Raw genomic sequence first — 144,179 nt, 5'->3', positions numbered from 1 at the left:
GCAGCTCGGCCAGCTCCTCCACCAGTTCTCTCAGTACCCTCGGGTGGATCCCATCCGGCCCCATCGACTTGCGTATATCCAAGTGCTGTAGCAGGTCTCCAACCATTTCTTCATGGATAGTGAGGGCCACATCTTGCTCCCCATCCCCTTCCACTAGCTCAGGGTACTGGGTATCCAGAGAACAACTGGTCTTGCTGCTAAAGACTGAGGCAAAGAAGGCATTAAGCACCTCAGCCTTTTCCTCATCTCTCATCACTAAGTTTCCCCCCGCATCCGGTAAAGGATGGAGATTCTCCTTAGTCCTTTTTGTGTTGATGTATTTCTAAAAACATTTTTTGTTATCTTTAACAGCAGTAGCCAGATTGAGCTCCAGATGAGCTTTGGCCTTTCTAATTTTGTCCCTGCACAGCCTCGCAACATCCTTATAGTCTTCCTGAGTGGCCCGCCCTCTTCTCCAAAGATTATAAACCCTCTTTTTTTCTCCTAAGCTTGAGCTACAACTCTGTTCAGCCAGGCTGGTCTAGTTCCGCGCTGGCTTGTCTTTGGGCACGTGGGGACAGACCGCTCCTGAGCCATTAAGATTTCCTTCTTGAAGAGTGCCCAGCCCTCCTGGACTCCTCTGCCCTTCAGAACCGCCTCCCAAGGGACTCTGCCAACCAGTGTCCTGAACAGCTCAAAGTCAGCCCTCCGGAAGTCCAATACAGTGGTTTTACTGGTCTCCCTCCTGACTTCACCAAGAGTAGAGAACTCTACCATTTCGTGGTCACTCTGCCCAAGACAGCTCCCGACCACCACATCTCCCACCAGTCCTTCTCTGTTTGTGAACAGAAGGTCTAGTGGGGCACCTCCCCTGGTAGGCTCACTAACCAGCTGCGTCAGGAAGCTACCTTCCACGCTCTCCAGAAACCTCCTAGACTGCTTTCTCTGGGCTGTGTTGTGCTTCCAGGATATGTCTGGGAAGTTGAAGTCCCCCACAAGAACAAGCGCTGACGATTTCGCAACTTCTGCCAGCTGCCTGTAGAACTCCTCATCTATCTCCTCATCCTGGTTCAGCGGTCTATAACAGACCCCCACCAGGATGCTTGCCTTGTTGGCCTTCCCGCTGATCCTAACCCAAAGAGACTCAACCTTATCATTCCCAGCCTCAAGTTCCTCAACATCAAAACACTCTCTAATACAGAGAGCCACACCACCACCCCTTCTGTGCTGCCTGTCCCTTCTGAAGAGCCTATAGCCAGACATTGCAGCACTCCAGTCATGAGTGGTCCCACCACGTTTCCGTGATGGCAACCAAGTCATAGCCTGCCTGCTGCACGATGGCTTCCAGCTCCTCTTGTTTGTTACCCATGCTGCGTGCATTAGTGTAGATGCACTTCAGTCGGGCCATTGCCTCATGCGCCCCATGGTCAAAAAAAACAAAATTTCTGTGTTGGCACCAGCCTCTGAGCCACGTGTTAATCAGGTGGGCTTTCCGTGTCCTCTCTGTACCCCTCCCTGCCACTGTAGGGATAGACGAAAACACCACCTTGTACTCCTGCTCCATCCACTAACTGTCCCAGTCCCCTAAAGTCCCGTTTGATAGCCTTCAGGCTTCTTTCTTCAATATCATCACTGCCAGCCTGGACTATCAAAAGAGGGTAGTAGTCAGAGGGGTGAACCAGGTTATGAAGCTTTCTGGCAATGTCCCTGACCCTGGCCCCAGGGAGGCAGCAGACTTCCCTATGGGTAGGGTCAGGTCGACAAATAGGGCCCTCTGTTCCCCTGAGAAGGGAGTCGCCTACAACAGTTACCCTTCTATCTTTCTTGGTGGAGGCAATCTTGAGGTGTTGAGTCGACTTCCTCACCCCAGGCATCCTCCTGGGTAGACTTTCTACCTCATCTTCACTCACTGGTCTCTCAAGCTCCAGGGCCTCAAACCTGTTGTGTAAGGGCACCTGGGAAGGTGGGGCTGGTGGGGGGGGGCGTTGCCTGCGAGGTCGAGCAGGGACCTGTCTCCATTCCTCCTCAACTGCTAGGTCCCCTCCCTCTGCCTGCCAGTGATAGGGCAGGGGATCCACCCCCACTTGGGGTGTCTTACCCCGGTACCTCTCCTTCAGGCCCTGCAGGGAGTCGCTCCACCAGTCTATCTCCCGCTCACACTCCCTGATAGCCCTCAACTTCTCCACCTCCTCCTTGAGTTCTGCCACCAGGCAGACCAGGTCATCCACCTGCTCGCACCTCACACACACAGTCTCCCTGCCTCCCTCAGATGGCAGCAACAGGCTCAGACACTCCCTGCATCCAGAGACCTGAACTGCCGGCATTTTTGAGCAGGCAGTCAGTCTAGGTGGTTACAGACTTTCTAGAGAGAGCACTCTGCCTGGTGTAGACCATTGCAGCCTAGCTAGCGGTCGACAGCCGTTAGATGAGTTGTTTGTATGGACGTGGGGGAACGCTCTTCCCGCCTGCACAAACTGCCGCGCCACGCCCTCTTCGCCGCGCTCCCTAGGGGCTGCTTTTGAACGGCCGGGGAGGGGGCGCTGCTGGCTCCGCCTACGCCTCGTCAGCCTCCCCCGCGAGGGCTGCCGGGTCCTGACGGCTCCCTCGAGTGGCCTCGATGCCGGAAGAAAGGGCCCTGACTGTCCCAATCCCCCGCTCCGCTGTAGAACGCGTCTGCCCCGGAGCCGATCGCCTCGGCATGTTGGTTATCTTCCAGGTCCACTACTCCCCTCCCTGAACCCAAACACCAAGGACTCTGTTCATGCACAAAATCGTATTGGGATGCCAAGATCCAAAGTGGCATTTGAAATTTTAATCTGTCAGATCCAGATGCATCCAAATATAACCAAGGCAATGCTAGTCTCCCTGGCTACTCTTTTTCTGCTTCCTATAAGGAATTGTTTAGTGACAAGCAGCTCTAATACTTTGAAATTGGTCTTGCACAGTTCAGGCCCCAAAAGGTACTATGGATTTATCCAGAGTGTATGGATCCTCCCAGATACTTCCACTAAGCTTAACTGTGGAGTATCAAGAAGGCTTGAAGACTGCAAGCATCCCAGTGCAGCTCAGGATCTGGTCCATTAGTCTGGAATTAGCAAATGATGAAGAAACGGAGCAAAACTGATGGCACACTGAGCAAGGAAAGAAACTGCATGGTGATGTATCCAGTTGGCACATGTAGTCTGGAAAGACCACACATGTGGTTACTGTGCAGATTGAAGTGAATCCAACTTTCTGTCAGCAGAAATTACTTAATGATTTGCTCAGACTGAAGAGCTAATTTGATATTCTACCTTTTGCATCTTCCAAAAGCTATTACTTAAGTGTGGTGTGTGGGTGGGGGTTCTTGGCTGGCATGCTGCAGTTTAAACACTTCATTGTAAATGCTCACAGTGGATATATCAGTCTTGGTTTGAGTGGTAGGAGTATTCAAATATAGCATTACGTCATAGCTAAACAGTGTCATACATGTGAGAATACAATGTTTTTCATGGGGAAAAAATCTACTTTACTCTTGAAACTGTTGTATATTTTGCTCTTGTGTAGAGTTCAGGGACTTGTGTGTGTTGAGGTGTTATTTTCTGCCTTTTTTTTTTTCCCAGAGGATGCTCCAAATCAAACTGAAGTCCCACTTTTCTGTTTTCAGCATGTGCTGGGATTATCTTTTCTAATACAAATGACTACACTCCTTTTATTTCTTCTTCTGTACAGTTGCACCACCAGCTAGCTCACTGGGATGCTTTGTGACAAAAACTGACCACTAGCCTCATGTAATGAGGTGTTCACTGAGTGGTGTGACAGTGGCCTGGCCACATGTTTAAGGAAGAGATAACTGAAGATGGGGCTGACTCAATATAGCTATGCTCTTTGCTCCTTCCACTGTAACTTCCCTTTCCCCTCATTAACCAAGCTGCTATTGCTTTTCTGACTGGTCTTATTGGCTCTGCAAGCTACAAAGAATGATACTATAATCTTATGGTTCAGAATCTGCACCTTGGGCTCATTTTTGCATGGCCTTGATAAAGGAGGTGAAGATGGTGAAGGGATGCATCCAGAGGTGAGTGTCTCCTAGGAGACTCTCTTGTAGCCTGCTCTGCAGAAGACTGTTCTCAAGTGAGCTGAGAAAAGATGCATGGTCAAAAGAAGTGAACAGCTTCCTTCAGCAGCACCTCCTCCTCTCCTCTCCAGACTAAAGCACAGGTAAAACTACATGGAGGAAGGAGTCTGCTCAGCATAAATGCTTCCTCTTCCAGCAGAGGCCTTTTAGGAGGGCTATGCCGTGCAAGGCTTGCTCCAGGCGCAGCCACAAGCTGACAGTTTGGCAGTGCAGGAGTCTAAAGGCAGTTCTTGGAGGGGAGATCCTTCCTTGCAACCAGCTAGGTAGCAGTCAGTCTTTGGACCAAGACTTTTCATGTATGCTGTATTTCTACAGCCTCACCTCTGTGATTCCTTGGTTGACCAGTGATATAGAGTCTACGTGGGCTCTCACCTGTACCATTTCCTTTTGGGGTGTAAGGGTCCTGCAGCTTCAGCTCTTTTCACTAAGAATGTTTTCCGGGCCAAAATACCTAGACTATAGCAACAGATCAAATGCATCTCAATTCCTACCTCCAGTTGCTGGCCCTCAAAAAAATAAATAAAATTACTGCACTTTAAATGTTAATTTATTACTGACAGTGGCAGTGCTAATGCTTTCTAGGTAGTGGGACCCTCTTGGCCAGAGGGTTGTTGTGGCAGCTGTGTGTTCCCTGGTCTGTTGTGCAGGCCCTCTTTCAGATGTACTTTTTCTCCAGAGTGGTGTGGTGCTGGGCTTGGTGCTGGCAGGCACAGCACCTGCCCTTAGCACCCCAGGGAAACAGTGCTCAGGAGAATATTAGTGAGGGCTGTACAACTGGCTTTGTAAGGATAGGCCATACTGCCCATGAAAAACTGCTGCCCCAGTTATTGATTCCAGCAGCTCAGTCCTGAGCCTTTCTTCTCCTGAAATGTGGATGCTCTGTGCATCTCTTAAGATCACTCATTAACAGACAACATTTCTTCTTTTCAGGCTCAATAGTATTACAGCTCCCTTTAGGTGCTTCCTGTTTTTGCAGTAGCTTAGAGTTTGTACAGTATTAGTGTGTTACTATCCGAACTGGCCACTGGATTGCACCATTGCTCAAAATAAAAGCATCTGAAAGCAGTACAGCATCTGAAAGCTGAGAAGCCAGCTCTGTATATAAAAGGCCTTTTGTGTTCTCTCTTTTCCAGAGTTCCTCTGAGATAACAGCAGTTACATGGTGAGTTTGCAACAAAATCAGTCTCTGATCAAACTTGCGTCTTTGGCTGTGTGTCGATGGGCCAAGAAACACAAACACCTTAGCACTGTTTGATTTTCCTCAGGCATTGGCTCTTATAGCATATTCACCAGCTCTGGTAGTGAGCTCCACAAGAGGTGCTGTGTGGTGTTTCAGAAGAGTGCCCTTTCTTTGGTCTCTCATCTCATGGCTAAGGTGAGAAGGCAGAGAAACTTGGGGAATTAGTTCTTCTTTTGAAAGACCATAGTGAGAGGAAGAAAAATGAGGTGCCATGCAGAAAGGCAGAGAGTGTCCAGGCTGCTCAACACAGCTGGTCCATATCCTGGGATGTGGAAAGTCTTCTAAAGAACCAGAGCAAGTAACTGTCATGAGCTGTCCTATTTCCACCTTGGCTGGCTCCATTCTAACCCCAAGCACATCTGGAGTTGCTGACAACTTCCCTATGCCCCTGTTGAGGAGCCAGCACCCTGAGACACGGGCACTGCCACAGGGCTGCTGAAACTCAGTAACTACAAGACCCATTTCCACAGCGACATCCCATGACTTGGGGAGGGCTCTCCTACAGATTTGTACCAGAGTCTCCACATGCAGCTCTTCTGTCTCAGGCACTCTGCAAGGTGGAGACCTCTTCTCTTTTATACCATCAGCGTTCAGGTCTACCAGTGGGTCTTTGAGAGAGCTTCTCCTAACCTGACCTGCCACAGCTTTTGTTTATATTGGTGATCTCTGATCTAGGCATAAGGTGGGTCATCCAGTCAGATAGATCCCCCTTTGTCTTGCCTGGGGTTTATTCAGTTGTCGTTAAGTCTCCAGCAGACCATGACTCTGGCATGACTTCTGCCCAGCCATCTTAAAACTATAGTTTGTTCCATCACTTTAAAGTCACAGTGTAGGTGGCTGTCTCTGGCACACACCAAGTGTCATGGGAAGGCTCTGCAGACTTCTCCAGACAGGCAGGTTACAGACAGACTGGCACCAGACAGAGTGGCACTGAGAGCCACAGTGCCCCCAGCAAGGCAGTGTCTTGTTCCTTCCTGTGCCTGAGTATTTCAGGATGCAAAATGCTGCTGATAAGCTCACAGGCAATGTCTTGCTTCTGAGGGGCAGCATCTCCTGATCTCCCTGGGTATAAATGGCATAAAAGGCATGTTTTTCTGGTGAAGAAAAAAGTTAGGCTTGGCTCTCAGCCACATGAAGCAGTAAACTTCTCTGTTTCACTGCATCTTCACTCAAAATCTTATTCCTTAATCTGCCAGTTCCTGATCTGTCAATTGTGTACATGAGACCAGCAGTTTTTACTGTGCTTTCTGTCTGGCAGAGAACTTTAGCCAAGAGCTTAGGATGTGTTTTTTATTATTATTATTATTACTTTCTTCTGTGCCAGAGCTATGTGCCCCATGTGCTGCTGGCTGTCTAGTCTGGGTTTTGTGCCTTGATGAGGCCTTGCTCATATTCCACAACTCAGCACAGAATATTACATCTCTTCCTCTGGCAGCATTGTTCCTCTTATGGGTTGAGCCACCTTTGTGTTTTTTTTTGTGAGAGGTGAGGAGGGTATAAGTTTGCTTGCACAGAATCATTATGGCTGTGGGAGTGGGAGAAGTGGCACTGAAAACATGAAGAGCTTTGCTTTGCTTCAGATGGTGAAATAGGCCAACACAGCCAAGGGACACCCATTTCCAGAGCATATAAGAAAGGGAGTGATTATCACTGCATCTGACTGCTTAGCTTGTATATAGCTGGTCTGAAGGCAAGGCAGACTTCAAAAAAAGTTCAGACTGATGTGCTTAACTCATGTCTATCAAGACATATTCATTGCTCTATCACTGTGCCCCGAGACTGACTAAATTAAGAAAAAGCTTACTCCAATGAAAGTCAGTTGAATGTTTGTATGTATAGATAATCCAAGAATGGTTACCTGTATGATAAACTCCAGCACTGTTTGTTTTTTTTTAAAAAGGTAGAATGTGCATTTTTTCATTGAAAAAAGATATATTGCACAAATATGAAAGTTACACTTCAGTCATTGAGTTGGAGATTTAAGATAACCTTATGAAATACTGAGTTCAAAAAGAATCTGCATCTTAAAAATATATCCTCAACACAGGTAGGAAATGACTTAGCTCTGCAACGTGCCAAATAGCTGTGATTCTTTGAGACCATTTGATATAACTGTTCAGCCATTCTCAGGGATGCTTTGGATGATTCTGTGGGTTCCAGCTAATTATTTTAATTCAGCTTGCAAGAGTATTTAACAGTTTGCTGTTGATTTAAAAAAAAAAAAAAAAAAAAGAAGTCTATGCTGGTGTTCCTGGCTAGGACACATAGAAAGGTCTACAATATTTATTTGAATGACTAAATGTAATACATATTTTAAAGCATGAAATATAAGGTTTTGTACTTTTATTTATATGCTATCAGTCTGGTAATATATTAATGTGCATAGCAGCTGCTTTAGCACACTTGGCTTAAAAGGCAAAACTACAGTAAAATTGCTGATGTTGGATCATAGAATCATAGAATATCCCGAGTTGGAAGGAACCCATAAGGATCATCAAGTCCAACTCCAACATATGGATCAACATATTCACCTTGATACTATATAAAATATAATGCTCAGTTTCTTAGATCTCTAAACAGAAGGGGAAGGAAGGAATAGGTAAAGGCAAGGACAGGTGTGGATCTCTCTTGCCGCTTTGCAGTAGCTAGAGGTAACCTAGGACAACGTTCTTGCAGCCTAGGCATACTGTACTATTAATATTATGTCCTTTGGGAGTTTCTATTATTCCTCTTAAATAACCAGCCAAAAAAAAAAATGATCCAGAAGTTCAAGAGCTTGTCGAAGGCTATAAAAAGATCCTGTCTAAATTCATGATTGAATGGAATGTTTTGTAGTCCACTGAACACCCAGTCCTCCAGGCTCAGGCATGAAACAGAGATGGGAGACACAAATGAGAACCTTAGAAGTGAAAACCCAAGGACACTTATCAGGGAACTGCAAGGAGCTCCCATTAGTGGAGAGAGCTGAATTCCCATGAAAACAGACCCTGCTCTTCTACCTCTTTGCCAAGCACGTAGTCATGTCACAGCTTCCCCTTAGACCCTGCCTGCTGCTTCCCTCCCAGGCCTAACCAAGCTACAGAAAAGACATTTCAGCTGAGGCTCCTTGTGCCTTCTTGCCCAGCTCTTTTCAAAGCCCCAGCAGTCATCCCTCTCTTCTGCCAGGCTTTCCAAAAAGCCTTGCTCAGTGAGGTCACAGCCCAGACACCCATAGAAGCAATCCTGGACACAGGGTGGTGGTGGCAGGGACTGCAGATCCTGCTCTGAGCAAGACGACAGGTCTTTGAACGCACCAAGCCAGAAAAGTGGAAGGAGATTCTTCCATGGGTGCAGAAACAGATCTGGGCTTAAGAACTGATTGATTGTTCTTCAAGATGCCATCAGGTTTTTTGGCTTGGGATTGTAACAAAGAGCCCTTGAGTACTTCTCAGGCATCAACAGTTGTCTCCTGGGTCTGCAGGTTTCTCATGCAGAAACATGCCTCAAAGGCTGCCTTGGGAAGCAGGATCTTTAGCTCTGCCACAATACACTTGCCCTTGTTACTGATAAGCCTCAAGGAGCACCATCCCTTGGGGAAAAGCTGCCAAAGTCTAGTAGGCAGTCCACTTGGCTGGAATTTTCCATCATCTCCTTAAAAAGAAAATAAAACAGTAGTGTACTTTTTACACTTCCGACAGGGATGGTTTGTTTAAATCAAACTTCTGCTTCTTTCTTCTGGAGAACCACATCCCCATGTCTCATGTGCGCCTTCAGACTGGGAAATGCACCCAGTTCTTGGACAGAGGTGCTCTGAGGAAAAAGATCATAGGACAAGGCTGACTTTTATCTTATTAACCTACCATTTGGTCCCTCCCCATGAGAGCATCATAACCCTCCACAGCTGTTTCCTCATTCTTTTATCTGTCTTTCCCCAAGCCTGACACTGTAACCAAGCCATACAAGAATCTACTGGATGATGGAATTCTCTGTGCTTGCACAGTTACATACATTCAGGATTTTCTCAATTACTACCAAAGTCAGAGAGAGGCATGGGGCAGCCTGCTGTGTGAGCAGAAATAGCAGTGTATGGTTGTAAATTCCTTTCCAAGCTGATGGCCATTTCTTGTTGCCCAATAACTTACTTGTTGTTTTGTATAAACTTTTTCTTTAAATCTTTATACAATTTTTCCAGTGCATGCACACACACATACCAGAAAACTGTATGAGATCCTCACCCCCTAGGTTTACTGCTGTATGGCAGCTTAAAGTATTGCCACATCCCCATCTTTTTTTGCTTCTGCTGATCACAGAACCCTCCAAGGTATCTGCCAAAGGCAATACTGGCCCAACTGTCTCTCTTGGTCTTCTTTTCTGGTCTATAGTCAATACTGTAAAGCAACATATGCTTGTGTTGCAGTTGGTTCAGAGCTTGTTGTATTAAATTATATAGGCTTAAGCAACCAAGGTGTGAACGTATTCCCTGATAAAAGAGCACAGGGGTGAGGAGAATGAAGTGGGGGAGGGGGATCAGCTGTCCTCAGAACTTCTTAAAATAATTATAGCAGACCTTATCAGTCTTCAGCCCTCTGGTTCGACAGTGTAGCATATCCAGCTGTGAGGTTTGTAGAAGCGGATCAAAACTGCCACAGCTATGGAATGCGAAGTGTTGAACTCATAAACTTACCCTAATGGACAAATTTGTTTAGGAAGTAATGATAAACCAACTGGACAACAGCAAGCTGGAACAGGGTTGTTGGTCATCGTACAGCCAGCATAAATTCTGTATCACGTGTGCTGGTAAACTTGAGAGAAGTGTGATCAATGTGTGACACGGACTGAATTTTTGTGGTTTGATCTGGTCATATGGAGGTTTCATGCATTAGGCTGCATGAAACCGTGTGGTCCCACATCAACTGCCTTTTGCTCTGTACTTCCAGGATAATTTACTTCTCATATCAAGCACTTGCTCTACGTTAGACTAATTAACAGTGTGAATGGTGTGATGGAATTTCTTTAGCCTTATGAAGTAGAGCAAAGGGCTCATCACAAATACGGACAGCAGTGTTTCATCCGGGACCATATGAGGAAAGCATCTCAGGAGCATCAAACTGCACTCCTGCTGATGGACTTTGTGCAGCCAGGCATCAGAAATGCAAAAAGGGCAGTGTATCAAAGTGGAATTAAGGCACACCAAAAGTCTTGGTAAAGGAGGATGGTATGAACTCAGACATGCACATAAAATTACGCTTTATGCTGAGATTTTTCAAAGGCACCAAAAAAGGAGTGGAATGGCAGTATTGCTTGTTTTTCATCTGGAACTGAGCAAGTAACTATCAGGTGAGTTTGTTTTTTTGTTTGTTTGTTTTTTAAGGTTTCTAATCCACAGGGGTTTAATCTCATCTCTTTCACTGAGTATTAATAGAGAGGAGACATGCATGGGTATAGCCAGCAGAATGTTTTATTTTCTCTTCAAGTGTGGAAACTGTCTTGAGGCAGGAATGGTCAAGGTCCGATGGTTGAATATGGGGGAGGAACAAGATGTGGAACTTGAATTTTCATTCCTTTGGGTTTAGAGCTTTCTGAAATATTGTGTGCTTAAATGAAGGGCTTGGCTCTGTTTCCCTCTTGAGGAGTCAGACTAACAAATCATTTGGGTTCTCAGCACTAATGGGACAGAGCTCTTCAAACCCATTATCTGGTCCTTAAGTCAGAGAAGGAAACATTTTTCTATTGTAGTATGTGCATGTCATATCTGGCAAGGGCTGGGAAGTTTCATGAAAGGCTTAGTTAAAATAACGCTGTCTATTAATTAGGGAAGCATTTATTGCTGTCTGCACTTGTTCAGGTCAGGAACAGCAGCTGCAAACAGGTTTGGAATCTGGGAGGAGTTTCTCTGGCCTCTTTTCCCTGTAACATCCTCCTCGCTCCCTGCCTCGAAGCACCCTCTGAGGTTGGAAAGCTCTCTCTGGGTTGGAAAGTATTCTTGTTCGATGACCTCTAGCTTCCTACTTTATGCATAGACCCCTAGAAAGCTAGTGCCAGAAGTGTGACCAAGGGTTTGCTGCGGAGAAGTTTTAGTATTTGCTACTGCTTTTCTTTCCCCTGATACTGGGGGTCTGCTGGACTCCAAAAATCCTTGCACTAAAACATTCTTGTGATGTAAGCTAAGAGGCACTGTGGTGTCAGGATGTGAGAAGAAATCCAGAGATGGAGAAATAAGAGCGGATGGCAAATAACCAAGTTTTTCACCCTCCCACTGGGACTATCTGCAAGAAGTAATACAGAAATGACTACTGCAGGTGCAAATGGTCTCCCAGATAAACAGAAGGTTTGATGTGAGATGTCTTTAAAGGAGAAGCCCCTTGCCCCAAAAATCTGAGAACCAATAAGCACAGATATCAGTATGCTGATTGTTAACAGCAAATAAAATCATATGACCTCAACATGGTCCTAACCCAACTCAAATCAGTGGATTAATTTTACTTTTTTTTTTTTTTTTTTTTTTAAGGCACATTTTCTAAGGTGTAACAATTCAGAGAGGGAGAAGAAAGAGTAACTTTTGGTTGTGTAGTTGTGTGCAAAATGCAAGAGGTAAAACCATAGTGAACAGTCACTCGCTAACACCAGTTAATAAATGAAGATCAAGGCTATAGAGACTGTGGTACTTAGGAACTACTTTTTCTTAGGTATAAAGCTAAGTTTCTACTTACATTTTTTACACAGTAATGCCCCTTTAGTATCTTTTTCTAAAGCAATCCTATGGTGGGGCAGGAGCTTATACATGATCTTGAAAGCAAGAAAGCTAGATGCTTACTCTCCAGAGATCATTTGGATGCTCAGAGGAAGAGAAGGAGCAGCTGGGAGCCCCAGACTATACTGAGTGCTCTGCTGGATCCTGTGTCTTGATTCTGACTGCACAGAAATCCCACAGAGATCAGGGCAATCTTGTGGGTGCCTATTGCCCTCCTTCCCCTTGTTGCTCCACCACAAAAAGCTTATCCTTCAAGAGTGGCCTTGTAAAACCCTTAGACTGTTTCTGCCCACATTCCTGTCTTGTGAAAGTGCAGCTTTCATGAGTGCAAAAGATTAGGACTCTGAGAGGAAGGGGAGAAGAATGCCCTGCATTTAAGACCCAAATCATGTCTTCTGTCAGACCTTGTAGATGAAAATAAACAACAGTGCTTTTGGGGATGAACAAGGGGTGAATTGACTGAATCCAGAGATCAAATTATGCCTGCCCATTCCTCCTCAGTAACAATTATCCAAGCTGGGCTTCTTTTCATCTCAGTACAGTTTAACCTACTTCTCTGGAAGTCACAAGTAGTACTTCACGGCTCTGTCTCAAGTAGAAATAAAAATGTGTATCCCTTGGAGTACAAGACCTAGACTGAGACTTTTCCCAGCGATTTCACACTAACAGGTTGGAAAAAGCAACTGATTGTGCCTTAGGTAGCTGAAAATAAGAATCTACTGATCTGTTTTTCTAGGAGGAATCCCCTCAAGTGTACAAGCTGTTTCTCAACCCTGCTATACCAATGCTTTCTCTCACGAAGCTATTGTGCTCCGATCACTTAAATGAATTGGTCAAACCATGTGCATTGCTCTAGACAGCAGAATCAGTGCCAAGCTAGAATTAATCCACCCTTAACTGGAAACTTGGCATTAAGTATTTCTTACATGGAATAAAAAATTAAAACACTATGATAATATGAAAGAATACAGGGTTGTGGCTTAAAAAAAATATGTAGGAGTTGTACACATTCTCATTTCTGCTGTACATGGGAAATAAACCAAATTGAGCAAAAGATTTTAATTGGGAAAAGTGACAATTTCAGGACCACTTTCTGATTTGCTGTCCACAAAGGTCTGGTGCATTCAGTTCCTTCTGAAGTGAATGGGGTGTCTTCAGTAATTCAAATGCAGCCCTACACGTTTAAGGGATAGAAGATGTGACAGCCTCTGAGTGCTTTTTGCATGCCCTTGTAGATGAAGCAGCCACTATTCATGTTTAATATCCTAAACTTATTGTTGTGCCAAGTTAAACCAATGCCAAAGCAGGCAGTGCTGAAAGGAACAGCAGCTAAGCTATGCCATGCTTTAGTCAGCCCCTTCATCCTTTAGCAGAATATATTTAGCAATTTGTTTAATGCTAGGGGCTGTGGAGAAGTGGGGGAAGCATTAGTTACTACTTTTTTTTTTTTTTTTTTTACCAAAGTTTTCTGATTACAGACTAAATTGTCAGGACATTTATATTCTTAGGCATGGAACGACCAGGGCAGGAAAGAATGGGGAAGCATCATTTCTATTTGCGTGCTCCTCACCTTTTTTCTTCTCACTCACTTGTACTATATCCTATGCTCTATGTAAAAAAGAGCAATTAAAAAGCACACACTGCCTGATATGTGCTCGCCTGCCTTGGTCCAAGCACTTCCCAAACAGCAGTGCCATCTGCTACCATGTAGAAGGGAGTGCTGGCTGCTGGCAAGTAGATGGAGATGGATTCTCTTTTAGCTTCAGTCCTTGAGATCTTAACGCTGGAAGTGATTCAGTGGCTCAAGAAGCTTAGGGTTAAACTGAGGCAAGCACTACCATGGTGTCAAAATGCTGCACTCAGCTTAATGTGGCTGACATGTAGCTGTATGTCTCACAGTGTCTTTCCAAATACTGCTTCTGCTTTGAGCCTCTTTGCAGGCACCTGTGTGTGGTGACCTTGAGCAATGGCAGGACATCCTTGAGAACCATGATTTCTTTTTGTAACTTATCTATAAAGCTACACATTTCTCTTCCAAATCTTTCTGCATTACCCATTTCATGGTAAAAATATCTCTAAGAAATTAGCAGATGAAACTCGGACATAATTTTTGAGAAACAGATGTTTCCTAAAAAGCCATGTGAAGACCAAAACTGAAATCACCTTTGGGATGAAAGTTGCATTTACACAGCAAGATTACACTCCAAGACCATTTGATTTCATTTCCTTCCATTTTTCTTCCTTTTGTCCCTTTTTCCTTTTGCTTCTTGTTCACAGTCCAATTTGAGATGACTGGGGGCAGACTGTGCCCGTGGGCTGCTGCATGTAGTTCATCTCTGCTTGGAGCCTTTCTCATACCAACCTCTTCTCGTCTCTTCTCGTCTCTTGCAAGGACTCTTTTTCCCTGTCCTAAGCTCCCTAACCAATTGCAAGTACTTTTCACTCAGTTTTTACCTTTTTTGTTTGTTTGTTTTCCCCTCAGTACTAAAATTATCAGGATTCTGGTGGAATTCTAGGTCACAACTGGATGCTTCAGAAAGGAGAGGACACGACAGTCAATAGCTTCCATGTTAAGTAGAGAAACATTAGCCATATGAGTGTAAAGCTTCATGCATTTCTTGGCCAAATAATATCAAATGTCCATGCATACTGCACTCTCTGGAGAGCTTCCCTGTGCTCTTGGACACTAGTTGCATCAGCAGGGTTGGTAAAGAGCTGCAGTGCACCCCAGTAGAGAGGGAGCTTTGAGATGCATGCTGCCACATGGCTCCATGCTGACTCATTGACTTGGAGTCTACCAAGCAATGCCACAGTATTTCTGACTGCTAAAGGATGATGTCTGGTGCCTCGTGCCCTGAACTCACCAGTGTTTGTCACTGAGCATTCATCTCCACAAAATGAGAAGTGCTCTATAAGGATAAAATAACACTGTCAAGAAGGGTCTGCAGGGAAGAAGAGAGACTATCAAGATTGAGGATTCTCTCCTATTATGTGCTACTGTTGTGGTTTAGCCCGGCTGGCAGCCAAACACCACACAGCCGTTTGCTCACCCTCCCCCCTCCCTCTCCGGGATGGGGGAGAGAAACGGGAAAGTGAAGTCTGTGAGTTGAGATAAAGACAGTTTATTAAGACAGGGAAAAGAATAACAATAATAACAATAATAATAATAATAATAGTATTAATAGTAATAATGTGTACGAAATAAGTGATGCACAATGCAATTGCTCACCACCCGTTGACTGATGCCCAGCCTATCCCCAAGCAGCCGGCCCCCCCCTCCACCCCGGCTAGCCACCCCTATATATTGTTCAGCATGACATCAGATGGTATGGAATACCCCTTTGGCCAGTTTGGGTCAGCTGTCCTGGGTCTGTCCCCTCCCAGCTCCTGCTGCATCCCTAGCCTGCTCGCTAGCAGGACAGAGCGAGAAGCTGAAAAGTCCTTGGCTTGGTGTAAGCACTGCTCTACAACAATTAAAAGATCAGCATGTTATCAGCGCTCTTCTCATCCTAATCCAAAACATAGCACCCTGCCAGCTACTAGGAGGAAAATTAACTCTGTCCTACCTGGAACCAGGACAGCTACCCAGCCCTTCCTGTTGCCCTTTAAAAGTTTGGCAGCAAAGCGCCGTGTGTTGGGATTGTCCTTCTGTAAGGCCATCTCTTGTGTACAAACTTTTCTTGAACCAGTAGAAGGCACCATAAAAATGACTTGGTGACTTTTGATGATGACTAGGAAGGGGTAATTATTTTCTGTCAGTGTTACGTTATATGTCAAATAGAAACCAGAAATAGCTTGCTGACAAATCATCACTTGGAAAAGTTATTTATTTTTTTTCTTCTCCTCTGGATGAATTCTATCCTTTGGGAGGAAGAAGTGAACTAAAATTTCTGTCCATAGAAGAACAAAGTGGCGATCTCATTTCTAGTGCCCAAATAGCATCAGTCTAATGCAGCAGGAGACCTGTTTTTCCTTCGTTCTCCTTGCTGAGGTGGCTATAGCAGGTGATAGCTGTGGTTCTGGTACAGACTATAGCCTTCTAGAAATGGATTGATACCAAAACAAGCTATATTAAATATGTTTTAATTATCCAGTTGACGTCATGGTACTGAATACTTACATAGTCCTTGAGTCAAAGGTCTCAGATGCTATAGCTGGCCTTTGGAGGTTGTTGTGGTTTAGCCCGGCTGGCAGCTAAACACCACACAGCTGTTCGCTCACCCTCCCCCCTCCCTCTCCGGGATGGGGGAGGGAAACGGGAAAGTGAAGCCTGTGAGTTGAGATAAAGACAGTTTATTAAGACAGGGAAAATAATAATAATAATAATAATAATAATAATAGTATTAATAATAATAATAATATGTACGAAATAAGTGATGCACAATGCAATTGCTCACCACCTGTTGACCGATGCCCAGCCTATCCCCGAGCAGCCAGCCCCCACCCCACCCAGCCTAGCCACCCCTATATATTGTTCAGCATGACGTCAGATGGTATGGAATACCCCTTTGGCCAGTTTGGGTCAGCTGTCCTGGGTCTGTCCCCTCCCAGCTCCTGCTGCATCCCTAGCCTGTTCACTAGCAGGACAGAGCGAGAAGCTGAAAAGTCCTTGGCTTGGTGTAAGCACTGCTCTACAACAATTAAAACATCAGCATGTTATCAGCGCTCTTCTCATTCCTAATCCAAAACATAGCACCCTACCAGCTACTAGGAGGAAAATTAACTCTGTCCTACCTGGAACCAGGACAGATATCCACCCCTTATTCCATACCATTTATGTCATGCTCAGGTTACACTCTTTCCAATACCTTCTAATTAATCACCATTTTCATCTATTATATATAGCAATCATGGTAGTGATGACATACAGTGTTATATGATAATTAACATACTACAATTCAACTCATGGGCTATTCTCACCCAGTATTAGGTCCCCTTTTGAGGTACACACCGGACCTCCCCATTCTTTTGCATTACCCACCAAGTGCATCCAGGTCCCTGAGCAAAAGCAATCCCACGAATGGGCTTGCCTTTTCCTGAGGCAGGAGTAGCCCAGACTGTCTTACCCAGCATGTTTCTTACATGCACTACAGAAACTTTATCCCCTTCTACAGTGCGTAACAGGTTTGATTGGGCAGGTCCAGCTCGGTTGGCAGATCCTCTAGTATTGACTAACCAGTTGGCCTTTGCCAAATGTGTTTCCCAATTTTTGAATGTCCCAGCACCCATTGCTTTCAGTGTAGTCTTTAACAGTCCATTGTATCATTCAACTTTCCCGGAGGCTGGTGCATGATAGGGGATGTGATACACCCACTCAATACCATGTTCTTTGGCCCAAGTGTCTATAAGGTTGTTTCGGAAATGAGTCCCATTGTCTGACTCAATTCTTTCTGGGGTGCCATGTCGCCATAGGACTTGCTTTTCAAGGCCCAGGATAGTGTTCCGGGCGGTGGCATGGGGCACAGGATATGTTTCCAGCCATCCGGTGGTTGCTTCCACCATTGTAAATACAGTGGCGCTTGCCGTTGCTGGTTTGAGGGAGTGTGATGTAATCAATCTGCCAGGCCTCTCCATATTTGTATTTCAGCCATCAGTCCTCCATACCAGAGAGGCTTTGACCGTTTGGCTTGCTTAATTGCAGCACCTGTTTCACAATCATGAATAACCTGTGCTATAGTGTCCATGGTCAGGTCCACCCCTCGGTCACGAGCCCATCTGTATGTTGCATCTCTACCTTGATGGTCTGAGGTGTCATGGGCCCATCGGGCTATAAATAATTCACCTTTATGTTGCCAGTCCAGGTCCACCTGAGCCACTTCAATCTTAGCAGCCTGATCCACCTGCTGGTTGTTTTGATGTTCTTCAGTAGCCCGATTCTTGGGCACATGAGCATCTACATGGCGTACCTTTACAACCACGTTCTCTACCCGGGCAGCAATATCTTGCCACAATGCAGCAGCCCAGATGGGTTTGCCCCTGCGCTCCCAGTTGTTCTGCTTCCATTGCTGTAACCACCCCCACAGGGCATTTGCTACCATCCATGAATCAGTATAGAGATAGAGAACTGGCCACTTTTCTCGTTCAGCAATATCTAAGGCCAGCTGGATGGCTTTCACTTCTGCAAACTGACTCGATTCACCTTCTCCCTCAGCAGCTCCTGCAACTCGTCGTGTAGGACTCCATACAGCAGCCTTCCATCTCCGATGCTTTCCCACAATACGACAGGACGCATCAGTGAACAGGGCATATTTCTTCTCATTTTCTGGTAGCTTGTTGTACAGTGGGGCTTCTTCAGCACGGGCCACCTCCTCCTCTGATGATATCCCAAAATATTTGCCTTCTGGCCAGTCCATAATAACTTCCAATGTTCCTGGGCAACTGGGGTTTCCTATTCGAGCCCGCTGAGTAATCAGTGCAACCCACTTGCTCCATGTAGCATCAGTTGCATGATGCGTAGAGGGGTCCCTTCCTTTGAACATCCAACCTAGTACCGGCAGTCGGGGTGCCAGGAGGAGCTGCGCTTCAGTACTGACCACTTCCGAAGCAGATCAAACTCCTTCATATGCTGCCAATATCTCCTTTTCCATTGGAGTGTAGCGGGCCTCAGATCTTCTGTATCCCCGACTCCAAAACCCCAGGGGTCGACCTCGAGTTTCCCCAGGTTCTTTCTGCCAGAGGCTCCAGGTGGGACCATTCTCCCCGGCTGCGGTGTAGAGCACATTCTTTACATCTGGTCCTGTTCGGACTGGCCCAAGGGCTACTGCATGAACTATTTCCTGCTTAATTTGTTCAAAGGCTTGTCGTTGCTCAGGGCCCCATTCAAAAGCATTCTTCATACGGGTTACTTGGTAGAGCGGGTTTACAATCAGACTGCAATTTGGAATATGCATTCTCCAAAACCCCACGACACCTAGGAAAGTTTGTGTTTCCTTTTTGCTAGTTGGTGGAGACATAGCTGTTATTTTGTTGATCACATCCATTGGGATTTGACAACGTCCATCTTGCCATTTTATTCCTAAAAACTGGATCTCTCGTGCAGGTCCTTTATTTTGTTTTATGGCAAAACCGGCCTTCAGAAGGATTTGGACTATTTTCTTCCCTTTCTCGAAAACTTCCTCTGTTGTGTCACCCCACACAGTGATGTCATCGATGTACTGCAGGTGTTCAGGAGCCTCCCGCTGCTCCAGCGCAGACTGGATCAGTCCATGGCAAATGGTAGGGCTGTGTTTCCACCCCTGGGGCAGCCGATTCCAAGTATATTGGACTCCCCTCCAAGTGAAAGCAAACTGTGGCCTGCACTCTGCTGCTAGAGGGATGGAGAAAAATGCATTAGCAATATCAATTGTGGCATACCACTTGGCTGCCTTTGATTCCAGTTCATACTGGAGTTCTAGCATGTCCGGCACTGCAGCACTCAGTGGTGGCGTGACTTCGTTCAGTCCATGATAGTCCACTGTTAGTCTCCACTCACCATTAGACTTTCGCACTGGCCATATGGGACTATTAAAAGGTGAATGGGTCTTGCTGATCACTCCTTGGCTCTCCAGTTGACGAATTAGCTTATGGATGGGAATCAGGGAGTCTCGGTTGGTGCGATATTGCCGCCAGTGCACAGTTGTGGTAGCGATTGGCACTTGCTGTTCTTCAACCCTCAGCAACCCCACAACAGAAGGGTCCTCTGAGAGACCGGGCAAGGCAGACAACTGTTTAATGTCCTCTGTCTCTAAGGCAGCTATGCCAAAAGCCCAGCGGAACCCTTTTGGGTCCTTGAAATATCCTCTTCTGAGATAGTCTATGCCAAGGATGCACAGGAGCATCCGGGCCAGTCACAATACGGTGCTTTTGCCACTCATTTCCGGTTAGACTCACTTCAGCCTCCAATACAGTTAACTGCTGGGATCCCCCTGTCACACCATAAATACAGATGGGCTCTGGCCCTTTACAGCTTGATGGCATTAGAGTACATTGTGCACCGGTGTCTACTAAAGCCTTATACTTCTGTGCGTCAGACGTGCCAGGCCATCGAATCCACACAGTCCAATAAACTCGATTGTCCCTTTCCTCCCCCTGGCTGGAGGCAGGGCCCCTCTAGTCCTGGTCAGAATCTTCATTTCTGTGTTTAAAGGACTCCCTGCTGGAAGTTGGAGCAGCAAACTTTTCAGAGAACCCCTTTCTCCCGATTGTTTTCTTTTGCAACTCACGTACCCGTGCCTCTAGGGTCTCAGTAGATTTTCCATCCCATTTTCTCGTGTCCTCTCCATGGTCACGTAGGTAAAACCACAGGGTGGCGCGGGGTGTGTACCCACCATATTGTCTTCTTTGCACGGATGAACGTTTACCCCTAATAGCCGAGACACTGGTTTGTACAGGTGGGGAAGAAAATAAACTCTCTTTAAGTTGGTGGACCTCTTCAGAAAGTTTCTCCGAAGTATTCTCTTTTAGTTGGTGGCCACTGGTTCGTTCAGGTGGGGGGGAAGATAAATTCTCTTTAAGTTGGTGGAACTCTTCAGAGAGTTTCTCCACAGCCGAGACGCAGGCCTGTAGGGAAGAGGAGAGATTTTCTTCGTACTGCCGGAGTTGTTTAGCCATTTCACCCACTGTGGGGTCTTCACCATCTTTCCAGGTTATTATTGCCAATGAGCTGGCATATGATGATGGTGCACTCCGTACAAACTTCCGCCACATGGGTCGAGTACACTGGACTTCATCTGGATCTGTGGATATTTGTGCGTCGTCTAGGTCCTTATAAATTACTTCCCGTGCGGCTAATTCCCTCAGGTACTGAATTCCCTTCTCCATGGTGGTCCACTTGCCTGGTAGACATACAAGTTCTTCCTTGAAGGGATACCTTTCCTTCACAGCTAACAGGAGACGCCTCCAGAGGCTGTGAGATCGTGCTCCATCTCCAATTGCTTTGTCAATGCTTGCATCTCTAGCAAGGGATCCCAGCTGCCTGGCTTCCCTGCCCTCTAATTCCACACAATTGGCTCCAGTGTCCCAGCACCGGAGCAGCCAGGTGACAGGCTGCTCACCTATACAGCGACCAAAATCTTTTCGCACATCTCGTAGCTCACGCTGGTATAGGGTTCGGGTAGTTACTGTTGATTTTTCGACATCCTCATCCTCATCTTCATCCTCCTGCACATTTGATGGCCCAGCCCCATCTTCTCCATACCCAGACTTAGCAGAAGACTGTCTGTGTTCTAAACGACCTGAGTCTCTATACCATTTTTTCACCTTGTCTACAGGGGCAACTTGCACTGCTACAGTTCGTTTCTCTGACCCAGCCACAGGAGTGGGAGTGGCTGCAGGAGCTGGAGCAGCTGCAGGGGCTGGAACAGCTGCGGGAGCTGGAACTGGAACAGCTGCGGGAGCTGGAGCTGGAACGGCTGCGGGAGCTGGAGCTGGAACGGCTGCAGGAGCTGGAGCTGGAACGGCTGCAGGAGCTGGAGCTGGAACGGCTGCGGGAGCTGGAGCTGGAAGGGCTGCAGGAGCTCAAACTGGAACGGCTGCAGGGTCTGTCACTAGGTTGATAGTAGCATCAATTGCAGCTCGATAGGCACAAGCCAGACCCCAGCATGCCACAGTGATTTGTGTCACTTTGGAACTGCCAGAGTCATGACACCCTTTTTTCAAGCATTCTACCAGTTTTTTAGGATTTTGCAGTTGTCCAGGGGTGAATGTCCAAAACACTGGAGGTGCCCACTGCCCTAGAAACCTGCCCATATCCTCCCACACTCCCTGCCACTCGCAACTATCCCACCTCAAGACAGATCTCCGGATGAGATTCCTAAGTAGTTGTTTAACCTTAAACAAAACCTGAAGTGCATTCAGGAGACATAACAACAAGAACATGCTGGTCTGAGTATCCCAAGGATATTCAACATCTTGGAGAGCTACCGTAACTAGCTCGGGGGATAAGAGGGTGGTGAAGGAGGAAGGGAGAGTGAACAGGTAGGAAAAAATATCTTCCCCTGTCCCCTCCACAGATTGACTCCCTGATGAAAAAAGGCAATAGGTGTAATTGCTAATAGTTTCTGAGATACGGTTTCCGAAGTATAGAGTCGACGACAGTGCTGAGTACAAATACCAGGTTGGAGTCATGACCAGAAATCTCATCATTTCATAAGCCATCGTTACACCACACAGTACCATAACAATCTTAAACCAGGGCCCGGAAAGGATAAACAGCACGACAGGGAGCACATACAGAAAGTAACGTGCTATAAAACTCAATTTGGGAAACAGGCACAGCAGACTTGAGATTAAGGCAATCAACATTGTGACTAGCAACTATTAAGCAGGTCGAATACTTATACCAATTTTAGTTTAACACACTCTGGTCAAATCTGTCGATATCTCAACCCTTCGAGCCCCACGCTGGGCACCAAATGGACTGTTGTGGTTTAGCCCGGCTGGCAGCCAAACACCACACAGCCGTTCGCTCACCCTCCCCCCTCCCTCTCTGGGATGGGGGAGAGAAACAGGAAAGTGAAGCCTGTGAGTTGCGATAAAGACAGTTTATTAAGACAGGAAAAATAATAACAATAATAATAATAATAATAATAGTATTAATAGTAATAATGTGTACGAAATAAGTGATGCACAATGCAATTGCTCACCACCTGTTGACTGATGCCCAGCCTATCCCCGAGCAGCCGCCCTCCGCCCTCCCCCCGGCTAGCCACCCCTATATATTGTTCAGCATGACATCAGATGGTATGGAATACCCCTTTGGCCAGTGTGGGTCAGCTGTCCTGGGTCTGTCCCCTCCCAGCTCCTGCTGCATCCCTAGCCTGCTCGCTAGCAGGACAGAGCGAGAAGCTGAAAAGTCCTTGGCTTGGTGTAAGCACTGCTCTACAACAATTAAAACATCAGCATGTTATCAGCGCTCTTCTCATCCTAATCCAAAACATAGCACCCTACCAGCTACTAGGAGGAATATTAACTCTGTCCTAACTGAAACCAGGACAGAGGTGCAGTAAGTGTCTTTTGAGTGTAGAAACAAAAAATTATCTACAAGTCATCAGAACTTTCCATCCAGAGCTGATAGGCTCCTTCAGATGGTGAGCAGAAGCATTAGAAATAGAGAATACATTGCAACCCTGGTCTAAGGTTAGCCTTTGGGAAAGAATTACCATAAGCAGAAATGGGTTCAAATAATTTTCACTGGTATTGGGCTATGGTGCTCTGTTAAGAATAAAAAGTAAATTGACATGTTAAGTTGGGAGGAATTTTCATAATTCTGACAAACTACAGAATGAAGCCCCCGTCCTGACCCTAAATGGACACAACATTGTCAATAAGAAAATATTATTTTATGTTTTCCTCAATCACAAACCAGGACATATAGTGGTGGAGGTTTCGTAAATAAATACATTGGTTTTTATCCTGTGTTGATTTTCGTAAGACCAATAAGATTTAAATGGCTACCATGCAGAGGAAGAAAATCCTGTTCTTTCATGTTTGTTCAAAGAATGCACAAGAAGCCTAGGCCAGGGATGAAATTTGGAAAACTTTGTCCATTACTCCACTAAGTAATTCCATTTAAGTGTCACTAATTATCTGCTAGCACTAACATGAGAATCCCAAAATCAGAGGATGAGGTTCCAGTACTCCCTGCCTGCCTGTTATTTTCTAAATGACAGGCCTGGTTTTGAGCTTTATATTGAAGTACAGCAATGTTTTGGGTTGTTTTTTTTTGTGTGTGTGTGTATAAAGAAATAATTATCTCTTCTAGTATGCTTCTTCCTCTCCAGAAAACTTCTTAAGCTGTATCTCCCTTTCATCACCAAAGCAGGAAAGATGCTTTCATCTTCCATCTCTAGTTACACTTCTCTCACTTCATCTTTAAAAAGCAAAAAAAAAAATGTCCCCTTTTAGTAGCAGTGCTGTTCAGAAATTTGTTGGGCAATTCTTTGCCCTTAGTAATCCGTCTGCCTCCTAAAAGGAAATGAGTAAACTCTATAATTTGAAATCACCGTGATAAAATAATCATGCTTGGCTTGTGGGGAGCCACAAAAACAAAGAAATACTATCCAATATTGGCCTACACCATGTAGCACTGGCAGAATAGAGGATGTAAACCAGAAAACAGAGCATCTCTCACAATAGGAAAGTAGCAAATATTCTACTAACACCTTTGATTTTTTTTTTTGTTGTTTTACCCCCAAGAGAAATATAAAAAGAGTACAAACAACAATGACAAAAAAAATAAATAATTGCAGGGGACTTTGAAGGCACCTTCCCCCCTGGAAAACCTTTGCAGCACTGCCACATTATTTTATGTTGTATCAAAGGGGCTGTTGCGGACTTCATTTTCCACGCTGACGTTTTTGAAATTGTTCCTTCAAAGCACACGGCTGTTCAATTTCTTTGGACTAAATGATGCTTTTCAGTAAGACCATAATTGCTCTTCTGTGTTTGCATTGTTGAGGATCTTCTCCTCCAGGGTCCATAACACTTTGGAGGCGGTAAATGAAGAAAGTGCACAAATTTCTTAATTGTTGTTACGTACATCTCAAAGTGCATCTCAAAGTGGCTCCAGCAGAGAAAATAATAGAAAGAATAATTTGTTGTTACTCATACAGGTTTCTTTATATTCAAGAGATGCTGTGTTTGTGATTGCTCATTTACCTCTAAAAAGCCTTTCTACGGGTATCTTCCAATTATAGTTGTTTATCTTACACCCCTTATATAAGGATTAGCTATGCAAATAACACAGACCCAGCTCTTTCGTTAGTATCTTCTAATCATAGTCTTGAAGACCAGAAGACAACTTTACTGGTTTGAAGTTCACTCGTCTTTTTCCATCACTTAAACTTCTGATTTTGGCTCTACTTTATTATTTTAGTTTACGTTAGACCAGGACAAACTGTGCAAAACTGTTTTTAACTAATAACAGCATGCCCAAAATAAGCTTGGTTTCAACCAAAATGAGTACCTAGGCAGCCTTTTGCACAGGCTTGATTGAATCTGTTTGAAATCACCCATCTTGGTAGACCTTGTTTATACAAGATACATAGGAGTCAAAAGGCTGAGTGTAGGATGGGCTCTGGATTTCAGCATGGTGTTGGGGCTACCTACAGACAGGAAAGCTAAAAGTGCAACAGCAAAAAAAATGGGAAGAAAATGAAGACAAATACATATTTATAGACTAGGTAGTTATTAAGAGTTGGATCTAAATAATATTTTTTTCATACCAGAGAATGATTCTGTATATTCCTGTCTTACAATTAAATGGTCCTTCCTTCACACTCCTGCAATCCTTTTTCCTTCTCCAAAGCCCCAGTGCTTATGACCTTGTCTTCAGGAAATATCAGCCGAGCCTTTTTTAGCATCAGTTTAAGTAGCTGAATTCAGGGCTATTAAATCTTTTCAGCTTTGTTTTTACAAGATTTATAGACATAGAAATGTTACAGCATATTTAGACACCACGATCAGTTCAATTGTCCTTATCTTTTTGTTTAATAAATACACAGTGTTAACTCTGCTTTTTCAGGTTGGGGTATGTGAATGCATGTGTGTGCAAGGAAATTCAATGAGCTGCAGTGCTGAGAGCAGCAGATTATTTCTTACTCTTCTCAAGGCAAATAGCTGCAATTACTGTTCACACATGGAATACAGGCTCTTAATGTGTGTCAGACTCTGGATTCCCAGTTTGCAGCTTTGACACCCGACATAGATATAACTTTGGTATTTTTAAATTTCTGTGATGGACTTTGAGCGAGGTTCACAGCCACCATGATGCTCCCTGCACGCTGTTGGTTAGCACCTCCATATAATAAAGACATTCACATGGTGGACCTTACAAAATCAGAAGCAGATTTACTGAAAGTACACACCTGTATAAAAATGTTAAGCCTCTGTTTTGTGTATTGAAATAATCTCTGACCAGATATAACTTCATAATGGATCGTATCAATCGACAGAAAGAATCTTCAGTTAGTCTACAGGCTTTGATTCTGACATAGAAAAGATGATGACCTGAAACAAAGTGCATTTTTTTGAGTCATGAAAACCTACTAGAATTTCAGAATTCTAGATAGTGAATTGTTGCTCTGGAGATGCAAAGTGCTGTACAACTGCTGTTATTACATCTTTTATGTATCATCATCATAGTTACAATTAATGTGTTTTTATGTGGAATGTGGTTTGAAAAATCAAGATCTGGTTGATTTTTCTAGGGTGTAGCTGAAAGTTCAGCACATGCATTAGTTCCATGATTCAGCTTGGGAGACTGCTTCCTTACGTATTACTTAAAAGCTGACTGACACTTTTGCGCTTTTGTTTGTGCTGGCTATTGCAGCACAAGCTGCACGTGTAGTCTATTTTATTTGGTTACCCTGGGAGCCAAGATCTGCTTGAGCTCTGCTTTCATCTGGATTTGTTTGGTAAAAGCAAAACTGGGCTTGGTCCAGTGTGATGCTCAGCCACCCCCTGCCTGTGAAGGCTATTTAATTTTGAGCGATGTTTTCTGCATTGCAATGCTGAAATGAAACACTGCCAGCCTGAAGGATGAGGTGGTACTTTTTTCCAGAGATGGTTACCCTAATGTTGGGGTGAAATGTCAGTGGCGATACAGCAGTCCCTCTGTTATGATCTTCTGCAGCTGCTCTCAAAGCAGCAGGGTGGGTACAGCCTGAGGGGTGCCATCTCTCTCCATCCACCACCGTGGGAAGGGGCTTCCCTTGCAGTGCTCAGCAGCACTTCAGATCCAACCATCTCCAAACCGCATGGTCTTGGTGAAACACGAGGGAAGAGCCAGGCAGCACCAGCAGTCAACAGAAATAAGGAAAGCAAGAACCTGAAAGCAGCAGATGGAGTTTTCCCTCTTTCCCTGCTACCTGGCTGCTGCTCAAGCCCTTTCTCATATTCTCTTCACCTCAGCCTCGCTCCACATTTACTTCTCCAGTGTAACCTCTCTTTTTTGCTCTAATATCCGTGTACCACTTAACCTCCAGAGTAAACCCACAAAAGGAAAAAGTAATAATCACAGAGCTGATGCTTGCCATCACCTTGTCTGTGCAGCCGGCTGGGCTATAAATGTGTTCTGCGGAGTACTTTGCAAGGCATGGATCTGTCTCTGAGTGCTTGTTAGGCACCGGGATCCCACCACTTATTAAAAACTTTATGCCAGCTGAGGATGTTGTTACTAGCACTAATTGGTGTAACTCAGCTAAATTCACTTGACATGAGGGCAATCAACAGTCTTTGATGTTTAAGAATCACTCTGTGTGTAACAGTACTTTGTGCAACTTCTTTGCATAACTTGTCATGCCTGCCAGATGCATTTGCAATGTCATCAAAAAGCCTCCCCTAACTTTTGATCATGGTAATGATTCAGTACGAGTTTCCAGCAAAGAAATTTGCTTTTCTTAAATAGGTTTCAGAATAATGCTGTCATTCATGGTGCTCACTTTACTGTTTTTAAAGATCACTTTGCAAAACAAATTTCCCTGGGACAGCAATATGTGAACAGAGATTAATGTCTTACATCCTGGAACAAGTTGTTTCAGCTATGCCCAAATCTTGCCAAAAAATAGCAGAGCTGAATGAAAATGATACTATGAAAATGATAGCACACTCTTCTCCTGCCAAATACTTATTTCTAGCCCTGTGTTCTCTTTCCCACAAGCGATGGAGTCCACAACAAATCACATTTCATCTTAACCATGGAAAAAGAGATTCAAAGACATGACATCTTGTCCTTTTAAAGTATTAATGAGTAACAAAGCTTTAACAAAAATGAATGGGACAATACTAGTATTTCACTAGAATCTTTGTAACGTATGAAGGATGGATGCACTTCAGCATTAAATAATTACAGTCCCATTTCTGCTCGTAGTTACCTAAATTACTTGAAAGATAGGTGAACTCAGTACAGTTTTTTTTTTCCTGTTTTGTCTAAATATAATTGATGATGAGCTACTTGAATAGGCTTTTGGTCTGTTCTTGAAGTTTCAGTGCTTTTCTCAAGGTGACCGATCATAATTTACAGCAATGGATAGCAGTAATTCCTAGGAAGCAGGCAGTGCCATTGATTTTGACTTAAGCTTTCAGCTGGCAAGCCACCAATTACTTCTATAAAGGTTTCAGCCTCTTGGCATGGAAGTACACATTGTGCTGGCCCTTTGGCAGTCTGAGATGGCAAGATAGCAGAGGTATCAATTCTGTTCTCTTGATGAAACTGATGGGCAGTTGCTGCTGCAGTGCAACGTAAAGGTCTGCTTCGGAGGCTTTTGATCATCACAGATTTAATGAACTTCCCAAGCAGAGGACTTGATGTGCTTATATTCTTTAGCAGTAATACCCATTTGGCAACTGACACAATACATGCTGATTGATGGGTTTACAAAGAAATGTACTAACTATAAACTGTGCCCAAAAATTCCCTCTCTCTTTAGGCAAGAACTGATCAAATGTAAAGTAACGCAACACAAAATATCAAAGCATTATGAGGCAAACCTTGAATGAAAATTTAATTGAAATTCACCATACAATGTTTGATCATATGTGTAGGCTTAGAGATTTTAGTGCAAAGTGAAACATTTATTTGCACAAGTTTGGAGTCTTGTTTTCTGTTTTGGCCTTTTTTTTTTTTTCCCCTGGGTACTGAGAAATTTATCTAGCTTACAGCTTCCAAAGATACTGTACAAAGGCTTCTAAAACTACCACTAATCGCAGTGAACAGATTAGCAAAATCCTTTCTTTTCTGTGCAAAGATCTTCATCAGACATCTGATTCAACTACCTGGAAGGCTATTTGTTGTTACCTGGTATCGCTGGGAACTCCAGATATCTTTATTGCTAGAATCAAATTCAACAAATAAACTGTTATCATGCACCAAAACACAGGCACACAGACAGGATAAGGAATATTACTATGATACATAGATGAGGCTTCTTTTAGGCAACAAGGTATCTTGAAGTCATTTGCTCTTAATTGTATTGGTTTGGGAATTTTCAGTAGAGTGAGCTAGGAGATAGTGCTTGGCCTGTGCTCTCAGGAAGACCTCCTAGGAAGACAGTCTAGCTTGTTGCTGCCTCTGCCTTGCTGCCTGATTTTTGTTGGTTTCTTAGACTGTAAGTTCTTGGGGACCTGCTTCACTTCTGTTCTGCATTTGTGAAAGTCCCTGCACTGTGCAGTCCAAGGCTTGCATTCCTACAATGTGTATAAAGAAATAAAAGCCCAGAGGTCAAGTAGTAGCATCTGTAGAGTGTGTAGAATTTCCCTGGTAGATATGGGACTTTCTGAAGGAAGTTTCTATACGACCACAGTAACTTTCAGATAATTTCTAATAACTATGCACCTTTCCTTTTAGTTTTTCCTGCTTTATTTCCATTGGCTTTTGGCTTTTTGACATGCAGTGGTTGTTCATAATAATAAGCCCTAAGAGACAAGGCAGTGTAATGCTTCTGAAAATACTACAGATGCTTGTAATATTATTGCCCTCTCTGCAGGGACTTCTATGAACTGTTTCCCTGCTACACTCAGCATGTTAACATCCAGGAGCAGCATATTGTTTGTGGAATTTATAATGGGGCCAAGGATTCAAAAAAAAAATGATCCACAGGGCCTTATAACTACAGAAGCTCCAAACTGTATGTTATCAAGCTGCCTCCTCTTTGCTGATTTTCAAACACAACTCAGTTTGCATTTATGGCCTCTTCTGAATAATCTTCACTTGGTGAATCCTTAATAAAAGACTGTCAAGAAGAATAATTATCTGCCAAGTACTGACATGTTTGGGAATATTCAGCACAAGGTTTGGAGCATTATTCAAGTTAATGACTTCTTTTGTCACCCTTGAAATATGCATCGTCACTCTGGAAACCTCTGTGTCCTGGAAGGCGTGCAGTGCAATGAGACATGTAAGCGAACATGAGTCAGGCAGAATAGCGTACATGATGAATGAAAAAAATAAGTCCTTAGGAAAGCCTGGAATGCTAACAGAAGGGACAAAAAAAATCTCTTTTACATGGGTGAGGTGGGAAAATGGGGTAGGTTTTATTTTCTACCGTCTTGAAAGATTTCTGGGAGTGCAGGCAAGGGCTTAGAGAGAAAATACGCATGAAAAATGTAAAGGTCTGTGAAATAAATTATAAACTCCTTGTTTCCAACATTCAGTCCTTATATAGCATTGTTTTGTCTTCTCCGTCTCCCAGCCATTCTCCCCTGATTTTTCAAACTTTTCTGTGAATAAAGTGTTACCCCCATACTGAAGCCAGGGGTAGAAGAATGGGGGCTTGCTTAATCGCATTGATGATTTCTAAATAAAACAATCGTAATTATTAAAGCCAGGAATGGAAGAATGGGGGCTCACTTAATTGCATTAAAATAGATATTGCTGAGCATCTTTGCTTACCACTGTGCAAATTAACTGAAACAAGGAGTCTCGGGGCCCCTCACAGAGGATGTTTCCTGACAAAAATGGGGAACCTGTCTCAAAGACCAGCTGAGACCGACCTTGTGGTTTGGACGAGAGCCAAGGAGCAGCTGAGCCTGTACAAAGGTAGGGGGTCAACTAGTGATGATGAAGAGTTATCAACCTTCATCCCGACGACCACCACCAGAAGGCACTGCGCAGGCGCAGATGGGAGGAGTTTATGGAAATGACTTCTTGGAGCTAATTTTAATACAAAGTGGGGATAGGTTATGAATATGTATAGGCATATTGGGAAACTTCATGCATATGTAACTCTTTACTGCATATAACCAAAGCAAGTTGCCTCATTAGGGTGCACATGCCTTTGGGAGCTATCGTGCATGCGCCCGGTGCAGAAATAAACCACATACCTACTTTATAACTCATTTGCTTTGAGTTGTAGAGTTCTTCCACGAATCAATACTACTCTGACAGGCTTTGTAGCCGCAGTCATTGTTCTGGTCCAGAAGATACTTCCTACCCCTGAGGTCTTTGGTCATAAAAATCATTCTCTGCCATAGAAAGCTTCAGCAGAGCCCACAGTCTCTAACCACTGGATTCCCGCAGCCTCATTGCTCCACTTGCAGGCATTCGTGAGCGTTTACCCTCAGCAGTTTCTTTCCAGTTAATCAGCTCTGCACTGAGTCCCAGCCTTGTCTTTGCACATGGCCTCTACCTGTCTGAAGGGGCATATAACAAATGCATTTGTCTTCATAGCTGAAGGGGAGGGAAAACTGCATCCCCCCAGCTACCATTTCCTATTTTTTCACAATTATTTTTTTAACTCATATTTTATTCCTTTTTCCTCATTTTTAACTCAGATTTTTCTCTTACATTTGGCTTTTCCTTATTTTTTTTTCCCAGACTGGTATCTTCAGACTATGATTAAATGGATGCAATGAAATGCCTTTCATGTTTTGTTTTGTTTTGTTTTGTTTTGTTTTTTAATTATTATTAAAAACTCTGACTTTTGAAAGTGGGATCATTCTGTAATACTGTGCAACTTGAAATTAATGTTTCCAAGAATAATGCATGATGCTCATTTGCCCTTTGACAAATTGCAATTTAAACATTTACATGTTATAAAATTTTCAATCCTATACTTTGGAAAATCTCCACTCCCAGTGTGAATGTGTGCAACATTTCTTCCTTACTGTGTTTGATTTTCATCTCATCTTGCTTAAATCTGAACTTTCTCCTTTTGGTACATATGACTGCCTGTAGGGTTCTTGAATATGTACAAGGACAATACATGAATCTGGTCTAAGGCTCTATTTGATCATATCTTTTTAACAACCGTAAATACTTTTGTGGAAATCCTGGTCTTTCTGTGATCAAAATGGCAGTGTCTGGGAAGAACACCTTATTCCTATTTGTATCAGCATCCACTTCGAGAAATAGTTGCACAACAGTAGGTATATCAACATAACTAAAGCCTTGCATTTTTCTGGTGTTGTCAAGATGTTAGGTGTCATTTTCCGGGGACACAATTTTGCTAGTTAGGTATGTATAAAGTATAAAACACCATAAGCTTTTGAATTTAGCTAGGGCATGTACTTGCTATTGTAACTACAAATAGTACTAGTAATAGTAGTAGTACCAGCTACTACATGCAATTATTAATTGGCTGCTTACCTCATCCATATGCAAAATACTACATGAACCCCATTCATCACGCATTCAGCTAAGACCAGAGTTATTTAAACACTCTGGTGCTTTAAATCAATCCACAAATACACTGGGAGACTTCCTCCTCTGTGTCTGCTCATCCTACAGAGACACAGTGTCCAGCATAGCTTTTCCTTGGTCCTTTTTTCTGGCACTGTTGGATGCTAGTCAAACTGCTTATGAGTCACACACTCAAGTTCCCCATTATCTCAGTTCCACAGTTACAAAATACAAAAGTTACAAAGCAGTCTGCAACTGCTTTGGCCAACACACACACTATTTAGCTGTAAGTACATATATTCCATTGGTTTATGAATACTTCCTGTCTTATGAACAAGTTTGTTTTCAATAAAAAAATAATAATAATAATACATTCTTTGTGGAATCTCTGTGGGTGAAATCCCCATTGTGCTCTGATGGAAACTCATGAAGAGTGGAGTTTAGGGGCATCGGGCAGCTTGTGAATCTGAGCTTTTTCCTTTTGTATTATATTCGATGCCTCGGCACCATACCTTGAAATTTAGGCAATTCACCTTCTAGTAATTTCTTCAGAGTTGTTTGTGTTTTTTCTACAACTCCCCCATCAAACCCCTTCTAAGTGATGGTTTTGACCTGTGAGAGGACTATAGTTTTCCTTTCTGCACCTCAACTCCTCTCTTTTCAGGCTAAGGCTGAGTAGGTCAGAAAACTAGTGCCATACGTGTAAGCATGTTCAGCAAAAAATGCTAATAATCCTACCTCACTGGACAGTGATTTGTCTTTTTGTTTTCTTTTTGGTGAGGCCCTGGAGAATTTGCATGAATAGAAATCCAGGTAGAAATAAAACAGTGATGAATGGATCCCCCAGCTTGAATACTAAGCAGTAGCTCCAGCCTGAGTGATGAACCTAGGGTATTAAAACGATTCTTTTACAAGAATAAGGTATGTGTTCTCAGGGTGTCTCTTCAGCACTGACCATTATTGCTGTTAATGATGCATTTGCAGGGAAGTTTGGTGGACATTTTGGACCCAGTTCAGCCCAAACACAGCACCATCAGCTTCAGTGGAACTCTGCCCATTGAAATGAAGCCTGAGTTTTTTGCACCATGATTTACAGCATGTGCTGATTCAACAAAAGGGAATTGCAGTTGTATGCTGGCTTTTTAAAATGTTTTCACTCTTGAAAGAAGCCTGATTGACAAAGAATGTGAGCCATTGAATTATAACGCACCAGATTTTACTAAGAACACTCTAAATATGCAAATTTATGGGAGGGGAAACAATATTCTTACTCTTACTTAGGATGTGCTTGATAGACAGAAATAATTTTCTTGTCACTTGTTACAGAGAAGAATTATTAATTTTGCTTTGTCTGTAGAAAGGCAAAAGCCAGCAATCATATTACAAAGTAGGTTGCGTAAATTGGTTGACTTTCAGTGCTTCTCTCCCCATCACATCTTATGAAGAAGAAAAGATTTCTTAATGGTGCCAGGTTCCATTAGAACAGTAGCGCAACATAGTTTTAATTGATACATACCATGTCTTAGGAAAATAACAGGCAAACTCCCTGACCATTCAATTACCATGTAAATAAGAATACACAGACAGATTTCTAGGTTGGAAGAGACCTCAAGATCATTGAGTCCAACCTCCGGCCTAACACTAAGTACTCCACTAAACCATATCGCTAAGCTCTACATCTGAACGTCTTTTAAAGACCTCCAGGGATGGTGACTCCACCACCTCCCTGGGCAGCCCATTCCAATGCTTAATAACCCTTTCGGTAAAGAAGTACTTCCTAACATCCAACCTAAAACTCCCCTGTCGCAACTTTAGCCCATTCCCCCTCGTCCTGTCACCAGGCACGTGGGAGAACAGACCAACCCCCACCTCACTACAGCCTCCTTTAAGGTAACTGTAGAGAGTGATAAGGTCGCCTCTGAGCCTCCTCTTCTCCAGGCTGAACAACCCCAGCTCCCTCAGCCGCTCCTCGTAAGACTTGTTCTCCAGACCCCTCACCAGCTTGGTCGCCCTTCTCTGGACTCGCTCGAGCACCTCCATGTCCTTCCTGTAGCGAGGGGCCCAAAACTGAACACAGTACTCGAGGTGCGGCCTCACCAGAGCCGAGTAGAGGGGGACAATCACTTCCCTAGTCCTGTTGGCCACACTGCTTCTTATACAGGCCAGGATGCTGTAGGCCTTCTTGGCCACCTGAGCACACTGCTGGCTCATATTCAGCCGACTATCAACCAATACTCCCAGGTCCTTCTCGGCCAGGCAGCTTTCCAGCCACTCATCTCCCAGCCTGTAGCTCTGCTTGGGGTTGTTGCGCCCCAGGTGCAGGACCCGGCACTTGGCCTTGTTGAACTTCATACAGTTGACCTCAGCCCATCGGTCCAGCCTATCCAGATCCTCCTGCAGAGCCTTCCTTCCCTCGAGCAGATCGACACACACACCTAACTTGGTGTCATCTGCAAACTTACTGAGGGTGCACTGGACGCCCTCATCCAGATGATCGATAAAGATATTAAAGAGGACCGGCCCCAGCACTGAGCCCTGGGGGACACCACTTGTGATCAGCCTCCAACTGGATTTGACTCCATTCACCACAACTCTCTGGGCCCGGCTATCCAGCCAGTTTCTAACCCAGCGAAGCGTACGCCAGTCCAAGCCCCGAGCAGCCAGTTTCTTGAGGAGAATGTTGTGGGGAACGGTGTCAAAAGCCTTACTGAGGTCAAGGTAAACCACATCCACAGCCCTTCCCTCATCCACCAAGCGCGTCACTTGGTCATAGAAGGAGATCAGGTTCGTCAAGCAGGACCTGCCTTTCATAAACCCATGCTGACTGGGCCTGATCGACTGCTTGCCCTGCAAGTGCCGCGTGATGACCCTCAAGATAATCTGCTCCATGAGCTTTCCTGGCACTGAGGTCAAACTGACAGGCCTATAGTTCCCCGGGTCTACCCTCCGGCCCTTCTTATAGATGGGCGTCACATTGGCTAGCCGCCAGTCAACTGGGACCTCTCCCAATAGCCAGGACTGCTGATAAATGATGGAAAGCGGCTCGGCCAGCTCCTCCGCCAGTTCTTTCAGTACCCTCGGGTGCATCCCATCCGGCCCCATCGACTTGCGCACATCCAAGCTCCTTAGCAGGTCTCCAACCATTTCTTCATGAATAGCGAAGGCCACATCCTGCTCCCCATCCCCTTCCACCAGCTCAGGGCACTGGGTATCCAGAGAACAACCGGTATTGCCGCTAAAGACTGAGGCAAAGGCGGCATTAAGCACCTCAGCCTTTTCCTCATCCTTAGTAACTAGGTTTCCCCTCGCATCCAGTAAAGGATGGAGATTCTCCTTAGTCCTCCGTTTCGCGTTGATATATTTGTAAAAGGATTTTTTGTCTTTAACGGCAGTAGCCAGGTTGAGCTCCAGATGAGCTTTGGCCTTTCTAATTTTCTCCCTGCACAGCCTCGCTACATCCTTGTAGTCCTCCTCAGTGGCCCGCCCTTTTTTCCAAAGATTATAAACCCTCTTTTTTCTGCTAAGCACAAGCCGCAACTCTCTGTTGAGCCAGGCCGGTCTTCTTCCACGCCGGCTCGTCTTTGGGCACATGGGGACGGACCGCTCCTGTGCCGTTAAGATTTCCTTCTTGAGGAGCGCCCAGCCTTCCTGGACTCCTCTGCCCTTCAGAACCGCCTCCCAAGGGACTCGGCCAACCAGCGTCCTGAGCAGCTCAAAGTCAGCCCTCCGGAAGTCCAAGAGAGCAGTTTTACTGGTCCCCTTCCTGGCCTCGCCAAGAATAGAGAACTCTACCATTTCGTGGTCACTCTGTCCAAGACAGTTTCCGACCACCACATCTCCCACCAGTCCTTCTCTGTTTGTGAAGAGAAGGTCTAGCGGGGCACCACCCCTGGTGGGTTCACTGACCAGCTGCGTCAGGAAGCTATCTCCCACGCTCTCCAGAAACCTCCTAGACTGCTTTCTCCGTGCCGTGTTGTGTTTCCAGGATATATCCGGGAAGTTGAAGTCCCCCACGAGGACAAGCGCCGATGATTTTGCAACTTCTGTCAGTTGCCTATAAAACTCCTCATCCGTCTCCTCATCCTGGTTCGGCGGTCTATAACAGACCCCGACCAGGACGCTAGCCTTGCCGGCCTTCCCGCGGATCCTAACCCACAGGGATTCAACCTTATCATTCCCAGCCTGGAGTTCCACAACATCAAAAGATTCTCTAATGTAGAGAGCCACGCCACCACCCCCTCTGTGCTGCCTGTCCCTCCTGAAGAGCCGATAGCCAGGCATTGCAGCACTCCAGTCGTGGGAGCGGTCCCACCACGTCTCCGTGATGGCAACCAAGTCGTAGCCTGCCTGCTGCACGATGGCTTCCAGCTCCTCCTGTTTGTTACCCATGCTGCGTGCATTAGTGTAGATGCACTTCAGCTGGGCCATCACCTTCTTCCCCAGCCTAGCCATTGTTTCCCCCGGCACGGTTCCAACAAGCCTTGTTTGAGCCCCGTCTCCCTTCTTGCCTAGTTTAAAGCTCTCTCTATGAGCCCCGCCAGCTCCTGGCCTAGGATCCGTTTTCCCCTTGGAGATAGGGACCCGTCTGGGGCCATCAGGCCGGGTGCCGAGTAAAGCTCCCCATGGTGAAAAAACCCAAACTTTCTGTGCTGGCACCAGCCTCTGAGCCACCTATTAACCACGTGAGCTTTCCATGTCCTCTCCGTGCCTCTCCCTTCCCCTGTAGGGATAGACGAAAACACCACCTGCACTCCCGCTCCCTCCACCAATCGTCCCAGCCCCCTATAGTCCTGTTTGATAGCCTTTAGGCTTCTCTTTTCAAGATCATCACTGCCAGCCTGGACTATCAAAAGCGGGTAATAGTCAGAGGGGCGAACCAGGTTTGGAAGCTTCCTGGTAACGTCTCTGACCCTGGCCCCAGGGAGGCAGCAGACTTCCCTATGCGTGGGGTCAGGCCGACAAATAGGGCCCTCCGTTCCCCTGAGGAGGGAGTCGCCCGCAACAATCACCCTTCTTTCTTTCTTGGTGGAGGCAGTCCTGAGGCGTGGATTCAACTTCCTCACCTCAGGCATCCTCCTGGGTAGGCTTCCTACATCGTCCTCACCCACCGGTCTCTCAAGCTCCAGGGCCTCAAACCTATTGTTCAAGGGCACCTGGGAAGGCAGCGCCGGAAGGGGAGGGCATCTCCTGCGAGGTCGAGAAGGGACCTGTCTCCATTCCTCCTCAACTCGCAGGTCCCCTCCCTCTGCCCAATGGCGACAGGGCAGGGGGTCCACCCCCCTTTGGGGCGTCTCACCCTGGTCCCTCTCCCTCCGGTCCTGCAGGGAGTTGCTCCACCAGTCTATCTCCCGCTCGCACTCCCTGATATCCCTCAACCTCTGCACCTCCTCCTTGAGTTCCGCCACCATGCGGACCAGGTCGTCCACCTGCTCGCACCTCACGCAAGCAGTCCCTCTGCCTCCCGCCGATGGCAGCAAGAGGCTCAGACACTCCCCGCATCCGGAGACCTGAACTGCCGCATGTTTGGACGGGAAGTCGGTCTGGGTGTGTGCTGACTTCCTAGAGAAAGCACCGTGCCTGGTGGTACATATCTCCCCTCATATCGGCATCTTGCCTCCCACACATATCTCCCCTCATATCGGCATCTTGCTTTTTTGTTGTTGATGAAAATATGTTAATAAATATGTTAATAAATAAAATATGTTAATAGGTAAAAGCAGCTTTTCATTTGAATAATGACTTAATGCTTCTGTGAACTTCAGATGGTGGATTAAGCCCTTTCTTTAAAAGTTTGCAATTTCCCTATAGTTCACCAGCTGCTCATGGAAAAAGAAAAAAAAAAAAAAAAGGCAAATGGGAGACTTCAAACCTCAGCACCTGCTAGGGTGCTGCTGTGGTATATAAATCTGGTCAGGGAAACGAAGCATGCAAGTCCTCTGATGTCTTTTATTCAGAAGACTATCATTGATGGGAGACATGAAAAAGACCAGTGATGCATGCTTTATAGTGTAGACCAATTTTCTTCTTTGTGCATAGCCAGGTGGAGCTCATCCTTTGCAGGTACATGCTTCAGATTTACAAGATCTCTGAGGAAACAAGCAACGCTACCCGCTTGACTTGGCCATAAGAGAGGCACCAGATTTGAGTCAAAATGAATTACATGTGGGGCCCAAAGTTCAAACAGGTATCGTTATTCAAGTTACCGTCCTATTAAGGAAGAAAAATAAAGGCAACACCATGCTCCCCCAACCTCATTTCTGAAATAATTTTATCTTGCACACTGACTGCTTAATAAGAGTTTTGAGCATGCTGGAAGAGAGAAAGTGCTTTGAGGCTGGACCCTGTATCAGTGCAGCATCCCAATGTGCAGCTAGATGCTGTGATATACAGTAGCATGGGGCTCTGCAAGTAGTGATTATCAGATGAAACTCACTGTTAAGATTGCACAGTTGTGAATCACCTGTTAAAAATAAAGCTTCCACTAGATGGGAGGCTCTTCTTTCTGCTTTCTCCTCATCTCTTCCCCCTACTCACTGAGACTAGCATCTGAAAGCCACTGTGCTGTAATTGTACCCCTGTGTCACTTGGGAAAGCACTTACATCGCATTGGCAATTCACTCTGCAAGGACCATTTGATTTTCAAAAGGTGTACTTAGCACATCTGTCTGAAAAATCCAATCTGTTAATTATTAGCTCCAAATGATATATAAGTTCACACTGAAAGCAGGAAAAGCATCGGGCTTTGCAGAACAGTGATTTGTTCCTCACAAGTGAATTCCTCAAAGTGTCTATGTCCTTCTATCCTTCTGACCGTGGAATAAGAATCTATGTCCATTTGTCTTGCCAGAGAGGAAAATAATCTATGTTGTACTATGCACTTGGAATGGTGCAGATAAAGGAATGTGTAAATAGATACCTTTGCTTGTATTTGCTGCTGTAGCCTTTGTGTTTCTCTCCTAAGGCTTGTTATCACAATAGTTCTGCTATAACAAAAGGACCTCTTTTCTTAGTTTAGCTGATGAAAGGGCTCTTTAACAGGACTGTCCTAGAAATGGAGTAAGATTCAGTTTACCCACCATCTTCATCAAATAGGAGAAAAAATAGTAGGGTTCAAGCAAGCACAACACTGATATATATATAAAATATATATATAAATTCCAATTTAAGTTCTTTTTACATTCCTTTCGAATTTTTGTTCCACTGAGAGTACACTTGGACTCCTAATTTCATTTGGCCATTTTAAAAAGCAAAAGATGATACTCCATAATAGCCTACATAGAAGTTTCAGCATAATAGATAGAAGTCAACAGAAGCCATATGGAACATGAATAGGATCGCCTTGCTTTGTTGCCCATTACCCATATAGTTCCATATGGTGATTGAGCTCTGTTTACATAACTTTGATGATGTAGGCATCTATGTTATTGGAATTGTTAACCAATTAATAAAAATCTACTGCCATATGTGCTGATTCTACAGTTTGCTGTTTTATTTGCATTGGAAACTGTTTTGGGAAGAACTCTTATCTAAATCCTGTTCTGATGATAATGTCCTTCTATACAGAGACTCATCCCACAGTTGCACATCTAATTTGTGAGAGAGGAAACTCTTGATGAAAACTGATACAAAGCTTTTGGTAGAAATTCAGATCCAAGCTGTTCATGACCTGACACAAACCAGCTCTTTATGGTCCATAACTTCAGGACAAATTCCGATTAATGAATGCATGTCAAAAAGCAAAGTGTAAGTCATCACCTAATGCATAATTTAGGAAGGTGTTAAATATGAGGTAGAAAGACTCATGAATAGGCTTCTGGACAAAAGCTGAAGAAATTGATAAAAAGAACTTGGTTCCAAGATTATTCATTAGTTGTTTAAAAACTTGGAAAGGGGTTTAAATCTCTCTCTTTGGTTGAAGACCAGATCTTTTATGTCTTCACAAGGGACAGATTTTGTCATGTTTTCCTACCGAGAAGCGTGCAACTTTTTGAACACGTGGTACACACTGAGAGGTGGACCAATGTGCTTCTTACTGAATTCTTTGGTTGCAGAAGGTATCTCTCAGAAAAATCCATACCTATAATCTTTCTCATTCAATCCTCATTTATCTCCGCCCTCCAGGAATTACCAGCCCAGATCACCTTGGCTTCTATTTACATTATCTTCTAAAGCAACAAATATATTTGTACAGCAGTGGTTTAGCAGTACTTGTGGGTCATAAAGTACTACTCTTTCAGTTAATCTATGCATCATAATTAACTTGTTTCAAAAAAGCATGCACGCTATTTGCCAGAGTAAAAGGTTTTGCTGCTTAATGTGGTAACATTAACCCAGCAACAGAGGATTTGGCCCATATCAGCATTTATTTCCTTTAAAAGGGAGTGACTCTGAAAAGAGCCTGTGGATTCACCAGACTGCTATTACCATAGCACGCTAATGGTAATTACTGTGGAATTTCCTGTTTGAGGAAATCCAACTGTGAGTTCATAAACATGTGTGAAAGCAAATGGAGAGGAAAAACAAAATTCAGACAGCTCTTCAGTCACTTAAATCTTGCTTTCGAATCACAGCTTTCTTACTTCATTCTGTTCTGTTCTGCAGCAATGAAAGGCTCTGCAAGCTGCATGAAGGGGGGAAGTATTAAAGAAACAAAACCAGAAAACAAGCAGTTCTTTTTTACTGACATGTATATTATTCTTACTCTAAGTGGTATAACAGGAATTTCTTCTCGCGTTTTAAATTATGTTTTTGCTTTATTACCCATACCATAGTACTTCACTGCCATTTTAGAAATTACAGATGCATTCAAAGAACACTGCTGAATACTGGATTTGTGTATTTATGTTACATTCATTGTGGTAACTGATACAATATACATCATAAATAACCCTAATAATAAGGGACATGGTAACCCATATTAAGTAATTTTTGTCTTAGAAGGCTCTCATTTGCAACTTTTTTAAAGCAAAGTGTAACAATAGTGAATTACATTCCTTAAGTGAAACTGTATATAAATTACAGATTTATAGATGACAAATAACATATATTTTGTTCTTGTTCATATAAAATGAAAGGCTAGGATATACACACATTTGAGAGTCAGATTGGGTACACTCACCCATATCATATTCTCTTATTATGAAGAAAAAAGATTACATAACTTAATAAGCTTAGCCTGGTAAGCATTAGCCTAGTAAACATGCCACAGCATTACTTGAAAACATGACTTTGCTGTTTTTGTTGATCTTTACTCTGGTTCCCATAAAGTCAGCTTCCCTCAGTGCTGAAACGAATCTTAGACACCCATGATGCAAACCTGTTGCATTTTGAGTTAAAAAACTGAGGCCATCTTTTACCAAGTAAAAACGCATAGCCTGATATTGCTAACTATTTTATCAGTCAAACTTGCTTTCTGTGTTGAAACTCTAGTCCATACTTCGCTTTATACTTAGTCTATACTTAGCTTTATACTTAGTCTATACTTAGCTTTCGATCCTAGCTGCGATCCTAGAATATTGATCATCTACCCGTGCAGTTAAAACAACACCAGCAGTATACACCTTATGTGGGCATTCAGCCAACAGGAGATGATGAGCAGCTGAGTCAGCACCAAAGTCTTCCAGTGACAATGGATGACTTGCAGTCATCATTGCTCTGATTTGAACTTTGCTGCTCAGGAGATCTCAGTGACTGGAAGTTCCCGCTCTTCAAAATTTCTAGATAACCTCTTCTCTACAAATTGAGCTTAGGGCGATAGACAGGTGTCCATCTAAAGTTCTTTCTAAACAACCTGTTTATTGAAACATGCAGAAAGACACAGAAGGGCTAAGGTACAATCAAGGAGAGTGTCATGCCCAGTGAAGGATGTAGAAGTACAGTAGACCAACCAAAAATTTGGACTTGCCTTCCTCCCCTCCCATTGGTACTACTGCTCTGAGGAATTAAATGTCACTCTCAGCAAGGACCTCACCATAGTCATTACCATCTGGAAGAAGGCAGCCTGGAGACTCATATCAATTGGTAGCTGATTAAGAAAGTGTCAAAGCCCACAGAAAGAGATCTCTTTTAGACCAGACTAACATGAGCAAAATAGCTCTCATCTGTAGGACAAACTCTCACCCATGAACTTCACTTCTACATCTCATTTTGAGATGGCAGTTGTCTGCAATTGCACAAGCAAAATGATTTTGTTTTCAAATAATAAGGTTTATTCTAAATCCATTGAGTGGAAGTGTTAATAAAGAGAAAACTGGAAGCATTGTTCTTCAGCTGTTCTTTTGTGGTTGCAGACACAATGTTAAAATAATAAAAATACAAATATAAAACAATGCATTTGAAACATGCAAGGCAATGTCAGAGCATTCAGGTTGCATGCATAGAATCATGAAGGCATGATTGTAAGTAAATCTGGGAACTAGGCAATCTGAATGCACAGTTTTTCAGAAGAAACCTTTGAGGCAGGCTTTGAAGTAAAAAAATACAACATTTGGCTTTTTCAGCCTGAGGAGTAAGTCCAAAATCAATCATAGGCCTGCTGTGCTTTAATTTCAGGTCAGACCTAGTGGCAACAGCAGCTCAGGAAAGACTCTGAAAAGTCCAGAGACTTCAGTGGGGATTTGGTGAGAAAATGGAGTGATCCAAGCAACTACAAGCTCTTTTAACTGACCTCATTAGTACACAAAGCTTTAAAACAAATGCTGAATGAAAACCTAATTAAAGATGTGGAGGTAAATGCAAAACTAGTTAAAATGCAGCAGGGCTTCACCAAGAATAGAATATGCCAGACTAAGCCAGTATCTTTCTCTGATAAATCATTTTTTCAAACAGTGAAAATATGGTAGATCAAATCTATCTGGACTTCAATAAAACACTTGAGAGGATGCCATGCGAGAAAATATTAATTAAGATGGAGAGATGTGGATGAATGTAAGACATGAAAAGTAAGTATAATAGCATGTGCTGAAGGGGAAACTCTGGATGGAAGGTGGTTACTAATGCAGTTCCATAGGGACTGATCTCAGAACTAATCTTAGTTAAAATTTTATTAGTGACCTGCGCACAAAAAACATGAGTGTGCTAATGAAATTTGCTGATGACATAAAGCTAAGACCTGCTGCTACAACAGAAAAGGACTGGAATACCCCATGGAAGGAATTGTATGAGTCTGTTGACTGGAGAAAGAAATGACATGCAATTTAATGGAAGAAATACAAAGTTGTGTGCTTAGCAAAAATACTTATTAATTCTAATAAAGTAAGGAGGATGCTTCTCCACACAGACAGAAGACAGAAAAGAAACTGCATCAGTCAGAGGCAGGAGGGAGTCCAGAGTGAGCTGCTTTTTGTTTGGAAAAGATGGCAAAAGGGACATGCAATGCAGCTAGAGCCATACAGGCAGTTGTTCTGGTCAGAGCTGGCATCTCCTCTCTCACAGCAGCCAGCAGCAGAAGCCAGGGAAAAGGGGAATCCAGCAGTATTTTCCTGGAATTGTGGAAGCAGCCGGCAATTTGTGACTCAGTGATGTCTGTGTGCCTTTTTTCATGCCTTTTTTTTTTCCCCTTCCATTGATTTATCTTAGCTTACTTCCTACTCCCTCACCCTCTTGTTGGCAATGACTGTTTCCCAGCATCAGTCTGAGGGAGCAGTTAGAAAATGGCATAATCCAGGTGAAACTGTCGGACAGATCAACCTAGAGTATTTAATTAGGATGCTGACGGTACTTCGTACCCTATCCTACCTGCTTTAGGACTACATCTGCTTGGGTAGCCTAGAGGAGTTACTGGTGTCATACACTTAGGAAAAAAAGCTATGTGAAAATGATGAACGTCAGTCTTTTGTATACAAACTGGAAAATTCCTCTGGGCAGATGTCTCCTGTTTGTTCTCCAGACAGATGGAGCACTGCCACTGCACACTCGCAGCGTAGAGCCCCTCGGCACATGCAGGCCTTGCAGCAAGGGGCTGAATTTTTGACTTTTCCTCCACAGATCGCTGGAGTGAATCACACAGGGCCGATCCCCCCTGAGCTCTGTCAATATGTTCACTGCTCCCTGCAGTACTCAGATGGTGCTGCTCTAATACTTGATAACTGATCTCCCCCCCCCCCCCCCCCAATAATAAAGAGGCAGTAAAATGTGATTATTTTCCATATCTTCCTTCTGCATATGGTTTTATTTTCCTCCTCCCCTCTGGAAATCCAACTAACTCGGATACCGACTACTCTGATACTCGGTTACCCCCAGACCCATGAGCACGCAGTAGGGACGCTGAGGGATGCTGAGGGACCCTGGGGTCACAGCAAGCCCAGCCTCAGCTCCTGCTGCCTCCAGCAACCCTCAGCAGGAACAGAAACCGAAAGGCCCCGGGGCTTTACCATGCCCCTCAGAGCCCCAAGCCGAGCCCCAGGGGCAACCCCTCTCTCTCTCTCTCTCTCTCTCTCTCTCTCTCTCTCTCTCTCTCTCTCTCTCTCTCTCTCTCTCTCTCTCTCTCTCTCTCTCTCTCTCTCTCTCCTCTCTCTCTCTCTCTCTCTCTCTCTCTCACTCCTCTCTCTCTCTCTCTCTCTCTCTCTCTCTCTCTCTCTCTCTCACTCCTCTCTCTCTCTCTCTCTCTCTCTCTCTCTCTCCCCACCTCCTTCTCCCCCTCTCTCTCCCTCCTCCTCCCGCCCCCTCTCTCCCCCCCTCCCTCACCTCTCTCCCCCCCCCTCCCCCCCTCACCTCTCTCCCCCCCTCACCTCTCTCCCCCCTCCCCCTCCCCCTCTCTCCCCCCCCTCACCTCTCTCTCCCTCCCCCTCTCTCTCCCTCCCCCTCTCTCTCCCTCCCCTCTCTCTCCCTCCCCTCTCTCTCCCTCCCCTCTCTCTCCCTCCCCTCTCTCCCCCCTCCCCACACCTCCACCCTTCCCTTCCCTTCCCTTCCCTTCCCTTCCCTTCCCTTCCCTCTCCCCCCCACTTCCCCCTCCCTCCTTCCCTCCCCTCTTCCCTCTCTCTCGCTCTATCTCTCTCGATGGCGGACGCCCCCGCGCTTCCTCCCGGCGGCCGGAGGCGTCCTGCCCTCGGCCTTCGCCCCTCCTCCGGCCGCCCGCAGGTGAGGCCAGCCCCGGGGCCTGCTGCCGGCAGGGAGAAGCACCTGTGGTGCCCGCCCGCCGTACCCCCGCCAGGTACGTAAGGCTGGCCCGGCCCCGCCGCCCGCCACTACCTGGGGGCACCGGTAGGGAGCGGCCCCCGTCCGGTTCCTGCCCCGCGGGGGTTTCCCTGCGGCCCCAGCGGTTGCCTGCCGGAGAAGGGAGGGAGAAAGCGGTTGGGGCTGCCCAGGGCGGAGGGAGGGAGGGAGGATAGGGTTCGCTTTCCAGCCAGCCTCTGCGGTGGTGCTGGCCTTTGGGCGAGAGGTGCCCCGTCAGAAGGTGCAGCGACCCGCTGGTCGGGCTGGGGTCCTCTGCTAGCCTTTCTTCCTAGTGTGTATATGGTAGGGAGGCAGCCCTGCTGTCCACCTGTGGAGTGTTTCGTGTGCCCCACGAGGATATGCAAGAGGTTTTTGTGCGGGGCAAGATGTCTGTTCAGAAGCTAAAGAAGCTTTTAGCTTCCACTTATGACCAACTGGGAGCATGAACATGCCCGTTCTGCGGGATGCGTCCATTTTTACAATATCCCATAATGATAGGATTCAAAGGTCATAATGATGGATGGGGTCAACAGTCACGGGCTTTATATGAGGAAGTTGGCTTACACCCATGCTTGCTCCTCAGTCACAGAACTGAGCCTTGCAGCTGTTTACACAGGGATATGACTCAGCCCAGGAAGATTTTCTATGTTCGTGCAATGTCATTTTCCTGGTTCAATGGTAGGTGGGTAAATTTGTGCTCTTACGGTCATGCCCCCTGGCTTCATGGAAGGACCAAAAGCTTCTGCATGGAAGAGCTGTTGCAGAATTGGAGCTCGTGTTTGGATATAAAATCTCAGAAGACACAAGGTAAGCAGGGGTAAAGATTACAGTAAACATCATGTGGTTGTCTGGACATGACAAACTGTAGGTGTAGAGATTTAACACTGTAACTAGAAGCCATAAAATCTCATAAAGAATGTCTCTAGCTATATACTCATATGTTGTTCTTTTAGGGCTTTCTTTCCTCCTCTGTGTTACCAGTCCTTTGAAAAATGAATTCCTCTTCATTGCTACTATAATATATATTTATTATTAATTTGATTTTTCAGCACTCTTTTTGTATATGTTGCATCTGGCTATTCTGTGAAACATGAAGAGGGCTGAATTCATGTTGTACACGAATATTTCATTCTGACCTTTCCAGATGTCTGAGCAATGATCCTGTGACCTTGTTATTTCGCAGCAAGTTTTCCTGGTAGGAGGCAGAGCAGGGTTTAGTTGAGACGGTTTTAACCTCAGGTGGGCTGTGGTAGCCCAGGAGAGTGTTCTGGAACTGGTCCCGTGGGTGAGTTGCCACCAGCATTCCTGCAATTCCTTCCTACCTGCCTCCCTTGGAAATGCACCCTGGTAGAAGTTGTCCACGAAGAGGCTGAACACCTCCAACAGTGGCAAAAGAGTTTAAGCCCTTCTTCACGTGCTTGCACTGCAACTAAACAGCTTGTCTCAATCTGAGGAAGAAGCCCATTTCCAAGCAGATACCTTTCCCCTTCCCTCAAATGTGACCGGGTGCACAGCCAGGAGTCCCCTGTCCTACGTGTTGTAATGATGGCCTTGCTGGGATGTTGGCATTTTTTTCTTTTTAACACAGATGAGCTTTTTGCCTGTTACTTTTGCCTGTCCCTGCGCTTGAATGATCACTAAACTGCTTTTTGTCTGGTCTTTCCCCCTTTGCAAGTCCAGTCTAGGTGGCTGGGTACAGGAGTGAAGGCTCCTTCTGGAGCAGCAGCCAGGGCCTTTGAAGGTAAGGGCCTCACTACTTCTGAGAAGGAGTGACCTCTGCTTTTGTGAGGTGTTCTAGGATCTGTGTGTGATTTTACTGCAGGCTTGTTATTGACCTTTCACATCTTGTATAAAAGAGCATGCCATTTTAGCCTCAGATTTAGCAGTTAGCTGAAGAGGGCTTTGAATGCATCTAAGAAAGGCTACAATGATTCTGTGACAAAATAACTTTATTTTAAAAGTTGCTTTTACACAAATAAGTTGCTATTTCAGTGGCTTCAGACAAAAATACGCAGTCATACTAAGTGGAACTAACTTTATTATGTGAAATGACAGTGACTTCCTTGTGTTGGTTTCTTCATTATTAGAGCAGGAATTCAAAAAGTAAATAACCATGGTGAGATGTAAACTGTATTTTTAAAGGTCTTCTGGTTTGAATAGATGCTTAATAGTAGTACAGCTGGGGAAATGCATAAACAGTATTTTTGTACTTATTAAATTTTAAGCTTTTCTGTAAGAATATGGATAGAGCCATGAAATCATTCTTTAACTCAGCTGGATGAGTATTCTGTATGTTTATGTGGGTATCAGTCTTAAATTAATGTTTTTGTTTTTTTTTTAAGGGAAATTGTTCAGAGTCAAAACTGACCTTGGTGTAAAGTGTTTGTGTGTAGAATAGCTGTAAGTGTTTATGCTGTGCTGACTGGATTGCTTTAAGTTTGAAATTCAGCTATAATTGGACAGTCATTATTTAATAGCCATTGTTATTGAAATTAGAAATCCAATTTTGTTTAAAATTGATTTTTGATTAAAATAATCAATGCTTCATATTTTTGTGGCATTTAACAGACCATTATAACTCTAAGATGAGGATTGTTGCCCTCCAGACCATACAAGTGATTATCCAAAATGTTGCTATGGCTACAGATGTAGCTCTGAGAGGTAGAAATGAGGGAGTTTGGGTGGCCTGTTGCTCACTGTGTTCAAAGTTGGGGTTTCAGATTTGTTGCCAGCCTCTGCACTTTTCAAGAAGGACAAGAAAGAAGACCCTAGCAATTACAGGCCTGTCAGTCTCACGTCAGTGCCTGGTAAAATTATGGAGAAGATGATCCTTGAAGTTATTGAAGCGCACCTGGGGGACAATGCAGTCATTGGTCCCAGCCAACATGGGTTCATGAGGGGTAGGTGCTGCCTAACAAATTTGATTTCCTTTTATGATAAGATCACCCATCTAGTCGACCAAGGGAAACCATCTGATGTGATCTTTTTGGACTTCAGCAAAGCTTTTGACACGGTTTCCCATAGGATCCTACTGGACAAAATGTCCAGCATACAGCTAAACAAAAACATAATGCGGTGGGTGAGCAATTGGCTGACGGGCAGGGCTCAAAGGGTTGTGGTAAATGGGGCCACATCTGGCTGGTGGATGGTCACCAGTGGGGTCCCCCAAGGCTCCATTTTAGGGCCAGTCCTCTTCAATGTTTTTATAAATGATTTGGATGTAGGACTAGAAGGTGTTTTGAGCAAATTTACCGACGACACCAAAGTTGGAGGAGTTGTGGACTCTGTTGAGGGTGGAAAGGCCTTGCAGAGAGATCTGGACAGATTGGAGAGCTGGGCAATCACCAACCACATGAAGTTTAACAAGAGCAAGTGCCAGGTCCTGCACCTGGGACGGGGCAAGCCTGGCTATACATACAGACTGGGCGACGAGACGCTGGAGAGCAGCCCCGCAGAGAGGGATCTGGGGGTTGTGGTTGACAGCAAGTTGAATATGAGCCAGCAGTGTGCCCTGGCAGCCAGGAGGGCCAACCGTATCCTGGGGTGCATCAAGCATGGCATCGCTAGTCGGTCGAGGGAAGTGATTGTCCCGCTCTACTCTGCGCTGGTGCGGCCTCACCTTGAGTACTGTGTGCAGTTCTGGGCATCACAGTACAAAAGGACATTAAACTGTTGGAGAGTGTCCAGAGGAGGGCGACGAAGATGGTGAAGGGCCTAGAGGGGAAGACGCATGAGGAGCGGCTGAGGTCACTTGGCCTGTTCAGCCTGGAGAAGAGGAGGCTGAGGGGAGACCTCATTGTGGTCTACAGCTTCCTCACAAGAGGGAGTAGAGGGGCAGGTGTCAATCTATTCTCCTTAGTCACCAGTGATAGGACCCACAGGAATGATGTCAAGCTGAGGCAGGGGAGGTTTAGGCTACTCATGAGGAAGAGGTTCTTCACTGAGAGTGTTGTCGCACACTGGAACAGGCTCCCCAGGGAAGTAGTCATGGCACCAAGCCTGTTGGAGTTTAAGAAGTGTATGGACTGTGCACTTAGTCACATGGTCTAAAATTTTGGGTAGACCTGTGTGGTGCCAGGAGTTGGACTCAGTGATCCTTATGGGTCCCTTCCAACTCAGAATATTCTATGATTCTATGAAATGATACAGGTGTTATCATGGGAACCACATCTGACTGGCCTATGAGTCAGGCAAGTTGCACAGGTTGGGCACCCTTTGCTTTCAAAGGAAAGAAGAAATGACTTGTATTTGACAGCTTTTCTGCACATTGCCTGACTTCATTGGTCCAGCTGAACTACAAAAAAGAAGCAGATATTTGCATGTCCAGGAGTGAAAGTTGCAGATAGGATTTATATTTAAAAAAAAAAACAAAAAACAAAACAAAAAAAACTTTTCATGAAGAAACAGGCTGTGTGGACAGTATCAAAATTTTAATGGAAAAATAAATACAGCAAAAAATAATTTGGAAAATGTAAACACTATTTTTTTTAAAGAAAACAAAAGAAAAAATAGTGCTATCACTCATATTCTAAGGAAAAGTCTGAGTCAGCAATATCTAACCAAAAGGCAGTGAAAGATGGCAATTAGCCTGGCTGCAGGCACACTGCTGGCTCATGCCGAGCTTTTGGTCCACCAGAACCCTCAAGTCCTTCTCTGCAGGGCTGCTCTCAATGAGTTCTTCTCCCAGTCTGTCCTCATGCCTGGGATTGCCCTGACCCAGGTGCAGCACCTTGCACTTGGCCTTGCTGAACCTCCTTAGGCTTACATGGGCCCACTTCTCAAGCATGCCCAGGTCCCTTTGGATGGCATCCCTTCCTTCTCTTGTATTGACTGCACCACTCAGCTTGGTGTCACCTGCAAACTTGCTGAGAGTGCACCTGATCCCACTGTCTATGTCATGGATTTGTTACTGGTCCCAAGACAGACCCCTGAGGGACACCACTCGTCACCGGCCTCCACATGGATGTAGAGCCACTGTCCACCACTCTCTGGGTGTGACCTTATAGCCAATTCCTTGCCCACTGAATGGCCCACCTTTCACATCCATCTCTCTGCAACCTGGAGATCAGGATGTCATGTGAGCTCATGTGAAAGGCCTTACAGATCTGTCAGTCAAGGGAAGCAAGCTAGGATCAGCTCTCCTGAGGGAACCGCTCTGTTCATTTTTCTTATATGTTGTCTCTTGGCAAACTTTTAGGTAGTCTTAAAATCATCTAAGAGAAAAGTTTTCTTTGAAAACTTACAAAGTATCCCATTGGAAATTGTTGGCAGAGGCAAAAATAGCTTCTGGATCTTTGATATTAGCTCTGAGATCATCCATTTTCCTCTTCCATGTGTGCAAGCTTTGCTTGTATGAGTATGTTAATGGGAAGACAATCGCCTTTTTGTCAGAAATGAACGATGGTTCTTCAGTGCCCCTGGATCTTGTTCTCCTATGCAGAAGCTGGAGCAGGAATTACATGGAAAGAAAAAATTCTCTTCTGAGCCTGTAATTAAAAATGTGTCTTTACACATGCATAGGGACCTCAGATGACATTTTTGAGGCAAACTCATCTGTGGTGTTCCTAAAGGCTTGAATAGTACGCTTAGGAAGAGTATTGATGTTGTAACACACTCTGTGATTTTGTATCCGTATATAGACTTTGAATTTAAATAAACAAAAACCATGGTAATTCTGTTGTAGGACATCTTATTGACAGCAGTGTCTATCATCATCAAGGCTGAATCTCAAGACTGACTGTACAGCCTTCTGTGTGTTGATGTGATGGAATAACTGATAGCAATTGTAGGTTGCTATTTCTGCGTCCAAGCAGTGTAAGAGATGTAACAGCCAATGTGCTGATAGGAGGAAAAAAAAGAAAAGTGAGATGGAACAATCTTGGGTTTCATTTCAAGCTACATTAATGGGCACAGATTTTCTGCCTATTATCCCCAGTTGGGACTCATTCGACTTCTCTTCTATCTCATCTCTTCTCTCTTATTTGTTCAAATCCCATTTCTTTCACTTATCCTTCTCAGTAATCCTTCCTGAATATCAATCTTATTCACATGCTTCTTTTGAGGTTGGAAAATTTCAGTCCACAAAGTTGTGAAGAACTGAAAACAGGGTCTCAGACTTGAAAGTTTGAGGTAACCTTAATGATAGCAACTAGGCTATGATACCAATCCTGTCTGTAATAAAGAAAATCAACAGCAATGTAACTTCATTGCCCTTCAGTGATGTCTGCCTAAAGGGCTGTTTGAGTTTTGCATTCTGAAGATATCTTTTATACTTTATGTTAATATATTCTAGGAATATTTCTTTTAACTGTAAATTCTTAGCCCGACATTTTATATATGCTGTGCAGTGCATATATTTCACTAGGCTTTTCAGACTTTGAAATTGAGCTTGCTGGAGACTTTGGGCTTCCTTCTCTACATGGCTGCTGCAGCCATCAAGGAATGTACTGCCTTTGTCATGATGTTCCAGGGCTGTGCTTGTAAGGTGAATATTAGAGCTGCAAGATCATTCACCAGGAATTCCTTGTAGGGGATAGTTGGTTTCTGTTTTCACCACAGCTTTCAAAAACACGATGATCCTGAAGGTCTTTTCCAATTGAAATGATTCTGTCATTCTCAGGTATTTATGTACCCATGTGGTAGCCCTTGGAGGGGTTCGCCGGCCACTGATGGGCTCTCACAGATGGGCATGTGGAACTTGGGCTAGGTGTAAAAGGGGATGTACAGGAAAATGGTACAAGGTCATTTACAGAAAAGTGGTCTTTTTTTCCTCTCTCTTTTTCTCCAGTGAATAGTCTCAGTAAATATCCAAATCTTGTTGGTGTTCTTTTGATAATAAATGACCTACATTATTTCTGTTTTGTCTGATGTTGCTGTCTTAAATCTCTGCTGCTTTATACAACACATTCTGAACATAAGGCTATTGAGTCAATTTTTACTTATAAGAAGGCATCGAATAATTAGGGAAGAATGCATAACCAATAATAGAAATTGGAAAGATTGAGATGTTTCCCATCACATAGTTTCCACATCCATCTTTTGTCTTATCATTCTGTATTTTAATTTGCCATGCAAGGCAGAGAAAAGCACAAAAATGATTATTTTGTTTACTATATACATGGCCTTTAATATGTTCACTCATACTATGCATTAAAATGAATAAAAACAATGAAAAAAGTTTAATGGTCTTTTTTCTCAGAATCTCAGTCTTCTCTTCTGGTAAATGTTGCTCACAAAAGTCAGTAGTGTCATTGGAAGTTCCACTTTTGGAAGCTGCCCCAATCTCTAGAAGATACCTGCTTGAGTCTGGGGCTGAAATTCAAAGATTTGGCATGTTCCTTATAAAGCTGGCTTTAAACAAAGCCTTTACGACATAGGCTGATTTCTGTAGCTTCAGAGAATACCAAAGCTCACAGCAACTCTCATCTATATCTAGCTTTAGTATGCAGTAATCTGGACACCATGGTAGCTTCAGCTCTAAATCTCAGTTCAATATAACTATGAACATTTGCATGGATATGGTGCTTATTTACAACTATTGGATGAAATATGAACAAAAGGTGATTTATTTATTTTCTGAAAAAATACCATTGGTTTACTGGATTTTACCCTGTATTTTAGAAGATGAGAATTGAAAGCTTCAGCCTGCTTGTTGAGTCTTAGCTGAGAGTATGTTCATGATGGGATGCTACAGGGTCCTCTGCTGAAGCTGAGCACTGTGGGGGAAGAAAGATGACTCACAAAAGAAGGTGGATAATTTTTGCATTCCTCAGAAGAAAGTTTTAATATAAGAACTGATCTGCTTGGGAGGAAAATGCCTGAGTGAGATCCTATCCCAGCTCAGCTGAGGTCAGTGTGAGTTATGGTGCTGATTTCCCCAGAGACAGAATTTCACGCTGTGTATGCAAGAATGCCATTAAACAGGTAGGCAAGCTTTTATGTTAAACTTGGAACTCAGAAACAGGCAGTGCCCAAAGGCTTTGTGTTGTCTTACCTGCTCTGGTGTGTCCACTGGGTGATGTTGTTCTGGCAACGTTTTTATGACCCTGCCTAATGGCAAAGAAATTCTTCTGAGACAGCATTCAGGTAGCAGAATGTGTTGCAGTTGTGTTTGCTGCTTTATTTTTCTCAGCATCTGGACCTATGATACCTACTGTTTTGCTTGACCGAAAGATTAAGCAGACTTGACAAACTCACAGTTGTAAACTTATCTTTGCAGTCAGAGCCCTACAAGTCAGGATAAAATATATGTTGTTAAGAGCTACAAAGGAAAATTCTGAAGGAAAAAGGAAATTGTGTTTGATTCAACAGCTGTCTTAGCAAATGGACTTTGGATGTAGTGTAGTACTGCTGGTGTTACAAAAGCGCAAGCGATATAGGTCTTTTTTATGAGTGTCTTAAGTTTTGTTCTGAGTATGTTGACCTTGTTGATTGTTTACTGTTACTAGCTGACATCCTGCCTGTAAATATTTAATGTTGTACTGCAGTTAACATAGAAGGAAGAGCTGCACTGATAGGAACTGAAAGCTAGTCATTTTTAAGCAATTTATTATAGTTAGCTTCACATATTCCATTTGCTTCTTGTTCCCTCTGACAACCTGGTAACTGTTCTCATCCCTTATTTTCTTGTCTCTTAAAAAAGCCTTCTCTTCCTTTTGTGAAAGACCCATGCAAAGGAACCAGTAAACTACTGAAGAGACAGTGAAGGTATCTCAGTATAGAATGGTACCCACCAACTACGTACCATTAAAAGTATCAACTAAAAGAAAGAAATTGTAAACTGGGGAAAAGTCTTATTCTTAATTTCTTGTAGTTTTCTTTGCTTTTAGTTGTACCAACAACAGGTAAAAGGTTTTGGATAGAAATTAATTTTAAGTATAAAATGCCTTTGAAAGATTAAAATATTTGAAAGATTAAAATAGCTTCTCGTTCCAGCCTTAAATCTAGTAGGGTCCAATTATTATAAGCGGGATTATAATAAATTCACCTTTTGGTTTCTTTTTTATTTCTCTCTCTTCTTTCTTTGCCAGCAGACAGGAAACATGAATGAATTGGCTCTGGAGTCAAACAATTCATATTTGTTATTGGGCTAACTTATTTGAAACTTCTTTTTTTGTGGATTTTGAAGTCAGGCGATGAGAAAAAAATACAACGTTTAAGAAGCCTCATGAAACCCTACAGAAGGCTGACTAAATTTATGAAGAGAGAGGAATTGTTAGAAATCATATACCAAGGACTGGATGAAAAATCGGTATTACTTTACTCCTGAAGTACACTTCTCAACAGAAGCTCACGAAGAGCTCTGCTGTGATACCATGACTGACAATAAATGGCATGCTTTGCCACAAGGAATACCATTTATTTACACTGAGTGTCTGCCAGGTGGGCACAGAGTGGGGTACAAGTGGGGGGTTTTGATTTCAGCAGCTCCGGCTGGGGGGAGTGAAACCCAATTTCATTGTGATCCTGGTACCTGCAAAAGTACTTTGAAAGAAAATCTATCACAATGCAAGCTAAAAGTGGCAAGATGTGATCAGGCAAAGAGTAGCAGAGCTGCCTCCTGACTAATCAGGCCACTAAGACTTCTTTGAGGCATTGATTCAAGAAAACCTTGAACACATCATTCATTGCAGCTGGGCTTCTGTGCATATATGCTTTTGCTTTATGGCTGTCCCAAATGCTTTCCTCAATCTGGGCCTAATGGGGTTGTATATCTATTTTACATTGAGGTACAGCAAATGACTTACAGGTGTTTGTTCTTAATAGCTAAATTAAAATGAAGAAAAGAATAAAATCCATGTTTGGATTGCACTGTCAAATGCTTTGTTGTACTGATGGGATTCTCAAAGTTTATGCCAGTGTGTCACTGTAACTGAAAACTTACCTGGTAAGCAGTGCGGAGGGTGTTTCATGGTTTTTGTGTGTTGTTGTGGTGGTTTTTTTCGGTCTGGTTTGGTTTTGGTGCTGCATAGTTTTAATTGACCATCTGAGAAGAATGGAAGGATTTTTCATGCTGCCCCTGAATTCTTTCCAGGGTTTGGCATCTGAGCTACTTCTGAAAAAGAGAGAGAAAAAAAAAAAAGGAAAAAAAAATGATGCTGGCTTAAGAAGCAGCTGGAATAGGTATAACTACAGCAAAAACAACAACAGCATATATGTTAACCACTCTAAGTAATTGCATTTTTCTTGCCAGCCATTTTGGTAAATCAGGTGTGTTGCGTAGCATTTCAGGAGAGGTAAGCAAGGTCTCTACATCCTTGGGAAGAGTATAAATGTTGTTTAAGAAAAACTCAAGGTTTATTTAAATGGTTAAATTATAAATTATGGCAGTTAGAGGAGAAGAGCTTTACCTGACAACCTTATACATTTCCAATCATTGCATTTATGAGTGGTTTGTATGTTCTTTTCCTAGGCTATGTCTTTGCTGTCTTCCACAGCTGACTTAGGGTAGCTTTGTCCCCTTGCACCTTTCCCAAACTCTGCACTTCATTGTTTATATGCTGCTTATTAAACATTTTTTAAACATATCAAAGGGAGTGTTGTTGGAAGGTGCATAAAATGATAAGCTGTCGGGTGCACAAGCTTCTCTTGGAGGTCACCAGAAGGGCTTGAATGCCTGAAAAGTTACCAGTTGTTCTTTTAAACAGCTGCATTAGTTGGTCTAATAAAAAAATAATCAATAAAAGCAAACCAAACAAACAAGCAAAAACCTCATCTTTCCCTCTGTTACTTGCTTAATCTCAGACCTTCATGTCACTACTGTTGTAGTCATACTGTAGAGTGTAGCAGCACCAATGACTATTTCAACATGGAATAAATATAAAATTTCTCTAAGGTTTCCATTTTTGTGATGTGCTGCTAAGAAGAAGAATAAGCAGTGTGGTCTTGTTAGAAGTTAGCATAGGTTTAGAGAAGTGTGCATACAAGTGATGTATCTTTAGGTTTGTCTAGCAGTTAGCATATGTATGTTTGCAGGTTCAGAAAGATATGGGTACCGTTGTTGTTAAGTGTCTCTGAAGAGCCTTCTAGTAGTGTTTCATGGAGATTAGTGGGCTGAGCGCATCATTCCTGCAGTATGTTTCCATTGTTAGACTTATTAGGTGGGAAATAGGATTTGTTATCTTCCAGATACTAGAACTTTTGATTCTTTCCTAGGATAATAATTTGCGAATGTTTTGTGGTTGTAGGTAAAGAGAGAAAGGTAACACACCAGGTGCAATGATGTCAAGTAGTTTAATGTGGTATTGGGGAATTGACAAGTTTTCCTGGACTTCCGTTAAAGTGTTGAAAAGGCCTGATAGCAGAATCCACTTAATAATTGTAAGCCATATTTTCAGCCATTGTGCTAGTGCTTCTTTTTTTTTCCCTACAGTCTCTTACCTGAAAACTGCTCTGTAACGTGCATGGATATAGACAAAGACCTTTGAATAAGGTAATGAGGTCTTCAGGGTAGAAGCCTTCGTAATGGGGCAGGGGTTTCACAGCCACTATTGCCAAATATACGTGCAAGCAGAACACCCAGTGATAAAAATTTGATCCATCTCATGCAGTGATGCACAATCCCATTTCCATCAAGTTAGTCAAAAGTACATAGGGGCAGCAAAAATGCATAAATCCTTGTTTGTTAGCTTTTCAAGGACAGGAGATACTTGATAACACATAAATCTTTCCGATAAAAAATTAACCTGCCAAAATTTTTTGAACAAATTTGAATTCAGAGTTCATTTATGCTGGGCCATTTTTCTTTCCTGTGACCTCAATTTTTCTGATCCTGTGCAGGGAAGTTAAAAGCCACACATACTGTATCATTGAACCATGGCATGAGATGCTTCTCACAGAGATTTTAACTAGTCTTTTGAAGGTCTGTATGCTATACCAGGCAAGAGAATTACTTCTCTGTAAGATATGGGCATAGCGAATAAGAAGGAAAATGAACAGGAAGCATTTTAGCCACATTTCAAACTTTAAATCTAATTTTTTTTTCCAGCCTTTATAATTTGGTGTGGAAAGATTCCCCTCCCCGTCCTTTCCTTTTCTATTTCTTTGTCTTCCTCTAGTTTCCTATACTATGTGGTCTTTGCTGACAAAAATACTATTTTATTATTTTATTTTGCAGTTTTCCACATATAAGGATTCTTTGCGCTCTTCTGCAAACATTACCCATCACAAACTAATAGCTTTGCTCACAAAAGTCAGCAAAATAATAAAGTGTTTGTGACTTTGCAGTGAGTTTTAGTTTTGGTAGTAAGATAAGCCAAAATGTCTTTACGATTCTAACATCAAAAAACAGTCAAAACTCTGGAAATGTTAGATCCTTTCTCAATTTGTGTTCAGTTGTAACTACAAAACATTTATGGATTATCTAGCATGGGATGCAATTTAAAAAATAAGGTTCGGGGGATGGGATGTGCTGATATGAGTAGAGAGGAAGTTTGAGGTGGACTAAAAATGAAGATTATAGAAGGAAGTTCGTTTCAGGGTTAGATTTGAAGTGGCTGTTATTACTGCTTGATTATAATGAGATTATCGAACATGTGAACTGTTTCGGGCCCTACTAAGTCCCTTGGCACATGCAGATCAATGACTGAGTTCTCATTTGAAACATTTGCTGGACTGCTTGGGCAGCTTGCGTTGACATTATGCATTGAGCTCTTATAGTAAAACACTACCAGGCTTTGCAATACTAAATTTCTTGTTTTGCACAGTAAGTTATGATAACTCACAAATTTGCTGGGACAAAAATACTTAGTACTTGTGAATTAAGGGAAAAATAATTATTTTAGGTAAACAGACAACCAGGTCTTTAGTGCACTGATTAAGGACAAATCCAGTGCAAATGGAGAAACGACAGGTGTGGTTATCATCATTTTGCTTAGTTTTGAGTTAAGATTTGTAACTAAATATGGGCTATACATTGCCCATATAAAATGGATTTTGGAACGGAACTCTTCTTCTTTGCTATAATGCACTGTTTCATTTTGGTGCAGCTAGGCTACAGGAGGGGTGGTGCTAAGCTGGGTGAGCTATAACTGTGTCTTGACAAGAACTAGAAACAATGGCCTGAGTTATTAAAAAAAAAAAAAAGAATATAAATTTCTTTTACAAGTCCTAATTTATTCCAGCCAGAGGAATCCCCAGTGAATAATTATACATTTAAAAAAAAATAATACACCAACTCTTTGTCCAGTAACTTGTCAGATTAATTTAATTAAAGAATACAGTCTTAAAAGTGTACTCATCTGCAATTGCAAGTGTTTAATCGCTTGAGATGGAAGCACTAGTTAAACATGAGTTCAGCCCGACATAATTCTGCCACATTAGTGTGCATTACAGTATATTAATTTAGAAAGCAAGTTCCATAGATGACTGATCATTAACGCTTGTTATGATTACATTATCGTAATCTTTGTTTAGCCAATGAACACTTACATTGAATCAAAAAAAATGGTCTTGCAGTGTGTCATATTACAGCCACTTATCCATGTTCAGATAATTTTGTCCTAATGATACAGGAGGCTTTCTGTTAATAGGTTAAACATTAGGCACTTTTTTCCATCTACTTGCGGTGTGCCAGATGAACGAGTGGATGTGATAAGAAAATAACTGCACTGTTTCAGACAACAAAAGAGTATTTCCAAAAATCTCTGTGCTAGTAATGGGTAGAAATAATCCCTTTACTTCAGTGCTTTCAGAAATGGGATTAGCTGATACATGCAGATATTTATACACAGTAGGGAAACAATTTCTATTTCACTCTGACATATTTAATTCTTCCCATAAACAGATTTTTGACTGTCTAGCAGGGAAGGTATGGTGAGGGTGAAGAGACTGTGCTTATGTATTTCATGGTTTCCTGTCTTTTTTTCCCCTTTACCATGTGTCACTGGTTTCCTAATTGAGGAAATCTCATGATGGGTGCTCTGTAGGTTGGAAGCATAGGCTCTGTTAACCTGCCTGTTCCAGTCCTGCAGCAGAGGGGATCACAAACACTATAGAGGCAGGCATTGTGCAATACAACTGGAGATTGCCAACAGTATGCAACTTTGGGAAAATATTTTACTAGGTTAGTGAGGCCTTCATGGCAGCCTGCAGGCCAGAGTCAGCTTACGGAGTAGTTCCTTCTTTCAGAGGAAAGACAGGAGGGACAGAGTCAGGTTTAGGCATCCTGCTGGGTTGCTCATGGCCCAGAACAGGCTGTGAAGGACATCCCAAACTGCACCATAGCCACTGCTGCAAGAAGGGCTTGGTGGTCCTGCACTGGACAGTCATCTTGCTCTTTCATGTCTGTCCTGCTCCAGCATCTGTACTGTTAGGTAATTATGTTCTAAATTTTCATACCTGTGTGTGTGTAGAAAAAAATAATCAATATGTTTCTCTTCTCCGAGTTTCTTTCTGGGGGAAAACCAGTTCTGTGAACAATTCTCATTTCACGACTGTGCTACGCAGTGTTTACCATTCTTTCTGATGAAAATTTGCCCTTACAAAGTGTAACACGTTTTGCTTTATCTATTTTATATACAGTGGATGTTTACTTTAAATTAATGCAGCACTGGTTAAAAATTACTCACTAAAGTTATCAAAAAATGCAGTCTGATTTATTGTTGGAGCAAGTACAACGTAGCATGTAAGCACCTCCTTTCTTCCTTCAGCATGAATAAATCTGTGTTCTAAATAAGGTCCAAAGCTTGGGGGGGGGGGGGTAAAAGGATGTTTCAAAACTGCATTTAGCACCTTTGATAAAAATGCTTACTATTTGTTTGTCAATTTACTGGTCTTTTCTGTCTTTGCTGCCCCACACCTGTAAGATGAACATAGAGTAAGCTATTACTTAAGTAAACATAAGTAATTCATGCTACTAATTTAGAGATGAAAACTGTCTGCATACCAGGTTATTGAGCCATCAAGCTTCCTCAAAAACTATATCACAAATGAAAAGAGTTTGTTGCTTAGAAGATTGCAGTTCTGGCTGACAGTATAATTTTAAGTGGTAAGGAAATACAAATGCACTGTTTCAGTCAAGTTTCATCATTAACAGTTTAAGCAGTAAAAACATAGAGGGATGAATTCTTAAGCTGTAATTATTTAAGGAACTGTGAAGTAAGAGAAGATGTTTCTGCAAGTTTCAGAGAGAACTGTGCTCTAACAGATAACAGGGGAGCAGTAAAAAATGCAGGGGACTAAAGAAGTGCCTTTTTTTGCAGTTACGGTCTTTGCATCATTTTGCTCCTATAGCCTCAGAGGTTTGTTAATTCTTGTACAGCCTGAGAGCTCAAAATGTGATCACGCTGGGAGAGTTGAGGAGAGAGAGGAGTTTAGGCAGGAGAAGTTGGACATCAGCAACGCAGAGGGGTGTGTTAACCAGTGGATTTAGTGGTAGTTGCAGTTTGCTCTGGTGAGAGCAAAAGGATATACAGAGGAACTAAGCCAGGATGAGGGAACTAGAGAGAATGTGGAAAAGAAGAGGGTTGTGGTGGAAGGGAAAACAGAGAGATGAGCAAACTGGAAAGCCAGACAGGGAAAAGGAGAGAGCTTGGTGGATGGGAAGACAGAAAATGAGGTGAGAGCTAAAGAAGGAATGATCAACTTGAATGGGCACAGAAAAGTATGACTGAAAACACTGTCATGGAGGGAAGACCAGTAGCAGATCCCTGGCTCTCCCTCCTCCTTCCCCTTGCCAGCGAGATCCAGGATGACCAAGGAGCTGGTGTTCGGCTGAGCAAAAGATAGGATTGTCTCATCCTGTCTAGAATGGGGAAACTCAAAAGAGCACGAGCACAAAAACCCAGGGGTAAGTTGCCAGCAAAAATTGATATCAAAATCAGAGTCCCTAGATCAGAAAGAAGTAGTGCCTGGCAGTAGGGGTAGGCTAGGTGGATAAATCTACCCCGCCCCATGCACTGTGGAGGCCATGACCATGGGAGTGTCAAATAACTGTAGCACTCTCTCCACAGTAATTGCTCTGCCAAGCTGAGACACCAGCCAGGATTTCTGCACAGCACTGTGCTGTGTTGGGGGGCTCCGCCACATTGTGTTGCTTTCTGTGGCCCAGAACAGCAGCGTGGACGTGCTGTGTGGCTCAGATGTTAGAAGAGCAAAGCCCTGTTTTCAGGGTGGCATCAAAACTCCAAAGAAAGAAAGAAATTGAGAGATGACTGGGGGCTTTGGATAGTTACAGAATAATGCTTCAGTATTTATCCAGGAGTAAATACTGGGGAAAAAATACAGCCACATGAACTTGGGCTTCTTTCCAAGTTTAGGACAATATTTACCATCACCAAGTAGACACTGTTCTCCTATTTTCCAAGCACTGAATGGGTGAGACTAGTAGAAAATTGCTTTTAGAGAAATCAGTGCTGTTTGATCAGTGTGTAACTTGGTGTGATAGAGCACAGAGACTTGTGACAGGGTGACTGTCTTCCTTGCTTTCTGATTTTCAAGGCTGTATCTCAATCTATGGCAGGAATTAACCTCTATGTGTGCTTCTTCTCTGATCATTACATAAAAAGAAGCTCAAAATCCACCAAACTAGTGATAACAAAGGATAAAGTGTTTGGCATCTTTTTAAGGCTATATACATTTAATTTTTAATTTTACTATTCCATTTTAGCATAATATTTTTTATCATAATATTTACAAGTTAGTAAATTTCTGTCAATATAAATATATCAACCTGTGTATGATCATCATACTTCAAATTCTTTTTTTCAGTTTGCTGAACTACTTTTTTCTTTTAAAATGAATTTTTCATGGAAAGTTTGGTTAAAAATGTTTTGATGCTTCAGAGGAATGTGGCCACCTCTATGAATTTATGTGTATTTATCTTTACTGTACTGAAATCAATGGAAGTTATTATAGTAATAAAATTAATTTGGGAATAGAGCCTGAATGGAAAATGTAATAAAATTAAAGCTGTTTAAATTTTTCTGAGTTTCAGTTTGATACCGTTTTTCATCAATATTGATGTGTGGAAGTAATAATGGAATATTTGCCTTCACAGGCTTCTCAGTATTTTTGGTTTGGGTATTTCAGTGCAAAGCCTGAGACGCTGGCAGGCGACTCTGCTCTCTTCTTGCGAAGCCTGGCTGCGTGGCTGGCATCCTGACAGAGCTCAGGAGTCCCAGCTGGAAGGTAGATCTCCATCGAGTCTATGGACTCGATGGAGAGGCACTGTAATGAACAGGAGACCCACTGCATTTTAAGAACAGTTTGATCCATCTTTTCCCATTTCTGTTCTAGTCAGCGTGGTACAGTTGGATCTTACACTGCAAGTCTTCACAACTCTACTGCAGGGTGTAGGCCTGACTTTGGGACCTTATATGTTCTCCAAAACACGCGAGCTGCTGCCAGATACAACTGAGAGCATGCCTGTTGGTTACAGGCTCCCATCTTCCTTCATCCCTTGGTATTGGCTGAAGGCATGGCAGCAGGAGGGCTGGCGCAGGCAGGGCTGCGTAGCGGTGGCAGTGCACTGTCCAGCCTTGTGATGCCAGGAAGGCAGATGAAGTAACAGACCTCACAAGAAAGTGTGGGTTTTGTTGTTGTTTATTTGTTTCTCAGGGGAAATACTATGCCAAATGCTTCCAGTAGTTTTATGTAAAGGGGGGAGGGAATCTGGGTATTGAGGGTAAACCTCTGCTATGAGGTTATGCATACAGTATATACAGTATGAACATACAGTATATTCAATATAAACAACAGCCTGACACAAAGGAAGAAGAGAAGCAAGAGCGAGAGAGAGGAAACAGGAGGGCTGAAAGTGTTAGTATGACAGTTGTAGATTAAAAAGTAAATAAATCCCAAAGCCCCACCTGCTGACAAGTGAAACTTTAACAGGTTGTGTGGTATGATAATTCGTAAAAGCTCCAAAAAAGAAAGGATTTGCCATATTTTCACCAGTGACAGATCTTGATTCTGGTGTTGGTATTTAAAAATGAGTCTGTGTGTGCTCCGTACCCTCATGTGGCTGGCCTCTGCAGGATTTTGCACAAAATCAAAATCAGAAAGTAGGAGAAGAAGAGTTGGAGGGGGATCAGTGCTGCTGCACGATTTGGGGCAGGGAGGTTGTTGGAATAAATGCTCCCCTTGGAAGAAACAGTGCAATGAAGGATGGCTGTGATAACCTGCACTGCTCATGTTTCTTGCCTGGGTGTACTGCTATTCTGATGCTGAACCACAGTTTCCTTTTTAAAAGCTAATCCCTAAGTTATATATGTGAAAATATGGTGCTCTTCTTGAATTATATTTTTTTTCTGTCATACAAAAATTTATCTAGAAGTGACAGCCTCTGAGAAGCAAGGCAGGCTTTTGACATTAGCTGAACTAGACCCAATTCAGTCATTAAACTGATTGAAGCACCTCTCCAATGAAGAGGGGCTGAGAGGGCTGGGACTGCTCTGCCTGGAGAAGAGGAGGCTCAGGGTGTGAGTTCATGAGTGTGTATAAATACTTAAAGGGAGGCTGCAAAGAGGACAGAGCCAGGCTCTTGTTAGGGTTGCCCAGCGCCGGGACAAGCAGCAGTGGGCACAAACTGGCAGACAGGAGGTTCCCTCTGAACATCAGAAACCCTTTTGTGCTGTGTGGGTGACGGAGCACTGACACGGGTTGCCCAGAGAGGTTGTGGAGTCTCCTCCTTGGAGATCTTCAGAAGCCACCAGGACGTGGTGCCTGGGCAGCCTGCTCTGGGTGGCCTTCCTGGATCAGGGGCTGGGCAAGATGGCCTCCAAAGGGCCCTTTCCACCTCAACCCTTCTGTGGTTAAACTAAAGGAGGCCCGAAGAACTGCAGCCCTGTGTGCTGTAGCTGACAGTCAGTCCTCTTGGTGTTTGCTTCCTATGTGTGGTCTAGCTAACTTTCTCTTATGTATTGCCAATAAAGAGTGGTACGTTGATACAGAATATAAGTGTCAAACACTTGAAATATTCTGCTGATGAATAATATGGACTTTGGGTTTGGTAGACATTGTGGGAGGAGTACACTGAGGAAAAATATTATGTAGTACAGACAACGTATGGGAGGAAGAACAGAATGTGTTGAATACACTTTCCACAAGCACATTATGCAATCAGTTTGTGTGGTTCTGTGTTTGTAAGTTTCATAGCAAAGTTACCACAGCATTATAAATAAAAAAAAATAACCTTCTGAAACCTCTTTACCTGGTTTTGTCGACTATACCCCTTAGCAAATGCTGGTGTATGCAGAAGCATCATCTAATTGAAATGTAAATTGCATACTGATGCTGTGTCACACCTCTGAAAAGTAACAAAGAATATCAGCGGAAGGCAAGAATATCTTGAAAAAATGAAGAGAAGCCCCACTGTTTAAATTTGAAGAAGAACATTTCTGACAGCTGAATGAACAAAAAGAATAGGCATCAAATGCATCTGTGCCCTGACAAATGTTGTGAGGGATCCCTCACCTTTGTTTGGACTATGTGTAGATGCGAGTTCATTATTGAGCAGCTCTCTGTGTGACTGCCTTCATTTTTGATAAAGTAATGCTGTTTTAGGGATGTCAGTAAGTAATAACCTTGCCTGTGGAGGGATGTAGGATGTGGTATTTTGTAAAATACTTCCAAATGTCTGTTATTAAGAAAAGGCTTGTAGTTTGGTTCTGTTGGGTCCTCTTTTTTATTACGTTTCTGGTGGGGTGAGGTGGGGGAAGGTACTAAATCTGATGGTTTACTATAAACAGCGATACGTGGCAAGGAGCACTGTTAAGGAGATTATGTTATCTCCCAGGAACAGAGAATGCTGTGGTCAACAGGAAATCAATTTCCGAGGGTGCTACAGTAAATTTGTCTTGTAACTGGAAACTTTCTAATTGCTGCCCCAAGGGAACAGTGAGCTGAAAACCAGGCAGATAGTTCCTTCCCTATTTCCCTCCTTCTTTGATTCCATCTGAATAATTTCTAGCTTCCCAGTAACTTTGTGCATTAAATGTTTGCACTATCATAGTTGCTTTCACTTGTACAATAACTTGGCTCTTCAAAAGCCTGATGTTCTTCAGCAGGTTCTGGGAGATATTTAAATCTGTCCTCTTTAGACTGAGCCACTACTCCTAGCCTGGAGTGTTAGCAATTGATGTGAAGGAGAAATTGGTTTTAATTTCATTCTATGCAGCAGAAAGATGGTGGTCTGTGTGGCGTTGTGTTTTGTTTTGCCAAGAAGAGGCATAAGGAGGTGGCATTTTTTCCCCCATCGTTACACCGAGACTTTTATTACTCATGAGATCTGAAAAGCATTGCAGCACCAAAGATATAGGCTAGTTTTTTTCACTTATTAATGATTATTGTTCAATAGGATGGAAAAGCCTGGCACAAGGAGGCACTGCAGAAGCAAGGTAGCAGTCTGTTGCATTATAAGGGCTTTTGGGTGTATTTGGTTGGGATGAAGAGACTACAAAGGTAAAAACATCCATCCTGCCCATTGTCTTTCTTTGTTCTGAAAGTTTGACTGGGTGTAGGTGGTGGTCTGTGGACATAGAATGGAAAAGCATAACAAAAACAATCTGTGTGTTGTTACAAAGAGCTTATTGCGGTCAAGTTCCAGCTTCAGCAGAGGGTTGAAAGGCTAGCTTTAAATGCTTGGTGGAGTTGGAGACTTTAAAATTAGTGGAATACAAGTGTGAGCTCTGTTTTAATTTGGAGCTCCTTGAAAACTACTCTGTGTTGAAATAAAATATGCCTACAAAATGTAAATACTTCATTTAGGAGGAAAAGCTGGGAAGGAAGTGTTCAAGTAAGGTAGAAAAAATCATCTTTCCTGACCTTATTTTGAAACTGCTTTTTGCTTCAAAAACACCTTTTTGGTTTAGCCGAATTACATACTTATGTACCAATTGCTCCTCACCATCACAGGCACACATGGTCAGATAATATACCAATTACTTATGAGCAAACTGCATCAATTAGCAATTCATCTAGAATACCTGTCACAAATTAGTTGTTAAATAAAACACACATTATCACACTAGTTGCTAATTGTTAATTTTAGAAATGTCGAAATACCATTCCGAATAGTAATGAACAAATTAATCACTGGTTGGAATATCAATCACTAAGTGTTTTCTTTGCATCATAACTTTAAAACAACAATGGTATTTTCGTTTTGAATATCATGTGAAAAAAGTTAACACAAAATGAAATACATCTGGCCCAGAATTAATTTAGTTTTTTAAGAAAATTGTTATTCAGTGGGGAATTGCAAAATTTTCTCTTGAAAATATTTGTTTAGGTCTTTTCCCAGTATATGTGCTTTTAAATTGGGTGTAAATAATTGTAAATTGTAAATTGTGCTTTTAAATTGGCTGAAAATGAAGATGATAATTTTCAAGAAGAAATGAATATAATTATTATGAAATAGTTGGTTTGTGTTTGAAAATCTTCAAAGTGGTAGAACCATATCTACAGTGCAGCAAGTTATGGAAATGCATGGTTGCCTTTGGTGATAATTACTATTACATTAGTATCAGATCTGTAAAATGTTATGAAATTAAAAAAAAAGCTTCACTAACCATTAGAAGCTCTTAATTATTGTGACTGTTAACAGGTACTTGTTTTACTGTAGTTAGTGGGAGTTGTAGTCATATACTAGGATGCAAATTCATTTCTTTTGCATAAACTTGAAACCGAAAGTTAAACTTTGCATCAGCCAGTGACAGCCTGACTCTAGTTCACACACCCAATAACTGTGATCACTCTAATGACTAATCCCTCCTCAACGAAATAGGTAAACATATGCCTGTAATTAAGCAGATGTTTGCTTGCTTTGTTGATGTGAATATTTATTTTATTCCTGGAAAACTACTTAGATATCCATTCTCTGGTTAGAAGAAAATGGATGGTATCTAGTCTGAGGACTTGTGGGTCTAGAACAAGCATCCTTAAGCTGTGGGATACGCAGGGTGGGCAGCAGTGAGCAGGCAGACTGGTCTTTTAGCTGTTTGTTTGTTTGTTTGGCATCGGGTAATTTCCCGGTTACAGTGCTTTGAAGTAACAGTACAATATGTAACCTTCTGGGAGAGGAGAAGAATGTGCTTGTATATGCATTTTCTCAACAACCAGACCATAAATTTACCTATCTTATTTTTAACGTGCTTAGATGGAAACAAACTGGTGTGAAGCAGGGTATTGAAATTAAATTAAAAGGAGAGCTTGAAAAGCTCAATTTCTTTCTCACCTCCCCATCTGAGTCTGGATTTTTAATTTAAGGGAAGTACCCTTATTGCTACTTGGAGTAGCTGCTTGGGAAAACAGAGCTTCTAAATAGTATTTTTAGCTCCTGATGTTCTCTTTGGGTGTGTTACTTAGTATTCTGTTTACGAAGTGCTCCGCAGAGAATTCGACAAAAAGCAATGATTAGGTACAGGAAGTGCTGTTTTTTCGATTTTATGTATGTTAATGCTCACTTGAAATTTTCATGAAGCTGTTGCATGTGCAACGTGAGGTATACAATGTTTTCCTGTAATAAACCTTATGGCTGCCATAGAAGTGACTTTGGTGTGAGGGTATGGAGTATGTATCTTCATCAGAGAAATACAATTAGGAAGATATAAAGAAGATTAATGTTGTTTATAAAAGTGAATTAATCCTAAATTCTGTTGTTTATCATCCAAATGTGTATAATGTATTTTGTAGAATAACCCCCCAAATAAAAACAGATCAATTGGTTGGTAGTCTTGTTATTATATGCAGCTTTCTTTTTGGACTGCTGTTTTAAAATTCTTTCATAGTACTCTGTGTTCTAGGAAAATGGTGCCTAAATGCAAATGAGTTTGTTCCTGAGCAATAACTGGGTAGGAGGATTTGCGTTACTGTTATTTTTTTCTTTTCTTTTTATACCTGTGTAGTGTGTGAAATATGGCACACTGTGCTCACAGCTTCGTTTATTTTTGTAGGGTTGACCTGACAACCATTTCATCCTGCAAGAATCAGTTAGCAAGATCTGCGCAGACTTCCTCCTAAGGGAAACATGTCTGAGATTGACTATGAGAAGTTAGCTGAAATAGGTAAATATGTTTTATTATACTTCAAATGGCATCTGTGTAGAGTTACAGGTCATTTAATAGAGCATGTTCAGTAAATGAGAGGTTTCACTGGCATTTTGTAACGCTTCTTGGAGCAATCCCATATGAGTTACAGTCACTGTACTAATAGGTACCCTATTAAAGCCATTAGGGTTGAAGGTTAGTTTAATACATGCTTCTCTTATGAATTATTGGTAGATGTTCCCAGTGCAATTCTAGGCTGTTGGAATATCACCATCATCACATATTGTGGCACAAATGGGAGTCATTACTCCAAAGAGACACGTATTGAATGAGCATAGAGATTGCTGTATTGTGTGTTATCTCCAAAGATGTTAGTCGACCTGAGCAATATGACCATGGCATTAGGGGGCTCGTCATTTTGAAAGATCAGCATTATGTTCTTTTTCCCCTGAGATTTTGAGGATGTCGGGCTGAACTCCAGAGCAAGTGTCTTCCAGGTTTTTTTGTTTGTTTTTCCCCCTCTGCCTCAGTCTCCCTGACGGTCCATTTAGCTCCGATTTCTCTATGTCATGACTTTCAACTGCAGCTGGCCAGCGTTCTATTCTTAAGGCCTGTTTCAAAACCCATGGAAAGCAATTTTCCTCTCAGCCTTGGATCAGGCCCTTTGTGGTGTCTCCTAGCAAGGGTTGAACAGCAGTAGCAGTGTGAGTGGTAACAGATGATCCTCTGCTATGGCTCATGAAGCAGGACAATAAACTCCTATCATTTGCAAGAGAAAAGTGGAGCTCAGGTCTTCCTCAGTTTGGAACAATTAATCTTTTTTATTTGTGTTTATTTGGAAATGTCTCTTGAGATCCAGTCCTCTTGTTCATGTATGGGGAGAAAAATAAGGAAAAGAAAAAGAATAAACAAAGAATTATTTACTATGTTAGGGTTAACTAGCTTTTCAAGTAGTTTGTGATTACTGCTGGGACTGCTTTAGTCCCTGTGAATAACTGCAGTACAAATGGTCATGCATATTTTGCTTCTCTAGTTCTTTGCCATTTTTCAAAGCCAGATAGCTATCTGTACTTGGTTACAAATCCTGCTTGTTGGAACACTGTCTATTACTATATATGATAAAAATATATATATATTTACAGGAGGAATTGGCATCCACCTCTCTGTACTAAAGGCTGTAGTTGGAATATTAGTTGTTTCTGTTTTTAACTTGAATATACATTTCACTTTTAATAAGGCTTGTTAATTTTCAATGGATTGTGGTACATAGTTTCTATTTCCCGCTTCATATTCCCACCCAGTCACATTCTCTATTTTCTTTGCAACTTTTTGTTACTTAGGGTGGTTACAGTGCTCAGATATGGAAACCTACTAAACAAATCAGCGCTTTTGTTCTTCGGCATTTTAATGTGACTTTAAATATATAAATAGAGGGGGAAAATGGTGAAATTCAGGTATTGGGTTGTATTTGTATTGTTCTTTTTGGCTTTGGGGAAAAAATCATTCTTTAAAGGGAAAGAATACTTTTCCAGTTGAGGTTAGTGTAGCTCTTTATATATGATACACTTCTAAATGGTAGAATAATACAGATTTTGGAGACAATAAAAAAATTAAGTTTTTGTGTATGTGGAGAACTCTAATGGTATATTTCTAAACACAGGTTTCTTTTTTTTTTTTTTTTTTCCTGAGACTAATAGGACTGTTGCTTTATTTTCTGAGGAAGCTTTAATTTGAATTCAAACATAAATAAATTTAAGAAAAAATATACGTTGCGACTGCTCTTTGTCTTTGAGAAACCCAGCCATTGGTTACAATTTTCATCCTTTTGAAATAAATTTTTGGTACTAACCATGTTAAAAACAAAAATGAGACAAGAAGATTTCATGTAACCATTTATAGAATAGAAAGATACTGGGAAACTGAGTGTAAAGCATTCAAAAATATTTAGTGAGGGTTTTTTCTCTGACACGTATTAGCTACTGGTACATAAATCTGGCTGAAATCAATACCTAATATATTCTGTCTGCCCTAGTGTATCTTTGGTGGTGCTTAAGGCATATAAAATTATCAGAAGGCGAAACACTCTTGAAGGACTTAAAATTAAGTGGCACTAATAGTGTTACAGATAAACCTGCTGATTCCACCATATTAAAACTTGTATGATAATAGAGATAGATGATGTACAGGGTGTGGTCTACTCTAGCAGAACATTAATTTTTCTTTTTAGGTGTATGTACTTTTTTTTTCCTTCTCTTTACACGTTTGTGCTTGCAGCCCAGAAAACCAGCTGTATCCTGGGCTGCATCAAAAGAAACGTGGCCAGCAGGTTGAGGGAGGTGAATCTCCCCCTCTGCTCTGCTCTTGTGAGACCCCACCTGGAGCCCCAGCACAAGAAGGACATGGACATATTAGACCAAGTCCAGAGGAAGGCCACAAGGATAATTAGAGGGCTGGAGCACCTCTCCTATGAAGAGGGGATGAGGGAGTTGGGGTTGTTCGTCCTGGAGAAGAGAAGGCTCCAGGGAGATCTTATAGCAGCCTTCCAGTTCCTAAAGGGGGCCTACAGGAAAGCTGGGGAGGGACTCTGTCAGGGAGTGTAGTGATAGGACAAAGGGGAATGGTTTAAAACTAAAAGAGGGAAGATTTAGATTAGATTTAAGGAGGAAATTCTTTACTCAGAGGGTGGTGAGACACTGGAACATGTTGCCCAGAGAAGTTGTGAATGCCCCGTCCCATGCTCGAGATGTTTAAAGCCATGTTGAATGGGGCTTTGGGCAACCTGGTCTAGTGCAACATGTCCCTGCCCATGGTAGGGGGGGATGGAATTAGATGGTCTTTAAGGCCCCTTCCAGCCCAATCCATTCTATGATTCTATGTTTTCTTCTCTTAAGCCACCAAGACATTTGTGTGTTGATGGGTTAATATAATGTTTATTCCAGTCATAGAATCATAGAATATCCTGACTTGGAAGGCACCCACAAGGATCATGGAGTCCGACTCCTGGCTCTGCTCAGGACCACCCAAAAACCAGACCTTATGTCTGAGAGCGTTGTCCTAATGCTTCTTGAACTCCGTCAGGCTCAGTACTGTGACCACTGCTCTGGGGAGCCTGTTCCAGTGCCTGATCACCCTCTGGGTGAAGAACCTTTTCCTAACATCCAGCCTGACCGTCCCCTGTCCCAGCTCCATGCTGTTCACTCAGGTCCTGTTGCTGTTCTCAGAGAGCAGAGCTCAGCGCCTGCCCCTCTGCTCCCCTTGTGAGGAAGCTGCATGCTGCCATGAGGCCTCCCCTCAGCCTACTCTGCTCTGGACAGAACAAAACAAGTGACTTCAGCTGCTTCTCATACGTCTTCCCCTCTAGACCCTTCACCATCTTTGTAGCCCTACTTTGGACACTCTCTAATAGTTTTATGTCCTTCTTATATTGTGGTGCCCCAAAACTGCACACAGCACTCGAGGTGAGGCTGCACCAGCGCAGCACAGAGCAGGACAGTCACTTCCCTCAAACCCACTAGCAATGCCATGCTTGGTGCACCTCAGGGTATGGTTGGCCTTATTGTTGGCCCCTAGTCAGTTTCTAGGAAGCATTCACTTGGATAGTGTGGCAACCTTAGGGCCAGCAGTTATCCCAGAATCTGCATTGATCTGGGGAGGTACTTAGGATCATTCCTTCTTGAACTGTACAAAAGTTTGGAAGAAGTTTGGGGAAAACATAACAAACCAAACCAAACCTTCAGCCAAGATTGATTGACTTTGTATGCTCATTTTAGTGCAAAGTAGATTTTAACTTGAGGATCTAGTCCAGAATCTACTAAAGGGGGGGGGGGGTGGGCAAGGGGGGAAAGATGCCTATTGATTTCATTGGGCTTGAGATGATCTTTTGAGCGCCTTAGCTTGGCCTCTAGCTGGAGTATATGATGGATCGACATTTGTCTGCTTTGCTTATTGCAGGTTCTGAAGGTTGAAGGATTTAAAGAAAATGGTGGATTTTCATGCAGTTAAGATGGAGGCTTTTTTTCACTTTGATACCTTCATGCAAGGTGTCTTTTTGCAAGTCTGCTTTCAGACAGTGCACACATGGAGTAGTTGTCAATGCGCATTAGCATACTGAAACTTTGACTTCCCCGTTTGGACAACCTTGAAGTAAAAGACAAGAAGATGTAGATGGATACAACAAGCAGATTGTGAGAGTCTAGGAAATAATGAGACAACAACAGCTGTTGTGAATAGCGAGGTCACAGCATGCCAGCTGTCCAGTCATTATCAAGATATTTATGAGCATTGCAGCAGATACTAACTTTAAGTAGGATGTGAAGGTAGCTTTGAGTTATTAGAAGATTGTTTTTTCCACACTGGAGAGTGGAGAAAGAGCAAGAAACTGAACTGAAAATGAAACAAATGGTGATCAAGGCCTGTGTTTTTGATTGAGGAAAAATGTACCCCCTTAATAATTCATCAGAGGCAAAAGTTTTTCTTTGTTCACTAGCACTTAAGCATTCTTGCTTGCTTCTTTAGAACTGCAGAAAGATGAAGCAGAAGATGCACAGTCAGGACAGGAAAAAACATTTATGTCTCCACCATTTGAGGATACTGAGCTAAATATCAATCACCCCTACTATGATGTTGCAAGACACGGCATCATCCAATTAGCAGGTATGTTTGGAGAAAGAGCATGACTTCACATTATTAAACCCCTTACCATATTTTTCTCACTGTACTCCTCGAGGTGATGCTTTGTAATCATGCTAATACTTTCAGCCTTAATCCTGAAAAGTAGTTGAGTAGTAACGTGATCCCTTGCTTTTCTAAAGGTGACGTATGAGCCAAATATTTGAGCTTAATCTTGCTTTAAAATATAACCATAACAATATATTACAATCTAAGTCCTCACTGTGGCTGTAAAAGAGCTGTACTTTATTTCAGTGATAAGTTGTTTTGTTTTCTGAATAACCTGAAGTGTTGTGAAGCCACACATGTAATCATTTTTCTAGTCTGCTCAGGAAAGGGCATGCAGCTGAAGAGATATGGGTTACTGTATAAAAACTAATAAAAGACAGAAAGGAAACTGTTGGCATAAATGTTAACTACATTTATCACCTGACTTTATGTTGTGATATGGAGAGAAGTTATGGGTACATAACATATTTGAATATTGGATCATTTGATGTTTACAGTTATTTAGTTTTAAAACTTTCTGGCAATATACAGAACACGCAGGCACGTTTATGAAATAAAAGCACCTCTTTATAAAGTATACATTACTTTTTTTTTTATCCGTTTGGTTTACGTTGGGAATTAACACAATTGTTAAGCTAATATTAATAACCAGAGTACTGAACTAAAAAAAAAATACAATAAGAAATAAAAAAATTTAACACCGCTCATTCTAATGAAGCTTAAGATTGCACAATAGTACAAACTTTTTGCACCTCATACTTAAGTGGGCATGATGGGCCTGTGGTTTTTCTGGAAAATGATGAACTCAAGTTATAGGTATTCACCTTCCTGAATTTGAGCCATAAACAGGATGTCATCCAGATGAGTATGACCTTCAGCAAAACCAGTCCTCTGAAGAAGTTTGATTGAATAGGGTAGGAAAAACTGTTGTCGTTTGACTTCTGACTGTAGTGGAATGAGAATTTTACCCATACTAATGTCTCTTCTTGAAGCTAGTTATACACAGGATAATAATTACCTTTTACCTTCATCAAAACTAACACCCCAACATAAGATTCCTATCCATAAACAAGGGAATAACATACACACTCTTGTGAGTAAAAAGCTACTGCCTACTAGCCCAATAGGATGTTTCTCGCTCAAGCACCAGTTTGGGATGGAGGAAATCCCAACAGTTATTAATGAAATCATGGAAATCAAACTGACGAAGTGTGAAATAATGTGTTAACAGTCACATTGGATACACCAGAGTCACTCTAAGAACTTCTCCCATCTGCTTTATTAGACAGTGCTACTGAAGGAGCTCTCTTTTAAAACATTATTAAGAGTTTTTTTTTCTCCTGCTAGTATACTCAAGATCCAGTTGTGTGGGCCATATATTTACTGCTTCAACTTTAATCATGCACAACTATTTAGTAAACATTTGTTGTTCGTCCTCATTTTTCATTCAGTCAAAGCTGCCCTGGAAGTCAGAAGCACTTGGTATTTGTCTGGTTTAGTGGTGGTAATTCTAAAGGGTCCTTTTGTGTTTATCTTGCTGGGAGTAATCATTATGATTTTTACAGCTATAGGCAGACCTGCCTGATGATGAGCTGAAACCCCTGGCTCTGCATTTTGAAAAATTTTGTTTTCTCTGTCCCTTTGTACTGGAGGGGAAGGGAACAAGTTGGCAGTCCTAGTAATCTCTGCTTGACTGACCAATAAGACATTCCCTGCTCATTTTAAAAAGTAAGTAAAAGTTCACTTATTGCCTAGGCAAACAAAAACCACAAGTTCCATAGTTGCAGACTGACACTACCATTTGACTCGGAAAAATTAAAATGGTGGGGGAACTCAAAAAAGGGTTAAGTTTTAGATGAGATGATGAAATATACTGGAACAGCCCCTTTTAAAAATCATCACTTTTATTGTTGGTGAAACGGAGTACATGTGGTGGGGACAAAGTGATAACCAACCTGTCCATTCCAGATCAGTCTCAACTGCCTTCATTTTATGTGTATGCCTTTGCCTTATTCCTGTATTAGAAAATGGGAATGTGCTTAAGTGTAGTCTAGAGTGAAAACAATAGTGGTTTATAAAGAGACCTCCTGGTAGTGGTAGCATTCATTGATTCTTCTTGGAACTTCCTTCATATCAGTGTTTGCTTGGAGTACAATCCAAACATTAGGTATGCTCCTGGTATAAATTTGCTGAAGTAAGTGGAGGTATTCGCAAGATGAATCTTGGCTGAAAGATTGGATTTTCTATGATGTTTTTTGCCTTAATATAGCAGTCTTTTGTAGGGAAAACATGTCCCCTAGTCTTTGTCTAAGCTTGGAAAAGAGTGACTTTAGCTGCCATTTCAGTCAGAAATACATGATGGGATTTTGCAAGTCTACTGGACAATTTTAATGCAAAGCACAAGCCAGGAACTGTGCTTCAGAATGCAGTATACGTGCATGTAAAATAATTCTGATAGTAGAGTATAAGATGGGAACATAGAGGTGTGCATATGCATGCAGAAACATGTAGGAGGTAAAATACCATCCAAAGACATGCTTCACCTCCACAAAAGGAGACCTCCCTATCCCTGCTGTTAACTGGAGTGGAGTCAGGTTTGAATGCTTTCTGGATTTACATTCAAGTGAGGAAAGGATGAGCTCTTCAGATCTCTTTCCCATCTTGCAAGAGGCCCGTCCCTTTTGAAACAAATCATTTTAAAATGATTAATACTTGGTTATTATGATTTTAATAATCTCTTTGAAAAAGAGAAAGTGTAATTTCAGTGTTTGGAATGGCTGTTTTAAAGCAATTTTAAAAGCTGTTCCTTCAGTTTAAATTCTGTCCTTGAAAGACAATGAGATGTATTGTTTGAAGTGACTGAAGAAAAAGAAGGAATTCAGGTGAAAATATTTGCAGTGATTTACCCATCTCTTACAATAATCTAACTTCCAAGTTATTAAAAAAAATAAGATTCCTCTTCACTTCTTGTAAATTGACTTGTACATGCTTTCTATAACAATAGGTTTGACTACGTGCAATGGAGATTTCTGAGTTGTATTTATACATTGTGAAACAAATAAATAAAAACAGGGAATATTTTTAAAAGGTGTAAGCTTTAATTATTTTTTGTTAATTATGTTGGTTTATCTCATTAACACCAAAGTGCAGCTGACTATTCTAAGCACGTGTAAATGGAACAGTTCTGCAATGCTGGTTCTTTTTATTTCCATCTTTAAGGAGAAATTTCAGTCTGCTGCCTAAAAAGAAAGTAGATTTTTTTTTTTTGTGGCAAAAAGGAAGGGACATATAAGCATATAAGATGTATCAAGCTTCCCAGTTTTCTATGGTTTGCTTCTATAATATCATTGCTGATAACTTTTTATAGTACTTTTTTTTTTTTAACGTGTGATGATTTTGAATGAGTCTGTCCCCGATGCTTATGTTTTCATTAACTACCAGTTACATCTTCTTATGTGTTTGATTAAACTTTCTAATGGAAGTAAAGTTTTGATTAAACTTTCTAATGGAAGTAAAGTGTGTTATTGTTTTAACTCTGTATTTTGCTTATCATTTTTTCTGCTTTTCTGGTTATATTTAAAGATTTGAAATGTTGGTTCTTTGGGAGAGACTGACTATATTTTTCTTTGAGCTTCATTTCATACACATTTATGATTTTAGACTTGTGCATTAGAAACTGATTTAAATTGTGCCACGTAGATCAGACTGTGAAAGATAGTGGTAATGTAGTTTTTGTGACATGTAAGGAGAAACAGTAGTGAATTACCTAATAAGACTAAGACATGGGTCTTTATAACGTTCAGGCCATATCATTGACAGCTTTGCCACTTCCTGCAATACCTTCAGGAGCAGATTTGTAGTATATAAATTGCAGTGCAACAAGAAAGAACTGTGTTTAAAACTTTTCTTCTTAAAAGAAAAAAAAATGGACAAAGTAAATCATATTTGCAAAGGGTAATCCTGAAATTGTTATCTTTGGCATTATATCAAGAATAATACCCTTTTGGTGAAAACAAAAAATCAACTGGAGAGACCTAAGACTTGGACACTTTTCAAAAAGGAAACTGAGGGCTTTGTAACTTATCTGCAGTACAAGAGAAGATGTTAATGTGGACTTTGCACTTTAGGAAGCCTGTTCTAACCATTTGGTTGTTGTCATTTTAAATACGTGGGTTCAAATCCTTCAGGCAGGAATTGAGTTTGGATTTTCCACATTGAGACAGTTTTTCTGTTGCTTCTTTCTCCAACTATTTCCTTCTCAGAATGTCAAATAAAACAAATCCTTTTCTCACTTTTGAACATCAGCCTGCAATAGTGTCACTTTTAAAGACAGAGCAGAGTTAATTTCATCAAAATATATGGACATGTTTTCTTGTTGAATCTGAGAAAATACAGAGAATCAGCCAGATGTACCTGTGTTTAGACGTTTGGTTCAGGAATGACTTTAACTCACTGGTATTTCAGCTAATTTTCCATACTTTAAGAATAGCACAGATGAAATGTAAATAATTAATTACACTAAAAAGCAATCTGTCCCTTTGCTTTCATCTGGCCTGAAGAAAATGTGCTGTGGCAAAGTATTTCTCTTAGTCAAAATTTAGAAGAAAAATTGTCCATGGAGGAATCTCTGATGGGGAATATTTATTTTCCAAAGGGAATGTATAAGGGTCTTGATGCAGGAAATCTCTGAAATAGTCACTTACAGTAGTTCCTTTTTAGGAACCCTCCTGAGCATATACTTGATTTTAATTACAATTTTAGCACTTTCCAGAGTTAGACAGGTACAGTGCAGGTGCCATCCTCTCACAGAAAATTGGTTTCTAAATAAATGGGTGAACCTGTGGAGCATTCAGAGGGATGAATACAAAGAGAGAACTTTGTGAAATCAAAATGGGTTGACTTGGCATTTAGAGTTGATGTCACTCCCAGTATCTATTCGGGGAATCCAATCTCTGTCCTGAAGGATAAACAGCTGGCTCATTATCACAATTTTTGGCCATCTTAAAGCTGAAGTATTAAAATATCCATTGTAATGTACTTTCGTATGATCAGCCGGGGTGATCAGTGCCAGATGAAAGAGGACTCGAGTCTCTACATGTAAAGGTATAAGCTTCTACTGCTAATGTTGAGACTCAGCTGTTATCTCTAATGTTGAGACTCAAAGATATCTTGCCTGTGTATTTCTTAGCCAAGTGAGAAGTTTGTCATTATTGATGGGCAAAGACCCATATGGTATTAATTGTGGGTGTATTTATTGTCCATCCATTACTCAGCCTGGGCAAAACATAGAAGTTTAATAATGGCCTTTTCACAACCCTATATTTCTCTGAATCAGAGAGAGCAGGAGGAGGCTAGAAAGCACAGTTTGTCTTACCATTTATCACAGTGTAATTGAGATTTAAACTAATTTTCATGAGCTTAAATTCTGTGAAAGAAACAGATACAGGAGCAAGTCTTTTCACTGTCGTAGCATGTCTCCTGGATTTTGACCCAGCTTCTACTCCTGCTGAAACCAATGGCAAAACTTCCATGGACTTTAGGATCTCACTTTGTTTTATTGTAATTGATAATTTGTGGTGTAATTGTAATTGCGATTGATAATGACAAGCTTCAGTGAAATAAAATAATATTTCACTTTTCACTTATAAAATGGTAATGTTTAGGATCATCAGAATAAAGGCTTTTAAAAAGTCATGCTAAAATTGCAGCATTCAAAAGATCTTGTTTGCAAATCGGAATGATCTGTATCATTGGAAAAAAAACTTAATTTGCAAGAAGCAGTAAGTGCTGTGCCATCCAAATTCTTAATTAAAAAGGAGAACAATACCTTTTCTCACGTGCCCTTCCTTGTCTCTTACTGTAACTTTTTTTTTTTGGTACTGCAAAGTTTGATATCAAAAGGGATGTATGAATCATATCCGATTCAGAGAAATACACACAAATAAAATGCCAGTGGATATCTTGTATTTTAATGGGCATAAATCTTATTCTGGACACTGCACTTCTCACACTCCTCTTCACTCACGAAGCGTAGAGGAAGAGGTTGGTTTTGCAGGGCTGAGCTCACAGAAATGACTCAGCAGTGTGCACAGTCCTGAGACTGCCTGAGATTTCTGTATATACATACTTTACCTGTGAATGCGTCTGCATGATACCAAGGGACTGACATAAAGGCAGTATCCTCCTGTCCATGGGCAAGAGAAATCTATCAGACGTTTCTTGTGCATGAGGGCAGAATTTGAGCCAGGGGATTTGCCGACATGAAAAAGATAAGGGCAGGAAGATAGAGATTGTTGGTTAGAGGAGTTTGGGTGCCCACGCAGTTAAGACACTCCATCTTTGGGAATGCTTCTGGAATGCTTGGAGCTCAAAAAGTATAGAAGGATAAGGGGAGGAGCACATCTCCAGGGACTGTAGAACAGGTTATCATCTGAAAGTGTTTGGTAATGTGGAACAAAGTAGATTAACACAAAACTGTATTTTTGACCTGAAAGTAAAACATCAAGGAACAAAGCTGAAATTGCACTTTTTTTTTTTTTTTTTTGCATTGTCCCCTGGAGAGAGTTGAGGCATCTTTCTGTTCTAACTTATTTAATTCCAAGTACTAGGAAAATACAGGTTTTTGTGGAACAAATGCATACTCTGTGCTGGTTTAAAATCAGCATACTTCAAATTGCACTCTGTTAATTATGACTGCTGTTCCCCACTTTACCCTTCAAACTGCACTTTCACGTGGTTGGGTAAAAGTTGTATCCCCAAAGTCCTGGGCTTCAAACTGTTTCGGACTGAGAAGCAAACACTCTAGAGCAACAGGAGTTTTGCAGGGTGCTCGGTCACAGCCCTTCTGCTGGAGGGCAAGGGAGATCTGCTTGGCTTTGCATCAACACTTCATGTGTCTTCTAAAAAAAATTATGTTTTTCAAAGCATTATTGATGCCCATGCAAAAATAGCCATCTCTTCCCTTCATTATCTGTCACCAATAGTGGGAACCTGGCACTGCTTAATTTAGTTTTTAGTCAAGTTGAGGTTCTCAGTCAGTGTTTCAGATTTGTGGTTGTTGCCCTGATGGCTCTGTGTGATGGGAAAACAAGATTCTGTTCTCTGCTCTGCTGGTAGTTTTGACAAAGCCACTCTGGCTTAATTTTCCCATCACTGAAACTAGGAAATGGTGTTTATAAATGTTCTAAGCGTATCTGCTTGCACTCTTTTATAAAGGTAGGTGTTTTTTTTCTGCCTTTTCAATCAGACAGTTGAATGCAACCAACAGTAACAATTAGTGACTCATTTAGTAATTTAACTGGAATCATTTTTTGGATTTATTTTGCTCATAAAAATGGTTGTCTCTAACAAATAAAATATTCCACAGTGTACTGTAACACAGCAGTTTTTCCACAAACAAGTCATGATTTAGAGAACAATCTTTTATTAATGTTTTAATTTAATTTAAGTACATCATTCATATTAATGCTTATCACATTATAATGCCTTTATAAGTGCTCTGAGAACATCAAATAAGACACTTAAATATAACTTCAGGAAATAAAATTATGGCCTATTTAAGAGCAATATATACGTGTACCTGAGTACATATAATTGTGTTGTTATGCATATCTTTCCTTGAGTAGTGCTTAAGCACCTTATTTAACACAGGAGTCAGAATTTATCATTAATGTGGCAGGGGGCACTGGACCATGGGGGATGAAAAAGTACCTTCAAGAAAGAAAATAAAAATAAGCAGCCAACCTAAAAAGAACAGGAGAAAGTCACCATCCAGCAGAGAAAACTATGTTGTGGAAGTCAAAACTACAGGACTAAAGTGTTAATTGCTAAAAGTAAAGCTGAGTTAGATCTTTAAAGGATGTTAGAGCAAATAGCAAAAGTTTCTTTGGTTTTATAAAGAGAGAAAAAGGAGAAAAATGATCTGTGAAATGGGAGTGGGGTGGACATCAGAGATAATCCAGCTATAGCTGTCAAATTAAATTAATACTTCATCTTGGTTTTCAGTAAAGATGATGTTGATATTATTAGAAAATCTTTTAAGTTCTGTGTGTGATGTTCATCTGCAATTTATTACCTAACTCTTCACCTGACACCTACCTAACTCTTCACCTTGACAAGCTAACTCACCCATGTTTAGGAAAGATGCATTCAAGACTGGACCAGTGTAGAAAATAGCTAGATCGGAGAAGGGGGACTCTTAAAAGATAGAGAACTAGCTTGTTTGTAAACAGCAAAATGCAGGCTGAGAGGGGATATGATTCTTGCCTAGATATTCCTTCAGGATGCTAAACAATACTGGAGGAGAAGAGCTGTTTCACCTGAGTCATGTCATTGTCCCACAAACAAATTTGTTCAAACTTGCTATGACTTTTAGATTGGAATTGAGAAAGAAAGGCTGCATGTTGTCAAACCATTGAGCAGTATGAGCAAGAACCAGAAAAACCTAACTGGTATTCAAGATGGAGCTTGACAAGTCAATGGAAGGGTTATGGGTATGGTTCCTGGTGATAACACAGGCTTGGAAATTATAATGCAGAAGATGTCTCCCAGTCGGCATTCATAAGTGAAAAGTCCTTAAGAGTTAATCTTGTGTCTTCCATCCCTTTTCTCCTACCACACCTAAAACAGAATTGCTTTAAGAAGAAGTAATAATAATAATAGTAATAAATAAATAAATAAATAATAATAATAATAATAATAAAACCCAATACTGTCCCATTGTGACCTCTGGGATGCATATTACTGTCAATGGTGCGTTTTCATGGAAACTGTGTGTTTTTAAAGCTGGGAAATACTCTGTTCATTCAGATCATGTAGTTTGAATCAACATCAGTAATACAAACTAGGACAGCTTTTCTACCCAGTTGTCATAGAAATGTAAGATTTTTTTTTTATTATTCATTAAGTTACTATGTTATAGAGTTAACTTGCCCCATTTTACTTCTTGCTTATTCATTCCAGCTACATACATACATACAGAGGAGGAAGGAGAACAACAATTATAAAGAATATCTAAAAAAAGGCAAATTATTAACTTTATTGTACTCTACTGGTATCAAAGCCAAACTTCAATGTTTTAATGGAAATAGAAGCAAGGATTAAATATAGCTTAGTTTGGATATTGAAATTAGACCAATAATGTCTCAAATATTAATTCAGTTGAAACATCCTGGTCCGCTGAAGGGAGGACCATTCAGTGGATAAGGAATTGGCTTGAAGGCCGCACCCAGAGAGTGGTGGTCAATGGCTCCATGTCCAAGTGGAGGCTGGTGACAAGTGGTGTCCCTCAGGGGTCTGTACTGGGACCAGTGCTATTTAATATCTTTACTAATGACATAGGCAGTGGCATCGGGTGCACCCTCAGAAAGTTTGCAGGTGACACCAAGCTGAGTGGTGTGGTCAATACAAGAGAAGGAAGGGATGCCACCCAAAGGGACCTGGACAAGCTCGAGAAGTGGGCCCACCTGAGCCTAAGGAGGTTCAGCAAGGCTAAGTGCAAGGTGCTGCACCTGGGTCGGGGCAGCCCCAGACATGAGGACAGACTGGGAGAAGAACTCATTGAGAGCAGCCCTGCAGAGAAGGACTTGAGGGTTCTGGTGGACCAAAAGCTCGGCATGAGCCACCAGTGAGCGCTTGCAGCCCAGAAGACCAACTGCACCCTGGGCTGCATCAACAGAGGCATGGCCAGCAGCAGGTCAAGGGAGGGGATTGTCCCCCTCTGCTCTGCCTTGTGAGGCCCCACTTGGAGTGCCACAGCCAGCTCTGGGGCCCCCAGCACCATAAGGATGTGGGCCTGTTGGAGCAGGTCCAGAGCAGGGCCACAAGGATGATCAGAGGGCTGTAGCACCTCTCCTATGAAGAAAGGCTGAGAGAGCTGGGGCTATTCAGCCTGAAAAAGAAAAGGCTCCAGGATGACCTTATTGCAGCTTTTCGATACTTAAAGGAGTCTTATAAAAAAGATGGAGAGCAACATTTTGCTTGTTCAGATAATGACAGGACAAAGGGAAATAGTTTTAAACTAGATGATATTTAAAGTCCCTTCCAACCCAAGCCATTCTATGATTTTCTGATATATTTCTGAATTATTTTAATAGAATTGATATCTTTCGTATAGATATATGTTAAGATCTTAACACCTCACAGTCTTCAGTGCAGTTACCTTCAGTATGATCATTGCTTTACTTCTGAGTCTGGATTTCCAGACAGCAGAACTTGAGTGTTGGGTAGGCATTGGCATGATCACCAGCCTTGTCTATAGAGACAGCATGGGTGAAGTTGTCACGAGCTGAAGAGTACAAAGAAATGGAGTGCAACAATATGTGCTTTGCCAGAGGGGCTAAAGGATGGTGTCTTAATGATCTTCAGATTATAAAAAGCAAAGGTGTTTACCCTATTTATTGTTTTAGATTGGATCTGAATGTAGCAGTGCTTTTGGAAAAGTATCTAAGAAAGCTTAATTTGGTTAAAATATTGACTTAAATGTTTGACAAAGCAGATGCCAGAAGTGTGTGTAGCAGAACAGTATTTTTATAAATTCCAGAAATAAGGCATGAAGAGTTTAAAAATGTCACTTCTAAGACTACTAGAGAAAGCCAGCCTGTTTTCTTCCATTCCTGAATTCTGTGAGAGGACTTAACTGTTCTTTCAGGAGCTGCATACTACCAGCCACCCTTTGAATGTGACTTTCTCAGCTTAGTTGCCTCAGTTGCCCAGCAGCTGCTTCATTTCACTACAGTGGTGGCCAAACTGATTTCTGTAGGCAACGTTATTTGATTATGGAGTTTCACAGGGTGTTGAGTAGAGCTGAGAAATACAAAGGTAGCTCCCAATATCAGAAGATACAAGCTTTTCCTTCAGATCACTGAGGTCTCACTGCATAAGTAAGTGAATGTTGTCTTTACTAACTGTTTTGTTCACTAGGTGATGACAATTCTGGAAGGAAGGTGATTACCTTCAGTTGCTGCCGTATGCCCCCTTCTCACCAGCTCAATCACACCAGATTGCTGGAGTAAGTTTCTCTCAATCTTCTGTGTGGACTACTTTACATTTTATGTGTGAACTTCTATTAGCTTGTTTCCAGATGAATGAGCTTTCAGGGCAGAGAAGCAGGAGGCAGAGAGTGAAAAGAAAAAAGAATGCATGACCTACTAGTGTTAATACTAAATCAATGAAATGTAGATGAAACCGTCAGTTACTTCACTTGGAATATTGACTAGCAGAAGCAATGCACTGTGTACTGAAATTAACTTGGTGTCATGATTTTATTAATGAATTCTGATAGTATTTTAAAATGGAATTTATGATGAGGACCAGTAAGAGAGGAGGAATTCTAGTATTTTAGTGCTCTATATGTATGTTCTCATGAATAGCAAGGTTTTCCTTAATTGGCTATACTTCAGCTCCTAAATCACTTAACAAGAAGTTTTTGTTATTTACGTGTTAGTGTTTTTCCTCTTTGTATAAAATGGCCTGCATTAAGTACAATATTATTATACTTAGCTCTCTTATATCTCACTTTGTAATATTTCTTTTTGTTTAAAAGAGGATATAACTGTAAAATCACAATGTTCTTCCTTATAAACTTGCTGCAGCAAGGACATGTTTCTGCTGTGACTCACAGTTTGTCATTACAATGAGATCTGTTCTGCCATGAAATGCTTGTTCTTATTAAGTATTTTAAATCTTTTTGGAGTTCTTGTACAGCCACCATTGCCAAAATGTTTGAGCACCTTTCAACCATCAGTACCCATCACCCTTGTGAAGGACAGAAGTGTTCTTATCTCAACTTTTGAGAAGCAGAGAGGAGTGTTTGAGACCATGTTACTTCATTTGTGTGCTCATCACGCCTAGCATATCTCCACAGCCTTAAGCCAAAGCTTGCTGTGTAACACATGGGGAGCGTTAGCACCTAGGAATAAGAGCCACACCAGTCAGCACCTAACCTGGAGGAGTTACCTGCACAGATTAATAGGAAATGCCAAAGAAAGGAGTGTGACAATCCACATTATCAGATCTAAATACCTTCCTCAGTTCTGCAGGGAGGCACCTTGATGAAACTAGGATTTCTAGCCCTAGGACTCTCCTGGACTTGAACACTTAAATGTTTTTCTGTATCTGAGCCTACATCAAATTCGCTTTGAAAGTCTGTGCTAAGAGAGAGAACTGAAGGCAAATGTCTGAATGTGAAGCTGCCAATGTAACTATCAAGTGATCTGTGTTAGAGTAGATCACTTGATAGTAGTTAGCCTAAGATGTTGAATTTTGAGGAAAAAACTGTGGAGTAGATCCAGATTGGCAGGTGTTTTGTGATTAAATCACTTAGAGAATTGATTTGGTAAAGCTTTTATAATGTCCCTCCAATTCTGTTACAGGCATGGAACAGGTAATTGTACAGAAACATTGTTTATTTTATGCCCACAAAGCTCTCGATTGTTTTTAGAAGTACAGGCTTTCTGTATGCAATGTGGCAAGGAATTTGCATGCTATAAAATAAAATATGAGGCTCTCTTTTTGTAAGAGTATCTGTTTAGGTATATTTTGATTTCAGACTCTTTTTTCAGATTCTTTTTTTTTTTCCAAGTCTTGAACAACTGTTACCACTACTTCCATTAAAATACCATTTAATACTCAAGTCAGGGATCAAAACAGCACTATATTAATTGAAATGGCATTCCTTGTCCCAGACTATTCTCAGTCTTAAGATTTACAGTATGATGGGCGAATAAGTAGATCAGTAAGACTGTGGGAGTGCAGTGTAGCAGTGAAGTTATCTGCTTTTGCATAAGTGAATACTCAGTGTCCTTCATACTTGCAAATAGCCACAGCCTAATAAATGTCACTGGAAACTATTTTGTTGAATGAAAAAGGCTTACATGGAGTTAAGAATGATAGCTGGGGCTCTGTTGCAGAATAATAAGATAGCATTGAGAATGACTTGAGAAAGTTCAAATCTGACACAGCAAGAAATGAGGCCAGATTGTACTCCTCCATCATTGCTTTATTTGAATCATTGAGCTGTGTAATAGACCATACAGTGTTTTCAGTTGTAGGAGAAAGGGAAGACAAAAGCATCTTACGCTATACCATAAAAGAATCAATGTACAGAAATCTTCTTATAAAACATGCAGTATTATTTCAAGATGGGATAAGTAGTGTAGTTCTTTAAATTAGTTTTAAAGGAAATGATCTATGAATGTAGTCCCTATATCACAAACAGGGGAAAGGCAAACATATTCAAGAAAACAGTTTACAGTAACCAGTTGTAATTAGCAGTAATTAGGGTTAATGGATTTTTTTGAGAATTTAAAATGGTTTAAATTGAGAGGAAAAAAAAAAAGATGTATTATTTTGAAAAGTAAAACTTGGCTAATAGAAAGGAATTTACAAAGACCAGAAAAACAGCAAAAATAGAAGTCACTGTCAGTTAAAATGCATCCTTTAAAGCATTTCTTGGAAAGCACAGTCCTATATTGTCTTCATCTTTTAGTGATTTGTGAACACCATCATTTTTGTAATTAATTATGTTCTTTTAAATTTCATGCTTTGTACTGAGGTGGAATTATTGACAACACTGTCACTAAAGCAAGACGAACTTTTTTGATAAATACATTGAAGCAAGCATGAATCTGCAGTCATGAGTGTTCAGAGCAAAAATAGCACATTTATTTCTCAGTTAAGAATCCCATCCAGTAAACTGTCTTAAAATTAAAATGTTCTCTTTCTTCTCAGGTACTTGAAGTATACTCTGGACCAGTATGTAGAGAATGATTATATGGTTGTCTACTTTCACTATGGCTTGAAGAGTCTGAATAAACCATCTCTGAAATGGTTACAAACTGCCTACAAAGAATTTGACAGGAAGTATGTCTCCAAAATATTTGATTTACTCGTTCTTTTGTGTAATGTCTGTAGCTAACTTCTGTGAAGGAAGCATATTTATCCCGATCCACCCGCAGCTAGCTGTTGAGTTTATTTTGCCATTGCAGATTTTTGTAATTATCTCAGTCTGTTGGTTCTCTTATAAATATCTTCTGTAAAGTATTCACAAATGTCCTAGGTGTTGGAATGGTTATACAAATATATGAAAAGCCTTGGGATCAAGAACTGAGAGGCGCTGCCTTTCTGTGCACTATTTAACAAGAAGCCTGTGGCACGCCATTAGCCATCATTCTCTATAATCTCACAGTTGTGTGTGAACCTTTAATCATCTTAAGGCTAGGGTCTATATGAAAAGGGAGAGATTAGTTTCTAACAGATCATTTCACACAGCACTTGTGGCATTCATTGTTATATGTAAAGCCTGAAGGGACCCCTGCGCTTTGTATATGCCTGTCCTTTGGAGCAACAATGGCTACTGCTGATGACTTCTTTTTTAGGGGGTTGGATGTGGTGTGGTCTAGGCCAAAGCTTCTCTATATATAGCATTTCAAAAGTGAAAACTAAATATCTGATGTTTATTCTCTGAAAATGAGTACTTATCAATGGAACTGTAAGTTCCTGTTGAAATGAGTTAGGCTTTTACTTGGTTGCAAGTTGTTACTTGTTTTACTTGTTTTTGTAAGTTGGCTTCAAGAGAGCAACATGACTGGAAGCAAGAACATACATAAATGGCTCTTTGCTGATAGTGGAAGTGTACAACTGTGTGCGTACTGGGGAGATGGTTTGTACATGTCTAATTTTTTTCCATTTTGGAGCTGGAACAAGAAGTAAATCTCCAAAAAGACACTGTGAAAAAGATTACTGAGTGTTTCTAGACTAAGCTGGAATGTAAATACATGAGCATTTCACACTGCACACCACCGTGCTTTGAAAATGGAAGTTGAAATGTGTACAAAAACACTTGGTTGTCTAGTGCCAGAGCTCAGTCTTTTGAATCTTACCCAGTAGCATTCTGAAACTCTAAAATCCACTATGCAAGAAAATGAGGTTGTGCATAGAGCTGCAGTGGGAAGGCATCATCTGAAGCATCTAACTGCTTTCATGAGAGACTGCTCTTGGCTCAGCAACAGACCAAGAAAGCTTATTTTTTTTCTAGTAGGTTTCTGAATATGTTTACTAGAATGCATCTATTGCTTCTATAAATAGGGTACGGGAGAATAAAGGCAAGGGATCTCCTGTATTTTGTATTTGGTGAAAGGTTTGGACTACAATACTGGTTTTTGCTGTACTCTGACGGTTCCTGAAAATAAATCACTGTAAGGAACTAGAAGCCTACCCTATTGTATTCTTTTTCTTATGAGACAATCCCGAACTAATTTACAGCAGTGCTATGGGGAGAGGCATTACGAGGGGTAATATCTTCTTCAGTTTTGTTGCCTTCTGACCTGCGAATACCTCTGGTGTACAGTGTGACTGGGTTAGGCCAGAAATCTGTTTTCTCTGTTCTCCCATCCTAACCCAGAAAGCAGGACAACCAAAGAGGAACAGATAAAACCAGGTAGCTGGGAAAAAGCAGGCAACTTTACACTCATCGTTTTATACACAATGAAGTTCTTAGCATACTGTCATTGAGAAGCTCACAGCGGTATTTACAGCACAACATAAATGTTCAGCTGTACTAGCCAGATTGGGGGAGGGGGGGGAGGGGAAAGCACCTTTCAGACCTCTTCCATGCATGTGTTTTGGGGATCAAATAAAAGAAAGAAAAGAAGAGAGTACAAAGGAAGATAGTAATTAGCTAGCGTCATGAAAGTAAATGTTTAACTGGAATAGTTTCAAAAGAATAGATCTTGTTTTTAAGCAGAAGCTCACTGAAGTCTTTTGGGCATTTAATTACAGCTCAGGAAAATGTGAAGTATGTAAACTTCCATAGAAGTAATGGCTTATGACCGCTGCTTCACGATGCAAAAAAGACTTAAAATATAAACATCAGTAAAACACCTTAGATGTTCTGCTTGTTAGTTTTTATCATTGAATTTGAATTCTTATCCACAGTGGTGCCTGTTGCACAGGAGGATAGTTCTTGCTTGTGTATGATACTGGCTTTGTAAAAACAATGCTATTTTTATTCAAAGATATATGGGCCCAGTTAAAACCCAAAAGGAAAAGCTGTTGTAACTGCTGAGTTGGACCCTTTTTTCCTCTTACCATAACCTGTTACATGAAGATTTTTCTTAATAGTTAATGATTGTTTTTTTTAGCAATGAATGGTGAACACCAGGGAGGCTTCCCTACTGGGAATAAAACGTAGCAATCTATAAGAAACAGTTTATATAGAAAAGCAGGGTATTTGATTATGTGTTTTCTCAATTTCATTTTGCAGTAAGATTGAATAAAATCAGAGTCTTTTTGTGCAGCCTGGTTTCCATTTCAGTTTCAGCCTACTAGGATCTGTTGAGTACCATGTTATAACAATGTAAAATCAGGCAACGCTGTAATAAAGTCTTTTGTTTTAAATGAAGGGGACCATCTGATATAAAACAAAGTGTAATTTGTGTCAACTTTGGTAATAATGACCAAAGCAAGACAAAAGTAGTAAGAAAGAAAAAGATTAGGTGTAAATTTTACATCTGAAAATTTAGAAAATTTCTCCAGTGTGAAACTCTTTTAAGCAGAAAATAATGGGAAATGAAGGAAAGTCGGTTTCTATGATTCTTCCTTCTCTTCTCAATTTTTTTCAAGTTGCCACTTCTCTCATAATTTCCCTTCCACTCTCCAGTTATTAAGCTCTCAAGACAACAGACATTGTTTAGGAATGTTATACTATTGTATCATCAAAACTGACCTTTTATTTATTTATTTATTCATTCGTTTCATATTGAGTTTCTTCTGAATTAGGTCTTTTTAAGAATGCTGTATGATATTGCTGTAATAATAGCTTTCATTCAGTTTTATCTATTCAATTCTACAGTCTGTGATAATGAAAAATGTTCTAACAATTTCATTTTCTTCTACTAGGTATAAGAAAAACCTTAAAGCACTGTATGTTGTACATCCAACGAACTTCATAAAAATTCTGTGGAATATTTTTAAACCTCTTATAAGGTACTTGGCAGGTTATTCAACACATTTTTCTGTTTATTTAAGGATGATTTGTTCTCTAATAATTCGCTCTTAAAAAGCTTGAAGTAAAATATATCAGGTAACAGCACAACACCCATTTAAATTGCCTTGAACTACTGTGTAAGGTGAGTTTAAGCTTGGTTATGAATAATAGGGTAGAGGATTTTTTCTTTCTAAGAAAAGGCAGTCTCGATATATAGTAGGTTCATTGGTATGTTAAAGTAAACACCACTTTAAAACGTAATTATTCTGTGGCCCATGAATGACTTTTTTGTCCTGTTTAACAGTACTTAGCACAAGAGAACTGGGTCCCTGACTGGAGTTACTGGGTTGTATGGTAAAGCAGATAATGAATGCTTAACCTTTGATCTGATCTCAAATGCTGAGATGAATAGGAATGATGTTACTCGTGTGTTCAAAGTTAATAGATAAGCCCTGAAGTACCCATAAGAATTTGAGATGGAGGGTATAATGTTGAATGTATTTTACTGGTGGATTCTTTTCCTTTGCGTAGTAGAAACCAATGGTAGTAGCTACATGAAACCAGCAACAACGGACGGATACTGATAAGTGCTAAGTTGGTTGGGATTTCTTAAGATTTTGCTCCTGAACTTCTGTCACTTTCAAATTCTAACATTTTGCAAAATATATTATGAATGTCCTCATGGTTAAAGGAATAAAGCAACTTATCTCGAGAAACCATAACGAACGAACTACTGATGTCTGTTATGGCAGCCAATTATTTAATTATAAAGGGGAAATCTAAATTCTAGACAGAACGGAACATGCAAGAAGCGTGTGAAAATAAAAAAAATAATTACAGCTTGAAATCATTCTGGAATCTGTTGTTCTTGAAACAAGAAGAATTACTGTAGATACTTATTTTGACTGGCAGTGAAATAAATGCCAGAGATCCAGGACAGAGACCACTAGTGAGCAAAGTGTGACAGAAGTAGGAGATGTCAGAAGTTTTAAGGAAACAGAAACATTCTTAATCTGTATTAAAAGACTCAGACATGGCCAACTTCTTTCTCAGAGGCAGCTGAGAATGATTTGTGGGGTATCGAGAAGTCAGCTTCAGGCCTAAGATGTCAAGCCAGGCATTGTGTGGTTAAGGAACAAAGCTTAGTGGGGAAGGAAAGCTGTTGTCTGGGTGTACTCAGTGATCATACCACAGCATGGAACCAGTACTGGCTCCAGGATTTGGCCGCATACTTTTATAACCCTCCTTGCACTTCAAATTTTTGACAGGAATAACATACCTTGGGTGTTAATGCGCTTGGTGGACCCACAGGTGGATAACCACCATGTTATTTGTCTAGAATAATAATTGGCTGATAATACTTAGAAAAGAAGAAGTTAGTTTACTTTTCAAGTATTCATTTTCTCTGGATATTAAGATGATAAATAAAATTAATACTTTTTTTTTTTTTCTTACAAAAGTATGTTACACTGATACACTGGCATTTAAATCCTTGTTTACTTCGGATGTGAAAATGAGTGATACTGATAAACTTAAGCATTTGTATCTGGCATAGAAAATTCAAACCAGGACTTGTAACCTTAGATGCATGATCATCTTGCTGAACACCCTGCTTTCATCGGGATTGGGTATTCTTGGTTGTACTCAACTTTTACCACTGTATACCTGGATAATTGTTTTGACTCTGATCTGGTAATACTCTACTCGTTAAAAACAAAGCAACCAACCAAACAAAACAACACCACATGACCAACAGAAATTTGTACACTGAGAATAATAATAATGATTATTATGACATGTCATATGTCATAATTACTATGTCATAATAATACTAAGTATTATGAGAAAATAATTGAAAGTATGAGTAAACTCTGAAAAGTCCCTAAGTCACTTACAGAGAATTCTTTGTTAGCCCTTACTTATAATTTTGAAATCACAGGCCAAAAAAAAAATAATGCTTGGAAAAAAGACAAGCTGAAAAGCTCTGAAGTTGTACACACAGGGACAGATAGCTATCAGAGTTACAAAATCACTTGTCTGCTAGCAAAATTTTGCACTTTGCAATTAAAAGCTCCTAAAATTCTGAAGCAACTTGCATTTGTACCATCTCCCACTAGAGGGAGAGTGTGTATATATGTTTGACAGTTCACTGATAAATTTATTACTGTGAGAGAATTTTTCTCCAGTTTTGCTATCAAAGTAACTTGCAGCAAAGTACAGTTTTTATCGTAAACACCTACTACTTTTCTTGACAATTCATTACAGGACAGATATTTTGTATTGCAGAAAAATATGAAATTATTTTGGACCACCTGTAACTGAAACTCAAGACCTAACTACTGATAGTTGGTACTTCGAATTTGAAAGTCTGTTTTGTGCAATTTGTCACAAGAGCCTTATTATTCGAGTTGTTTCCTAGAAGCTATGCAGCCCTTTCCAAAACAGATACATAATGATGGCCCAGCACTTCAAGGGTATACACTGTCCACTCTTTGAAAGTCTTGCCCGTCACTTACTACTTCATAGTTTTTGTCTACAGTCCCATTATTTTGTCTTTTGGTAGGGAGGAATACCTAAATAACACCAACGTGGTCTGTTGGCCACGTAAAAGAAGTTAACAGTTCTGTTAGCAAGCCTTGTAATGCTATGTGAAAGCTGTTTTTCAGTGTAGTTTAAAGCAGTGTTTTTCATATCTATGCAAATCACAAAACATTCAGATGGAAGTCAGTTATTTTTATTCAAATCAGACTCTCAGGCATGCACTGTATGTTTGATCATATGAAATGAAATACATCTTATGTCTCCTGCTGCTTCAATTACAGTCTAATTTTGAGTTGCATCAGCACTTACATTTTTGTAATGGAAACTAAACCCTTCATAAATGTTCCTCTCATGCTGATTTTTATACTTCTTTGCAATTTTTTTTTAGCCATAAGTTTGGGAAAAAAATCACCTACTTGAACTATTTAAGTGACCTGAGAGAACATCTCAAATATGACCAGCTTAATATTCCTCAAGAAGTCATCCAGTAAGTGGCAAGTTTCAAATACTTGGTCTCACCTTTTAACAGGTAGGGTTGTGTCATGTTCATTGTATTCCAAGCAGAATCTAATCCTATTTCTTCAATGATTCAAAGTCTAATTTACCTATCTGTGCTTGGCTGGATTTAATTCTGAAAGCTGCATTGTCATGAAAGACATGCTAAAGTTTTTCACGTTTACAGAGGAGAACCCTATATAGTTTTCTACAGATCTGAAACATCTACATCTCAGTTTTGGAGCATTTTCTTCATATAATTGCAGCCTCTCTGTGAGCATTAACAAAACCAATCCATATGTTGTTACTGCTTGTGAATACCACATAATGTTCATGGGCAAAAATAACAATCCTGACGTCTTTGCTTGCATATTGTAACAGATCAAGTGACTTCCTTTTGATAAGAGCATTCACAATCAGCAAAGAGTTGATTGATTTTAAACTTTATGGATACATCTATTGTTAGCAGATCCATTAGTTTTATGTTGTGTATGTATGTGTGTTAGGGAGGAGTAATGGAGAGGGAAAGAAAAAGACATGCACCGGGTATACATGCCAAAATTGTCAAGTGCTGGTATTAGTGTCAATAACAGTATTTACGACTCAATGCTTTACATGGAAATGCTTTGATGTACTGACAGGAAGTGATTTTATGTCACTGCTGAATGAAAGTAACCGGAAGCTTTGATTGTGACTGTTATTGATGCCTGTTGTGTTTTTACACACCTTTTTTGTAAATAGGGAATAACAGAAAATACCTTACAGCTCTAAGGTTATAAATTGGATTGCATGGCTGCAAAAGAGATGGAAGTTATATTTTGCACAGCAAATAGGCTTTAAATTATAATGTGTTCCTATTTTTTTATGTTAGTGCACTCCGTTGGCTGAAGCAAAAAACTCTTCTGTGTCTTGCTTAAGGATTCTTCTGCAAATACTACTTTAAAAATTCCCTAATTCTTACATTAAATTAAATGTAAATTCTGTAAGACCTGCAGCATATACACTATTGTCAGGAGTTTAGTATTCTGAACAAAAATGGTACCTCTTTGTACATGCAGTTTGTCAGCTGTGATGCAGAGAACATCAATGATTTCTTGATTTTTGCAGACATGATGAAAATCTTCGGGGGAAACAGAAGGGAAAACTGCCACCTGTTGTTAAAATTCCTCCACCAAGACCACCTCTACCTACCCAGCAATTTGGAGTCAGCCTACAATAGTAAGCCATGAGATTTCTATAATACAAGATTTCTATATCCTGCAGCCTTCTATAATGTGCAAATTCACTGGACACAAAGTCAACAGATGTTTCATTTAGTATATGTTTAGTTTCTCATTCTCTTTGAAAGCCGTAAAACTACAGAGCTAGAAAGTAGCTTTTATGAATCCAGGACAGGTCTTAGTCCCTGTGACAAACAATAACAACAAGAACAAAAAAAAAAAAAAAAAAAAAAAAAACTTCTAACTTCCAACCATAGTCATTTCTGTCAGAGATATGGAAAACTATCTTCCTATGGCATCCTTCTCAAGAGCGGCTGACAAATACTGTTTGCATTCAATAAAAACAGTTCAGTTTGTCTGATCCATGGACATTTGTCGGATTTCTTCCCACCCCCAAGTCTGCTCTTCTGGTTCTAATGATTCAGCTTTAAACGAGATATAAAATATATATAATTTTCCCCTGGTTAAATGTTAAGCATCAGTCCTCTCTGGAAGGCCTGATATTAGAACAATCAATATCTATTGTGTAAGAGCTACTATGACATTAACTTTTATGATATCTCTTTAGAGTCTAACTTAACACTTTAAACGTGACTAACTCACTTTCCTAATTCAGAAAATATCTTTTAGGTGGGCTTCACTGGGTCATTAAGAAGGACAATGTTTTAAGCCACTGCTTCAGTAGTAAAGGTGGGACTGTTGGCTGGCATCAGGGCATGCTGTCACTTGCCTCCAGCCCAGCCTGGCTGCTCAAGCAGCTCTATCTAACCTCTCACAGGCTTATGCGATCAGACAGCATGTTGTGTGCCACAATTACCATCTGCTACTGGTATTTTATTTCTCTGTGCCTGAACAGTGTCTCTGAACAGTGTGTTTGACTGAGTTGCACATCATGAGTGTGCAGGGGCTATCCTTCCTGACTCTGCTGCTTTCCAGTTGTGTTACCATCAGCAAACCACATCCTTCTTACATGCCTCAACCTTTGCAAGTATATAGAGGGTGGCTGCTTTAAAAAGAACTTTTCTGTGGAAGATCTGTCAGTGGAGAATCACTGAGAGAGGCATTACTATCATTTTTGGTCTGGAGAGTTCTACCACTCACTAAGGAGGCTCCTTGCGTGAGTTCAGTTCAGAGCACTCTGATGTCCAAAACTGAAGCATTGTGGATATTCATCGTCTGCCCACATTTGTCCAGATCACTTCTTGCAGAAGAGGTAGTGCTGCATCACCATGTAGAAATTACAAATAAACAAATCCCCTACAATCTATAAATGAGTAGATGAACTGATTTTTATTGGATTTAAAAGGTCTTACCTTTTTTTGAAAAGTAAAGCTGATGAAGGAGAGAGAATGGTATGTGTTGAGAGCTTCTAAAATCCAAACCAAAAGAAAGTATTAGCTTTTATCTTGATGAATTAACTGCTTTTGCTGATTCCTTCTACTTTTATGTTCTCTATAGTCTGTAATGTCAAAATGTCAGTGACCTCCCACCAAAGAGACAGGTGAGGTTGTTTCTGTTTTCTGAAGAGGGCTGCAGGGATAACCTGATTTTATTTTGTATAGGTTTATGGGAATATATCTGCTATGTGCTGCCTATTTCATTATAGTCCAGTAGAAACTGTATTATCAGGGATGCTGCTGAGAGAAAGCTACTGTCATTAAAGGACTATTTCTCTGTGGAGTTTTTTTTTTTTTTCTGTAGCTTAAGAAAAGGAAAAATAAAGACCCATAGGCCTGAGGTTTTGCCAGTTTCTGTACTTCTGGGATGATGATCTTTATTCAGGCAGTTAAAGGATGGTGAATGAGATTATCCAAAACCCTCATAGATGGCCTAATTTTGATCAGATATTTCACAATGGTATCCCAATGACTTCTGGCTATGGAGAGTGGTATACCCATCTCCTTTTGAATGTTTCTCCCTAAAAGCAGCAGGCAATGCTGTCTTAGGTAACACTTCCTCATTTAACTTTTTTCTCGGTTTGTATTTGTTAATGCATTTGTTTTTCATAGCTGTAATTAAAAATTAGAACAACAAAAAGTGACGAAGCAGTGGTTCAAGATCTCTCATTTTCATCCAGTGGGCAGGCGAAAAAAATCCTGGTTTGGTAGAACAGCAAAACAAAACTGAAGGAAGTTTCCATCTAGACACTGAGAAATAACTGTTTGGGACCAGTGTCTCATCTTGGACTAATCTGTTAAATCACGAAGACATTTTTAACCTTGTAGAGTTGGATTTTCAAAATGACATCAGGCAACTGGGCATTTAAAAATCGTGGAAAATCTGTGAGAGCTGTGAGTGTAATACTTGGAAATGTAATATATACTGAATTGGGTTTAATTTACGAGTTAGCTGAAGGACTTATTATCAGGTTAGTTCAAAACTTTTATTTCTTATGTTACCCTCCTCTGCTCATGATCCAAAATCTGAGTTTAAGTCTTCTTTTGATCTCTTTAACCCCTCAGTGTCAACTTATGCTCTATGTGGGGGCAAGAAACAAACACCAAGCTGACTTTATATCTTTAAAGTGCAAAATTATATTTATGTTGAATCCCAAAGGTGATTGTTTATGCAGAGAGGAAGAAAATAAACCTATAAATACATAGGTATCACTGAAGGAATATGTGATGACATTTGAGGGGTATGGGCCACAGTTAGCAGTCATCATGTTACTCATGAGGAGTACATACAGGCAGAAAGCATTTTTGGTCATTTCAGCCATGTTATAGCTGCACACTCTCAGGCATTTTGTTTGTGTCCCATAATTTAAGATCGCTATTTTAGACCTTTCCAATGTTTCAAAAATATGTGTATACTAGTTTTTTGTGTAATTCTGTTACTTGAAGTATGGAATTATAGAGGGATTTTCAGAAATTTTAGTCTGTTTTTAAAGAGCTTTTCTGTGAATCAAGGTGCTGTTGTTGCATGATGCAATGAAATGGGTGGAGGTGTAGAGGGGAGCTCAGACTCAAGTGCAGAAGGAAGTCTGAACAGTCATAACTTTGTTTTTACTCTTCGATGCATGCGCTATGCTGTCTCTCTAGGCACAGATCAAGTGCATGCTACACATGCTATACGTGCAGAAAGGAAGACAGATTAGGTAGTTGCTCCCAGTTGCATCTGCCTGTGGTCCCAATTTTGTGAATGCCTAATAGCAGACCTGTGAAGGGACCCAGAATCTTGTGCTGGAGCAGACTTAATTAAAATAACCATTTTTAAAGCAAAAAAAATTAATTATAATTAACCGTGTAATGCACTCAAACCTGTAAGTATTCCTGCACAGGATGCTTGAATCTTACCTAGAAGAGCAAGACAGCAAGGGTATGAGACTGGGCTTTGGGAGATCAGAGATCTGTTCTGGACTGAGTGACAGAAATTTATGTTATCCCAAGCCAAGTGTTCACATTGTGATTCAGCAAAGAATCCAACTTTATTTAAATGTAATTCTTTGTAATGTAGGTGTGTATATCGTTAGGCAGAGACATGAAATAGAAACCTGCATCATTGTGAGCTCCTGTGAGTTACAGGGTCTTTGCAGCTAGAACTTAAGTCTGGTACCAAGTTGTGCTGAAGTTTCCATGGAAACTACTGTGATTCAAACAATGATAACTGAACTTGATAAAGGAAGTTAAATCATCAAGAGGTGGCTCATGGGATTTCTTAAAAAAATAAATATGGGGAACCAAAAAGATTGGTGCTCTCCCTATTTAATTCTTTGTGCCCACATGTGGAGAGCAGACTTGCCCAGTTGGCTGAATGTCTTTCCAAGGATTTTTGATCTCCATCCTGGATTGCCTGGGTGCCAAATTCTCCTTGTTTCAGTCACTCAAAACACTTCTAAAGTTTTGAGCTCATGTTAAAAACTGTGATTTTCTTGAAATGTAAAATAACTGAAACAAACTGAAACAAAACTCGACTGAAACAAAAATCATCTTCGTGGGTATATCAGACAGAACAGCCTTCCTGAGGAGGTTTAGCCCATACTTTATTTTTCAGTCCTAATTTAATGGGAAAGCATGCCTCAGTTTGACAAGTATTTAAGAATGTTATCTCAGAGTTGGTGGGATATTTTGCATGTTTAGTGTTAATTATGTCTTCCTCTGTCTTGCTAACTCAAGCTTCTCATGTGTAGAGAGAGTGAGCAGAATAACAACCATAATGAACCAGTTTAAAGGTTTCTCAAGCCTCATGCCATGTCTCCAGTAGAGGACAACAGCAGATGCTAGTAGGGAGCAGTGTTATGAAAGGGCAAGCATATGGTGATGCTTCTTCTGGTATAATGTTGCAGCCTCCAGTCATCGATGACTTATGGAGGAGAGTACTACAGTGCTATGAAAATTAGTTTCTGTTACTCACCAGTAGCTATCACTTTTATAAATCCAGAGATTTCAATTTCATGTATTGTGTTCATGTAGCAGGACTAGTTCCCTGTTTATCCAGCAATTCTTCTTTCACACACAAAATACAGACCAGCAGGAATTAGCTGTTCAGAATACATCCTCACTACTTTGCACCACGTGTCAGGGTGAAAAATTTTTATTGTAAAAACCATTAGTAAAGATTTTTTGTTTAAAAAGGCAAGAAAAAATTTGGGAGGGAGAGGGACAGGGGCGGACCCGCTGTGTATGGTGATCAGCTAAATACAGCTCAAATGCACAAATGAAGTTTCCTAAATTTGCGACAATTAAAAGGAATTAATAATTGACTATGAGGGCCAAGTTGTATCATTGTCGTCTGCTGTACGTTCAGCAAGCTCCTACAAACCCCTGTTGCTGCACCCTATTGCCCCTGTAATCAAGGATGGCTACAGCTGAGCTCCACCACAGAACAGTTGACCTTGACTAGCTGTTGACATTGTTCTGTTTTCTCCAATTGGTTTTAAAATCTAAAATTAAATAACTTTTGTGGCAATTTAGGAAATGCTTTCATTTCCTATCTAGTTGAGGGCAGAGAAAAAAATCACAAAATTGCAACAACCGTACAGCTTTTGCTTGTTGAATTGTTATCATAAATATTTCAGGGTACTTTCCTTTTTGTCATAATCTGCTTGTGCATGCTGTGCATGCATGACCATGGAGGAAGAATGCATTTGAAACCAAATCTCAGCATGTCTCAGCAGGGAAAAAATGAAAAGGAGAGGAGGAGAAGAGAGAGAGAGATTATCAACCAAGAATACTTAATGACACTTCAGAACAATGTGTGGAGGCCCTTCATGATAAGACTAGAAATGAGTCATTGGATGTATAACATGTCACAGTAACTAATCATATATTTCTATAGTGAAGAATACTCAGTCTCCCTGGCTACTGTGTTTACTGAAATAGATCCCTCTTGAATTTGACATATTGTTGCACTATGATTCAGACACCTGAATCAGTTACAGAAAACTATACCTTGCACTGAAATGCTCTGTTTTGCCCATGTCTCTTAAACAGAAAGTGTAAGAGACCTTGCATTTCAAATTGTCTGTCGTACAGCCTGATCTCCAGTGGCAGTTTCCATAGTCCGTCACAGAGCACAGCTGCTCATCACACCATCCTGAACAGGAGAAGAAAAATGCAGATTACTTGACAGGATCCACAAAGACAAGATAGAGGTGTAATTTCATTGACCTCTGAGCTGGTCTGACTTACATTAGCTGAGGTAATGTCCCTATTATTTTCTGTCACCTTAGGTCCAGTAAACTGAACACTATGTCCCACATTGTGAAATGTTGTGAAAGTATGCATCCAAACTTTCCCTGGTGTTGGAAAAACAGAACAAACCTGGCATGTGACTTTCTACTCTATTTTAAAATACAATTTATCCTGAGGCCCTCTTTCATGTGCTTGGAACAGAACCTTTCCTTCAAGAGGAAAAGGAATCCTATAGAAAGTGGCAAATGTGCAGAAACTAGGGTTTTCTTTTCCTAGAAAAAGAAAAACGATGTGTAGGTTTTATTATGACAAATTATAGCCCGGTTATTTGTTTCACCTCTCTGACAGATAAGCTAGCACTCAGCAGGTGCAAGTGCTGTAAATAATCAGTTTTCTATTTATACCCTGAAATGGGCAAACACATTTATGGGAAACGATAATAATTAGAAAACATTTATAAAAAGCTGCTGGGTTGCTATTTGGTGCCTCTGGAGTGAGCAGCTGTAAGAAAGCAAAAACAATCAGTGCAACTTCAGAGAGACTGAGAATGGATTCCATGAGCTCAAATTGTCAATAAAGATGTAACAGCTTCCAAGCAAATTAAAGTCTTGATGATGTTCCCATTTAAGTGAATTAGACTTTCAACTAATTTTAATAAAAGTTGCCCTAAAAGTTTAAGGTACTGACTTGAATACATGAAATAAAATTATTTGGCACACAAGGAATGTGTCATAACTGCCCTATGAGAAAGGCTATAATATTTTTTTGTCTTTGTCTTGATCTGCTGCAACCTTTCCTTCACTGGTATCCCAGATGGTGACCTTGGAATTGACCTCATCTCCCAACACTTTTTCTTGTTTAATACATTTCTGGGGTATATCATTTCACTGGGGATTTCAACTTTGCGTGTAGTGCAGAGAACCCCTAGAACCTCCTTGCTTTTGTGGTTTATTAGCAAGGCTAATTTATTAGTGGGGCTGCATAGTCACTGCCTGTTCTCTTCTATTTTGTTGCATCAGGGTTGTTAGACAACAGTGATCTGCTGCAAGAGAAAATTCACATACAGAAGCAACCTTTCAGAGGACAGTATGTGGTTCACATGTTCTGTGTTTATGTGGCTGTGTTCCTTTTTCAGGGGCTGGTATAAGAGCTCACGGCACTGCAGCAAAGCTGCTTTTAAATTTTTCCTCCCGAGGGTCTAGATGGATGTTGGGTGAAGGGGAGGACAACCTGGCTCTCAGAGCTGTTCTGAGAGAGCTGCACATCTCCTGCATGGTTGTAACACTGACTTTCTGTGCTATGGTGTCACCAGCATCTGTGAAACTGCTGGAAGTTTGTTGAAGGTACTGCTGAAGCTGGAAGGAGAGGGAGAGACTTAGTACTTCAGGAGTAACAGAATTCCTATCCTGGAAGCGGCTAGGAGGCTTATGCTGCTGGGAGAGATATTTTGCTCAGGTTAAAAAAAAATCGGGTGCTCAGGTACCTGATTGTCACTGTGGGTAGGAAGAGGATGCTCCTCTGAGGGCAAGGTCATAAACTTGGCCCTGGTAGCATTTCAGGCCATGTCTGTCTCTAGCCAGTGAGATTTTTCGTGAAGCACTTATGGCCTCTAATGTAGCTCTCACAAGATATCTGTGGTAATGAGAAAGGTGAAGTTGGACTTACAAGTCAGGTCATAAATCTTCTGGCCATTGCCATGTTATTATGATATTGCAGACAGTGATTACTCCAGCAAGTCCAGTACTGTTTCATATTGAAATTAACGGTGCCTTGCCGGTGTGTAAGGACAGGAATTTGTATCATTTGATCTTAAGATCATACTTGCAAGCAGCAGCAAATGATGAGAATTACTGATATATAAAAGGTCATACTTTAGGATTATCTGAATTAAACTCAGTCATTACTGTTGGTCTTTTTCTTCCTGCAAGTGCATTGCACACATACGCAGAATTTATTTGGTCAAATGACTAAAACTATCATGTTGTGAATGTGGTAGGTGAAACCGGAGTATATTTTCTAGCAAAATTCCTATGTCTGCTTACATCACAGAAAATTCCTCTCTCCTACAGTTCCTGTTACATATAGATACAGCACTGTCTCCACAAAGTAGTATTAATACATACATACATCAGAATTGAATTTTATACACTTCATGTTCTGGTATGGATACTTTGTTGAAGAAGAGCAGGAAAAAAATGTTCAGTGGATTGATTTTTAGTCAGGCTTCATAGGAAAGATACAGACATATGTGAACCACATTTGGCAGAGGAAAGGGCTCTCACAAATGCAACATTTCAACAAGCTTTTAAAAATCACTGGCTGGAAGGGGGGGAACTATAGCACAAATTTAGGTTCTCTTTTGTCTTTGGTCTGCTGATGCACCAGTTAGTATTTAGATGGTGATTAATTATGAGTTGCTCTTAACGTGAGGAAACCTGTGGGAAAGAGGTGAGGGGAGGAAATGAAAGTACTGTGGAAGGAAAGTGAGTTTATAACATAAGGAAACTATCCACAGTCACTATGATGAGGAAACTGATAGGACATAGGATACAAATCCATAGCAGTTCAACTTCATTAGTTCTGTGGCTGAAGGGACAGCCTATTTCCTTTCAAACAGCAGGGTGGTCTAGGGTATTTGAAGTAGTAAAGCAAGATCTAGGAGCTGGATAAGCAAGTTTATCCCAATCACCTATCAAGTTGTATTGTTTTACGTAGCACTAGGGGAAGAGAGACACTACATATGCACAGTAGAGGAAAAAGAATATGGTCCAAGAAGATCTGAATAACATTCACAGACATGAGTGCCTGGCAAGAAGTTGGATGGTGAAGACAGGAAAGAGGAAGAGCAGGACTGGGTTGACAGTAAAACTGTAACTGGAAGAAATGGCACTGATGGCTCAGCATTGTGTCACTGGGGTGATGAATTAGATGAAAATGTTTGAAGGGTGAATAACTAAATGGTGTGAAGTATATTCCTGTCAGTTTATGAGAGAGGCAAAACCACATGGTGAGTCAGTGTCTAAGGCAGGATCCTGCTCTGACTCTTCCCCTTTGGGGAGCTCCCTCACCAGCCCTGTGTGTGAGGCTGGGTGGGCAGCCTCCTAAGCCTGGAGAACCCAGATCAAACAATCTACATGACCTCTTCTAACTCCCTTCATAGGCAGAGGGAAAACAAATGCAAGGTGGAGGGGGAGATTTAATTCACCACTTTCCTTACTGCTCCATGCTGACTGATGTAGCTGTAATATTTATTTTAAAATATGTTTTTAAGTGTAGTGTAAACACAGAATAGAATATTGGATTGCTCATTCCATGCAACAGTGTTACAGAAGTTTTATCAAATACATTCCAGTTTGTATCAGTTGCTTTATGCTGAGAAACTAAGCCAGCCTACACAAAAAGAGAAGAAATCACAGTGCTTTGAAAAGAAAAACTCTGTAAGAATCATTCCTGTCTACAGGTGCAAACCTCAGCTAGGTTGAAGGTATGTTTAACACATTGTGTGTATCATCTTTTCTAAGCATCTCACATACTCTGTAGATGAGCTGCAGCAGTGGCAGCCTCTCTCTGTACACTCACAGTCTCCATGCTGTTTTGTGCTGGTGCTTTAGAGCTTGTCAGTAAAGCTGGTCACCCTTTAAATATGACGTATAAAATTGTTACTTTTAAATCTGAGATTGGTCCTTTATTTTTTTGTTGATTACTGTATGAATGTAGCAGAATGCTCAGCAGATACTGTCTTTTTTGTTATACTTCTAAAACTGCCAAATTCATTTTTTTAAATAAGATAATTGCAGAATTTTCCGTGCTGTCTAGATCAAGAAAGTGCTATGTTCGATTTTTGCCTCAGCTGCTCATTCATAAAAGAGAAAGAAATCTCATTTCATGGGAATCATTCAAAGAATTAATAACCTCAGTCTCACTGCATCACTTTGCCTTCAAAATAAATAGTACAATATCCTTTTAATTATACATACACAGTGGCTTAAAAAGAAATGACAAAGAAAAATCTGCATGATAAAGGGCTCCTAAACTTGCAGCATCCCTTGATCAAGACTATTAGAAAGCATTCATTTCAAACTCCTCGTCTGCCTCTAAGCTGCCTTAAAGCCACATTCCACCAGGGGCATGCAACGAAATCCAGTCAACGCAATCACTTCTGTTGTCACCATGACCTCTTGAGCACAGCCCAGCTGGGGCATGCCAAGCGAGGGGAACAAAACTAGAGCAAAACCAGCCTCAAGTGGGGGCAGAGTTAGCCTGGAACACCGTTCTGCCACTCTGTCCTTGACTCTGTTTCAGCACAGCAAAGAGCACTTCTATCTACGAATCACCATTGTGGTCATACATCCTTTCTAGCAGGAAAAAAAAAATAATTAGGAATGGCTTTTTGACTGAAACTCCAAGTTGTCTCTTTCAGTGGCTCGTTCAACACTTCTTGCAATTGTGGAGGACTCTTGTATTTGGTGCAGGCACCAAGGTGTTGGCTCCTTAATTTGTGGAAGCAAATGTATGCTTTCAGTCCAAGTTTTCCTGAGGCTGCTCTGTCTTGTGTTTAACTTTTCTTTTAATACTGTTTAAAGACCATTACTTCTTTTTTTTTTTTTCTCTTTCTAACAGTATCAAGGACAAAAATAAGGGTGAACTAATCCCCCCAGTAATGAAGGAAACCATATCCTACCTAAAAAGAAAAGGTGAGTTTTGTGTTAAAGGGGGATATGTTTTTCAGAACAAGGTCAATAGCATGAAACTATAGCACTCAGTGCCAGATTCACCAAAGTTAATATCTGCAGCCTAAAATTGAAGGTTGTGTTTAAATCCTGAAAACTTGAGTGGCAATTGGGCACTGCCTCGAGATCTTTAATTGATAGGAAGTAGATTATTGTCCCGCTATGGAAAACAAAACAAAACAAAACAAAACAAAACAACAACAACAAAAAACTTCTTGCTCTCAGTATTAGATTAGGGAATAGCAAGTGAGAAAAGATGTCTTGAAGTCCACATCATGAACCCATATCATATTGTGGATTTTAATTAGAACTTACTTTTAAAACCAATGAGTAGTTCTGTATTTACAGAACCAGTGGGCATAACAACTCGTTGAAGAAAATGCATTTTGCAGGAGTAAACCTGAAGTCTTCCCTTCACAAAATATTTTTAATGGCAGTTACATATCCTTTGACGGGAGTTCATATCTATAGCTGCAGTATGTGGGTATACACATTACAATGGCCCTTATTTAAAATGGGAATGTCCAAATCTGAGCTCCCAAATCACCTTCATGTAACAGAGTGAAGAAGGGCCACTTTGAAATGTTGGCTGTACCAGCTGGGCTCCTCAGTGCATACCTGAGCAATGTAAAGTACTATCAGTAGGGCAAGAGGACTCTTCTCCTGACATAGGGATGGAGTAGCATACAGGGAGAAAGATACAAGGCTGAAGTTGTGAAATTCCTTTTCTTTTCTCTGTATAATACAATTGCACATTTTAATCCCTGATTTTGAAAGCCATGACAGTACCATTTCCATAGCCCTTCGTGTTCCAAGGCCTCAGAGGTTCACAAGTGTTCACTAAATTTTACAGTGCCAAATCTATAGGCTAAGTACATTTATCTTACAGTTGGCAGAACAGAAACAAAGCATAACACAGTTATGTGACTTGCACAGCATTGCAAATTGGAAAAACTGGGAATGATCCCACAATCTCTGAAAGAAGGGTGTGATTTTTTAATAGGTGTGTTGATAGAAGCAAGTGAAGAAGATCAGAATGTGTTTGGCTCCATTATTGTATTTTATTTTTTTTAATGGAAACATCACCGGCCTTTAATATGCTATTAATTTTGGTCAATGTTTGAACAAATTTTAAGGATTAGCGTGATTTTTTTAAGGCTAAAAACAGGGTCATATCTCTATATTGCTGTTAAATATGACAATTTTATCTGAGATTTTTCTTATTTAAAGAACTATTTGTATTGACAGCACACAAATAAAGAGAATAAAATACAAATTATTTGATTTAAATTTAAATTTATTTAAAGTTATTTCCTCTGTAGAGAGGCTTACCCCAAACCTACATCCCCCAATATTCCCAATTCTTAACTGCATTACTGAGCTGCTGTTCTGAACAAGGTAAATTTTCCTTTCAATATTCAAGTATGTGCATTATTGATTTCTGTTCATTTTAACTGTTGCCACTAGGGTTTGTTTTGAGTTACGAGTTTATTTGAATCCTGAGTGAGAAATTTCAAACATTTTTAAAACCTGCACTGAATAGGCTTCACATTTGTGAAAACAAAGAGGGGGTGTCAAGAAAAATGCTTCTCAGCTGTATTGCTGATTCTCATGAGAAATCCTAGCTTCATTTAAATCAGTGCAAGATCATGCCCTCATTGCTAGCTAAGCTCCTGCATACTTTAGTTTATCCTGTAGAAAATGAGAATATTCAGTAACTGCCTTTTTTTTGTTGTTTAGGTTTCATACCCTGAGTGACGCTTAATGATGTGTGTAGGAGACTGAGAGATAGATCCACTGCAGTGGATACCTGCTTTCAGTTCACAAGTGGAGCATAGCATCTATAGGCCTGCTTGTGTACAGAACAGCTGGCTCCTTGCCTCTTGAAATTGCTGATTTATCTTCAAAATACCTGCAGCAGCCAAAGGCCAAGTATTGGAGTGGGGCCAGTCCTGCTATTAAAGGTATCTACTGATCTGCAGCACATGAAGGGCCCCTAATAGACTTTATTGAAGGCCTCTTGGTCCTAATTCAGAACTTCCACTCAAGCTCATAAAACTGTTTGGATGTGCTGCTCCAAGACACGTTAAAGATGAAAACTTTGCAGGTGTAGCTTGTTTCGAATGTGTTATGGTTGGATACAGAAAATGTAAATAGTTCACTACTAAGGATGTTGAAGGCAAGTGACTGGCAGCTTGAGACAATCTCTGTAATTATAATTGTAAGTGGATAATTAGAGCTCGTGTAGTGTATCAGTGCATGCCCCATCTGCAGATGAAAGCCAGACTTTTTCACATTTTAAATTGTTATGAAACAATCATCCTTACATATATTTAGCTTACTTTAATAGGCAAATACCTCTTCCTCACTAATCCACAGGAGTCAAGAGAGCTAAAACAAGGATGAATGTGCACTAATATGATTACTTCTCATAGCTGTTATTATTAAGAAATTGAGTGAAAAATCAGTCACTAAAATTGTCAATTGATTTAAACTTCTGGCTGCATGGAGGAGGTGTTGTTTGCTCGTCTGGCACTTCCTTGGACCTATTTAAAGATTATAAAGAAATCTTTAAGAAGTTTAGAGGGTTTATTGCTGTCATTGTATTTTGGTGACCAGTGTTTCACTAGCAATTTGTTGTACTGATCGGACTCAAAAGCTCCCCCATGACCTGTTTTTCTTGTTATTTTGTCTCATCACCACTGCACCAATCTCAGACCCTTCCCTCTCACCAGTCGTTGGATCCAGATCAGGTGCCCTCAGTTTTCTGAAAACACAGCATATAAAACCTTGCCCCCCTCCCTCAAAAATAACAACAACAAAGCAAAGAAAAAAACAACCCACAAGTTTCAGTTTTCAGGGTTGAAAAAAAAAAGGGTTGTCTCAACCTTGTCATTGCAGAATTTCTCCTAGATTAATGTTTGTTATTCTGAAAGCAGTAATCATCCATTTTCTCCAAACTTCATCTTTTTTTGGCTAAAAGTTCATCTGTTCAGTGCAGTATCAGCACAATTTGTTAAGGATAGTCTCTGAGGAATTGTGATGACACTTCTGAACAAAAGCCCTCCTGCTTTGTGCATCTGTGCAAGTCAGTGGCATGGTAATGCTTACCACAGATCTGTAGTCCAGACAATGCACTTGCTGGCCAGACTATCACATTTTTCCTCAGCTCTCTGTCCTTCTGGGTCCCCAAGAAGGCAGGGCACAGACTCTGCCAACATTGATATCTTCCAACCGAGCACAGGTTTGTTCAGAGCTGACATATTCCCTATCATAAAGAGAGATCTTCAAACCAGATTTCTAAGTTAGAGAGATGGCGTGTCAGGTAGAGCATTTTCTGACATTCTCAGCCAGCTGATGCTTGAAAGCCAAGTACCTGCCATGCCAAGGCTGTTAAGCTGTAGGTGATAGACATGCATTTTTTTGCACTTGATTATAAGTGTGCAGGTATCTGTTGTACCTGCTGTCTGCTCTGATTTTAACTCTTTATCTAAATCTGGAATGTCTCAATTCTGCCATTAGCTTCAGCGAGTGTCGGTCCCAGTGCTGACAGCCCTGGAGGCTGACTGGCAGCATTCTTTGTACTCCAGATGCAGTTCTGAGTGTGGTGAAAACTTCAGTTCATCTTCCGGAAGTGACAAAAAGTCACCGTCACTACCTTTTCCACTTGATTTTTGGCATAGTATCTATCCTCACAGAATTAGCAGGGGGAAGTTTTGTTGTTGTTGTTGTTGTTGTTTTACACTAGGTGCAGTATTTCCGCTCTTTCTTCCCATTACTACATCTTCCCATCTATGTACCTGAAATCAGTTTCTGAAACTTAGATCACAGAAGCTTCTCAGACACCACTGTTTGCAAGTGAGCCACAACTCCCCTTCTTTTACCACATTACTGAGTGGACTGTGAAGGCAGCAACTACATCCTTGTCCCCAGCAGCCAAATTAACAGTGAATGCAGGTTTCTTCCTCATATATTTATCCAAGAGGATATTTAGATAGCTGTCTCTGAGCAAGATGACTCTGAACGGATCCATAGTAAGTCACCCAGTACTGTAACAGCTTAACAGAGACTAAAGAATCTACCATAAACATATGTACCTCTGTTTGTATCATGTAAATGAGATCTGTTACTGCCTGATGCCTCAGTCGCTGTTATAATAAACACAATGAACTACGTTTCTTAATTTCTGTAATAAAGTTCAGGTTATTTTTTTAACAAAGGAAGAGAAAATAGGCATTTCACTACTTTCATTCATTCTAGCTTGACTTGAGGGTGAAAATGGTTTTGATGTTTTTATTACTGAATTTTAAAAATGCATCATTTCGGTTCTTGCTAACCTTCATAGGGAAGAATTGGTTTCTCAAAAACAATTTCTGAGTATCTGAGAAGATCATCATCTCATAAAGACTAAGTCTTAGAGTTCATCTCCTGGACCAAAATAGAGAAGTTCTCTTAATTTCAAAAGTGAAAGTATCATCCTGAAGCCAGCTGATGATTTAGTCAAGCCAAAGAGAAAGGATAGGTTTAACACAGCATATGAGCTAGAAGTCTTGGCCCAGTCCCACAGCTACGACATCATCGGCATAAGCGAAACCTGGTGGGATGAGTCCTGTGGCTGGTGTGTTGCAATAGATGGTTACAGGCTCTTCAAGAGGGACAGGCAGGGTAGGCGAGGTGGCGGGGTGGCGATGTGTGTGAAGCATGGGCTGGACTGCGTGGAACTTCAAGTTGGCAATGGCAAGTTGAGAGCCTCTGTGTAAGGATTAAGGGATGAACAAATAAAGAGGATGTTGTTGTGGGAGTCTATTACAGACCACCTGGCCAGGACGACAACGCCGATGAATTATTCTTTGCAGAACTAAGAGATGCCTCCAGATCAACTCCCCTTGTCCTTATGGGGATTTCAACTTGCCAGATGTCAACTGGGATCACCACATGGCTGACACGAGCAAGTCCAGGAGGTTCATAAAGCACCTAGATGATAACTTCTTGGTGCAGGTGCTAAGAGAGCCAACTAGGAAAGGTGCCCTCCTAGATCTGTTGCTCAAGAACAGAGAGGGTCTTGTGGGAGACGTGGCAATTGGCGGCCGTCTCGGTCATAGTGACCATGAAGTGGTTGAGTTTAGAATTTATGGTGACAGAAGGAATACTGTCACCAAAACTTCAGCCCTGGATATGGGGAAGGCAGACTTCAGGCTGCTCAGGGAACTAGTCAGCAAGGTCCCCTGGGAAACTGCTTTTGAAGGCACTGGCGTCCATCAGTGCTGGTCAGTCTTTAAGCACTGCCTCCTAAAAGCACAAGATCAGGCGATTCCAAAACATTGGAAGTCAGGCAAGTGGGGCAGAAGGCCGGCCTGGCTGACCAGGGATCTTCTACTGGAGCTTAGGCAAAAAAAGAAAGTGTACGGCTGCTGGAAGGAGGGTCAGGCGACGAGGAAGGAATACAGGGATGCTGTTTGTGTTTGTAGGGAGAAAATTTGTGTGGCCAAAGCCCAACTAGAGTTGAAGCTGGCCATGTCTGTGGGAGACAATAAAAAAGGTTTTTTTTAGATATGTGAACAGAAAAAGGAGAACCAAAGAAAACATAGGTCCGATACTTGATGGGGAGGGTCTCCTCACAGACAATGACATAGGCAAAGCAGAGACGTTTAACGCCTTCTTCGCCTCCGTCTTCAACACTGATGATGGGGTTCGGGACCCAGGGTGCCCTGAGCTGGAGGACCATGATGGTGGGAATGACAAACTCCCAACTGACCCTGAACGTGTGCGGGATTTGCTGCTCCACCTGGATCCATACAAGTCCATGGGTCTGGATGGGATTCATCCCAGGGTGCTTAAAGAGCTGGCTGGCGTCATCGTGGGACCTCTCTCAATTATTTTTCAACGATCTTGGGAATCTGGAGAGATCCCATTGGACTGGAAGCTGGCAAATGTTGTGCCAGTTTTCAAGAAGGGTAAGAAAGAAGACCCTAGCAATTACAGTCCTGTCAGTCTCACGTCAGTGCCTGGTAAAATTATGGAGAAGATGATCCTTGAAGTTATTGAAGCGCACCTGGGGGACAATGCAGTCATTGGTCCCAGCCAACATGGGTTCATGAGGGGTAGGTCCTGCCTAACAAATTTGATTTCCTTTTATGATAAGATCACCCATCTAGTCGGTCAAGGGAAACCATCTGATGTGATCTTTTTGGACTTCAGCAAAGCTTTTGACACGGTTTCCCATAGGATCCTACTGGACAAAATGTCCAGCATACAGCTAAACAAAAACATAATGCGGTGGGTGAGCAATTGGCTGACGGGCAGGGCTCAAAGGGTTGTGGTAAATGGGGCCACATCTGGCTGGCGGATGGTCACCAGTGGGGTCCCCCAAGGCTCCATTTTAGGGCCAGTCCTCTTCAATGTTTTTATAAATGATTTGGATGTAGGACTAGAAGGTGTTTTGAGCAAATTTACCGACGACACCAAAGTTGGAGGAGTTGTGGACTCTGTTGAGGGTGGAAAGGCCTTGCAGAGAGATCTGGACAGACTGGAGAGCTGGGCAATCACCAACCGCATGAAGGTTAGCAAGAGCAAGTGCCAGGTCCTGCACCTGGGACAGGGCAACCCTGGCTATACATACAGACTGGGCAACGAGACGCTGGAGAGCAGCCCCGCAGAGAGGGATCTGGGGGTTGTGGTTGACAGCAAGTTGAATATGAGCCAGCAGTGTGCCCTGGCAGCCAGGAGGGCCAACCGCATCCTGGGATGCATCGAGCACGACATTGCTAGTCGGTCGAGGGAAGTGATTGTCCCGCTCTACTCTGCGCTGGTGCGGCCTCACCTTGAGTACTGTGTGCAGTTCTGGGCATCACAGTACAAAAAGGACATTAAACTGTTGGAGAGTGTCCAGAGGAGGGTGATGAAGATGGTGAAGGGCCTAGAGGGGAAGATATATGAGGAGCGGCTGAGGTCACTTGGCCTGTTCAGCCTGGAGAAGAGGCGGCTGAGGGGGGACCTCATCGCAGTCTACAACTTCCTCACAAGGGGGAGTGGAGAGGCAGGTGACCTATTCTCCGTTATCACCAGTGACAGGACCTGCGGGAACGGTGTTAAGCTGAGGCAGGGGAAGTTTAGGCTAGACATCAGGGAGAGGTTCTTCACCAAAAGGGTGGTTGCACACTGGAACAGGCTCCCCAGGGAAGTAGTCACTGCACCAAGCCTGTGTGAATTTAAGAAGAGATTGGACTGTGCACTTAGGCACATGGTCTAAACTTTTGGGCAGACCTGTGCGGTGCCAGGCATTGGACTTGATGATCCTTATGGGTCCCTTCCAACTCGGGATATTCTATGATTCTGTATTTGTGAATAGATCTTCATAGACACCAGCAAGCCAGAGAATGTTTTTTTTTCCTTAGTTCAGCCTCAAAGCCTCAACCTGTTCGTCTGTCTAGTTTATAAATGCAAGGCTTGACTTGCACTAAATAAGATTTTTGTGTACTACCTTATGTCTACCATGCCATGAGAAATTACCTTGCTTAATTAAATATTCACTCTTTTGTCAGAACAATTCATAAGTGTTTCTAACTTGGTGTCATTCCTTTGGTGGTAATGATCTTGATGCTTTGCTCACAGGCCCTTTGCTCAAAAAATCCTAGCTTATACCACAGGGTAGTAATTTTTTCTCTGGTTAATATGTCCCCACATGTCCTCAGCAACCTATTTTGTGCTGAAGTGAGATTGCAAATGGGAGCTGTCACTTCTAACAAACTGTTTTGCTAACCAGGGATGTAAGTAATGCCACGGTACAGAGGATGCACCTTTGTGTGTCCATAATGCTCAGGGATGTGCAAGTAGCTGCAGCTGCAAGTGCTGCTCACTGCAACCTGGCAGGACAGAGGCGGACCTGATGGCTTCAGAACTGTTCAGCCTTGCTGGTTGTTTTATCCACTGAAGGATTTAGGATTCAGACATGCACTTCTGCCTTTAAACTTCAGATGTCACAGCAGTTCCCTTTCACGTCTTTTGCTTATGTGTCTGTTTTTTTTTGTTTGTTTTGTTTTGTTTTGTTTTGTTTTTTTCATAGAAATCAATTTACATACTGGATATAAGGTATCAAGAGAAAAGCTGGGTGGAGTGTGGCTTGTGGTTTTGGTCTTTGTTTAGAGCAGTATTAATACAATTCACTATGCTCTCAGTTTTTAAAGTATAACCCACGGTGTGAGTGTACTAACTGATAAACACTAAAAATAAAGCTGCATGGCAAAATCAATACTCTGTTTGTAAGCAGACCAACTTCTGGAATTCAGAAACCAGCTTCTAAGGGAATTTTTATTTGATTAATTGTAAAGGAAACAGCTACAAAAATTATGCAGAAGACTTGGGAGAGCTGATTACTAAAGAGACTGTTTGAGATCAGCAGCAGCTCAGAAGTGATGGAACAGACCAATAAACTCACAGCGAAGGAATCACTCTACAGAATTATAAAAATGAAAAATAACAGTCCCCTAAAGAAAATTATCTCCCAGTAGTCCCCATTACTGAGACTTTCTCTCTTACCTCATCTCTTTTGTTGACTGCAAGTGCTTTGCAGCACAAACTTTCTGTTCCTTGTTGACTTGTGACACAGGAGAGTCCTGGGTAATGACTAAGACTTCTAAATGCAGTGATAATAACTATACTATAGAAGTTTAATGATAAAGTAATAAATGTTCTATGGTATGATTATAGTGACAACTAAAGCTGTCCTTTATCTGTTCAATAGCCAAAGCAGTGGTAAACAGCGATTAATCTTTCCTTCCCATCACTTTCATGAAGCACAACAAATCTTGCTGATGGAGGAATTTTGGGTTCCATTTTTTAATGTGAATGAATGCATCCTGATGGTGATAGTCAGAATGGGTAGAGATGGATGGTTATGAATTCAGAGTACATATGGAGTGCTGCAGCTTAGTGACTTTGCCTCCTGGCCTCCACTTCTTGTGATGACTCAAATATCTTTTAAAAATGCAACAGTGGGAAAGCTTGACATTGGCCATATAAACATTTCTGAGTTCTTGGCTCTTTCTGTTTTCATGAAAATGTTTTTACCTAGGGTTCATGGGGACAAGATAAACCTCATGACTGGTTCATGTGTCATCAAATAAAAATGAACCTTGTAATAAGCAGTTTGTGTTTTAGATGCTCAGGCATTGTAAATAAATTATGTTCAGGGGTGCCAAGTGTAAACCGAGAATATTCATTCATAAATCCAAAGGCTAGACTGTGCATTTCAAAGCTGCAAGGACACAAATACACTTTGGGTTCTAGGGAAGATGCACTGTTCTAAATTCTTGTTGCCACTGCTCAGCTTTTCTGTAGGGCTGAAACTGTGCCTTCTCTTTCCCTCTGTCCTTGATTTTCTATGGACCTTCTTGCTGTGCGAATCATCTTTGCAAACTGCAGACACCATGCTCACTTGTTCTGTATTCATTGCACAGAGTACAAGGGAAAGGAAGGCAGTGCAAAATTCGTACTGTATTCTAGCCTTAAAAAAAAAATCTCAAATTTATCCTAAGTATAAACATTTTAATTGGTACCACTTTGGACAATTAAGATATTACTCGAAATATGATATGAACTCATCAGTCTTCATGGTAGAAATAAATCAGTTCAGATTTTTAAACGGGAATCTTGTTAGGATTAGGTAATCTGCAAGAAGATGCCTCAATCAGTTGTATTAGGATGAAAACTGTTTCCAAATCGGAATGGACACTTCCTGAGACTTGGCAGGACCAGCAGTAAAAAGAAGCATTTCCAAACTCAATTTGGGACAGAAGGAATTCAGATGCTCACTCTTTGCTGTTTCTCTTATGAAAGCAGACAAATTAACAAAGGTTTTTGATGCCAGCAACCCTCAAATCAAGGATGATTGAAAGAAAAAGAATGTAATTTTCTCATCTCTCTTTCTCTGACAAGTTTTCAGCAATGTGACAGCATGTGTTGCTTTAATTTATCTTTATGTGTTTTGATTTTCTGTGTCTTTCCTTTGGGACAACTGATCAGGGAGGCAGAAGGGGGTTAAGTATTTTTACCAATGATTTATTAATTTGCAGTGTGACACAATTGTGTCATTGCAGTATAAAATTTTGTCTACTATGGTAAAACACATCTTATTTCAGTGTGGAATGAAGTGCCCGTCTGTTTTCATTTATGATTACTGACATTTAAATAATTACTCAGTTAAATTCTCAATCTCAGAATCACTCTTCACTGGATACAGATGGCTTTTTCTCTGGTCATATCACTATGGTTTTCTGTATAGTATTTAATATTTAAAATAAACTAGCTCTCTTTGGTCCAGAGAGCTTAGGGCATGGTAACAAAATTCCACTGATCTCTGTATCTATCCATGTATCTATCCGTCTATTTTTCTGTCTTTTTGTGTGTGTGTAAGGAGCAGGGAGCAGTTTGTGCTTACTTATCTCAACAGAGGATCTGCAGTGTTAATAGGATAGCTGAGTGACATGCAGCTGTGTGTTAATCAGTACTGGAAAGCACAGACTACTTGCTAATGCCAGTCAGTGCCTAGTAGTGGTCTGGTGAGCACCGTTAGTCTAATTTTTGTATTCTCTGTGGACTGGGTTACCCATGCCTATAATGGCAAAATAGTTCAACTTGTACACCTATATATATATATATTTATTTTTTTTCTGTTTAAAGAGATAGCTGACATAAATTGTGCTGTAAACAGAACTTGATTGGAGAACACCGCTAACAAAAAATTGAATAGGCTACATCAAGATATATTCTTGAAAGGATAAAAACAAATATTTTGAGGTGCAATGACCAGGATTGTCTTCAGCCAATTTTGTTTCCTCATCTCGTAACTCTGGTAGCTCTGACATGTATTTTGTCTCCAAAACCAAAGTGATTAATTTCACTTTAGTGGGGACACCTAGTGCTAAATGTTGCTTAATTATGGTAGTTCCAAGACCTCTTTTTTTTTTTTTTTTCCCTCTAGTGACTGAAAGGGAAGAGCCAGGCTTGGCAAATGTATTTCCTGGTTGTGTGTAAGGCTGTGTATTTACCCTTCCCAGTGGAATAACCAACAAGAGGCATCAGGTCCCTTCTCCCTTTCCTGGCCCTTATTATGAGACTCCAGTTGGGGGCATATGCTAATGCTGTTCAGGCTATGTGACATGGCAAATTCCATGTAGCGCCATCATTCTAATGTTTTAGGTAGCTTTCCCTTACTCTCATTATGCCAGGCCCATCTGAAACACAGAAAGCACTGAGAGCAAATACTAAGCCTGCAGGCTTTTTAATAAAGGATCCCACTCAGTTCATATGTATCACAGAAGTCAGAAAAATGTGTAACAGAAGGTCTGTTTTTGTGCCCAGGCTCATCATTTTCCACATTCAATAGCATAACTGCTGCTGACTCATATCTGTTTACCAGTGGGCTGAAGTTGTGACCCATGCTTTGTTTAAAAATCCCTGTTGTATATTATTTTCTGTTCTGAGCATTTTTAATGAAAAAAAAAAAGGCACAGCTATTATGCAGTTGCTGTTCTTTTACTTTAGAAAGAGTTTATCTTTTTCTTTATTCCTAAGAATTGTTGCATTAATCTGCATTTAATTAGTCATGTCATTTGACTAAGTTGTACATGTGGCTGTCCACAAATGTAAGGAATGGAGATACATGCATTGGTATTTGGCTTGTTGCCACTAGTGATCAAAGAAATTACTGTATATTTATTCAGTTTCAGCTGTCCAGGAAAATTAATTCTAGAAGTAACACAGTTTTCACCCATATTCCCCATTTCTGCAGATGAGGAGGAAAGATGCTTTTTCCCCCTTAAGACGTCCAAACAACATATCCAGAAAGAGCTTAGTGTTATGTGCCATTACACTGATGGGATGCAGGGCCAGACAAGTACAGCTGCTGTCTGCACTACAGATTAATGTCTTTAATTAGACTCTTGAAGGCACAGCCAATAAAGGAATAAACATGTTAAAAATGGATATTTATTATACTGTAGTTTATACAGTGAGATTCACATCAGATTAAAGTATTAACTGTTCAGGCAATTCCTGCAAACCAAATTGTAAGCATTTATGATGTCCATCTTCTGAAATGTGTTTCTATGGAAAACCTCTAGCCCACTGACAGCCAGCATAAAATTCTACAAATTTTTAAGAAAATTATTGCATTTGTTGTTTGCTGAGGGCAATGCCTTGACAAGCTAGCTGTTCAGAGCTGCATTTCCAAAGCCATGCCTTTAGACAGGTTGCACTATAAATTTAAAGCAACAGTTTTACTACAGTGATGTCATTTGCAGTAACTTTATCCAATTGAAACGTGATCTGGTTGGGAATAAAGCCTTCAAATAGATCGTAATTACTGTCCATTGGGTTCCTTTAGTAAACACACACATGTTCTTCTCAGACAGTATAGTCTGAGATTTCATACTCCTTCCAGATTTGAAGGGATGGTATAGTCTGAGATTTCGTACTCCTTCGAGATTTGAAGGCATGAGCTAAAGTTTTAATATTTAACCTAGGACTTAAAAAGAGAGCATAAGTGTTCAGAAAAACAAAACAAACAAAAAAAAAAGAAAAACAAGGGGCCATATTCAACTAAACTCCCCCTAAGCCTCTAAATCTTGTGAGTGGGGAACTTGTAAGTAGAGCTTGGGTTTCTTTGCAAAAGCCTCTGAGACTTGTCTCCGAAAACTTACTGCAATATTACATTATCGATTCTTTTAGTATACTGTTTTAAATTCATATGACCAATATTAAATGGTATTCTGTAAGGAATGGGTTGATTAGGGAATATTGTATTTATTAGTTTTTCAAGTATAAAATGTTCTCTTGCATGTGACCTGGGTGAATTTACAAGAATGGCAGTATCTTTCATTAGTGTATGACTCAACATTTTTAGAACACCATAACAGTTCTTGACCATTCAAATAGATATGCACATACTTCAGTTGAGATACACAAGCATTGCTTTCAGCCTGGCTACTTAGCTTCTGCAAGATTATAAAGAAAATAAAAGTTCAATCATCTGTTGTCACACATTCATGTAAAGAAAACACACAGCAACCCCTTCAAGTCAGTGGGTAGTCTGCCACCCTTCTCAAAATGCCTGCAATTTTATGTTTTGTCAGACTAGGATAGTCTAATATTTTGCATAGCTGTGATTCCAGTAGGTATCTCAAATTTAGACTATGTGTGAGCCAAATTGCATTACCTGCTGGGTGGAAGGAACAGCACAAACCAGAGAGGGAAAAAGAGAGGGAAACAAAGATTTTACCAAACTCAAAAGCAGGAAGTAATGCAAGTCTCAAAAAAAAAGTAACACTTCTTGTCCGAATCCTATTTTGCATAATAATTCAGATAAATAACTTACCTTAAAAGCTGTTGTCCTTAGATCCTACTTAGATCCTACTTAGATCCTTGATTGTATTAAGTTTTTCCTCTGTAGCTGAAAACGGATTTCAGTTAGTCAAAGTCATGAAACCAAATTAGACAGCTACCCTTCCTGAAATTTATGATACTTATTTCAGCAGTGCCTCAAGACTAGAATCAGGTATTTCAAAATACCATGGGCAGGCAGAGTCTTAAATCCAACTGACTTCCAGAGAGAGGTGGAAAGAGCAGTGTTTTGCACAAAACTGTCTTGAGGCTGGGGAGGCTAATGTCCCTCCAATGATAAGATATAGGCTCCTCCATCCAAAGATGCTATAAAAAATTCCCCAGCCTAAAGGATCTTGTCTCTCCCACTGACAGAAGAGGGAGCTTAGGGAATCTTTGCAAATACTCTCTTTAGCTTGCTAAAGGCTTTAAGACATTTAAAAGTAGAATAGCAGATTACAGGCATAGTTTGGGGGCTCAGTTTGCAGATGCACTCAGTGAGGGTGAGGTCATAAGCAGCCTGGTGAATGTAAATATGCAGCTTCTTGTCACTAGGCACAATTGAAAGCTACTTTTAAAGAAAAAATATAGTTGGTACAACACGCTAAAACACTTAAGGAAAGGTGGTAGGATTTCTGTGAGACACGTTAAAGAAAGTGATCTAGGCACTGCTACAACATTGTTTGATTCTATATTCTCTTCTGAAGGACTTTATTACCACCTTGAGTGTATCAAGTGGATTTGTTCCCAAACCTTCCCCCTTTGTTCTATCTTCAACTGAACCTATGTGGAAAAACAAGAGAGTGATGGCTTTTACAGATGGGACATTAACTGTTTTTCAGGACTACAAGTAGAGGGCCTCTTCAGAAGGTCAGCCAGTGTCCAGACTATCAAAGATGTTCAGAAACTCTACAATCAGGGTAAGCTGCCATAACCACTGCCGCAGATCAATAATAGTGTGAGGGCTTATTGATCTTGTTTCTGCTGGTGAAGCAGAGATGCTAGCTTTTTTATAATAAGTTAATCATGAAGTCATTTGTAAACTAAAATATCATAATAAAAGTACTAGTACAGAAGCTTGAAAAATAGCACTGAAAGCTTGCTGAACACAGAGTCGTCAATTGATGTCAGACCAAAGCTTCCGAAAACTGTAGCAGCTAATGAGTGATGAGGTTTGAGTCAAAAATGGTCTGTTTTATCATAAACACCCATATTACCTCTGTGCAGTTTGAGTTACCAGAGTTAGTTAAAAATGCCAAGTACAGTGTCTTTGTGTCATTTTGCCTCTGGTGTTTTTCCCTGGCTATGGCACCAAAATGTAATTTTACCTAGTAATTTGTGAAATACATTGAAGTCATTTTGAAAGTCATTGACATCCCTGTGAAGTAATTTTATGAAATGCCTTAATGGGGAGAATCTCTTACAGCAAGATGAATAAAACTCCATGAAAAATATTAAAAGAAAATGCTAGGAGTTGCCAGAAGCTGGAAAGCCAGGAGGTTTTCTCTTCTAATTGTGGTGTGAAACAGGTTTTAATTGGTAGTTTAAAGAATAAGTAAAACATATGATTGAACACCTTTTTCTTTTTTTTTTCTTTCTTTTTTTTAGGCAAGTCTGTGAATTTCGATGACTATCATGATATCCATATTCCTGCTGTTATCCTAAAGACTTTCCTTAGGGAACTCCCTCAGCCATTACTAACCTTTGAATGTTATGATCCTATCCTTGGAATCACCAGTGAGTATTAACTCAGTTTTAGAAAAATTCATACAGCAATTTGAACCGGACCAGGCTAATTCTTAATCACTGTTGTTTGCTAACCGTGACGTAGTTGTGGGTACGTAATACTATTAGTGCTTTCACTGCAGCCATTAATGGGCAACCTCATAATCTGTACCAGCACAAGGTGGGATTCCACCCAGAAGAGGACAGTGGTGTAATTACCTTGTCAGAAGTTTCAAACATGGGAATCAGAAGCTCTGCTGCTTTGTTGAGTATCATGGGCTGCTCAGAAGGCTGACAGGTAGCTCCTTACTGGGACATATGAGGGACAAATTTCTCTGACACCACTACTGTTCTTTTTGGAGTTTGGCTTAACCTTCAATACAAAAGTACAAACACATTATATTGTTAGATAATGTTTTGTAGACGTCAGAGACTCTGCTATAAGTATGGTAAATAGGCTGTTAATCATCTTTATCATTTTTCTTGTGTTCCCTGTATTTGCATTTCCTGATACCAATGTCCACTCTCAATCTTTTTCATTGTTTGTGCATACAGAGTAAGAACAACTAGTCCTGTGACTAGCAGAGCTAAGGAAGCTTGTTTTCCTGTGGATTTGCATCACAAACATGAGCTTTCTTTTGTCTCCTCTAATGCCTAGTGAGAATTGATATCACACTGTAGCATGTTTTCAAAGCAGGCACACCTTTAGGGTCCATCTTCTTTACCCGGTTGCCTAATTCCACAAAATGTGTAGGCATATAGTACATTGACATTGATCTACACCGCTATCAAATCAAATCTGATCTAATAGTGCCAACAGTTTAAATGTTGGTGGGGACCAGAAGATGGATGGCAGATAGCACAACACCAGAAGTCCAGTCTCTGCAGAAAAGCAGTCTGAAAAATCAGTACTTTAGACACTGTTCTCCCCCTTTTTTTTTTCAATGCATCCTCCCTACTGGCAGTCTGGGAGAATAAAAATCTGCTTTTACACACACAAATATGTTTCCATTTTGGAATTCCTTTTCTTACAGCCTCTGTGGGATAGAACTGTGAACCTTGCAGTAAATTGGAAAGTCCTTTTTCCAAACTGTAGAACCATAGAAAATGATCATAGAAAAAAAATAGGGGGTCATTTGTATGCTTATTTTATTTTTTGTTACGGTTTTTCTTGGGTGAGGAGAGGGACAGGAACATTTTTTTTATTGGAACTGATCGTCTGGGTAACTGTTTTGGTTTAACCCGGCAGTCAGCTAAGCACCACACAGCTGTTCGCTCACCCTCCCCCCTCTCTCTCTGGTATGGGGGAGAGAATTAGAAAGAGATGAAGGCCTGTGGGGTTGAGATAGAGACAGTTTATTAGGACAGAAAAGAAAGGAAAATAATAACAATAATGATAATAGTACTACTAATAATAATGTGTACAAACAAGCGATGCACCATGCAATTGCTCACCACCTGCTGACCGATGCCCAGCCTATCCCTGAGCAGCCGGTCCCCCCACCCTGGCCAGCCACCCATATTAATTATTCAGCATGACGTCAGATGGTATGGAATACCCCTTTGGCCGGTTTGGGTCAGCTGTCCTGGGTCTGTCCCCTCCCAGCTCCTGCTGCATCCCTAGCCTGCTCGCTAGCAGGACAGAGCGAGAAGCTGAAAAGTCCTTGGCTTGGTGTAAGCACTGCTCTACAACAATTAAAACATCAGCATGTTATCAGCGCTCTTCTCATTCTAATCCAAAACATAGCACCCTGCCAGCTACTAGGAGGAAAATTAACTCTGTCCTACCTGGAACCAGGACAGATATCCACCCCTTATTCCATACCATTTATGTCATGCTCAGGTTACACTCTTTCCAATACCTTCTAATTAATCACCATTTTCATCTATTATATATAGCAACCATGGTAGTGATGACATACAGTGTTATATGATAATTAATATACTACAATTCAACCCATGGGCTATTCTCACCCAATATTAAGTCCCCTTGAGGTATACACCGGACCTCCCCATTCTTTTGCATCACCCACCAAGTGCATCCAGGTCCCTGGGCAAAAGCAATCCCACGAATGGGCTTGCCTTTTCCTGAGGCAGGAGTAGCCCAGACTGTCTTACCCAGCATGTTTCTTACGTGCACTACAGGAACTTTATCCCCTTCTACAGTGCGTAACAGGTTTGATTGGGCAGGTCCAGCTCGGTTGGCAGATCCTCTAGTATTGACTAACCAGGTGGCCTTTGCCAAATGTGTTTCCCAATTTTTGAATGTCCCAGCACCCATTGCTTTCAGTGTAGTCTTTAACAGTCCATCGTATCATTCAACTTTCCCGGAGGCTGGTGCATGATAGGGGATGTGATACACCCACTCAATACCATGTTCTTTGGCCCAAGTGTCTATAAGGTTGTTTCGGAAATGAGTCCCATTGTCTGACTCAATTCTTCTGGGGTGCCATGTCGCCACAGGACTTGCTTTTCAAGGCCCAGGATAGTGTTCCGGGCGGTGGCATGGGCACAGGATATGTTTCCAGCAATCCGGTGGTTGCTTCCACCATTGTAAGAACGTGGCACTTGCCGTTGCTGGTTTGGGGGAGTGTGATGTAATCAATCTGCCAGGCCTCTCCATATTTGTATTTCAGCCATCGTCCTCCATACCAGAGAGGCTTTGACCGTTTGGCTTGTTTAATTGCAGCACATGTTTCACAATCATGAATAACCTGTGCTATAGTGTCCATGGTCAGGTCCACCCCTCGGTCACGAGCCCATCTGTATGTTGCATCTCTACCTTGATGGCCTGAGGTGTCATGGGCCCATCGGGCTATAAATAATTCACCTTTATGTTGCCAGTCCAGGTCCACCTGAGCCACTTCAATCTTAGCAGCCTGATCCACCTGCTGGTTGTTTTGATGTTCTTCAGTAGCCCGATTCTTGGGCACATGAGCATCTACATGGCGTACCTTTACAACCACGTTCTCTACCCGGGCAGCAATATCTTGCCACAATGCAGCAGCCCAGATGGGTTTGCCCCTGCGCTCCCAGTTGTTCTGCTTCCATTGCTGTAACCACCCCCACAGGGCATTTGCTACCATCCATGAATCAGTATAGAGATAGAGAACTGGCCACTTTTCTCGTTCAGCAATATCTAAGGCCAGCTGAATGGCTTTCACTTCTGCAAACTGACTCGATTCACCTTCTCCCTCAGCAGCTTCTGCAACTCGTTGTGTAGGACTCCATACAGCAGCTTTCCATCTCCGATGCTTTCCCACAATATGACAGGACCCACTAGTGAACAGGGCATATTTCTTCTCATTTTCTGGTAGCTTGTTGTACAGTGGGGCTTCTTCAGCACGGACCACCTCCTCCTCTGATGATGTCCCAAAGTACTTGCCTTCTGGCCAGTCCATAATCACTTCCAGGATTCCTGGGCGACTGGGGTTTCCTATTCGAGCCCGCTGAGTAATCAGTGCAACCCACTTGCTCCATGTAGCATCAGTTGCATGATGCGTAGAGGGGTCCCTTCCTTTGAACATCCAACCTAGTACCGGCAGTCGGGGTGCCAGCAGGAGCTGCGCTTCAGTACTGACCACTTCCGAAGCAGATCAAACTCCTTCATATGCTGCCATTATCTCCTTTTCCATTGGAGTGTAGTGGGCCTCATATCCTCTGTATCCCCGACTCCAAAACCCCAGGGGTCGACCTCAAGTTTCCCCAGGTTCTTTCTGCCAGAGGCTCCAGGTGGGACCATTCTCCCCGGCTGCGGTGTAGAGCACATTCTTTACATCTGGTCCTGTTCGGACTGGCCCAAGGGCTACTGCATGAACTATTTCCTGCTTAATTTGTTCAAAGGCTTGTCGTTGCTCAGGGCCCCATTCAAAAGCATTCTTCATACGGGTTACTTGGTAGAGCGGGTTTACAATCAGACTGTAATTTGGAATATGCATTCTCCAAAACCCCACGACACCTAGGAAAGTTTGTGTTTCCTTTTTGCTAGTTGGTGGAGACATAGCTGTTATTTTGTTGATCACATCCATTGGGATTTGACGACGTCCATCTTGCCATTTTATTCCTAAAAACTGGATCTCTCGTGCAGGTCCTTTATTTTGTTTTATGGCAAAATCGGCCTTCAGAAGGATTTGGACTATTTTCTTCCCTTTCTCGAAAACTTCCTCTGCAGTGTCACCCCACACAATGATGTCATCGATGTACTGCAGGTGTTCAGGAGCCTCCCCCTGCTCCAGCGCAGACTGGATCAGTCCATGGCAAATGGTAGGGCTATGTTTCCACCCCTGGGGCAGCCGATTCCAAGTATATTGGACTCCCCTCCAAGTGAAAGCAAACTGTGGCCTGCACTCTGCTGCTAGAGGGATGGAGAAAAATGCATTAGCAATATCAATTGTGGCATACCACTTGGCTGCCTTTGATTCCAGCTCGTTTCTCCGACCCAGCCACAGGGTCTGCCACAGGGGTTGGAGTACCCTCTGCAGGGGCAACTTGCACTGCTACAGTTCGTTTCTCTGACCCAGCCACAGGAGTGGGAGCGGCTGCAGGAGCTGGAGCAGCTGCAGGGGCTGGAACGGCTGCAGGAGCTGGAGCTGGAAGAGCTGCGGGAGCTGGAACAGCTGCGGGAGCTGGAGCTGGAACGGCTGCGGGAGCTGGAACGGCTGCGGGAGCTGGAGCCGGGACGGCTGCGGGAGCTGGAGCTGGAACGGCTGCGGGAGTTGGAGCTGGAACGGCTGCGGGAGCTGGAACTGGAATGGCTGCGGGAGCTGGAACAGCTGCGGGAGCTGGAGCTGGAACGGCTGCGGGAGCTGGAACGGCTGCGGGAGCTGGAGCCGGGACGGCTGCGGGAGCTGGAGCTGGAACGGCTGCGGGAGCTGGAACGGCTGCGGGAGCTGGAGCTGGAACGGCTGCGGGAGCCGGGACTAGAACGGCCGCAGGGTCTGTCACTCGGTTGATAGTAGCATCAATTGCAGCTCGATAGGCACAAGCCAGACCCCAGCACGCCACGGTGATTTGTGTCACTTTGGAACTGCCAGAGTCATGACACCTTTTTTTCAAGCATTCTACCAGTTTTTTAGGATTTTGCAGTTGTTCAGGGGTGAATGTCCAAAACACTGGAGGTGCCCACTGCTCTAGAAACCTGCCCATATCCTCCCACACTCCCTGCCACTCGCAACTATCCCGCCTCAAGACAGATCTCCGGATGAGAGTCCTAAGTAGTTGTTTAACCTTAAACAAAACCTGAAGCGCATTCAGGAGACATAACAACAAGAACATGCTGGTCTGAGTATCCCAAGGATATTCAACATCTTGGAGAGCTACCGTAACTAGCTCGGGGGATAAGAGGGTGGTGAAGGAGGAAGGGAGAGTGAACAGGTAGGAAAAAATATCTTCCCCTGTCCCCTCCACAGATTGACTCCTGATGAAAAAAGGCAATAGGTGTAATTGCTAATAGTTTCTGAGATACTGGTTTCCGAAGTATAGAGTCGACGACAGTGCTGAGTACAAATACCAGGTTGGAGTCATGACCAGATATCTCATCATTTCATAAGCCATCGTTACACCACACAGTACCATAACAATCTTAAACCAGGGCCCGGAAAGGATAACAGCACGACAGGGAGCACATACAGAAAGTAACGTGCTATAAAACTCAATTTGGGAAACAGGCACAGCAGACTTGAGATTAAGGCAATCAACATTGTGACTAGCAACTATTAAGCAGGTCGAATACTTATACCAATTTTAGTTTAACACACTCTGGTCAAATCTGTCGATATCTCAACCCTTCGAGCCCCACGTTGGGCGCCAAATGGACTGTTGTGGTTTAGCCCGGCTGGCAGCCAAACACCACACAGCCGTTCGGTCACCCTCCTCCCTCCCTCTCCGGGATGGGGGAGAGAATAGAAAGAGATGAAGGCCTGTGGGTTGAGATAGAGACAGTTTATTAAGACAGGGAAAATAATAACAATAATAATAATAATAATAATAATAGTATTAATAGTAATAATGTGTATGAAATAAGTGATGCACAATGCAATTGCTCACCACCCGTTGACTGATGCCCAGCCTATCCCCGAGCAGCCGGCCCCCCCCCTTCACCCCGGCTAGCCACCCCTATATATTGTTCAGCATGACGTCAGATGGTATGGAATACCCCTTTGGCCAGTGTGGGTCAGCTGTCCTGGGTCTGTCCCCTCCCAGCTCCTGCTGCATCCCTAGCCTGCTCGCTAGCAGGACAGAGCGAGAAGCTGAAAAGTCCTTGGCTTGGTGTAAGCACTGCTCTACAACAATTAAAACATCAGCATGTTATCAGCGCTCTTCTCATTCTAATCCAAAACATAGCACCCTGCCAGCTACTAGGAGGAAAATTAACTCTGTCCTACCTGAAACCAGGACAATTACCCTGTACTTGTTCAGGCTGGTGTTTTGCCATTGCGGCTCTTGTCAATTTAGCAGAGAACCAGTGGGGCTTTCAGTGACAAGTCACAAGCACACATTTTTCCAACACCTGTTTTTTGAGGAAATTAGATCTTAAATGGAGTAGAGTTTCCAACAGAGTCTGGTAACATACCTCTGGTAACCACTGGATGTTGCTGTTGCAAAGTGAAGGTTATCTTCGTTATCATGTCCATTGCTGTTGGGGTAGCTCAATAAAATAATTAGGGCTGGGCATAAATCTCAATTGCTGCATGTTGGTAAAGTGTAGTGAAGACTCCTTCTGAGGTTTCTATGTTTTGCTACTATTCAAATAACAGTACAGAAAGTTTAGTGTACCTAGATACACTTTATTCTATATAAAATTCTTATACTGTGCCCATCACTAGCATCTGCATGTATTATTTAATATCACTAACATTGTTGATGTATTTCCATTAAAAAATAATCAAGTTAGTCATGTTCAGAATCCTTTGAAGTTCCATACTGTTTTTTATTTGCAAGACTAAAATCAAGGATTCATCCATCTACACAATAAATATCTCAGGGTGTTAAGAGAAGTAAGTCTATTCACAAGGCAATTGTAAAAATGAAGGAAGTAAGGATAGTCATTCAGAACAGAGTAAAGAATAGGGGAATTTCAATTTGGTAAATGTTATTTTTTACTGAATTAGTCTGCTGACTTTCTGGGCATGATGTTACTCTGTGCTAGAGCTAAGTGAAAAAAAAGAACAAATCTGAAGAGTCTGAGAGCAATGCATTGTCCTAGGAATACTGAGGTTTTTTTCATGGCAAAGCACCTGTGAAGGTCTCAATGTTATTTTTGTTTATTGGTGTTTTAAATGCTGTCACTGTATGTTCAAAGATGGAGTTTAAGAGAATTTCTCCTTGAGCTTTTTTGTTATGTAGTGTGATGTCCACTATCTTTTCTTGATGCTATGATGATATCCTACTTTTTAAAGATGTTAAGCCTGAGAGCCAAGCTGGACTGCAGCAAAGGCGTATTCTCTATGAATACAGTGCAGTAGGGAGCTTTGAAGAGGTGCGATCACAGACAGCTGTCTTGGGATGATTTGAAAATTCTCATTCTGGCTTCTGGAAAACACCAGAGCAGTGTGTGATGTATCTATTACATCTCTTAACCTGCAAACCCAGAAAAACACTATGCCTACTTTACAATACTTCGAAATAATAGTGAAGCTTTTTTCTTTAGTGTCTCATCTGAAACATTTTTTACAAGATTTATTGACAGGAGCTGAGAAATAAATTAGCCAAGTGACTGGCAAGAAAAAAAATAGAAACTTGAAGCTTGAAATTTTCAAAGAACTTCTTGTTTGGTCATGAAAACTGCTAAAGTTCCTTTGCCTGGTGTTGCTGTACTTCCTGAATTATTTACTCTGCAGAAGGCTGGCAAGAAAATTCTTGTGACTCAGATTTTTGTGTCTTACAGGAACTGATAGCTTTGCAGTGGTAAAAATATCAACACAGCTCACCATGGTATAGCTTCATGTATTTAAATCAGAGCTTAAGGGAACATTTAACATGCTGGAATTTTGTGCATGCATAGATTCTTCTGTGCATCTCTAGCAATGTCAGGGAGAGAAAGAAAAATGGAATAAATGGAGAAAAAACATCAGCACAAATCAGTTGGTTAGGTCAGGCATGATTGTAACAGTCAGACCTTTCTCCAAACTGATGTTAAACTTCCAGTACTAAGATAATTACAATATTACAGGGAAAAAAAAAAAAGTCACTTGGAATAGCATTCAAAATGCATTCTAATGTTAGCATAGTTCTTACCCAGACTGTCTAAGTGAGTTTGGGGTCTAGTTGCAGATTTGCCTGTCTGTAGAAATGAGTTAATGAACCTGCTTAAGCTTATCTCTACGAAGTTCTTACCCATTCAAGTGGCTGCCTTACAAATCCTTGTCCAAGACAGAAAAGTTTCCTGCAGAATCACAAAAGTGTGTTTGAAGTTAGTAGAGTGCCAAAAGAGCACTTTGAGCAGCAAGAATAAAATCAAGGCATGAAAGGTAGACATCTGGATTCAATGCATGGGGAGATAATGGGATTCAAAACAAGACCTTGGAAAGTATTTTCTGGCAAATTGTTTTGGCAATTTCACTGAACGGAGAAAATACTCTGGAAGTTAGTCTTAGCCAGATAAATACTGAATATGATAGGCTTACACAAAGAGATAGCCCAAACTGTTACAATGGTGGTGGAAGTTAATAGGGCTGATTTTTGTGGTCAGTTTTACAGATGAATAGCCGAAGTAATTCCAGATGATATAAATAAGGTGTTAGTTCTTGGTAATATTTTGAAGTTTTTGAGTTAAATTAAGACTGACTTTGATATTGCAGGTGTGGAGAGCAGTTTACGAGTAACCAGATGTAAACAGATCATTCATGGACTTCCTGAACATAATTATGTTGTTCTAAAGTATCTGATATGCTTTCTCCATATGGTGAGTATAAGCAAAATTTCCAAAAGTAGTGCCAATCTTTAGTGCCACTTCTAACAAAAGCCAGTGCTAAACAACAGTCTCAGACGTACCTTGACCATGAAATTCTTTAGATGTAAGAAAATCTACTGTGTAAATGAAACTCTGCCTGCACTGAAATATTTAAAAGTCCTCTGTCTTCCACTTCCCATTCACAAATATATGTTTTACTCTTTTTTTTTTCCCTAATTTGGAGTGAAAAAGATTGACAATGGTGAGTGTGTAATTTTTGGTGCCAGAATAAAACTACATGAAATCACTTTTTTTTTTTCCGAAGCGTAAGTTTTGGGCAAATAAAACACTACATTTGTGTCATTTTAGTAAATGGTAAAAATATTGATGAGCTTTGGAACAACAATCAGCAAAATATTTTGTATATAATCTTTAAAATAACATTTTCCTGTGCTAAAATAGCCTCTAATTTTGTAATTTGAATTTACTGCAATGTTGAACAAAAGCTTTGGTCATGCCATTTTGCAAGGACGGTTGGTATACTTCTGAATAAACTAAATCATTTGTCTTTTGTCTTACTTTACAATTTGCTGATTATTTTTAACCTGTTTTTGGAAACCCCACAAGTGTGAGGCTTTGGAGAACTTCCAGTACATGTCATTCTACAGTCATCCTAGTGACATCCTTTTGCTGCCAGTTTATGTGCAGGAAAAGACAGTAAGGAGAGTGTTAGTTTCCCTCCCTTCTGCCTTATCCAGTGCATTACCGTTTCTAGATTGCATTTTTCAAACCCAAGTGCCTAATATTGAGGATCATAGTTTAGCTGACAGCTAAATGAAGTGACCCAGCCTTCAGAAGTCTGAAGAGCCCACTGAACTAATGACAGGTGTGGAACGATGCTGATTTTTACCACTGGAGGAATTAGCCCTCTGTAACTGTAACTATTCTTGGGCTATGATCATGCTTACCATATTCTAGCTTGTAGCGTATTTCATAAGCAGGTACATTTAATCCCATATTACCTCAAAACACTACAGAAAAGCAAGATTAAAGGAAAGACATTGATATGACCCTTGCTCCGACTGTGCTTTCAAGGTTTCTGTAATACCCACATGCTTGTTTACTGTTGCTTAGCTGAACTCTAATGCTATTAAGGAACTCCTCGTGTTATTAGCTGTTCTTTTAGCAACTGATATCTCTCCTGAGCATTACGAATCATGTAAGTGACTTTGTTCCAGTAATAGATGCACCATCTCAACGCACTTCTTAAGAGCTGAGCACTTGAGGTGTTAATGAGGTGTGCAAAAGTACTATATAGTGTTTTCTGTAATTGGGCAACAGAACATAGCATTATTTTTGAGTGTGTCTTGTTATGTAAAGCACAGCGTCAAGTTGATACTAGTGCTCAGCTCTGCAATTTTTGCTGATCCATAGCTTTTCATCCTTAATGTCGTGGGGAATATTTGCATGTGGAAAGGTCAAGGGAATGTGAAACAATCTAGGAGCTAGAGATTTCTATTCATTGCAGATTGGTGTGCTGCGCAAACTGACACAATTCAAACTTAGACCTCTCTATCAATAATCCTAGTTCTTACCTGCAAGCATCAACCTTCTTACATGTAAGAGGCAATTTAATTTTTCCATGAGCTTAGCCTTGAGAAGTGCAAGAGGCACTTGTGCTAATTTCATGAAGTGGGATGCATTGTAATCACTAGATACAGGTTTTGAATACTTTAAGTACAGGCTGATACAGGCTTGTGGAAGAAGAAAAAAAATCTCCATTTTCTCTGCAGTCTCAGTCCCCTTACTTAATGAAACAGCTCCTTCTAGTCCAAGAGTGCTACAGCAAGACATTACAACTCCTACAGAAGTAAAAGACTTGCATTTCAAAAATAGGTCCAAATTCCTTAACCTTAGACTGGCAGGGATTTTGCCAGTAAGGAGTCCAGCATACTGTTAAAGATCCACACTGTCCATCTCCACTTTGCACTGTAGGTGGCCTCTAGTGAGGGATTTGCAGGCCCCCCCTTGGATTCACAGAGAACTGAGGTCTGTAGACAAAATCAGACAACCAGGAACAAGTGGCAAAACAGCAAATACAGCCCTTGTCTCTATACTTACACACCTTCCCACTCTGCTGCATCTTTCTGTCCCTTTAATCATCGCTGATGCAAGGGAAAGGGTGGCTGACTTGCCTAAGGGAGCTACTGCAAAAACCTGCCAAATTCAAAATGTCTTCCTGGACCAAATGGAAAAAATAGATAAGATTTTGTGTCACGTGAGCTATACTTCAGATCTGAAACCGAAGCAACAAACCTAAAGCAAAGTAAAAGCTGGCAAAAAAAAAAAAAAACATTCAAAACTCTGAATTGCTCTGAATTGATGTTTTATCTCAATCACTTGTCCAATTTAAAAGTGTAATTAGCACCAGGAAAGCTTGGAGGTGGCTGGGGCTATGGGGCACGTTGGGAAGGATTAGATGACTAAGCCTCGTGGAGCAGATACAAGCAGTTGGCACCTCTGCACGGTTAGCAGAGAGTAAGGGATAGAAATTTGCATTTCCAGTCAGTTTGTGGGAGTGTTTTAATATTTAGTAATTTTCATCTGGAAGTGTCTTGTCAACTTCCCTTAAGCATTGTGAGTACAAAGTCAAAAAGACGGTGATGTATTTGTAAATACATATTATATATTACATTTAATATATATATTTAATTATTATTTTATTTATTATTATTTAATTATTTATTATATATTATTATATATTATTAATATATATTTAATTATATTTATATTTATATTTTATATTATATTTTTAAATTATATTTAATATAAATTATTATATATTATTTATTATTTTATTTATTATTATTTAATTATTATATATTTAATATATTTGTAAAATGTGATGGTAATTGGTTGTTTCTACCTTCTACCGTTACACTGTTGAAGTTCATTATGCAGAATAGTGGCAGACTGGTGTCACTCCTGCATTATCCATCAGGGTGCTGGGATGCATGTTTGTGGAGTCCAAAAATTGTTACAGCTTTGCTGGGGGAAACTGGGTATGTAATCTGGAGTGGTGGAGATGTATATTTTGTATTTGTTGATGTGGCACTAAATCTTCAGTGTTTACTTCCAATGATGAGTTTAGCAATTTGCAAGTTTTATTTGAAGGTAAAGAAAAAGATTTCTAGAGGCCTTTCTTTCAATGTAAGTTGTCATTACATAATGATTTTTTATACGTGTTCCAGTCAAAGAAGGAAAAACCCAACAAGCTGGAGTTGTGTAGTTCTTTCTTGTTACACTTTTTTGTGATGTTCAGATGATTCCTTCAAAGATAAAATCTAGGTCTTTGGAGAATTGTCTTTTATTATCTTGTCAAATTGGCAGAGCAAGTCTATTCTCACTTGAAACAGGTAATGGTTAGTACCTTCATGATGGAATCAAAGAAAGAGTCTAGGGGGGTTAGTCCAAATGCTAAAGATGCCATTTGTATGGCCAAATTCTTGTATTCTTCTTGTAAGAAGCCAAATCCCCTCATGGAGGGATAAAGTTATTACCACTGGATATGAAAGGGCTTCCTTGCTTGCAGCTTTTGATGAGCCAGCAAAGATTATTGTGGAGAAAGAGTAGGATTCAGCTGCACACTTTTTCTGGGATCTGCTGAGGAAGGCATTGCTGCGCACTGTGGAATGAGAACAAGGTGGAATGAGTGCAGTGTCTCCCTTGAATTCCTGAGCGTCTGCCTAATTGATGACTCACAGGCAAGGCTTAGCGTAGCTCTGCCTCAGACATAATCACTGGTTCATTTTATGTGAAGAATTTTCTCTCTCAGGAGAGAGGCTGTGTTGTGGGTATTTTTGTTGGTTGTTCAACATTGACTGCCTCCTTGAAATGTTCATGAAGTGGTAACAGGAAAGAAGAGGTGGATTCATCTCAGAGTTAGAAACGTTCTTTGAGACAGTGGACCTGAAAATAAAAAAATAATAAGAATTATTATAATCCAGCTCTACCAGCAAGTTGCAGTGTTGTTGCTTTGGGCTGAAGCATTAGCATTTGAGGAGATGGCTAGTTTGATCTGGATGTGTGTCAACAAGCGCTCAGAGACAGAACCTGTACACCTTGCAGGTGAGAGTATGTCAGGAGTACCCTCAAAAACCATGGGAGAGGCACCTGCAACAGGTTTGACTCCTTCCACCCTCCACTGCCCTCGAGTAGTATACCATGTGCTTTTGTGCCATCACAATGTATCTGCCCCATATATGCTTAAAGTACCCTCCTTAGGGTATGCAGCACATGATTTTCATTTCATGCTGTAAAAAAAACACCAATGTGATGGGCTGCAGCAGAGCTCTCACATTATTTTAGAGACTTCCAAGTGAAAGAAACACCAAAAAATGATTTGTTCTCACTCAGCACATTACTCAATGTGGATGTAGCCAGTGTGGGTCTCTTGACCTGAGAGCCAGAACACCAGTCCCTAACCTTGCTGCATTTACCTGAATCCAAAGGCAAGCTTCACTGTCCATCTACCATCAGGGTTATACCTAGGTCTGTGCCACATTGTTAGCAGGGTAATCGTCATTGTCCTGATTGTTTTCCCTCATCAGTTACTTTGGGGGTAGCTTGCTACATTGCTATACGTGATTCATACTCTAGAGAGAATGATGTGCATTTTGCGTAAGGTCATGAAGCAGGCATCATTGTTTAGTCTGATGACATTTTAGTCTTGCGTTGTGAGCTCAATCTTTTGAAAAGGTAGTTATGGCACCAGTATGTTCTTATTAACAGCCCTTCCTTTATCCAGCCCTGCTTCATGACCTTAAAAAAAATAGGACCCTTTAATACTGGCAACATCATAGTATCTCTAATGGCCTAGGAGGGTAAAGGAAAGACTGGAAGGAAAAATTGTACCTCTTTTTGGAAAAAGTTAATATGGCTAGGGAGAAAATGCTAAGCTTTTGGCACGTGTGCTTCTTCGTGTCTCCCAAGGAAAACACTCATCCTGCATGTGTGTCTAAAGGACTTTATATCCCCTGATGGCTGAGCAAGAAGGCTTCTCTCTAGGTAGAGCACTGAGGAGAGACCATGCGAAGAGGCAGACGGGAACAAAACCTTCATTACGGGGTAGAGGGCAACTGGACTTTATGCATATGCTAAGAAGTGCTCACATGATTATAGTGTTTCTTAGATTTTTCCTTTACTGCCATCAGACTTTTCACAATACTACTGAGCTGCCTTTTCAGGAGGCCCTATGGCAAAGGCAGAAATTGAGAGGTACTGAGAAGCAGAATTTTTGTTTTCCTCTTCTACTTGAAACTCTAGCACACAGGATTATTTAGCCAATTCTTCCCCATTCTACTCCAAGGCGACAACTTCAAAGCAGCCTGCACGTCACAGTATGTGACTGTATGGTCTTCCCATGACAGATTACTGCTCATCAGCAACTGCAGCCGTCAGCCAGGGAAGAACTGGCTGAATTACCTATGTCAGGAAGAACCAACTTTCAACTTGCTGGCTCTTTACAATAGCAGGGAACCTGTCAGATAGGACACCCAGACCCTATTGGGCTTTGTATACGAGACATGCAATGCAGGAGGGCAGAATATACACAAATTCCTTGCCAACATCATACAGGGAAGAAGAATTATTTCTGCTACCCGGTTTGGGGTTCACATCTATAGACACATGTAGGACACATCATCCAGGTACGGAACAGATTTCAGTGCTGTATGTCTCACCTACAGCCCATTTTCACCTCGATAGCTTTAGAGGAATTGGATGAATGTGGAGGTACTTGGAAGTGAAGTCATGCTTCAGCGGAAGAAAAAAGTTCTTTTGAACCCTTGCAAACAACTTCAGAACTTTGGAGGTTTATTCTGTAAAGGATGTAGCACAAGCAGATGGAATAGCTGTTTCTGCTGTCCTTCTCTGCCCTCCAGCAGAGATAACAACAGATTCCATATAGAAGACTCAACACAATTATTTTTCCTAGCATAAGGAAACAGTTCAGTCTTTTTGCTTGAGTTGCTGAAATCTTTTCTTGTGGGACACAGACCCCAGTAGTCCCCTGACTCTCAGCTACATGGTCAGTCCTGAGGCTATTAAGAAGCTACTGACGTACCTGTGGTCAGGGTCTATGCCCATCATTGGCTCATCCTCAGTATGGGGGAGTCTCATCTCCCAGTCACGGGGCATGCATCTGCATATACCTATTTATGTTTATATCTTTTCAGGTTTCGCAGGAGAGCATATATAACAGAATGACAGCATCCAGCCTGGCCTGTGTCTTTGGCTTGAATTTGATCTGGCCGTCTAAAGGAACAGCCTCGCTGAGTGCTCTGGTACCTCTGAATCTCTTCACTGAACTACTGATAGATTTCTACATGAATATATTCAACTCCCGAACAGTGCCTGGTGAGATCTTACCTTAATGCTCCCAGAAAGGGAAATGAGGTTAGGCTGCCTAAGGAAAATGTCTCCGTGCCTCAACTGGCAGGATCTTTATATTCAGTTCCCTCTCCTATAAAAAAAAATACTTTCAATATAGAGTAAAGTTTCTATAACTTTCCAGGTACCAAAGACATTGAGAGAAGCACACTGCCCCATGTGTTCCTCTCAAATGGGAGAATATGAACATTCAAGGACCTACAGGTCAAAGTGAATCCCCTTATTAAACTTGAGCAGTTGACGAAAACTGATATGTTAAAAAAAAAATCATGACAGTAGGTGACACTCTGTCATTTGTTTAGGGATCTGAAGACCTTACTATGTGACATTATTTTCTGGGGCCATGCAGAGCTAAGTTCTGGACCACACCTGACTGTACAGCTTTTTTGTTGTTACTACTATTACGTGAATACGAGTTTGTTAGAAATTTCTCTAAGTTAATAAAGATGGAATCAATTTTTAAGATATTAAAATGTCTAGACCTATTTTTCCCTATATTTAAGTGTCTTGTTTTACACAGAAAGGTGTGTGCAGTTGTGGCACGTCAGGCTTGCTGCTTCCGTGGAGAATGAAGTATTTCCTGGATAGTATGAGCTGTGCAGACAGCTAGCTAGTTATGCTTGCAGATTTCTAACATATGCAGTTAATCACTGTACCAATCACATGCAAAATGTGTGGAAGGTCCTTTTTATTATAAGTTTAAATGAAGAACAATAATCTTACATTTTTACTCTTGGTACTTGTAACCTTTATCAGTGGAACATTACTGAGTGCATAATAGATAATATAGAATAACTTTGAGAAAAGTACTCCTTATGTTTGGGCTGCATGCCTTTGCAGTTTAAGTTGATGGAAATTTGTTCTTCAAATTGATTTCTCTAAAAAGCAATAACAGCAACAAGTTGGATAATATACCTAATGCCATTATTATACATTTTAAGTCTGTTATTAGACTCAATGTGATTAGCCAACATAAAGGGAGATTTTTCAGTGTTTCCCTTCTAACTATGACATTGATATTGCTCGTATTTGATGAACTCTAAACCACTACTCTTTCATTGTTTAACACTGATTAATGTGGGTTGGTGTAATGAAATTATTGGTGCAATGAAATTTTGCTTGCAAAGCAAAATAAAATTAACCAATGGTTAAAAAAAAGGTAAGCAGTATTTGCCCTAATGTTCACATCTTCCTGCTTCTACAGAACTACAGAAACGGAGGGACTTCAATAGAACTACTTGTCTCTGGAGGACAATTTAGACATCCCCTCCTCTGCAAAAAAAAGCCACTTTTTATCCTGAAGGTTCTAGCTAGTTGATGGTTTGTACTTCTCGCCTTCCTCTCAGCAGTTATGAATTGCCTCGCTATGTAATGGGTGCAACAAAATCTTATTGCAGTGGGTAAAGATGATTTGTTCTTTTCAGCAGTTTAGGGAAATAACCAAGCATACTGAGGGCTGTGTCATGCTGGATGTGCCAGGCCTTCATTTGCCCAGTAGGTGTCACCTATGGCATTAGACAACGATTAAAATTTGAAAAATACAGAGGCTTTAGAGCAAGATACGTTAGGACCAACTTTCCACATCATAGTCATGTGTTTTCAGTAGTTCGTCAAGTGTCTTAAGGACAAATTTTTGGCTTTTGAATATTTATGAGTAAGAACCACATATGACTCCTATTTAAATATAAAATTCTACGTAGTACAAAGAAAATAATTAATATGTATTCATGATTGTTGCATTTCAGCAAAAGGAGGTTGCAAAGGACACAACTGTCTAGGTTTTGTATTGCAGTTAGTCTCAGTTTTGTCTGAGTTACCAGTGACAGCATCATAGCTTGTGTTATGGAAAACACACAGTTCTGCTCAGTGCTGTTCAGTGATTTGGCAGAGCATGGTTCTGTGAATCAGCAGCATGTTCTTAACAGAGGAGGAATTTGGCTTTGAGCCAGTGGCTGAGGCTGGGAATCAACAAAACATGAGTATTTTTCCACTCTCTGACCTTGGTAAAAATACATATGCATAACATTTAGTTTTGCTGTCTGTAAAATGAGGTAGCACTTGGCATTAGAAAAGTGCTTTGAGATTAAATGCTGATAAGCACTATAAAATGGTTGTTTTCCATTTCACTTGTGCTCTTCCAAAAATCTAGCAGTATTAAATGGCATTTTAAATGTAGTAGTCTTCAGGCTACACTGCATAATGGGAATGTGATTACTGGATGGTTTTAATATACCAGATCGCAGTGGGGTGAAATCCCTAGTTCGTGGAAGCCAGCTTTGCTCAATGGGGGGAGATGAGTCTACCTCACAGACATAGTTCTCCAACTCATCCTGGGTTGGGAAAGAGCAGAGATTGCAAAAAATGAGCATCCCCTCAGCTAATTTGCCTGGTTGTAGACACACCAGCTGCTAGTTAGAAGCAGTCACTCCTTGGTATTGGTCACATGCCAAACTGTAGGTCTTTCTTTGAGTGCTTTGTAAGCTACCATTTCCCAGCAATTTATAACTCTCATTTACTGAATGAAGAGCAAAGTGGCGTTTTCTTCTTTCGAGGTGGCTTCTTTCTTTAAAGGACAGATAACATCTGTTATTCCTTGGTGTGGATAATTTGTTGCCATGTAAGAAAAATAGAGGCTCTGGTTCTGGCTGCCGCTAGCGCTGGTGGGGGGCAGAATGGGGCAGGGGGACGGCGCGTTCCAGCTCCCCATCACCTTCCTGCCTCCCCTGTCGGCAGCAGCAAGCACCAAGTGTGGCAGTGACTTCCACCCCAGTCTTTCCCTGCCAACTTGTTCATCACAGGTAACGAACTTTCCCAAATCAAAGGCACCTCAGTAGCCAAACCCTCCTGATCCCAGCTGACCCCAGCCCCCCCCCCCCCCCCCGATCCCAAAGGAACCAGCAAAATCCTAAATCCTACATCTGCCGCAGAAACCCCCAATCTCTGTCCTGAGTGCCAGATTTAACTATGACATTAAATCAGTTCTCATGAATTATTCAGAAGGGTTTGGACTGAAATTCATGTTGGAGAAATATATGTTTCAAATTTCCTGACTTTAAGAGGAGTCCTGGAGGTGTCCCCTGCAGTTACTTTGATAACAGTTTCTCTTTACAAATGATAATTGCACGATTCAAGCTTTTGTACAGTGTGGCCCTGTGAACTCTTCTCTCATATCAAAGAACAATTTTCAGATCATTTCCATAGCAAAAAGAAAGTGCTTATGGAGATGATCTGTTGGAAACACACATGCTGGATTTCAGTTTAAAACAATAAAATGCAGTCATGGAATGAGAAATCAAGTGTTACCTAGCTGACAATATACAGAGAATAAATTGCCTAAGCATTTTAGTTTACTGAGCTGTTAGGAGTTGAAAATTGGTCCCAAGATTAGTCTGATTATCAGGATGCTTCTAGCAACAAGCACTGAAGGGGGTAGGGAGTACTTTTCTACCCTGAATCTATGAAGAAATGTAGGAGGATTGAACAATATGTCATTCACCGGGGGGGGGGTGGGGGTGGGGGGGTCTTTACAGTTCTTACAAAAAACTTCCATGTGTGAATATCACTTACGTGTGAGCAGACAATTTGCATGTGCATGCTGCACGCCTTGAGCATCACAGAATCTCTGAGCCTTGCAAACTTCAATATGTTCATCCAGTCATCACAATACTAATAACAGAAAAGCCCCAGCTATTTTATTCACATGTTAAATGTGTGCTTAAGCAAGGGAGTAAACTGAACTTATCAGGGAATTGAAGGTGTAGTCATTCCCCTTCATTGACTGAGTAGTTTGTCTAGTGGATGTCCATGCACCCTGGAAAATGGGGGTTTGCCAACACTCCCATGTTTTAAGTGGCAACAAGGGTGGTGGGGGAAGAGTTACCACCAGCACCTGTAATTTCTTAAATAAGAAGCTCATGTTCAGTTGAAGGTCTACTGGCCACTCACATTCCTGTCCCTACTCTTCTCATTTCTAGACTATTTTTACCTACAGAGAAGTCAGAAGCCAACACACCCTGCTTTAAGTAGGCACATCTCTGCTGAAGCCAAAGGTGTGACAGGGAGAGGTGTAAGAAGTGCGTGTGCTCAATGATACGTGTGGCTGACATGTAAGTTGGCATTCTGCCTTTCCTGATGGAGTAACGCTCATTCTCACCATCTGAGCTTTTGATCTCTGTCTTTATCCATGCACAGGCTGGAAAGACATTTCAGTATATTGCTACCAAACAATTCCAATGTCCTTCAGCATCACCTAAGAGCAGTGGGGTATCCAAAAGCGGTGGGGTGCTACAAATGCTTTTTTCCTGCTTGCAAACTGGAAAGCTCAAGAAAGTGCTCCACTAACAAGTGAGATTTCTTTGGGCTTCAGCTGCTGGCTTGGACAGTGAGCTGGCCTAGAGACTAAGAACAAAACTTCCAGATACCACCAGAAAAATAAATAAATAAATAAATAAATAAATAAATAAATGTTTTGGTCCTGTTGGCACCTAAGAAGCATAGAAGCATTACCCCCAGTTGTCACTCAGCAAGAAAAGAGTAAAGAGTCTTAGTTTGCCTCTTGAAGACAGAGATGCACAAACACAAAATGGACGTGGGACACAAGTTCTCCTGCCTCTTCCTAACTGGGGTCTATTGTCTTCAGTGTTTGAAAGCCATGGTACTTGTTTGCAGAAAGACCATGGCCCTGCTACCCTGGCTATTCCTCTCCAGAACAGCTGGCAGAAGTTTTGCTATAAAAATAATTAGCTGATTGGGGAAAATATTTCAGCTTTAAAGCACCAACTCCACAAAAATAAAAGCAACTCAACAAAAAAGAAAATTTTCTTCAGAGGCTTGGTTTTGGTGCATTGCTGCTTTCCATCACCATCTCTTTGGGGATGGCATCACCTGTCTGCACGCAGCATTGCAATTATTGTTCGTAGGCAAGTAGGGAATCCTGCTGGAGCTGGGGGAGACAGCACACATAGCTGAGTGAGCATTATCGCCAACTTTTTCTGTGGCCCTGATTTCCCCGTGGTGTAATAATCTTACAGAAACTGCTTTAATGGCTGGTGATCTGCCTGCAGACCCCAGAGTGTGAGCTTGTTGGTCACAGGGTGCGGGTTTGTGCCGGTTGTTTATAGCAGCTGGGTCTGGTGCCTGACCCAGACACTCAGGTGGCAAAACATTTTTCTCAGGAACACATCCCCATGTGCCAACTGGTTTGTTTTTGTCTGCTTCAAGCCTATAAGCTACTGTTAGTCCAGACATGATCGCCAACCTTCTCAAGCTTAACAGGGAATCAGGATGTCTATCCTTTTGTTTTTTTTTTCTCTCTATTCCATGGACCGTGCTCCCTAATACTGAAATGTGCTCTCAGATGATTTTTCCACTTCACCATTTAATCACCACAAAAGCAGTTTACAGCCTCTTACTCTTCTGCCATGAAAGTTAACCCCTTAATTAATGGGACAATAACAAGCGACTGTAAAAGGCCAAACTGCATCATCTTTAGTGTCTGAACTGAATTTCTGCAGCAGTCATGGAAGAGTCTTCCAGTGGGTGGATTTCTGTCACTTTGCCCAACCGTTTCTTCAGCCAAAGCTGTAGAAATAAGGTGAATAGTTTTTCTGTTTTGAAAACTTCCAAAGAAACACATTCTTCTCTGCTTCACCTGCCAGCATTGTCTTGTTTTTTGTAACATATTTCCTATCCCATCAAAGCTGCATCCTTCTGCCTATTCCCTTTTGTGTCCATTTTCAGTCTGGCAGCAGTCTGCATAAGTTGGGGAAAGCAGTTTTCAGCCTGCCATGCACGTCCCCTGCTGTGTTTTTCTGGGGATAGGAATGGTTGGCAGCTCTCGTGGCTGTTCTGCAGCAGGATAAACTGATGAAACTATGAGAGGTTTGGTTCTGCAGGGAAGTTTCAAACTGCAGTGTCTGAGTGAGTGAAACTGCCCAAATCATGTTTCTTTCATCTCTGAAGCAGATAGATGGTTATACTTTTGATAACTAGATTGAGCTTTTATATTTAATAACCAAACACATCTTGTGATGAAGGGCGATAAGAGCGAGGATTTATATTTCTCTTCCCCATCTGTCTCAGCGCGTCTCTAGAGCTCCCGCAGCTAGCTGGACTACCAAACAGCAGCAGCCAGTAGCCCCCAGATGCTTTCACGTGGTTCCTTCTGTATGGAATAGTTGATGCTGCTGCAAAACAAATATACAAGCCAGATGTTGGAATATTACAAACCACCTCTGCAGAAGGATTCGTGGGCCTCTGCTATTCTGAAGCACCTCAAACACTATGTTCAGTTTTGGGCTCCTTACTACAAGAAGGATATTGAGTTGCTCAAGTCTCTACAGAGAAGAGCAATTAAGCTGGTAAAGGGGCTAGAATACAAGTCGTATTTGGAACAGCTGAGGGAACAGGGTTTTTAGTCTGGAGAAAAGGAGGTTGAGGGGAGACCCCCTCACACTGTACAGCCACCTGAAAGGAGGCTGCAGCAAGGAGTGTTGGTCTCTTTTCAGATGCCAAGTGATAGGACATGAGGAAATGTTCTGAAGTTGTGCCAGGGAAGTTTTAGATTGGACATTAGGAAGAATATCTTCATGGAGAAGGTGGTCCAGCATTGGAATGGGCTGCCCAGGGAAGTGTTGGACTCTCCATCCCTGGAGGTATTCCAGAGATGCATGGATGTGGTACTGAGGGACATGGTTTAATGACGGGACTCGGTAAGGCAGGTTGATGGTTGGATTTGGTGATTTGAAGGTCTTTTGCAACCTAAAGTCTGAATAAATCTTTTTTTTCTACTCTGGCTTGTGGCTGAACTCCCCAGTGCTGCAGCAGAAGGGTTTCAGAGTCCAGTGTGCTCACTGGCAGGCCTGAGGGGTAAGTAGCCATAGCACAAGGCCAAAACAAATCCATTCCATTACAAAATAACATTACGATTCAGAAAGATAATATCACTGTCTTCTGCAGCAAAAGAGATTTTACCAAGTAATATAAATGAGAGGACAAAAATAATGAGAGGCTTTGTAGCGCTCGCTCACCAGCCCTGACACCCGGCATGCTCCTGCCGGGAAGGAAATAAACACTCCATTCTGTGCATGTCACAGTATCACAACTTCTCGGTATAATTACCACTTGAAAGTTAATAGGCCTCTGCTCCCAGTGTGACGGCAGTGTTTTCTATAGTCATGGCATGTCTGGAATCCATGGTCATCACTGGGGGCCTGGCTGTGGAAGCAGCAGCAGGCAGGACAAGTGGTTCAGGGCTGCTGCAGAAACAAAGCAGTTTTCCTTTAGGAAACCCAGATGCACTGCAGAAACTGGTGCAGCAATGGAGAGAAGCATCTGGAGCCAATGCTGACCACACACTCTGTGCTTCATGCTCATCACATTTTGGGTCGGGGAGGTTTTGGACTGAACGTGCTCTGTACAGAGTTAGTTCAACCATAATGCATTAAATCCTTTGTTCGTTTCGTGTTGAAACGCAATCCTTAGACTGAGTGTGCATATCAGTGTATGTGTATGTCACATACACTTTGGCAAACAGCCAAAGCTGCTCTGCTACAGTATGCTGTTGCCAAATATAAGGACTTACTGCATGTCAAGTATGAATGGGCTGACATACTCAGTGTGTCAAGATCTTCATAAGCCTGTCTTGTACCAATCCTCCTTTGATCTGGCCAGTAGGGGGTCCCAAAGCTGAAGAGCAGGAGAGGAGCCACCAACAGTACGTCCCAGAACGTGTCCCACACACTGTCAGACACCAGCACTTGCATGCTGGGTGCTTTCCTCTTGCTTCTGTGCACTCAGGCATTGCCCAGTGCAAATCAACTGCTGATTTGGTTTCTGTGAGTAAATGGTCAGCTCCTGGGGGGAGGATTTTTCCGAGGCACTTCTGCTGGACCTTCACAGCAGTGAACTTATCCATCGGCCTGTTGGAGGGGAAGCAGGCCCCAATGAAAGCACAGGGTAACAGCACAGGAAGCTGCTCTGGACAGACACCATCTGGTGAATACCCACCAAACACTGAGAAAGGGAAACGTTGCCTTGCCACTGCGGCTGGCTGGCGGTCTCCGCCTGAGCTGTGCCAGATGTGCTCCCCTGAACACCCTACTGATGGCCTTCACCACAGTCATCACCAACATCCTCCTCGTGAGGCAAGCCTCAGTCTTCAAACCAGGCATTTTGTCTGTGCCTAATCCCATTTAATCCTTTCCTTGTACATTGCGAGCAAGGCTGGCTGATAAGCTGATATCAGCACATTGGTATGTTTCATTCCCATGTCCTCCCTCGACCAGGACTTTGACAAGCATTTTTATTTGCTGAAGATTTTCTCCTTCATGTTGTACAGAGAGAAGTTAAAAAGGATGACTGAAATACCCAGAAATCATATAGTAAAGAGAGTCAAATTAATTATTAAACAAAATAGTTATTAAAAAAAAATGAATTTCCTTTGTGGCTGTTTTTTTCTCTGGCTGTACTATTAGGAGCGAGCTATCAAAGCCGACTGTCATTAGTTTAATTCAGAGTGACTTCAGAAGGCTGCTCCAATGCTGATCGGTGCCTGATGGCTGGGCCTCTCCACAGCGCAATGTCTGTGAGCGCTGCAGCCGGCCAGGCCCCACCAGGCCGCTGCAAAACCCTGAGATGTTGTCTCTACAGGGAGGTTTAGGGGAGGGATGGAGGAAAAGCAGTCTTGGAGCATGCCTATTTCTTAGTCTTTTCTTTCTCCAGGCATACTCAGTTGAAAGGAATATTTTATTACTTTATTTCATTTTATTTTATTTTATTTTATTTTATTTTATTTTATTTTATTTTATTTATTTTATTTTAAATAAGATAGACACAAGACCTGACAGTCTGAGGCCTTAGAGGCTCAGCCATTACCAGTGCCACAGGCTCTGCCATCGCCCCTACCACCAGCCTCTCACTTTGTGCTTTCACACAGCAGCAAAGAAACCCAAGAGGAAAGGGCTGCAAAACTGCTACACATCAAGTGGTTCAAATAGGCAGAGCGCTGTGGGGACAGATGTAAAGTCCTAGCTACTATTAAACAGAAAGATTTCAACCCAATGTAGTCTTCATGTGCTGCTCATTGCCCATCAAAAACTTTCTCTGCCACTGCCTTATTTTGGAAGTATAGAGCCTGGGGCTCAAGGAATTAAGCCAGCT

The 144,179-nt window shown here is 41.5% G+C and overlaps 1 protein-coding gene across 5 annotated transcripts; it reads left to right on the top strand.

Moving 5' to 3' along the window:
• The first annotated feature begins 45,135 nt into the window (after positions 1-45,135).
• Positions 45,136-135,888, top strand: ARHGAP8 (Rho GTPase activating protein 8). 5 transcript variants are annotated; one of them, XM_050712698.1, is made up of 14 exons: positions 46,049-46,120; positions 46,989-47,054; positions 68,206-68,316; positions 72,814-72,951; positions 83,896-83,983; positions 86,704-86,835; positions 89,872-89,958; positions 92,889-92,987; positions 94,103-94,213; positions 104,469-104,542; positions 118,798-118,875; positions 119,564-119,692; positions 128,479-128,582; positions 134,807-135,494. In XM_050712698.1, the coding sequence occupies exons 3-14, from the start codon at positions 68,280-68,282 to the stop codon at positions 135,002-135,004; spliced, it is 1,275 nt and encodes a 424-aa protein (XP_050568655.1). In that variant the 5' UTR covers positions 46,049-46,120; positions 46,989-47,054; positions 68,206-68,279; the 3' UTR covers positions 135,005-135,494. The 5 variants fall into 5 exon arrangements, with proteins under 5 accessions (XP_035406863.1, XP_050568660.1, XP_050568659.1 ...); XM_035550970.2 differs by lacking the exons at positions 46,049-46,120; positions 46,989-47,054 and adding an exon at positions 45,136-45,311; XM_050712703.1 differs by lacking the exons at positions 68,206-68,316; positions 72,814-72,951 and adding an exon at positions 45,182-45,311 and having other exon boundaries at positions 45,996-46,120; positions 134,807-135,888.
• Positions 135,889-144,179: the final 8,291 nt, after the last annotated feature.

Source organism: Cygnus atratus, chromosome 1, assembly GCF_013377495.2.
Source record: "Cygnus atratus isolate AKBS03 ecotype Queensland, Australia chromosome 1, CAtr_DNAZoo_HiC_assembly, whole genome shotgun sequence".
Taxonomy (NCBI): Eukaryota; Metazoa; Chordata; class Aves; order Anseriformes; family Anatidae; genus Cygnus; species Cygnus atratus.
The sequence above is the reverse complement of the archived record's forward strand: the minus strand, read 5'-3'. Positions and strand labels throughout refer to the sequence as shown.

Bases quoted from the DNA above. Each gene is read 5' to 3' on its own strand.
- ARHGAP8 (XM_035550970.2), top strand. From the start codon at position 68,280: ATGTCTGAGATTGACTATGAGAAGTTAGCTGAAATAG. The intron at 86,836-89,871 runs GTATGTCTCCAA...TTCTTCTACTAG, and splicing joins TACAAAGAATTTGACAGGAA to GTATAAGAAAAACCTTAAAG. The intron at 89,959-92,888 runs GTACTTGGCAGG...ATTTTTTTTTAG, and splicing joins ATTTTTAAACCTCTTATAAG to CCATAAGTTTGGGAAAAAAA.